This window comes from Pelobates fuscus, chromosome 5, assembly GCF_036172605.1.
Source record: "Pelobates fuscus isolate aPelFus1 chromosome 5, aPelFus1.pri, whole genome shotgun sequence".
NCBI classification, from domain to species: domain Eukaryota; kingdom Metazoa; phylum Chordata; class Amphibia; order Anura; family Pelobatidae; genus Pelobates; species Pelobates fuscus.
In genome coordinates, this window is record NC_086321.1 from 42791637 (window position 1) to 42935815 (window position 144179).

At 42.0% G+C, this 144179-nt stretch overlaps 1 protein-coding gene across 1 annotated transcript; it reads right to left on the reverse strand.

Moving 5' to 3' along the window:
• Positions 1-5230: 5230 nt before the first annotated feature.
• Positions 5231-76875, reverse strand: MAP1B (microtubule associated protein 1B). The gene is made up of 7 exons (XM_063453756.1): positions 76574-76875; positions 52503-52604; positions 23846-23928; positions 19039-19179; positions 9850-15775; positions 8116-8354; positions 5231-5645 (listed from the first exon to the last, which is right to left on the reverse strand). The coding sequence occupies exons 1-7, from the start codon at positions 76752-76754 to the stop codon at positions 5490-5492; spliced, it is 6828 nt and encodes a 2275-aa protein (XP_063309826.1). The 5' UTR covers positions 76755-76875; the 3' UTR covers positions 5231-5489.
• Positions 76876-144179: the final 67304 nt, after the last annotated feature.

The window sequence follows — 144179 nt, forward strand, 5'->3', positions numbered from 1 at the left end:
TTTTTGAAGTCTTATTAGAATTACAGTAAATCAAGACCATGAAGAAAGGTTTACTACAGTCTATGGAATGAGTGCATCCTGTTCTTTAATATATTGGTTTGGCTGCTAACGATAAAGATGGAAAGTCTGTCCATTGTACACTTTATCTGTGACGTTCCACTAACAGTTCCAGACATACACGATATTGGATTCCTCTCAAGTTCTAACATTACCTTCCGTGTCATGAGCCAGATTATCTGGATAACATGACTTCTCAATCATTTGGCTCTTCGGTGATGAAGAATAAGGACTGTGGTTTTCATTGGCCAACATTGACATATATTAAGAAGTAAAACCCTGTAGGTTGTGTTCATTTTTTTTTTCTAAATTCCCAGCACATTTAAAACACAAAACATTTTTGAGGCTGGAGAGATCCTGAAGATATAAAGTTTAAATTGATTCCTAAATTTAAAGTGAACCAGGCACATATGTTTGGGACAAGTGTAAAGAGCATAAATCTATCAGGAAAATAGCGGTTTTTATGTTCCTTCTCAGTGACGTAATCAACTCGATCTCAAATACACATACCGTACTTCAGGAGATTAGCATATTTTCTGAAGTCGATCACATCCCAGAACAAAGTTTTTATTTTTTTTTATTTTTTAACACAATGCAGATAATTCAGTTTTAGACCGGAATATAGTACATAAAAGCAGATCTATTTATCGTGGTCTATTCACAAAACAAAAAAAGAGGTGATCTTGTTACCATTTAACCACAATTTACTGTTTAGAGATACAAAAACAATACGTCGATATATTTTTTTAATGTATTGTCCACCTGATCGCAGCACTGTCCTAATGTCAGGTTCACTCTGAAAATATTGCCGTGCCTTCAGCATATCACAGTAGATTACGTAATAATCATGTTCATTCCTCAATCGACCTTCAAATCTTTATTTAGAAAGAAGACACATTTTAATGTGAAAATCAAACATTTGTCTGACGACATGTAGGCCTCATCCATAAATTGCTTGCAACAATGTCAAGCTACTCCTTGGTTATTCTCTAAATCGGAAAATTGGGGCAACTTGAGAAGAAAATTGCAAATTTTAGGCCAAGAGTTGAAGAATAAAAGTAGCCAAAAGTAGGGAATGTTTTAAGATCTTATGTATTGGCATAAAATGTGCAACTGAACGTTGCGTGCAATTTTAAGATTAGTGAATAATTCCATCAAAAACCAACCATATCAACTACTGACAGCTGTAATTTGATCTATACATATAGCATTGTTGATCCATACTTAACCCAAAACACATTCTTCAAAAACAATCAATTTGGGTATTTTAGAATCAACAGCTTATAGTCTACATTGACTATGATAATAACATACAGCCCTTACAGACACAGGGAATTAATATAAAGGCAGTTCTTTTCCAAAAATGTTATTACATTATAAGGCTATTCAGTAAAGTGATAATTCAAAGTGAATTTCTAATTGAAGATCAGAATAGCCAAGTGGAAAGCAAAGATGAGTTAAAGAATGTATCCAGTTTGGCTATTTGACCTTAAAATTTGAAAATCACCTTACAATTCACCTTGAATTCTCACCTTAGTAAATAACCCTGTTAGTCTTTAAACCCCTGCTTATGGCTTTTAAACTTAGCTTCTGTTCTAGCCATGGATATCTTGTTTCGTATACCTTAGATTAAAATGGAGTGTCTGAACTTACCATGCATATTAAATGACAGGATAGTTCCTGTAAAGTGTTTAAGTGCCTATTATCAGATGCAAGCATGTGCATATTTTAATGTTAGAGCAAAAAGTACATCTATAGCATTATACGTTATTGAACCAAATGCTTTTTAGAAATGAGTCATGGGTAATATTAGTTCTACTAAATGTGTCCAAATGTGCAATGCCTAAGCCTATCATTGACAAACAAGACAGACCTCCTACTTCTCCCATTAAGGACTGGCAAAGTACCCCCATAATTTTCTACAGTAGTTGGGGGGGGGGGGGGGGAGGTCCACCTTTTGTCCACTCCTGTTTATTTTTCCTATCATAACATATCTTGCTGAGCTAGAGTTAACACTGCTAATTCTGTCTTTTGACCTCTTATCTTATTCGTGAGCGTGCAGTGTATTTATATATGAAACGGATATTTCGATTTAACCTATTTGCCCACGCAAAATTTACATGTACCATGTATATCTTCAGAAATTTATGGGAAGAATTCCACGGTACAATCTCCTTCCATGTGTATTAATGATTTTATAATAACATCAAATTAATAATGGTCTAATTAAACAACCGCCACCTGCAAACCCGGGCAATTTGCATAATTACTTTACACTCTTCATTCAGTCGTACATGTAGAGAGGGGCAACTGAGATGTGAGTCAAACCTTCAACCCCTCTTTATCATATTCCATCATAATACTCATGATGGTAATTAGTAATCAGAATATGGTTCCCTCTCTTCAACAACACTGAGATTTTGGTCCCTGATCCCATTTGGTTCCAATAACCATAGATGCAATATCATTTATCGAATGAATTGTTCCAGTTTTGGAAAGTATGCTACAAGAACATTTTTCTATTAAAAGTGATGTGTTGATGATTATTCCTCAGTGGTAAATGAAAGACAAGAACAATCATATCAATTGTCATATCAGCTTTCCAGAAATAAAGCAAAATCTCAAACAGAAATAATATAAATAATCATTGTGACCTTCGTGGTTAACCAATTTTTAACCAGAAACACCAGCCGTGGATGCTCTGGGAACAAAAAAGGTTAGGCATCTCTCGCACAAAAGATAAAAAAAAAAAAAATCATAACATAATGGCATAAAACACTGGATATTCTTACATAAATAGCCAAGCAATAAATATCATTGCTTATAAAAAAAAAGTTCACACATATAATATACCAAACCTCAAACAAGTGTGTTTGTCCTAATTCACAGCATTAAATGGACTAAAGAAGCCCACAAAAGTATCAAAATTCATTGACACTTGCAGTGCAAAATATTTAAATCTAGAGTGAAATAAATACAAGTAAAAAAAAAAAAAAAAAAAAAAAGTACATATTCACTAAGTGGAGTCCAGAATTGTATGTACACTAAACAGGCATTGCGTGATGGTAAAAAAGACATTAACAGAAGCCTGCACAAAGCATTCTTATCTATCGTTTCGAGCCCATCATTCCAACTATGTGTGGAACATGCAAGATTGTATTGTTATCCATCAATAAATTCCAACACAATGTAGCCTCGGGACATGCTGCAATTGGGATTAATCTGAAACGTGATCCAATTGGTATTAAAGAATTATCTGTACATATTTTTGTAAATATATTAAATTGGTAACAAAAAAAGTATTTATGACAAGTGGAAAAAAAAAACTATTTGAATGAATAGGGTCAAAATGAACTCAATAGAATAGGTCCATTTTTTTCCAGTTAAAATAATGAATCCAGACATGTCTATTCTCTTGGATGGATGGTTTAAACGTTGTAATGGATGTAACTAACTCGCATTTGATCGACGTGCATGACCCTCATGAAAAAAACGATTTGATGCTATTGTTTAATTCCTTCCATTTTTGTTTGTAGTCATCATATAGTGACGGCAATCAAAACCATTTTAAATTGACTTACATTTGCTTGTAAACTAATTATCTTACGGGTAATTAACTACACTTAATGACAAAAAAAAATAAATTACTGTACATTTGTTCTCAATGTTTTAACCCTAACATTTCACAAAACAGGAGCATTAATCAACAGAAAATGTCACTGCTGAGTTGGGTTGCTCATTCTTGGCAGGAGGTAAAATGTGTCCATGCCTGGCTTTCAATGCAGATTCTGAGACTTAATTCATGCCAAGGTGTGCCCCATCTGATGAACTTTTATTTTCGCACATGCATGCACACACAGTGGAAACTGTAATCTTGCATACCATAGTTGGTTTGTACACTTGCTGACTTACATTAAAAAAATAAGTGCATTAAGTATGTTTGTACATTCATATCACTTCCTAAGGCAATTCATCTGCTGAATGTACACCCAATGCTTTGGTATTCTGCTACTGTGTACTGACTGCAAAGTAAAATGTGCAATGTGTAAGATTTGATCGTTAAGAGTGAATTTTGTGGGACTAAATCAAGAGAAGATACGCTTGGCTCTCTAGCTGCAGTCAAACTGAAGCTCTCAAGAAACTCAGTCAATCAAAGGCTGGCTGACTAGTGAGTAAACTGGGAGTTGCAGTTCAACAACTGGATAGAGACTAGTTGGCTCCCCGACCTTCGACACAATACACTTAGTATGTTTGACGTTACAATTACCTTCATTTGCAGTTTAAATCCAACACCAGCCACCAGTATGATCAATGCACAAGTTGTCTGCTCTTTCCTAAATCTCCGAGGGTGAACATTCTAACAGAAACTTCTGCATTTAAACTCAAAACACATGTCACACTTTACAACAAACAGAGAGAGAGAAGTGACTTTTTTTGTGTTTGGTTTCGATTGGAAGGTGCTAAATTAATCTAGCTCATTAGCTCAGCAGCAAAATCAATGCATACACTGTGCATTCACATTACACTCCTGAAATATAGAGCTACACAGGAAAGAAAGACAATTATGGGGTAAATGTTCAATGGGTGGAACAATCAGTTGGATAATGTAATTGTCTACGTGGTTACTGCTCCACTTTTAGAAGCTTTGCCCAACAATTGTTCTTTATTTATGTAGCCCCATGCCTGTCCTTCTTTACATTGTAATGGTACACAATAGTTATACAAACCATTTTTATTATTTTCTAAACCGAGACTGGCCTACCTAAATCTGGGATACTCTCAAAAGTTAGAGGGTCCACCACCAATCAGGAAAGGATCCTTTTAAAGATATACTGTTGTTCACATTAAGCATGCAAGCTGTATTTTTCATATATCATCCTCCCTCTTCGATAGACTACTCACTTTATAAGAAATGCGACCAACAACTCTAGAAGAAACCCTCAACAAACTGTCCTACCCTGGATTCCACCCTCTTTAAGTGTGCCATGCAGATGACATTCTACTGATGCTTCATCTGTGAAAAGGCTGCATGAAGGCCACTATTGTACCTGTAACTTATTACATACTAAGACATTCCACATAAATGTACTATTTCAGTGATAAAAACAAAATATTCCGTAGTACTGGTTCTTCATCTTCTCTCCCATCTTCTCATTCTTGAATGAGCCCATCTTGGGCTAGAGGAAATTATGGTGGTGAAAGAGCATGTTGTACAAACCTGTATTTTAAACCTGGATGGGTTAACTTGCAGTGTTGTGTGATGGAAACATTGTAACTTGACATGTTGGTAGGAATATTGGCATAGGTGTCAGCAGGACACAGGATAGCATTGGGCAATTAATAGTTTTGCAGTTTAATAAGACATTTTGTAATCTCTGTGTGACATTTCTTGAAATCCGTTGAGTTATGTGATGGGGTGTGAGGTGGCCTTTTCACAGTTCAATCTTGCATGCAGGGAAAGATTCATCTTGCATTACAACCGTGCTACTGCTGGCTAACACCATGATGTTGAGGTCTTGCTGTTTCTCGTGGGTCTCCTGGTACCACTCCCTCATAACTTCAGAATCGTGAGTTGGAATTAAAGTTACCTTTAGTATAACAAAAAAAAAAAGAGTACGTTTATTTTTATTTATAAGTAACTCAGATCTTCCTTGAATTATATACCGATTGTAAGACACAGACAAACAGCATACAGAGAGAGAGATGAATAAGGAATTATGCCTGGATCTAAAAACATAGATTACTGCTGTTGTTGTGTAACCTAACAGCTGAACCCATTACTGGAATTCTATGGGCATAGAAAAGGGCGACTTGACTGGGGTCATGTAATGTATTTAACCAATCAGTGTGAAGACAGAGGAAATTAAGTCGAGAGAGGTTGAGGAATATCAACAAAATAAGGTAGTCCTACACCCTCTATAGAACAACCGAATTGTGCTGTGTATATATTGACTGGATAGATTTACTGCTGACCTGAATACCATTGAGGTATATTCATGTGGCCATAGCCATGTTCACATGAAACAGTTCCTTCGATATCCAAAAAGTGCATTGCTTCAAATTGGCAATTCCAGCATAGGGACTGAAAGCACCCTTCTCCAATTGTCTCATTTTAAGTAGTGCTGCCTACAATAATAGGGCCCCAATAAGTACGCAATTAGGTTGTACCAGTTATAACTTGAGGATATATAGATATAGTCATTCAATACAGGCTGAACAGAGCTCATCTAAAGGTGTCTTGAATCCAACTAAAATTAGATTAGCATAAGGTCTAATTAAAATGTGTACATGTGTTAATGAAATATTGGTATTCAAATGGCACTTTTAAAGGGGCTAGACCCATTAGATTAATAATACATAAAGCGGAATTGTCACATCCTTTACTATTTTACTTATGCCTTGTATTTAACAAATATTTGTTTGTGAGGTCTGAAAACTAAAATTAAATTTAGAAATCCACACTACTGAATTGATTGGCCCCGGACGCCTTTTTCTTGGCTTTCTGTCAAGCAATGTTACTTCTGCCATTCAGTATGGTTAGTGGAAGAGGAGAAAAACAAACAATATTTCAGCTTCCTCCGCATTGTGTGCCTTGGCTGTGCCAAGACTAAACTAGATTGTGATGACACTTGCTAAATCTTTGTCATACATTTAGAACACACGAAGAAAGGTTAGTAAGAATTGTAGGTGATTTTTAGTGTTTCATTCAATTATGCGGTTTAATTTTCCACAGAAGTGATGATTCCACTTTTAGGCCTGTAACTGAATGCTGATTTCAATTGATATCAATAATTTAAAGTCAGAAAAATAATTTGACTCAACTCTAAATAAACGCACAGCCCTTAAATAGGAACAGCTAAAAAAAAGAGAAATCTGCATTCAGTATTTTATTTTCTAAAAAAAAAAGAGGTGCATCCTTGAGATTTTTAAATACGTAATTGTATATACCACGTTAAAGGTGAACTGTTTCTTAACACAAGAAGTCAGCATGATGGATCATTGGAGTTTTATTTGACATTTGCTGTTTTTAACCTAAATATTTATTTTTTTCACATAAAATAAAAAACAATATTAGTAAAACCCTAACATTAAGCATATTTATGTTTAGGTCTTGCTTCCCTTTAACTTAGTTAAATGGATTGGCATGATTAAATTGCTTTAACTGCTATCTTTTAAGATAACATGAAAAATGCAGATTAAAAAGGAAAGGTTGAAGGATGAAATGTGGTAGCTACAAGCAGCTTTTTGGAAATGTTATTTATCTAAATGTTATTTATCTGGGTTATTTTAAATGGCTAGCTGAGTGAAACACTGAGACATTTTGACATTTTAACCTTTAGAGGATGAAGCAATACTCTTTATTTGAAATACACATGGTTCATTTATCATAAAGTGACACTATAGGGGGGATTTTTAATTAACATACAGAGAATGCATTACAAATAGGCAAAAAACATATTCATCGCAATGCAAGTTTCCTCTGTTTGCTTTATCAACCTTCCTTGTTAGCCTCTTTAATCAGAGTGGCCGTGATAGTCCAGCCAAGCCCTGATATCCCCATGAAACTATGCACTTGACTTCAGATGTTCAGATGTGATATTTCCAAGGAATTCTATGCAAAAAGTATTTTTAAAAGAACATTTAAAAACCACAAAGAATGAAAAATGTGATGTTTAACTATAATGAATGTGAATAGGGACAAATGTTAAAATGTCAATAGAAATAGTTCTTAAAAGGTCATACATATGGTCATATAAAACGTTAATTAGTAAAATAAGAGACGCGTTGGAACTGGTTGTTACGGAGATAGAACCCTACCTGCATATTGCTCCCCCATTGAGCACATTGGAACTGGTTGTTACGGAGATAGAACCCTACCTGCATATTGCTCCCCCATTGAGCATGTTGGAACTGGTTGTTACGGAGATAGAACCCTACCTGCATATTGCTCCCCCATTGAGCACATTGGAACTGGTTGTTACGGAGATAGAACCCTACCTGCATATTGCTCCCCCATTGAGCATGTTGGAACTGGTTGTTACGGAGATAGAACCCTACCTGCATATTGCTCCCCCATTGAGCTTTTCCGTCTAGAAGAGCATCCAGAACAGCTCTGCTGGGTTCCCCGGCTGCTGTATCATTCCCGCTTACGACATAATACGAGGATCGGACCCGTTTGAAGAACTCCACATCCACATTTTTGCTGTTGCTGTGATTTGGGACATACACCAAGTCCAAATACACTGGTGGTCCAGGAGGTACAGCAGATGATTTTGATGTTTTGCTGGTTCCACTTCCTGTAACGAAAAGTTCAAAGTATTACAAGACACTGCAATACAATATTATTTATCATATGTACCTAGGTAGAAATATACAGATTTAATGTAGTATAATTAATAGTCACAACAAACACCTGTATATTTTTTTCATTTGATGTCATAAAATAACAGAGATTTTTCAATAGAAATTTACGTATTCGCACGTTTTTTTTGTTTTTGTTTTTTTTTTATAAAATTAATTTTCATTAATATTGAGTTCTGTTAAGCTCAGTTCCAAAAGCTGATAAATAAACTACAAATTCCTGTTTATGTAGTGAATCTGGCAGAAGTTACAGATGGAGTTATTTATTTAGCTGGAAATTGGTACAAGATAATTGCAAATATTAGGCAAAAATATCTAAATTGGAAAAATACTCCAATATAGCTGTTTGGCTCTTTTTCTGCTCAGCTATCTATTGCATTGATCAATTTTACACAATTTCTGGTTTAGCAAATAACCTAACTAATAATTAAACTGTGAAGATGTGGACTATTTCATCCAGGAGAAAAGTGAAAAGTAATCTGTTCTTCAAAGATATGCTTATCTAAGTAGCCAGTGGCTAGTGATTTTATCAGAATAGAAAAAAAGAATTAACCGAAAAGCTCAAAAAACTGTGGGCTTAGTTCATCAAGCTCTGGTGTGTAGTGAATAGTAAACCAAATTGTAAGCTAAAATAGCCAAGTTGCAGCTATAGCCACATAGGAGAATTCCTGAAAATCACCATTGTTTGTTTAACTTTTAGACTTAGTTTTTAAATTCATTAAAATTCACTGTTTAGCAAATATATCATGTGAAGTTAGTAAGAGCTCCATAAGAAATATCATAGGAATATGTTTTCTTCAATTTTAGCCAAGATTAAAGGGGCACTCCACTACACAAATCCAAAATAAATAAATAAATTTTGTTTACGGATTAAAATGCGGAGCAATTGGCATCTTCATGTCAGTCCTGCAATCTTTGCAGGATCCCATCTAGGAAGTCCCTCTAATGGCTGTCTGAGTGACAACTAGAGGTGGCCTCAGGCAGCAAAGTATACACTGCCTTTTCTTAGAAAAGGTAGTGTTTGTTTGTATAGCTGAGCTTGTGAGGACAGGATCTCTGCGCAAGAATAATTTGTTACATTAAGCTCTGGTGGTTCTGGTGATCCTTTAAAGGTACTCCAAGCATTGTGGTTCCTGACTTTTGATCCACTCTTTATACGATATCCATTTTTAAAAGAGTTGTTAGTACAACGGTGTGATATGAATACTAGTTTGTTTTCTCTACTTTTTATGGTTTATCAGTTTTGTCCAAAAATGGGATGGGAAGACACTATCATGATTATATTGGCAATACTTTTCTACTCGACAAAGCCATAATGCATACATTATTACATGATGAAAACTAATGTGTTCATATGTGTCAATTTGTTTCAAGAAAAGCTAAAGTTATCTGTTATTATGGAATGTTTAAACAGTAAATTGAATTGCTCACCTGTGGTTCCAGTCTTTGCAGATTTGGTGGCTGTTGTATTTGTAGCATTCTTGGTATCCTTATCTTTCTCATCAGGTCTTGAGGCTTTTACGTCTTGGTTTAAACCCTTTGGTGCCTTTTCTACAGAATCTTTCTTCTTAGGAGAAACAGACTTAGAACTCTTCTCTGTTTCTTTGATGGGTCCTGGTTTTGGAGAAGCAGTTGAGAGCTTGGATTTACCATCACTTTTCCTGGCTGGAGATGATGATTTTGTTTTGGTGCCTACTTTCTTAGTTTTTGTCTTTTCTTTTATATCCTTCTTCATAGGTTTTCCTAAATTCTGCTCAACGGGCAACGCTTCAGGGTCCATCATGGATACATCAGGGTGCCGTGGAGAGGGGCTTGGATCATGTACAGGAATAGGAGGTGGATCCATATGTTTATATGTGACTGTTTTATCTGTAGGAATGGTCTCAGATTCATCTTCTGAGTCTATGTTTGCATCTGCTGTTATAGAAGGACATTCCTCGGTCTCCGGTGGTACATCGGAGTCTGTTTGAGATGGGGCTGACTCACTAACAGAAGTTGGAGGGGTTTCATCACACTGGCGAACTTTAGGTTTTCCTCCTGAAGGTGGCTGACCACCTCCAAGTTGGGCTAATGGCTTTTCTTGTTCTTGAGCATTCTCTTCATTAGCAAACCATTCTAAAGGATTTGGGTTAATAAAAGAAGGTGACAGTTCTGTTTTTGGGTGCTTATATTCGCAAGCAGTTACAAGACATAGGTCAACATCTTGTCGGGCTTCTGCAAAAGATAATTTCTCAGCTGTATCAAATCTATCATTTGCTTCACTGGAATACCTGTAGGCTTCACATATGTCACCCATTTGATCCCTGTCATCTATATCAGTTGCATTAGCAAATGGATTTGTGCTGTGCAGGCTATGGGGCTCTTTCACTGTTGAATGGGGTGAAATCTTTGACTGAAAACTATATGGTACATCAGATAAAAACTGTAAAGATGGTGATGGTGAGCGGTAATCACCAGAAGACTCCTTGATTGTTAATGTGGAGTCCGTAACACCAGGTGACTGTCTCAGTGATGATGGAGTGGGAGTTAATGGGGAAATATCTGTTTCAGGAGAATTAATGTCTTCCATGAAATGCATGTGTTCAAGAATTGGTGGAGAGTACAGAGGCAAGTCTGCATTTTCAATAACATCTTTCAGAGAATCTTCCTCTTTCAAAGGAGAAGAAACTTGTGAAGGTGTGTGCGCTGAAGAAGTAGATAGGGAGGCATCCACCTGAGATTCTGCTGCTGCCTGCTCATTCTTTTTGTCTGCAGTGTAGTATTCATTGTCAGTGGACATTTTGTTACCAAAATAAGAATCATGAGGATCTGAAGGGCTGTATTCAACTTCCGTGGGTCCATTTTCAGATATATGGAGCATACTTGAAGCAACTGCGGGGTGCTCAGGAGATTGCCTGCTAAAGTCCATAGCAAAAGATTGTTCTGGTGATTCCTGGCTGAATTCCATTGTGGATTGTTCAGGTGACCTCAACTCCTGAAGTGGTGTGGTAGCTTTTCCTGTTTTAGGTGAGAAATCTGGTGGAGAAATAGACATTGGTCGAGGACACTCCTCTCTAGATGGTGATATTTCTGTTTCCTGGAATGTGGTTGGGGTCTGGACAACAGATACTGACAATGAATCATCAACTTCTGTGGAATGAGGTGAGCCAACTTCAGCATGTAGAGAAGGGGACACGTCGTCTGTGGTTGGCTCTGGGAATGAACTAGTAGCAACAGATGCAGTGGAAACAGAGGCCACACCTTCTATATGTGAATACGTATCTTCAGCTATGACTTCATCTACAGGAGTGGCAGACTTATCAGATGCTGTTCCTTCAGAAATTGACATTTTGGTATCCTCTTTAAATAACATAAAAGGATTTGTGTTTATCTGAGTTGGAGAAAAGTCTCCTGCAAGTTTTTTTCCATCAACAATGCCAGATGGTACAGTTGAATTCTCAAAATAATCAACTGTCCTTTCAGCAACAAATCCTTTGCTGGATAAAATAGAATGACTCTCTTCTTGCTGGATAATTCCATCAGATGCTAATTCTGATGATGGACTAAAATGACCTGGAGAAGGTTTTCCATCAACTATTTCACTGTTTGCAGCTAGTGACCTGACATCTGTTGTCAATAACATTTCATACGACATTTCTGACCCTATCAATGGTGGACTACGTAATGGGGATAAAACTTTCTCTATTGGGGATTCAGAATCAGGCACTGGTTCATCCATGGGACTTATTCTGCTGCTATCAGTCTTTTCTTTGGTATCACAAAACTCAAATATAACAGGAATAGAAGTCTTTTCCACAGATTGTGAAACAAAGTTCGCAGATTTCTCATCGGTTGGTGACTGATGGTATGGGGTGTGGCCTGCGCTTCCTGCAGGGGATTGTGAAGAAGAAGCAACTTCTATAGTTTTCTCATCTGGACTAGCACACTGTTCAGTGACTTCATGGACTTCATCTGGCAATGGTGGTAAAACCTCAAGCTCTGATGTCTTAATTTCATTAGGAGTCAGATCAAAATTGACACTTCTTTCACTCACTGGTGTTTTAGAAATTGGTGATGAGGCAATTGGACTTTTATTTGGACTGTGGTTTTCTTTAAGCTCAAAATTGTCATGAATTTCTAGTTTCGTTGAACCTTCTACTTCGATATTTCCATATATGTATGCCTCACGCAAAGATGATTTACTAAATTTGTCTTCTTCTAATGATGATGGAGGAGAAATGGTAGAAGCTGAAACACTGTATTCTTTACCATCAGTTGCATCGGTTTTTGACACATCAGAAAATCCATTTAAAACATCTGGAAGTGGTGATATTTTTGTTCTGTCGTATTCCTGGGAGTATAGGTTAGCTTCATACTTTGTAATATTGACATACTCTTGAGATGGCGATTCACTTTCTTCATTGTTTGTTTCATCACTCATTACATCTCTTGGAGTGGACATGTCATCCATGGGAGTTGGTTCGCTTGAAATTTCAATTGTGGAGTGTGTAAAACCGGATGTAGCAGTAAACTCCTCATGTTGGTCTTCTTTATTTTCTTCATCAGAAACAGTTGCTTCACTTTCTGAACCCCCAGGTAAGGTCTCATCATGAATAGAAGCACCTGGCTCTACAGCTGGTGACTGGGGCTCAGATGTCTTAGATGGTGTAGCTGATAACGCATATTTATCTTCTATGTCACTGAAAATCTCAGATTTGTTTCTTATGGTAGATGTATAAACTTCTTCAGCTTCTAATTTTTCAACTTCCTTTTCATCATCTTTTTCATTGTCTATTTTGTCTTCTTCCACTTCTTCATCTGTTTCCTCAGCTTCTCCTTTTTCAGCACTCTCATCAATTTCATCTTCGGCTTGTTCATCCCCTACCTCAGAATCAACAATATCTTCATGACTGCCATGCTTGCTCTTAATGTGCTCATAGACATCAGTGTCAGCTTCCTCTTCAGTTTCATCAGCTTCAGCAATTTCAGTGGCTGGTTGCTCTCCTAGTGATGTTCTTTCTTCTATATCTTCTACTTGTTCCTCAACTTCTTCTGTCTCTGCTTTTTCTTCATAGTCCCCAGCTTCAGAGGATTCCTCAAGCCCCGTTCCTTCATCTTCAAATTTCTCGTTCTCATCTACTCTTTGTTTCTCTAGTACCTCTAATTCGTCTGGAGTTTGTTCACATTCACCTTCAACTTCTGTGGTGGTTATACCTTCATCAGGAGAATCTGCAGGTTCTTCACTGCTTGTGTTGTCTTTATTTATGATGTAAGACTCACTCTGCACTATCTCTGCTTCATTACTAGGTTCTAAGGCATCAAGGTGAGGTTTCACTTCTTTTTTCAATAGGCCTTCTTCATCTTGGAGTTCTTCAAAGTCTTTTGTCAAATCCTCTGGAGAGGACATTAAGGATCTCTGAGCCTCAAGTTCTGTTACTTTGGCAGTGGGTGCAGCGGCAGCTGAAACAGAAGCCACAGCAGCGGCAGCAGATACGGCAGCAGTGGAAACGACAGCTGCCGCAGCTGCCACGGCTTTCTTCCCTGTGATTTTGGTTTCTTTCTTGGTTACTTTACTCTTTTCCTTGGTTTTGCTTGGAGTTACAGAATCTTTTTTTACATGATCATCCTTCTTTTGCACTTTCGTTTTCACAGCAGGTTTTTTTGGTTCTGGAGTTGGGGCAGAAGCTTTCTTTACATCCTTAGAAATTTTCTTGGCTTCTTTTTTTATTTCCTTCTCTTCTTTCTTTTCTTTCTCCTCTTTTTTAGCTTCCTTTTTCTCATCTTTTTTGGAGTCCTTCTGTGTCACTTCTTTTTTGGCCTCCTTCTTTACCTCCTTTTTGTCTTCTTTCTTTGTTTCTTTCTTCACCTCTTTCTTGAGTTTCTCTTCCTTTTTAACTGCAATTTTCTCTTCCTTTTTAGGAGTTTCTTTTTTTGGCTTTTCTTTATCTTCTTTGACATCTTCCGATTTTGCTTTTACTTCTTTTTTTACTGCTTTCTCTTTCATGGCTTTAGGTTTAACTTCTGTCTTTTGCTTTTCAACGGATTCCAATTTAATAACTGGTTCTTCTTTGTTGGACACATTTTTTTCTGGCACAATTTTAGACTCTGTTTTTTGTGTCTTCTTAACTACAACTTTTTCTTTGCTTTCTAGTTTTGGAGTCTGCTCAGTTTGTGAAATTTTTAGAGATTCAGTTGATTCGTCCTTAGAGTCTTTCTTGACTGTCTTGCTGGAAGTGGTTTTCATGGACATTTTCAAGCTTTCTTTGCTCTCTGCTCTTTGTTTCAGTTTTGCTTGTTTTACGGCAGGGCTTGGTGTATTATCACTTAGGTCTTTCTGTGTGATTACAGGCTGTTTCAGGAAATCCAGATGCTTAAGTTTCTCCAAACCTTCAAGAATTTGATATTGGGTTGTATTTCCAGGAAATAAAACCCTCACTATCTTTTCTAAAGGATTTGCTGGATGCCATACAATCAGTGATGAAATGGAAGTTAAATAGTTTACAGGAATTTCAACTTCTTGACCATTGGGTAGCACCAAGCCAGTTTTCTCTTTATTGCTACCTGTCCATTGCTGCATAAAGTATTGCGTTTCTTTACTACCTTTCACTGGGTTTAAAACATACATCTCAAGTTTCCCAACACCCATTTTTTGGAATAAAATAATAGGGTCAATTGTGTTTCCCACACTCCTGAAAAGAGGTTCTGGTTTCATTGATAGTTTATTTAAATATTGGAGAGTAAAGCATGCTTCTTCTATGCTTCTTCTGATTCTAAAGTTGGGTTCTGGATTTTTCAAGTTGTCTGGAACATTTAAAAACACAACACCAAGGTCCGGTGATATCAAGTTCTTCATCCAATCACTATTAGTTGTTGAACCCTGAGACTGTTCCTCTTCCAGCTCTGACATTTTCCTTTGCAGCATACTATTAATACCGGGCAAGTTGTCATCTCCAATGTGGGTGAGTAAAATAGAATCTACTCTGTCTAAATGTCTGATGAGTTTCCAGAAGCAAGACTTTCTCTCTGATCCTCCATTAATAAGCATGTTGAATCCATTTACAGCAAACAGAGCTGAATCCCCCCTGCCCCCGGGGAAAATATAGCAACAAGGCTTTGAAAGCTTCAAAAAGCCTCCAGAGGTTGGTGGCTCCAAAATATCAAAAGGTGAAGGTATTTCTACAGATTCTGACAAATACTCTGTGAATTCAGAAAGTCCTTCCATTTCGGGCAAAATTGAGGCAGAATTAAGTTTGATGTTTATGAAATCTTGAAGGTTGTGCCTGTCTAGATTGGAATTTTTCCAATATCCTTCTTCAGGACAAAATAGTGTCAAGCTCGCCTTGTTAGCAGGATGTGTGTTACTTAGCAGTTCACCAATCTAGTGTTAAAACAAAGAGTACACAGAGATTAATGGTGCTTCAAACTAGGAGTTTTAAACAGATAATACAAGTACTGTATGTTTAAACTGATTGATCTCAGCCAAAATGCTATCTTAGGGAGCGTGAATGGTATCCAACACACCGCCTGCTCTTCGAGTACAGTGCCTATTAAACTCGGGTAGCTTTTGGCAAGCAGAAAATTGTAGAAGCTACAGACCAACACAAGGTGTTATGGAACATAGTTTGCCACCTCAGTTAAGGTATCAAATGTCAAAATAATGGCCTCGATTTGATATATTTGGATAAGCTGTTCTAATCATTTCATATTTTAAAAAAAACAAACTTTTAAAATGATTTTTTCAAAACATTAAAAATATCATAAAATATATTATGTATATCAAAAGTATTATCATAGTATATTAATATATTAAAATCATTTTTAAAACATTACATTCTTTTAAAAGAATGTATAAAAATATTAAATTGTTTGAAATGCTTATCCAAAAATATAAAATCAAGGCGTAAGTTTGACGATAAATTAGACACCCTATTTTTTTTTAATACTGGTAAGTATATAACTGTAAAGATATTAATTTTTTTACAATAAAATATACACTAACATATTTTTGTATTAATTGGTAAAAAAAAAAAAAAAATTACCATGCATGCAGATATAAAGCAATTATAAAGAATATGAAAGACTATGCATGTTAATTTAGTAAAATGAATTAAATTTGACAGTAGAAAATGATTAACATTTTATATACAGCAGAAAATTATTATCATGTGTGTTGAATGAGAGAAATGGATTAGCACTGATAGATGATAGATAGATTTTCAAACCTAAAAGTATCCATTTATTTTTACTTCGATTTAATTTTAGTTTATTTTTATTTTTATGACTGGCAATATGTTGACCACTGTCCAGAGGAGACTTGTCTGTAGCGGCACTTAGAGCAGCATGGGCCCTTGTGAAGACCCCAGCTCCTTAGTCCGACTCTAAAACAAAACCACGAGAGATATCCTAGAAAGCATTGCACCAACACACATACGCACTGTCAAAACCCACAACAGTGCACTGTGGTTTAATAACACCATCAAAAATGAAGAGAACAGACCGTAAACTCGATATAGCTACTCTTACCAAATATCTAAATGAATATCAATTCAAGATGACTCAGAAAAAATATTCATTTTTATCATGCAAAATTGCACTCTCCCACAATAGACCCAGGCAACTGTTTTGCACGGTAGAAAGGCTCTGCAAACCAGCATGCATGCATATCCCCACCAACTTTTCTCAGGATAAGTTTGAAGCATTTGCGATCTTCTTCAGAGACCAGATTTCCTCAATCCGAGCTTCTATCACAGGAGGCCAAACAGTTACACACCAGAACCACTACAATGGAATGCCAGATTGCCCCAGTTTATGGTCCACTTTTACAAATGTGGATATAAAGGGAGTTAAAAGAACCATGCAAAAGTTACACCCTACTACATGTGACTTAGACCCTGCTCCAACTCAGCTTATATCTGCATGCATTGAGATAGCCTTCACAAAAATAGTGCAGTGTTCACTAAAAACTTCCCAGATCCTCTAAAAGAAGCTGTGGTAAACCCACTCCTAAAGAAACCTTTATTAGACCCAGACTGCATGGCTAATGACACACAACTCTACTTCTCTTTTGCTCCAGATACCACAGACCCAACATGCCGCATCAACAGTTTCTTAGCAGACCTCATAGAATGGATGGATGCTAGTTGGCTTAAAGTGAACCTGGACAAAACAGAGTTACTCTTGGTGATGGGACCACGGGCAACAAAAATCTCTTAATTGACTTTGGAAGTGCTGATTGACTTTGGACTATCATTTAAACAGCAGATTTCCTCCGTAATAAAATCTTCCTACTTTCATCTCAAAAACATAGCCAGGATACAACATTTAATTCCACCGAATGGTATGCCAACATTAATCCATGCATTTGTATCCTCTCGGCTAGATTACTGCAATATACTTTACTTGGGCCTCCCATAAAAAGAACTCCATCGCCTTCAGACTGTGCAAAATGCAGCAGAAAGACTACTGACCAATCAAACTCGCTCCTGCCACATAACCTCCTGTTCTCCTCTCCAGTCATTGGCTTCCAATTAAATGTCAAACATATTTTAAAATTGGCCTGCTAACCTTCAAAGCCGTAAACAATCAAGGCCCACAGAAAGAGCTCCTGACACCCTACATTCCATCCCATTCACTTCGGTGAGCCAGCAAATCCTTCCTGTCAGTGCCAAGAATAAAGACAGGCTCAGGTTCCAGGGCAATCAGCCACACTGCCCCTACCTTCTGGAACTCTTTACCGTGCCCAATCAGAGAGGCACCAACTTTACAGACTTCTTTTTTTTTTTTTAAACAACCTCTTCCATCAGGCATTCAGTTCGCTCAGCTGACCTTCAGAAACTCCTAACTTTTATGTCTTTATGTTTGTATACTTGTAAAGTGCTTTGAGTCCCACAGGGAGAAAAGCGCTATAAAACTCTCAAATTATTATTATTATTATTATTTTTAATTGTTGTCAAAATAATACATTTTCATTATAAATGGCAAGCATACACCATAGAGCTCTGCTGCACTTTAATTTCCCCTCCCCTGCTTTCTCTACAGCACAGGCTGATTAATTAATTATGAATAATGGCTGTTTGTATAAGCTGTTGAGGACAAGTGGGCATGTGTAGAATTTAGGTCGTTTTTTAAATCTGCCCAGACATGCTCTATTGGCCCCTAGAGGGCGTCTTAAAACTTCACTAGCTGCCATGGTTTGTACCTGGATTGAAGATTAAGTTATGAAGCTTCAATGTTGAAATGGTAAGCCTTCCTGCCCAGTAGTCATGTAGCAGCCGTATTGGATTGAAAAGAAGTTGTGACTGTATCTATCAGTTGAGGCTTTATTTAGTGAAATATGAAGCTACATCCTCTAGGTTTTGTAAATTCTTCACTAATAATATTACCATTCAAGATCCCCTAGAGGTATTAACAGCCAGATTGAGAGCTCAGTCACAATTTGTGTAATTTACTTTTTGTTATGCCTTTTACAAACCTCCTTCTCTAGATCCCTGTACCTCCCGTGCACTTGCACACAACACTTAGACACCAACACACTTCATACCATACCATGTGCCCCAAGAATTCCCCATGAGACTGTCTAAGACAACAGAAGATTCCTGTGATATAATTGTTTACACACATATCTTTACCATGGTATCTTACCTCTTGGTCTGTGAAGATTTCAATAAAGTTTTGGAATGAGAAAGATCCCGATTGCAGTATAAGTTCACCAGTATTTTCAAAGCATTGTCCAGTGAGCACTAGAAGCTTGTGTCTCGCGGCGTCGGTGATCATTAACCGTACCTGTCACAAGTCAAACAGAAAGCCTTCCATTAAAACGTTACACCAGTAGGCAAAGGAAGATCTATACACTTTAAATCAATTTTCTCGTAAGTCATAAATCCTTTTACTCTTTGTAACGTCTTCCAAGAAACCATAGTAGCTGTCCCTTACTGTAATACTTTGGTGCTTTATTAAATCAGAATTTCCGTTGAGAATATTAACAGAGCACATTACTGTGTATTTTTAAAGGTAATTAAATTCTAATAATTTTGGGGGTCAGAATATCTCTACAACAGAAAAAGATGCAGTATGCCATGTTGTTTTTCCCTTTCGCGCACCCCCAAATAAGTTGCTGATGGTAAAAGATACCCAATCATCAAGCAGTAAGTGATTTTAGCTCCACCAGTTACAGCTCTGTAACATACGGGGGAAGTAAAGGACGAAAGGAAAGACAATAGGAATTCAGTATGGTCCATATAGAGTGATAAACAGTAGAGCCTCTGTGAGAACGTTAGACCAAACAGAAACTAGGTGGTAGAGGAGACTGACAAACAGTTTATCTAACAATAGACAAAACAATAATGACTTCAGTATTCTTTTAACAAGGGAACAAAGTAAAAATTACTTTATTTCCAGCAAAAATCACAAACCAAAATATTGCACAAGTTTTGTTTTATTCAACCCTCAATATATTAGGGTGTTTATGATCACATTCTCTGATTTCCTACTGGTTATGATTAGTAAATACACTTTCAAACATACTACCTACTATTCCGATGATCACAACTTGAAAAATACTGCAAATTCTGACTTCACATGGAAATGTCTATCCATCTCTAATTATGAATTGGTACTGGTCAATTTAAAAATGATGATAAAAATACTTATGTTATTATTTAAAGTAAAACGATAATTTTTTACATAATGGAAGTAAAACAATGAGGAATGAAATCGAAATCGAGGTTTTGAGCTATTTGTTTTCCTCTGTGATTACAAGGCTACGAGGAAATGACCTCTAATTGAAGAGTTTAAAGATATCGTAAAACAGGCCACTACACTGAACAGAACCTCGCAGGAAACTGATCTGCTGTGTAATTCTTAATGAATCATCTAATTGTTTCCTCTGGATGTACAACAGCAGTAATATAATGACTCGAGTCAAAGTCAACCACTCAGATCCAATCAGTTGATATTGCATTTACGGAGTACAGAACAGTGCATTCTGTGTTCTCTGACTTCACATATGGATTTCTTAACAGGTTTAAGGCAGAAGGGACCAAGTAATTAGAAATATAGTTTTTATAGAACGTCAATGAAAAAGTAGCTATGTGACCAGTTGTTTGTAGACTATTAAGAAGTGATTGGAAACTCCAGCTGTTTTAGACTATAACTCCTACTATCCACAGGTTAACACAGTTTAACCTGTCAAATCCTAGCATTGTATTATCTCTACCTTGGGCGCGCACCCATCGAAAATGATGTAAGTAAAAATATAAAGGTTAAAAATAAAAAACATATGTTTTAACTTTAGTAATAACCATATTTTTAGAATTTTTTACTTCAAAAACATAAAAAGCTACCCAAAGCTCATGCAAAAGTTTGCATAGAGACCTTGCCAGGGGACGGTGAAGATGTGAAAATTGAATCTATGGTTGGACAGCCCTGGGCGTATGATGTATAAGTGAATCTGCTCTATTGGAAGTGATAGTAGTGATAGACCAGTCTTTAGGTCCAGGAAGGCTGATGGTTTCGGTCAAACTGCTCAAAAACTGTTTGACGGGAAGGCAGATTCATGACATCAAAACTATTGTAATATGCCACAATGGTTTTGGTACTTACAGTGCTCAATTAATTACATATTAAAGGTAATTTAGGTAGTGCGCAGGTGATTTTTTTTTGCCAATATAAATATATGGTGACTCCCCCAAAACTGGTACATGTGATTATTATACACCAGTAAAGTAAGCAAATCAAGAGAAACAGGATAAATGAAAGACTTTCAGCTAGTACCGATTAATCAAATTCCTTTTAATCTGCACCCAACAAAACAATCCATTCAAGATTTACCTGTGAAGTCAATCATTGAAATAAAACTCCACAGATCGATTTGTTCAGGCATTGATTAAAAATATATTACACGCAGTACTATACAACCCCAAGTGGAGGGGAGGACTGGGATTGCCTCACCTATACCACTATTATCTTGCAGTGCAGGTAGCGCAAATAGCACACTGGCACAGCCCTGCCGGCCACCACCAATAGGTGGACATAGAAACGGCCCTGATGGGCGAGGACCCACCGCAACTCTTAATATGGACCCCCAAAAAATACAGGGTGCGCCTTAAAACCACTTGCCCAGCAATCCTAAACTTGATAGACGTATGGGACAAAACTGCCATAAAACAACAGCTCATGAATAATCCCTCTCCCATGACACTGCCTTTAAAGGCATAGAGGCCACTGGGATAAGGAGATACACACACCTGTACCAAGACAATCAGGTAATTACCTATGACTATCTCAAGACCCTAGCACCCCTGACGACCTGCGACTTTTTTCGCTATATTCAAATCCGAGATTTCGCCCATACCACGGAGGTTAAGACAGCAATCTCCAAACAAATAACCTTTTTCGAACCCATGCCCACGAAACTGATCACAACTCTATACAACCACATTGGTGGGGAGTCAGGGGAATGCGGTACACTAACTTACACAGACAAGTGGGAAACTGGTCTGGGCGAGAAGCTGGAGGGGGAGGAGTGGCGAGACATATGGGAAGCAAGCTCCAAGGTATCCATATACACCACACTACAGGAACAAATGTACAAAATTCTATTCCGATGGTACACCACCCCAACAAAACAATGCCACATGGGACTGAGCCCCTCGGACACATGTTGGAGACTGTGTGGGGAAAAAGGCACATACATCCACATGTGGTGGCAATGCCCCAAAGCAAAAACTTACTGGAAAGAGGTGACAGAATTGAATTCACGCATCCTACAGAAAAAGCTGACGGCAGACCCATGGGCTTGTCTCCTATCCAGGCTGACAGACGGGCTAGACAAGTATAGCCAGAGACTCTTAAACCTACTAAACCTGGCAGCACGTAGGGCTCTAGCGCAACACTGGATCAAGTCAGAAACCCCACCTATTACGCTAGTACAGACGAAAATCAGAGACAACTGTCTGATGGACAGATTAACGGCCCAGGTGCGAAACACCACAACCACGTACCAAAAAGTATGGGCATTGTGGGAACAATTCGACACCTGACTGCTGGGGGAAACCCAGACCGCAGAGGCAGGACCAACACAGAGACAAAATATAACACAATGCAGAAGGGTACAATACGAAACGAACACAGCCGACGCACACACACAGCAACACGCAAAACGGATCACTTATCCTCATACAACAATAATACGTGACATATGTTTATTACATTTATTATGATTATTTTTTGTATGTCTTTTATGCTTGATATACATGTTACAAAAAAAATATAAAAAAAAAAATCAGACGGTTACCAAGACACCATCGGGCTTCTGCGCAAGCCACACAATGCATACCGGTCGCAATGTAACTGTCATCACCATAATAAAGAATTGACAAAAAAAATAAAATATATTACACCCTGGACTCAGCCGAACCGAAAACTACCACCCGCTAACAACATGGACTAACCCCCTCCACCACACTCTACGGCCTCAGGGGCCACGGGTCCTCAACTCATTACATAAAAATACTGTTTTGCAAACAGTTGCCTAATACACCCAAGCCTGCACAGTGTAAGGGAGAATGTTCAATCCCAATCACATGCGTTACGCCGTTATTGTTCCTGTTATATTTATGCTTACTCTGCAGCTATGTGCTTAAATTGTCGCCCTTAAATTGTGGCCTGCTCTCATGACACTCACTTAGTACACTTAGCACACTACTCGCCATACCTAACGTGTTTAGATTCCTACTCAACTTTGAATCGTTGATTATTAGTAGAAACAAACGTGTTTATAATTTTATAGAACTGACCTCACTTATTATTATAAATTGTGCAAAAGTTACCATGTACCCCATTGTAATTATTGTCGTTGAAGCGTAATTGGATTGCCGATGGGGCACCACATACGCGTTGTTATATCTATATGCACTACAAAAATAAAGAATTTAAAAAAAAAATAAAAAAATACTGTTTTGCTTTAGCTATCAACACACCCATACCTTGCATTCTACAACACACATCCGTGTACCCCGGAGCCTGCTATTGAGCTAAACGGTGATAGACTCCAGATCACTGACTCCCATTCCTATCACCACCGACACGGTCCTCACCGTTCTTTAGCCATTATGGCATTCCCTTTAGCTTATGTAACAATGTAATTAGCCATTATTGTTAGCTTATGTAACAATGTAACAATGTTATTAGCCATTATAAGCCCTTTAGCTTATGGAACAACGAGGAAAGAAATCGAGAAAATAAAGAATTTATAAAAAAAAAAAATTGTAAATAAAGAATTTATAAAAAATATATATATATTGCTAAAAAGCATAAATGCACAAGTCTTGTAAGTAATTTTTACGATAATCATAACAAGGGGTAAGATGGGGGAGATAAATAAGGGAGTATGTAGAATTCACAAAGGGAGTCATCTGTACAATGAAAACTTTCGTTATAAGTAACTCACCTCAGTACTGACGGCTTCATCAGATGGGTTGATTAAAACCACCGTCTCCAAGACATCACTTCTGTGATGAAGGATTTTTTGTCCTGAAACAAAGAGGGCAAAATACCTTTGTAACATTTTATTTAAATCAGAGAAAAAAAAAATCTAATATGTTTGGGGTTTTGTTTTAAAACATAAAGAAACAAAGGCAGACTAATACAATTTAAATTAGTATTTTCACACAGTCCATGATGCTCATATATTTATTTATTTATTGAATCCAGAATTGTGAAGAAATCACAGAGAAATTGCAACTGTTAGCGCAAAATAGCTTAGCCTGAAAAAATAGCAGTTTGGACTCAAAATGCCCTAATTTTGGCCACCCCTGATCCAGTCCATCCAAATCACTGTAATCTAGCTGCTTAAAAACAGATTTGGAATCTAAAACCTCCCCAGGACATTCCTATGTTAGCCATTTCAGGCCAAACCACATAAGCACTCATAAACATAAGAAAAAAAAACAAGAAAGACTCTAGTAAGGGAGAAAATTCGGCCTAAAGTCTAATCTGCATTTATTGAACAGAAGCCACAGTCCTCCACAGTTGTTTTTAAAATCAAACAGGTCAGAAGGCGCAGACCTAGTATAGTAATCAGCTCCCCCTAGTGAGAATATGATCAGTGGCTTATGAAAGTGTTATATGTGATTTCAAATAATGTGAGCGTCACTGATCAGAGTTGACATTGTACAATATCATACAAAGACGAGACCGTGGTGTAGCCACAGACCATGACAAAGTTTCTTGTATGTGAAGGACCTATTCCAGCTAAGTGTCCTAGAGCTACCGAACTGTGTCAGTTTGGGTTCTGTGCCAAAGCTACTCTGGCTTGACTACTCTTTTATTCTATTGGTAGAAACACTGAATTTATTTATTTATTTATAAAATATGTTACCAGGATGGATACATTGAGATTTCTCTTGTTTTCAAGTATGTCCTGGGTCCACAAAACATTGCATTGTTACAATAGGATACAATTTAAAAAAAATACAATATACAAACAATATATATATATATATATATATATATAGGTACACACATGTATAAATGTAATACATAACATGTAATAAATATATTCAACCATGACAGGTGCATTCTGTGCTGAGGTATATTGCCATAGATCTCTCATAGAATTCCTAATGTAGCTCAATGAGAAGTCTTTTCAAGGCAGTTCTCTTGAGTTTAGTTCCACAGAACTAACCAATAGGAATGTACATGGGGAACATTTTTGGTTCGGTTTGGCATTCCGAAATTCGTGACTTTCGCAATTCGGCACTTCGAACACTTCGGAACTTCGGAACTTCAGCAACTTCGGAACTTCGACACTTCGGTAATTAATCTATTTGGACATTTGGAAGTACCCGAATTGCACATGTCTACTAACCAAACCAGAAAATAACAGGACCGATTGTCTGACTGAAAGTCATGGGATGTAACAAGGTTAATTTTTATGAGTGCCAAATTCTATCGAAATCTGCCCTTTTTATATAAAAAAAGAAGAGGACACACTCTTTACACATAAATGACTTCAGCAAGCTCAGGTGCTATAAGGGTCTCAAGTGTTTCAAAACTCTGCATGTTTGAATACCTCGGATTATGCAGAAGAGAGTATACAGTGATTTGAACACACAATCATCTTTACAATGTGCCAGAAATTGGTCGACAAAACAGATTTCAGCTTTATAATGAATGCACACCAGCAATGACATTGCTAAGTGACAAAATCATTAGGGGCTTCAGCCCAAGGGTACGTTAGTCAAACTTGGCTCTCACAGCTAGCCTTCATTTGACTGGAGGAGCACAAAGCTGGCCGCACTTGTTCGTTTTGCCCCCAATGCTCCCATATGAGAAGCATTGTATTGGATGACAAGAAGAATCAGTGTGACGTTCAGGAAGGCGGCTGTGGAAAGTGGATCTTGGCAGTGGGGGAAAAAAGGGGAGTAAAATCCTTTCTTGGGGAGATCAGATGGGAACACTACATTGTTAGAAATACACGATTGTAATGAACCCCTTCGCTCCCATCTCATTAACTACATTTCATTAACCCCTTCCTCCCTAGCCCCTTATTTAATTAACCCCTTGCTCCTTTCTCCCTAGCCCCTTATTTAATTAACCCCTTGCTCCTTTCTCCCTAGCCCCTTATTTAATTAACCCCTTGCTCCTTTCTCCCTAGCCCCTTATTTAATTAACCCCTTGCTCCTTTCTCCCTAGCCCCTTATTTAATTAACCCTTGCTCCTTTCTCCCTAGCCCCTTATTTAATTAACCCCTTGCTCCCATCTCCCTAGTCCCTTATTTCATTAACCCCTTCCTCCCATCTCATTAGCCCAATTTCCTTAATCCTTTCCTCCCATTTTCTAACCCTCCCATTTAATCCCCACTCCCTCCCATCTCCTTACCATGTATGTGTAGTGATCTGCTGGGTGCCATCTGGGGCGAGTCGTAGGCCATTCTTCCAGCCCAGCCTGCTGCCATTGCTCCCTTTTGCACACTGATGCAGCAGTTGATGGAGGAGGTGGGGCTATGATGTCATGTCCCCTCAGACTCCATCAGTTGGTGCTTTGTGAGATCTGAAGCGCATAGGCGATGACTGAGCAGGATGTGCAGAGAGAACAAAGCATGACTCCCAACATGTCAAATGGACAGAGAAGGGCACTTTAATTTTAGGGGTGTGGCCATGGGGTTCTGAGAAACTTTAGGTGACTTACTAATAATGAATATAACTAGAATGTAATTTAGTTTAATAACAATGTATCCTGTTTGCACAGATGTATTTCAAACCATATCTATTGTTCTTGTCGTATAAATGGATTTTAGTAATTCATCTAAAATTTCCAGAACAGCCCCGCCCCTGGACACACCCCCACTCACATTACTAAAATTAAAGTGTCCCTCTTTGTCCATTTCAAATGTTGGAAGGTGAGCGGTTGTACGGAGGAATAATTATATTTGGAAAACAGCCTGGGTTCTTCAGTACAGGAATGATACTGAAAGGACTTGGGGAGGGGAAAAGAATATTATCCAGCTATATTCTAAGTTATTAGTAAAACGGTTTATTTTCTTTAGACTGAATTGGAATGAAATTTATAGCTGATGAATTAAAATATGCAGAAAAAAATTAGACAAAACAAAAAAATATATATTTAAACGTCCTCCTCAGGAACAGGTTAAGCGGTTTTCTGTTCTTATCTGACCAACCCCTGTCCAGCGGCGGTTTATGGGATAAGTAGTTATTCGTCATTGTCCAGTTATGCTGAGGAGACGGCCGAGTGAGAGATTAGTAAAAGATATGTGTTGCTCGCACTATTTCCACGCACAGTAAGGACAAAACAGAGAACCAGCTGCCTGACTGCAGCTGTAAGCCAATCTCAGAGATGAAAGTGGGTACAGGGTACTCGCTACACTCAGGCCTGGCCCAAATGATTGTGCTGTTGTCAGGATCGGGACAGGGATCCAACACGCAGAGTACAAAGAGAGGAAAGGTACGTATACCGGGCCTTAGAATGGCCGGACTAACGTACCGAGAGTAATAGAGAATAGTCAGAGACAAGCCGAGGTCGAGGGAACGAGAAGACAGATAAGCGAGAGACAAGCCGGGTCAAGGGATAACAGAGAAGCAGGGTAGTACAACAAGCCGAGTCAAAACCAAATAGAGCAAACTAGAATACCAGAGCACTGAGTGACTAGACAAGCTAGAACCACGACAGGGCAATGAGCTGAAGTGAGAAGTAAGCTTAAATACCCTGGCTCTGGATGGTAATCACGCCTCTGACAAGTACCGATTGGATATCGGACACTTGAGTGACAGGTCGCTCGTGATAGCGTCATGACGTCACGTATTGAGCGTCCCGCTAGAAAAGGACGTGGATTCCTCGCGGCCGGTGTTTAAGTGACTGGATGAACCGCGAGGAACGAAGGAAACAGCTCGCCTGGACGGGCAAACCACCAAGTCTCTACCTCCCTTAGAGGTAGAGGCCTCAGGTACCCTGACAGTACCCCCCCTCTCAGATACGCCCACCGGGCGGAAGGAACCGGGGCGAGATGGGAAGCGGAGGTGAAATGCTCTGCGAAGACGAGAAGCATGAACGTCCTCCTGAGGTACCCAACTCCTCTCCTCAGGACCATATCCCCTCCAGTTGACCAGATATTGCAATTTTCCCCTTGAAATTCTGGAATCAATGATGGAGCTGACCTCGTACTCCTCCCGACCCTCCACCTGAACAGGACGAGGCGAGGAGACCTTAGAGGAGAATTTGTTGCAAATAAGGGGTTTCAACAAGGAGACATGAAAAGAGTTAGGAATGCGTAAGGCAGGTGGCAGAGCAAGGCGATACGCAACCGGGTTGATACGAGTGAGAACCCTGTAAGGACCTATGTAGCGAGGAGCAAATTTCATAGATGGAACTTTTAGGCGAATATTCTTAGTACTCAACCATACCCTATCCCCAGGAACAAAAACAGGAGCCGCTCTTCTATGCTTGTCAGCGTGTTTCTTGAACAATGAAGAACTATGTAACAGAATTTGCCGAGTCTGATCCCATAATTTCTTCAGGTTGGCGACATGATCATCAACCGACGGTATCCCCTGAGAAGAGGAAACCGAAGGAAAAATCGAAGGATGAAAGCCATAGTTCATGAAGAAAGGGCTAGAGCGAGTTGAATCACAAACAAGGTTATTGTGTGCGAACTCCGCCCAAGGAATCAGACCGACCCAATCGTCCTGGTGTTCGGAAACAAAGCATCGCAGATACTGTTCGATCTTTTGATTGGTACGTTCAGCAGCTCCGTTAGACTGAGGGTGATAGGCAGAGGAGAAGTTCAATTTGATACCCATTTGAGAACAAAAGGATCTCCAGAAACGTGAGACAAATTGAGAACCTCTATCAGAAACAATCTCCGAAGGAATCCCATGTAGGCGAAAAACCTCTCTCGCAAAAATCTCCGCCAATTCAGGAGAAGTCGGAAGTTTAGGTAATGGCACGAAATGGGCCATCTTAGTAAATCTATCCACCACCGTGAGAATAACAGTCTGTCTCTTGGAAGCAGGTAAATCAACGATAAAGTCTATGGACAAACAGGACCAAGGTTTCTCAGGAATGTCCAAGGGGTGTAACAGGCCACATGGAGAAGCATGAGGTAGTTTAGTCTTGGCACAAGTCTCACAAGCTGCGACGAACTCCTCAATATCTTTTCGAAGTGAAGGCCACCAGAAATCCTTGGATATCAGAGAGTATGTCTTGCGAATACCAGGATGCCCAGCTATTTTACTCTCGTGAAAACATTGTAAGAGTTCCAGTTGAAGTTCAGGAGGAACAAAGTTTCTTCCCTCAGGAGTGTCTCCGGGAGCTAGATGTTGTGACTTCAAGATCTGGTCAAGTAGCGGAGAATGAATTTTAAGACTGGTATTAGCAATAATATTGCATTTGGGTACAATGGAGGACACAAGTGGTTCAACTGAAGCAGAAGGCTCAAATTGGCGAGATAGCGCATCGGCTTTAGAATTCTTTGAGCCAGGTCTGTAAGTCAGAACGTAATTGAAATGGGTAAGAAACAACGACCAACGAGCCTGCCTGGAGGACAGACGCTTGGCCTCTCCGATATAAGACAAATTTTTGTGGTCTGTTAGAATGGTAACAGGATGTAAAGTACCTTCCAATAAATGTCTCCACTCTTTCAAAGCCTTGATAACCGCCAGTAATTCTCTGTCACCAATGTCATATCTGCTCTCAGTACCGGACAATTTTTTAGAGAAAAATCCACATGGATGTAATGGTTTGTCAACACCCAACCTTTGAGATAGGACAGCACCTAAACCAGTCTCTGATGCGTCTACCTCAAGCAGAAAAGGCAGGGAAGTGTCGGGGTGAACTAAAATTGGAGCGGAAGCGAAAAGCTCCTTGAGAGTTTTGAACGCAAGAAGAGCTTCAGTAGTCCAATTCTTAGTATCAGCCCCCTGTTTGGTCATATTAGTGATAGGTGCGATAATTGAAGAATAGCCCTTAATAAAGCGCCTATAATAATTAGAAAAACCAATAAATCTCTGTACGGCTTTAAGTCCTTTAGGTAAAGGCCACTCTAGAATGGACTGGAGTTTATCCGGATCCATCTTGAATCCCTCCCCAGAGATCACATAGCCGAGAAAGGTTACCTGGGTTTGATCAAAGCTACATTTCTCCAACTTGCAGTACAAGCCATGCTGAAGAAGCTTGTGCAAAACCCTCCTGACTTGCTTGTGATGAGTCTCAATCTCACTAGAATGTATAAGTATATCATCTAGGTACACAATGACGCACTCTTGCTGAAATTCCCTAAGAACCTCATTTATCAGATCTTGGAATACAGCTGGTGCATTGCATAACCCAAAAGGCATAACCGTATATTCATAGTGGCCATAGCGAGTATTGAATGCCGTCATCCACTCATGTCCCTGCTGGATTCTCACCAAGTTATATGCCCCTCTGAGGTCTAACTTGGTGAAAATTGTAGAGCCCTTCAAACGATCGAAGAGTTCGGTGATCAAGGGAATCGGGTAGGCATTTTTAATGGTTATCTTATTTAGGCCTCGATAATCAATACAAGGTCTCAAAGAACCATCCTTCTTTTTAACAAAAAAAAATCCAGCCCCGGCAGGGGAGGAGGACCTCCTAATGAATCCCTTGTCTAGATTCTCGTGAATATACTCCTCTAGAACTGAGTTCTCTTTCGTAGATAATGGGTATACATGACCTCTGGGGGGCATGGTACCAGGGAGTAGGTTAATTTTGCAATCAAAGGACCTGTGTGGAGGTAAGGTATCGGCTTTCTTTTTGTCAAATACTGCCTTTAAATCTAGATACTGAGGCGGAATTTGTGTCTCTGTAGGATTGTCAGAGTTAGCCGATGTGTTGGTTAATCCGAGAGGTAAGACCTTCCGCAAGCATTTTTCTTGACAATTCTGTCCCCACGAAACTATCTCCCCTGACTCCCAATTAATAATAGGATTATGTCTCCTCAACCAGGAGTACCCCAGTACTATGGGAATAGACGTAGAGAAAAAATGAGCAGTAAGGATATGTCCTCTCTATGTAGGATGCCAACAGTTAAGTTAATCGGTATGGTCTCATGGAAAATAACAGGCTCAAGTAACGGTCTACCATCGATGGCCTCAACAGCCAGTGGTGTCTCTTTTAACTGGGATGGAATAGCATGCTTGGCAGCAAAACCCTGATCTATAAAGCTCTCAGCAGCTCCAGAATCGATTAGTGCCATAGTCTTAACTACTCCCTTTTCCCACTTTAAAGAAACGGGTAACAGAAGCCTGAGCTCTTTGTAGTTGTGAATAGAGGACAAAGTAGAAACACCCAAGGCCTGTCCTCTAGAGAAACTTAGGTGCGAGCGTTTCCCGAACGATTGGGACACTTTAGGCGTAAATGACCTCTGACTCCACAATACATACATAAACCCTCCCTTCTCCTGTACTGTCTCTCCCTCTCTGTGAGATGAGTACTGCCTATCTGCATAGGTTCAGGAATACGTAAGTCCTCGAACTCAGAATTTTGAAAGGTAGGCGCTAGTTTAAAGGAGGGTCTACGGGTCCTATCTCGAGTGTTCTGCCTCTCTCTTAAGCGTTCATCAATACGAGATATAAAAGAAATTAAATCCTCCAAATTCTCAGGGAGTTCTCTAGTAGCGACCTCGTCAAGAATTATATCTGATAACCCAGTCAGAAACACATCTATATAAGCCTGTTCGTTCCACTTAACTTCTGCCGCCAAGGACCTGAACTCTAGTGCATAATCCACAAGTGTTCGATTGTCCTGTCTAAGGCGCAACAGTAATCTAGCTGCATTGACCTTTCTACCAGGAGGGTCAAAAGTTCTTCTAAACGCAGCTACAAAGGCATTATAATTATAGACTAGTGGATTATCATTCTCCCATAAAGGATTGGCCCATCTCAGAGCTTTCTCAATGAGTAAAGTAATAACAAATCCAACCTTCGCTCTATCTGTAGGATAAGAGCGGGGTTGTAATTCGAAATGGATGCTAATCTGGTTCAGAAAGCCACGACACTTCTCCGGTGACCCGCCATAACGTACTGGTGGGGTAATACGGGAAGAAGCACCTACAGTGGCTACCTCTAGACCTGAGACTGCAGGAGAGATAGAAGGAGTACGTGTCTCCTCAGGTGGATTACTAGCACGAGACAAAAGTGCCTGTAGTGCCAAAGCCATCTGATCCATCCTGTGCTCCATGGCGTCAAACCTGGGATCCGAAGAACCAAGCTGACTGTTTGTACCTGCAGGATCCATTGGCCCTGTCGTAATGTCAGGATCGGGACAGGGATCCAACACGCAGAGTACAAAGAGAGGAAAGGTACGTATACCGGGCCTTAGAATGGCCGGACTAACGTACCGAGAGTAATAGAGAATAGTCAGAGACAAGCCGAGGTCGAGGGAACGAGAAGACAGATAAGCGAGAGACAAGCCGGGTCAAGGGATAACAGAGAAGCAGGGTAGTACAACAAGCCGAGTCAAAACCAAATAGAGCAAACTAGAATACCAGAGCACTGAGTGACTAGACAAGCTAGAACCACGACAGGGCAATGAGCTGAAGTGAGAAGTAAGCTTAAATACCCTGGCTCTGGATGGTAATCACGCCTCTGACAAGTACCGATTGGATATCGGACACTTGAGTGACAGGTCGCTCGTGATAGCGTCATGACGTCACGTATTGAGCGTCCCGCTAGAAAAGGACGTGGATTCCTCGCGGCCGGTGTTTAAGTGACTGGATGAACCGCGAGGAACGAAGGAAACAGCTCGCCTGGACGGGCAAACCACCAAGTCTCTACCTCCCTTAGAGGTAGAGGCCTCAGGTACCCTGACAGCTGTTTACCCTGTCCCAAAACTCCAAAGTGCCTGCCAAACCTTTTTAATTAAATGAACACTTTATTGTATACTTGCTTACAATTTAGCAGATATACTCTCAAAGAAAACATGCGTGTACTTTATTTTGCATGTTTGCTTTTAGTTTTTTTGCAAAGTTAGGTTAAAATAGCTGCAAGGACACGTAGATTTTCATTCACACTTCTAGCTGAGCTCGTTAAGAAGTGTTAACAGGGTGAAGGCAGACACACTCTAGCAAACTGTGCCTCTCACTTTAATTGCCTCAGAGTAGCTAACGGGAGAGAAGAAAACCACCACGTGGCCTGATTGAGCCCCAAGTGCTGAACACCCCGGGTCTAATTTTGTCACTATTTAATTTTTAACCCCTAGTTCCCTGGGAGAGAAATAACACCTTTAATTATATCATGTATGACAGTACCACTTTAATAGCACCATATTTGGAGTTAATATCACACAGAGTGGGGAACTTGCTGTACATGCGTACAAGCCTTCCATTGCTTCCCTCTGGGGAAGAAGTGGATTTGCTGAGGCCATTACGATTGAGAATAAAAGGGAGCAAAGGTTTCTTGTTTTTTATAGTTTTCCAGGTCCAAGTAACCCAACTTGGCAGGATACACTATAGTGTTAAACAATAATACATGTTTGTGTTCCTTTAATAGCTAGTTGAGGGTTACACAAGTAATACGATGTCCAGTATATTAAGAGATGTACAAAGGCCTGAAACGTGTAAAGAATGATTCAATTGCAACTTTTTTTGCAGGAAGACATGAAATTCATGTTAACAGGCATATGGCATAATACGACTTTTTAACTTTGGTCTGATATCGAATGGGAGAGAATGTAGCCCTTGGGTGGAAGTACCACTGATGTAAGCAGAATTATGGACAACATCCCCACCCATAAAAGGGCACATCATCTCAACACGCATGCATACCTCTGGATGACAGGCTGCCCAACAGGGCTGCCTAGCAAGGCTGCTGGTCTATTGGCTTAAAATGGCCCAAATTTAACTTAAGTGCAGTTAAACAGGCATGTTCCATCAGTTCTCCCAACACTGGGTGACAGAGCTGGTATGCCAGGTGATCAGGAAGACTTAGGGGAAATCAGGTGTCACACAACCACATCACGTGTCTTGACAGTTCCAAAACTTACACAGCTCTGTTTCAAAAATTTAAAGTTTATGACAAATTAAGCTGACAAAGCATAATTTTATTTAAGCAGCACAATGTGAATTAATATTTCAAGTGTGTCTTGACAGAACCCAGCCATGAAGTATGACTTGTTTTAACAGGTCTCTCTATGTCAACTGTTGATCTGACAGCGCTAATAATTCATTATGTTGACTCAGCTCTTCATCCTTCCAAGGTAGATAGAATGAGTACCATTAAATTGGGTAACAGTAACAACCCCTGGATGTTGGGCTAAGGTAACATCCCCAGGACGTACTTGAAAACCAGAGTAATCTGAATGTGCCTTTCCTGGTTAAATACTTTGTTATTATTATTATTATTATCATTATGATGATGACGCGAAGAAGTGATATGCCATTATATAACATGCACACTCCAGGTATGGGACCTCACATTACAGATGGAAAATACTTGGTGCTCCAGCTGGTGTCAACCAAAAATGACAAAACTCTCAGCCAGCCCTAAGTGTTAGAAATAAAAGTCATACTGAGCAGTAAACTGAATTTTTGCCATTATAACAGAACAATGAGTTGGAGTAAGCTTATAGATCCATCATATTTCATGGACATACATCTCTTCTTTAGGTTAGGGGGCAGTACATGAAAAGTGCTGTCCCTAGTATGTATTATTAGAGTTTTGTAAGATAAAGACAGTACCTTTGCGACTTCTGATTGCCTTCCTTCGGCACATGAATTATATATGCATCAGGGCAGAAACTTTCATGTACAACTCACCAGTACATACGATTATTATGCATTCCGAAATCATGTCAGATCTGGCAAACTTGGGTGAAAGTAAAGTCCGACAGCAGCTACTGGAAGCCTTGCCTGTACTGACGTCGAGCCTCTGCTACAGCATACCGGAGTGATTTTATTCTATTATAGGCTTGTATCGAAGAGAAAATGGTCGCCAGTTAGGAATCATGTAGGGGTATTTAATAAAATTCGGGAGATAAGATAGATTTTTTTTTCCAGGCAGCGAGTATATAACTCATGGTTAAATGAATGCTAATCCTAGCTCGCTGGTGTTTTCATTGATTTATGACTGCTATGGGGCTGTGTTGATTAACTGTTTCATGATATTATACATGATGTGATCTCTCAGAAATGAACGTGATAGAAAAGGATGCAAGTTCTTGCTTAAAGATAATGTATGTTTATCCACTAGGGGCACATTATGAACAAAAGAGCTCTGGGAAAGCACAGATATAAGTGGTCGTCTTCACACAATTTTACACACACTATCCTGCACCTATCCCCCACCCATTCCACTCAATTCCCCCCACATCCTGTACTCTCTTTTTCTTCCTTCACACTCTACCTACTCTAGTTTCACCATCATGCCCTGCCCTATAATTAACTCTTTGTCCCTTTCCTGAGCAATAAGGCATCCCTCTCCCTACACGCATCTCAGTCTCCTGTTCTTTCGAACATATAGTGAGGCAGCTGCACTGCTCATAATTTAAGGTCCTACACTACAAGCCAGACTTAAAATTTGCTTCCCACCGCAGGCCTCCTGTTACAACACAACTGCTAGGGATGCAAACAACATCAGCAAGGTAACAATTTGGCTAGCACGTAAAGATAGATTAGTAATCCTAGTAAGTAATTTAAACAAAAAACAATCATGCTAGGTGATTAATACAGTATTACCTTCACTATGATTAATTAAAGGGACACTATAGTCACCAGAACAATTACAGCCTATTGTATTAGTTCTGGTGCATATAATCATTTACTTCAGGCTTGTTGCAGTAAACACTGTTTTTTTTAGAGTAAATGCAGCGTTTACATTACAGCTTAGGGATACCTCCACTGGCTACTCCTCAGGTGGCTGCTAGAGGTGCTTCCTGGGGCAGTGCTGCATGTAGACACTGAGCTTTCCTCATAGAGATGCATTTTCTCAATGAATCTCTATGAGGAGATGCTGGTTGGTCATGCTGGTTGGTCTTGCTGTATTTGACTTGTGCTGTTTCTCCCCTGATCTGCCACCTTGACAGTCTTAGCCAATCCAGTGCTTTACTTTATGAAATCATTGTGATTGGCTGAGAGAATAATTTCTGATGATATCAGCCAAGCAGGCAGATCAGGGGCAGAACCAGCAGCAGCAGTCTGGAATAAAAGTAGTGGGAATCAGGGGGGCTATATGGTGGTTTCAACACAATAGGGTCAGGAATACATGTTTGTGTTCCTAACCCTATAGTGTTTCTTTAATCTATTTCTAAGTTATATCTACATGTATAAGGATAGAGGAACTTACTTGTGATCTCTCTCCCCTATAAATTTACTTCAGCCTGTCTGAGAGGCTTATGGGATTTGAAGTACTCCTGGCATGGTACTCTTGTCGGAGTGAGGGCTGGTGGATGACTGTCAAATTTATACATTCTCTTTAGAGCTTTACAGTGCCATTTAAATGGCAATATTTGTAAAAAAAAAAAGTCCATCAAGTTCATTTTTTCATTGCCACACTATGTATACACAGTTAAATAATGCAATACAGTCTGTACCGGTTCACTGAATATCTCTATGATAAACTAATTCTTTCATCAAGTGTAAATTGAAAAGTGCACTGTGCAATGAAGGCACTTAAATACATATATAATGCCAATAAATATTGGGTATAGCAGCTACAACACATGTGTAAGTACCTTAAACGTAACACGAAATCATGCAAAAGAAAGGTGAGTGAACTAAGTAGGTCCAAGTCACTTTTTGTAAACCCAGTCGAGTGCTAAAATGTTAAAGCACACACTTACCCCTAAGGGGAACAGTGGAAATAATGAAGAGATACAGCTGAAACAGGATAAAAGATAACAGAATATAGTGTATTATGTAATACAAACTTAGAGTGGTATAAGTTTAAACGCAGCCAAAAGGTGTCGAGCCCAATGAAGATAGGCTCAAATCACATCCGCAGAGTTATATTAGAGCAATACCAGACCTCTTCTGTTTTGGTCACCAGGAACTGTTCCTCGTGGCACATAAAGGGTTAAAAAACAACAACTTTATTTGCTCAGATGGGGGACCTAATTCGCATGTGCGGCAAGCCCATTAGGCCCTCCCTATAAATAAGCATTGACTCAACGCTTTCCAATGGACAATTCACTGGTGCTGGTTGTCCTCATGCCATGCATCGTCCAGCATCATTTAGGGCACCCGCAGTCCGGGTAACTCCCAGAACCATCTCTAGTGGCTGGCTGGTAGATTCTCAAAAACTGCAATGATTTACATTGCAGCCAGACCACTTCAATAAGTTATAGTGTCCCTTTAATAGTAGGCAGGTCCTCTTAAGAGTTTATTTACTAAACTCCAAAATATAGCACACTGAAAATCAGATGGCAAAATGCAAGCAAAAATAGCTCAGCCTGAAAAACATCTCAAATGCAGCTATAGACACAACTTGGCTATTTAAAGTCTACATTTTGCCATTTGGCTTCTAAGTTGCTACAACTTGAACTTTAGTGAACAGAACCTTGAATATAATTGGCTTACTTGCGAGTGTTACAGTTGGGGCTCCCTTAAGTGAACTTGTTAAAATGTGTTATATTCTATTATCAACTAAAAGCTCTGAGGTGGAAAAGTAACATATGGTGAGCTGCAAGTACATATATGAGATCACATTGATGCACTTAAGGTTAGTTTTCTGAGATTTCACAGTTGAATTCTTCCGGTCTTGAAATAAACATTCTCTTTTCAACAGACTGAGGTTGCTGAAAAGCCTCTAATAGAATTTATCAGACATGGAATTGAGAAGCAATTGTATATTGCTCTGCATACTCATATTAAAGTACACATTTATACAAGCCTCCAAAATAGCATCTGCTTTAACTGTTTGGGGCAATATTGTAAATAATCAACATACAATAATAGAGTTGTGAAATTTTTCTAAATTGTTACACATACAAGTGCATATTTTACAACTTGTATATCCAGTACACAAGCAGATTTTCAAACAAGTTTAGTTAAAATATGTAAACAAAACAACACTTCAAGCGCAGAATGTCCGTGCAATATTCAATATTCCTTTAAACATTCTACAAAGGAAATACACTCACAGACCCCAGAGCCACAAACCGGCTCTGGGCATGACAGCTTACAATCTTTGTGGGATGTATCACTCCACTTTAATTTCATGTGTTGAGCTATATCAGTTAAACAATAAATAGAGAGAACCCAAGGAGGCTCCAATAGCATTTTACTATTTTAAACTAATCCAACGCTATTGGAGCCCCCTTAATATTCCCCACTCCTCATTTCCTTATTGGAAGCTATATATACCATAAAACATTTACAAATCACTCTTATCCCACCTCTCAATGTGTCTGTCCATCTCCACAACTTGTCTGTCTCCTTAAAATGCATGTTTCCCTTGCACCTGACCTGTGAACATCTCCCCCTACTCGTTACCATCCTGACCTCCATATTCCATGTGTCTTCCCTTCACCTCCATAAACCTGTTCCCAGAACAATAGTGTTACCTTCCTTACTCAGTTATAAATAGAACGATTGCTACATCAATAAAGCTGATAAAAATATATCTGCAATATTTTATTTATATTTTATTAGTATGACTTACGCACTGATGTACTTTTGTCAAATTCTTTACTTATGTTCCGAATGCACGTCTACCTGTTAAATCAGGTCATCGATGGAGTTTATAAAGTTTTGAACTAGACGACTCAATCTGAATACATGTGTAGCAGCTTTTAGATAGACATGTAATGGATTCAAGCTAATAAGGCTATTTATTTAATGTCTTATTTATTTATAGAGAATGCACATAAGTCTCTTTCCTGTATGTGACAGAGAGCGTTATATAATATTCTATTTCTACTTAGTCAACAACTCAGAAATGAGGCCAATTCTGTCCGATGCTCAGAGCATATATATTGATTCTATTAAGTCATTAGTCGGAAATACAGCCAGTTGCTGAGGCATTGCTCGTAGTTATGTCGATTTAACCTGTATCAAATCAGATAAAGGGCATAGAAGCCTTGCAGACATAAAACACTTGGATGCTGTACATGGAAATTCGATTTGATGTTCAATAACTTCCAACAAATTGTAATCCATAAGGATAACATTTAAATCACTTTCCACAATTTAAAGGGCTCCAAAAGACACACACCCTGAAATAAATGCTCTTCCATGGAATATATGGAGAGGAGAGGTGAAGGCTGGTGGCATAGAGCAGGGTTTCTCAACATTTTACAGAAAAGTAAAGGTCTATAAAAAACCAACTACTAAGTACCCCTGCTTCGAGGAACTGATTTCCATTGCCTTAAATTCCATATGAAACATATAGACTCTGATATTAAAGTTAATCCCATATTAGAGAGCACATCTGACTAAAGGTAGAAAAGAATATTTTCAAAATAAATATTTGTGTATGTAAAGAGGAGTGTATGAACTATTAATCGGAAGTATAGAAGTCACAAAACACACATACAAAGTCACACACACACACTTACACAGAGAGGGTGCACTCTGACAGAAACTCCAATTTGACACACACTGACAGACACACATACTGACAGACACAGCCATTGACAAATAAAAACACTCAGTGACACACACTAACTGACACACTCACTTGCACACTCTCACTGATTGACACTCACTGATTTGACACACAATGAGAGACACATACACATTCACTGACACACACACTCACTGATTTGACACACAATGACAGACACACTATGACTGATTGGACACACAGTCACAGACACTCGCTTATTTGACACACAATGATTGACACACACACATTCACTGACACACACATACACATTCTCTAACACACACACAGTGTACGTGTACCATGAGGTACATGTACCACTGGTTGAGAAACAAGTGCATATAGGAAGCAATTGGCAGTCAATGGGCACTTTATTCCATGATACGTTGTAACTGATTAATCTGCCTTTTTTGGGGGGGTTTCATGCAATTTATGAAATTTTCAGCTCACTGGAGATCTAAGAAATATAAGTGAAAGCTGACATTTTACTCTGTTGTGTATAAAGCAGAGCAATTGTAATGACAGTAAAAACCAAGGTCAGACAAGTGGGCATGTGGTTTTTTTTTCTTTTTTTTTTTTTCTTACAGGATACCAATGAGTGATCTAATTTACCCTTACTTTTTCTGGCAATACTTTCTGCTGTCCTTCAGCAGATACAAACACCCAGGAATGTTAGTTTCCAAATCCCCATAGACAGACCTTGTAGATATACTGCAGATTAAATGTGGGGCACTCTAAAGAATTAAGGGGACCCTCCACTGCCCAAATAAAATAAATTCAAATCACTGCTTTGTAGATATATCACAAAATGAGAACATGCATGCGTTTAATTATTCATTTTTTTCTTTGGGGGTGTTTATATAAAAACAGCTTGTAAAAGCTGCAGATCTCTTGTCTGAAGCCTTTGTAAGCCCTCCCCTTCTAACCCCACCCAGACTTTCTGTGGCTGTCCAATCACAGACTTCCCAAAGCAGCTCAACCAGAAGTCTTTGCAAGGCAGGTGCTCTGGGCAATTGCTGCCTGTTGAGTTTAGCTTCACTATGCTAATCAAACCAGGAAGTAACAGGATTAGCTGTCTGATTGACAGCCATCTAAAACTGCAATGTTTTCATTGCAGGGTTAAGGGGACAGGGACAATGCACCCAGACCACTTCAATGAGATGATGGGTGTCTATAGCGTCCCTTTAATTCTTGCAATGAAACCATTGTCTTTCTTCAGATCGACAATATTTTACACTGCAAGGTTAAAACGAGGAGTGACATGGAACCCAGAACATTGCATTAAGTGGTCTAGGTTTCTAAAGTGTCCCTTTAACCATAACAGCAACCCTTCTGTTCCTTAGTTTATTATGATGTCTAGTCTACAGTACGTCTCAAGGCATTATTTTCCATAATGTATTTACCTAACCATTATGTAATCTCTCTCTTCCACTGTATATGAACGGTTAAAAAAACGTACCCGCATATTAAGGCACATATGTTGCATTCTAGACGCATCTTGACAAGCCATTTTCTGTACATTTATGCCGCTGTCTAGTTAATCATCTCTAATTATGAGCTTTTTAGGAGTTTGCCACAGAGCTTAAATGAACAAGTCTTATGTAATAGACAAACTGACTTTAATTCCCAGACAAGAAATACTAATTCCTTCTTTTTAGCAAAAGAAACCCCTTACTTTGATCACTGACATGTATCACTGGAGTAGACACTTAGCTTTTTGAGTAAAACTTAGCACACATCTCAACTGCATGAATAATTTAATATAATTTACATTTTCAAAACCTATAAATAATAAACAGGATCTCCACAGATTTACTGGAAAAACACGCAACAAAATTAGCTCAATGATGTAGATGTACGTTTATGTTGTGGATACCAGCACAATAGCTTCGATTTTTCCTTATTTTCCTTATAGATGCTGTGAATATGACAATGAAATCAATCAAAGTTTATTCACTAAATACCGAACTGTAGTGATTTGAAAACAATTGCAAAGGTTAAGCTAAAATAACCAGACTGTCCCCATAGCCATGTTGGAGAACTTTTACAAATCAGCAATATCAGTATTTATCATTTGCAAGAAAATAAGGGCTGATGTTCATCACTGTCACTTTGTTGAAAGGACCTCATTGTATATATATGGTTATATATGTGCACAATGTGTTATATTGTAACGGATCACCTGGCACCCCGACTTGGTACCTCCGTTAATGGATGCTCCTAGTGCTTCCTGAGGACTCCAAGCACTCTGGCAGACACCATAATCACCGAATCCGAGAAACCTTTAAATTCTCCCAAGCATATGAATGCTGTAGACCATTGAATAGGAACCATACGAATAGGCTTGTACTCCTAGCAGTCAACTGGAACAGCATACAATAAATCCTTCCCCCAATAATGAGACGACACATCACTTTGAGGGTAAAACAGGAACTCTGGACTGGCTCATCCAGCCCGGCTTTTATTCACAAACAGGTACATACAGGACACTCCCAGGGGGAGGATGAAATTGACCAATCACATGGATGTACCTCCCACACCTTTCCTCCCCTTAGATTAACACTTAATCCAATTATATAGTACACACTTTTCCCCAATTCCTGGATGTACCCCAAATACATATGATACACCCCTAAAACAGGTATCCCCTGATAGCCCTGATCTGGGTGAGCAACATACTCAAAAATCACCCAGATCGGACCAGGGGTTCGGGAGTTATGAGCAGGCAAAGTTTTGACCGACCGCATGGGTAAAGTATCCGAAAACAGTTCCATGCATTTTGGCCCTGCGGTCGGTCACAAACAAGGGAATGAAAACAGGCGAATTGCCTGTGTTATAGAGCCTGGAGAGGGTTTGAATGAATTCCCTTGTTTGAGGGGTTCTTTCTACCGAACGGCGGGCCATTCGGTAGTTTCTATACGAAATCCTGGAAGTCTGGAGGTCTCAGCGGTGTTTGCCTAGTCAAGTGTCCGATTTTAGTTCCAGACACTCGACGGCAAAACACCGCTGTTCGGTAGTTTAAGATGGCCGCCGCCACGTGTTTGTTTCCCGAATGGCGGCCACCCAGAGGACAAAGAACACATTACACTGATTGCCAATTACCCGTTTGCAACATTGTTGCAAACTGTAATTGGAGGCACATTTATTCCTGGGTGGTCTGGTTGTTCGGTAGTTTCACTCAATATAATGAATGGAGTGATTCTACCGAACAATCAGTTGAATGCTGCATACATATCACCCAGGTTAAACTTAACACATGAATACATATACAATATTACAGGCAGCACACTAGAACATGCTTCACAGTCTTAAAGGGACAGTAGTCCCAAAAGTCCCAATGTGTCCATAGATGCTGTTAAAAGGGCCAGTAGCAGCAATATACAGTACAATATGCCCAAATATAAATCTTTAACTGTACCAATTTTCCAGGGGCCATAGTCAGCAGGTAAGAGGCAGGCAGCCAGGCCCCTCCAATGCCCAGTGGCGAGGTAGGTTCCGCCACATTTCTCCCCTTTCCCATTTAGACTATCCAGACTCCAGACCTCCAGTCGGTCTGGGGCTCTGATAGTCGGCTGGCCTTTCTCACAGGGGGTAGTTGTCCAGATGGCCCCCTGCCACTTGTGTCCAGTTGTAGGTCCAAGGCTTGGGGAAAAAGTACCCAGAGTGTCCTCTCCTCTGGTTGAACAAAGCTGTGGTTGGGGAAAAACGACTGTCTCCCCTTCCGATATTTTGTCTGGCTGTTGGGGACCAGGACCGACTGTCCCTATCCCCAGTGGTGTAGGTGCAGAGCCTACGGTCCCATCTGCATGGTTGTGGGGCTTACTGTCTCCCCTTGGTGAGCTGTGCTGCCGCTGGGGAGAGGGAATGACAAACTCCTCTCCCTGAACCGTAGACTGCCGCTGGGGAGCAAGGACGGCTCCTTCAGCTCCCTGTAACTTGGGCACAGAGACCACGGTCCCATCTGTGCTGGTGAGGGGCTTACTGTCTCCCCTTGGTGAGCTGTGCTGCCGCTGGGGAGAGGAAACAACAAACCCCTCTCCCTGAACCGTAGACTGCCGCTGGGGAGCAAGGACGGCTCCTTCAGCTCCCTTTAACTTGGACACAGAGACCACGGTCCCATCTGTGCTGGTGAGGGGCTTACTGTCTCCCCTTGGTGAGCTGTGCTGCCGCTGGGGAGAGGAAACAACAAACCCCTCTCCCTGAACCGTAGACTGCCGCTGGGGAGCAAGGACATCTCCTTCAGCTCCCTGTAGCTTGGGCACAGAGACCACGGTCCCATCTGTGCTGGTGTGGGGCTTACTGTCTCCCCTTGGTGTGTTAGGCTGCCGCTGGGGGGCAAGGATGGCACCTTCAGCCCCCTGTAATACACACTGCCGCTGGGTATCTGGGCCAACTGCCCAGCCTCCCTGTAGGGCCGGCAGAGAGACCACGGTCCCATCTCCACCTGCCATCTGTGGGTCTTCCCAGGACCAGTCGATAAGGTCCCCCATTTTTGGGGCTGGTTGGGCAGTAGGAGGTACTAAATGCAGGTCTCCTACTGGCGGGCTTAGTTGTTGGGGAGGGGGAACAAAACTCACCGCTCCCAATGGTGTACAGTCCAGAAGCCCCATCAGGTTAGAGACAGGCGGTGTCACTGGATCATATAAGTCCGCATAATTCTGTTCGATCTCCCACTGCTCTGGTGGTACTTGTGGGGTATATGGTAACTGACTGGCGCTGAACAGGTGTTGGTAATCCTGCTCCAGCTCCCATTCCTGGACAGCCAGTTCAGTCAAGTCTGGCCTTAGGTCCTCGGCCATAGGGAGATCCAGCACGGCTTCTCTGTAGTCAAATATGTCCCAAAGCCGTGACTCTGCCGCACTCCCAAATTCTGGTTCTGCAAATGTCCCCCATAATAAGCCAGGGCCATTATAATCCTCGCCCTCGGGTTTGCCAAATTTGGCCATTCCAGGCACCCGCTGAACCGCGTACCAACGTAGCGCTTGGTATGCGTCCTCGAGACCCAGTTCTCTCCATGCCAGTGAATCAAGTTGCATCACCCATTCCTCCTGAGCCTGTTCTCCCAGCATAGGTATCCGTAGGGCCACTCTGGCTTGTAATCGCTGCTCCTTGCTGGGGAGACGCTCACCTCGCCAACGCTGGACACCCTCTAGGGTTTCTTCCCACATCCCCTGTCGGGCATCCTCTCTGCATGCCAACCTGGATGCCTCTGCTATCGGCTTATCCAGTGTGGCCAAGATGCTCTGTAATCTCCAGTTAAACTCCTCTTCCACTTGGAGCACTGTCCAGGGACTCGCTGGTTCTATGCCGCTCCATAATAATTCCTGTGTCTCCAGGGTGTTGTTCCTCTCACACCAGGACGCCATCCCACCGCTTGCCACCAATGTAACGGATCACCTGGCACCCCGACTTGGTACCTCCGTTAATGGATGCTCCTAGTGCTTCCTGAGGACTCCAAGCACTCTGGCAGACACCATAATCACCGAATCCGAGAAACCTTTAAATTCTCCCAAGCATATGAATGCTGTAGACCATTGAATAGGAACCATACGAATAGGCTTGTACTCCTAGCAGTCAACTGGAACAGCATACAATAAATCCTTCCCCCAATAATGAGACGACACATCACTTTGAGGGTAAAACAGGAACTCTGGACTGGCTCATCCAGCCCGGCTTTTATTCACAAACAGGTACATACAGGACACTCCCAGGGGGAGGATGAAATTGACCAATCACATGGATGTACCTCCCACACCTTTCCTCCCCTTAGATTAACACTTAATCCAATTATATAGTACACACTTTTCCCCAATTCCTGGATGTACCCCAAATACATATGATACACCCCTAAAACAGGTATCCCCTGATAGCCCTGATCTGGGTGAGCAACATACTCAAAAATCACCCAGATCGGACCAGGGGTTCGGGAGTTATGAGCAGGCAAAGTTTTGACCGACCGCATGGGTAAAGTATCCGAAAACAGTTCCATGCATTTTGGCCCTGCGGTCGGTCACAAACAAGGGAATGAAAACAGGCGAATTGCCTGTGTTATAGAGCCTGGAGAGGGTTTGAATGAATTCCCTTGTTTGAGGGGTTCTTTCTACCGAACGGCGGGCCATTCGGTAGTTTCTATACGAAATCCTGGAAGTCTGGAGGTCTCAGCGGTGTTTGCCTAGTCAAGTGTCCGATTTTAGTTCCAGACACTCGACGGCAAAACACCGCTGTTCGGTAGTTTAAGATGGCCGCCGCCACGTGTTTGTTTCCCGAATGGCGGCCACCCAGAGGACAAAGAACACATTACACTGATTGCCAATTACCCGTTTGCAACATTGTTGCAAACTGTAATTGGAGGCACATTTATTCCTGGGTGGTCTGGTTGTTCGGTAGTTTCACTCAATATAATGAATGGAGTGATTCTACCGAACAATCAGTTGAATGCTGCATACATATCACCCAGGTTAAACTTAACACATGAATACATATACAATATTACAGGCAGCACACTAGAACATGCTTCACAGTCTTAAAGGGACAGTAGTCCCAAAAGTCCCAATGTGTCCATAGATGCTGTTAAAAGGGCCAGTAGCAGCAATATACAGTACAATATGCCCAAATATAAATCTTTAACTGTACCAATTTTCCAGGGGCCATAGTCAGCAGGTAAGAGGCAGGCAGCCAGGCCCCTCCAATGCCCAGTGGCGAGGTAGGTTCCGCCACATATGTGTAGCCTCAAATCTTCTTTCAATTACCTCCTCCCTTGTGCTATCACAGTGGGCTAATTCTCACCCAATATACCCAGCCTAACCCCCCTTAATTCAGAAGGGACTTGAATTCTCTTGATCTCCAGCAACTCTTAGCTGATGTCAGTTCTGAACTCTAAAAACATCCGTACCGTCTTCTGTCCCTCTCTGACTATATCCTCATATAATGCTACCCCTCACCTCTGCTCTGGACACGTGTACCTCTAGAAAGATGCGCCTCCAACCATTGCACACTAAGTCGACCTGCTACCTACAAAGATGCTCCCATTCAGCTGAATGCTGCTGGACGAAGTCTCGTACCTTGACAGAATTTCTCCATTATAATTTCATCTTGCGTTCGTACAGCACAGCCCTCACATTTGCTAAAAAAAAATCATACTTTTTCTCTCATCATTACATATTCCCGCGATCCCAGGCGTCTACCTTAAACTTTCTCCTTCGTCCTGCTGTGGCCACACCCCAAACTAACCTTGCAGCCGACAGCTTTGTGTGCTATTTTACCTACAAGAGTAAACAGTTAAGGAAAGAATTATCCCCCAAATAAACTAATAGGGATCTGTGAATTCCTCCGGAATCATTTCACCAGCTGGACACACCAGGGATGTCCAAGGGCTTAACCCTAAACATGTAAAAAACAAAACAAAACAAAAATTTGAAAATTGTCAAATATTTGGGATGATGCTACCTGGCTCCTAAATGCACCAAAAGCCCAGTTATTAAGAATTAAACTAAACTGTACGGACACCAATACATTTCAAGAACAGGCACAAAAAATCATAAATTATTTTTCAGATAAAGGATATAATAGAGAACTTTTAAACACTGCATACAAAGAAGTAATGCTTAGAGATAGATACACTTTAAAATATAAAGAAAAAACTATGTCATCCAATGAAAGTCAGATATCTTTTATCTGTGATTTTAATATCCAGAGCAAACAAGTGAGAAACCCGATCTCTAAACATTGGCCAATTTTAAAAAATGATGAAGCACTTAATGCCATTTTACCTGATAAACCTAAAATAATTTACCGAGGTGTACCCGATTTGCTAAATAATCTTACAAATAACCACACAAATATGAGGAGAGATACACAGAATTCATTCAATTAATCTAAAGTTTTTTTTGGTTTTATTGTTGCAATATCTGTGGGCACTGTAGGAATACAACAAGTTAAAAAAAAAGGGTTATTAAGGAATTCACACATCCAAAAAAATCAGAAAAAAAGTAGTAAAATGAATTATATCATTACTTGCCATTCCAAGAGAGTAGTCTATATGATGACTTGCCCATGTGGATTAGTATATATAGGGTGTACCATTCGCCCCCTTCAGGTGAGGATTCAAGAGCACATTAGGAACGTGAGAAACGGCTTTGTTAAGCATAGTGTATCCCTACATTTTAAAAACTTTCATAATAGTGATCCTAATAAACTACCATTTTTAGGAATTTAAAGGGTGAAAATAAATTGGAGGAGTGACGACATAATTAGAAAAATGGACAATCTGAAATGAGATGGATTTTTTAATCTAGAAACCTTACATCCACGGGGTTTGAATGACGACTTTGAACTCTGTCATTTTTTTATAGTTATTTTTTAGTAGTTTAATATATATTTTTATGCACTTTCTTTTATACACTTTTTTATATTCCTCTGTATGGGTTTTTAAGGTGTTGGGTTTGTTATGAAATACACTCTTGACTTCATGTTAGTAGTTATATATTAACTGAGTATTATCCCAATATTATATTTATTTGCTATATTTGACTTATATAAGCCTTAAGATATATTCCTTTTGGACCTTAAACTAGCACAAGTGAGGTTAGGAGTGTATCTTCATGAAGAGTATATTTTATTGAGGAATATGTCCTATCCTCCTTTCTTTTATTTCTTTTACATAATGAATTGATTTGCAATATGTTACTGCTATGTTAAAATTAACCTCCTATAAATATCTTCTATAAAAGATATGTCATATACTGTTGACTAAGTAACATGAACTTGGGACTATGGCGTTCCTTTAAGGCAAATAATGTCCTAGGACATTAAACTTTTTTTTAGTATAGTAGGGAGCTCTTCCAGTTAGATGTAGCATCCAATGTCTCTAATACAGATAATAGATACATGCTTCTATCATAGCCCATAGGGTCTGTAAAAAATTAGTCCTCTCTCCCTTAAAATCTAAAAAATTCTAAAACTTGATAGGATTAGGAAAACAGCAAACATAAAACTGTCTAAGTGAACAGAGTACCATGTGCTAGAAGTGCAAAGTGTTAAAGTTTGAAACGCCTGACACACGTTTCGGTGCTAACATGCACCTTCATTGGAGGCAAACAATATAATCACTAAGTTTCCTTTAATGGTTTTCCCCAAAATGGGTTCATCTATTGAGAACCAATAGAAGATTTGTAGTAACACCTGAGTAAACCGTACACGCCTCCCATGAAATGCTGGCCGGCTCGTTTACATAGCAGACAAGGAGAGGGTACCTTATTTTTTTGTACCTCCTCTGCTCTCGAACATGTCTGCCCTTAGTGCCTCCCCTTGCTCATGTCATCCAGTACTGGGCAGGCTCAGGTTGGTAAAAGGGCATAACGCCATAACAGATATATTCATCGTTTGTTCTTTGTATAATATCTTCAGGGCACTGTGTGTGGCAAAAGGTCAAAGTAGGCAGGGTATGCTCCCAATTGATTGCTCTTTTTGTGTCATACAGATACCAAAAAACTCTCCCCCCTTCACTCCTCTCTCTCTCTCTCTCAACCGCACCTGGGAAGTACCTTTCCTACCCTTCAGGCCTTCTACCCGGCTAATGAACAAAAGGTGGCTGCTCTTCTCATCCTCTCATCCCACCACTTGTTCACTTGATCACGTCTCTTCTCACCTTATCAGAGCTCTCTCCCCCTGTCTTGTACCACCCTTAACACAGATCTTCAACTGCTCTCTTTCTTCTGGTGTTGTACCTGCTCCCCTTAAACATGCTACTGTCGTACCGATCATAAAAAAAGCCATCTCTTGACCCATTTTCCCCTTCCAACTATTGTCCTATATCCTTGCTCCCTTTTTACGCAAAGCTTCTAGAGAGGCTTGTCTTTACCAGCTTGGCTTACTTCCTCAATTCCAACTCTCTCCTCAAATATGCCTCAGAATATACAAAGTCTCGGCCAAACTAGTAAAACTGTAAAAATGTTTGGGTTAAAATCCCAATTTAGCTATTTTTGCCTACAGATTACAAAAAAAATAAACACTTCTCATTCCTCACATTTCACGGCATATGGGAATGATCTGTTATAATCAAAAGAAACAATGATGGTTTAAATGGAATAAAAAAAAAAAAAAATTATGTAAGAGCACTTAAAATTGTAATTAATTGAGATTCTAAATTAACTTATTTACTCACAGATTAATAAGCAAATCAGACACTGACATGCATATTCTATGCTTGTAAAATGTGACAAAGTAAGCAGTAATCTCGATAAATGTGACAGCTGTGTGAACAGAGGCATGAAAAGCGAGCATACAATTTGTTACAATTTGATTCATAGAATCATTATGAGGAACCTCCATCGGGTGCATAGTGTCCCCGATGTTATGGCATTAGCTGTCAATTACAAGTTCTAGTAGAAATTTGCGGTGTGCCATGGATTCTCCAGGCTTGCAGAGGTGAGTAACATTTATTATTATAATTGGTGTTTATATAGCGCCAACTTATTCTACAGCATTTTACCATAATATAAAAGGGGGAAATCTAATAATAAATGAGACAATTACGAATTGTAACAGGAACAATAGGTTGAGGAGGACAATGCTCGAAAGAGCTTACAATCTAGATCAGTGATTTCCAAACCAGTCCTCAAGGCACGCCTACCAGTTCGGGATTTAGGGACAATTTTTTTTTGTTTTGTTTTTAATTCTTTGAGAAACAAGTCACACAGATACAATGGCATTATTACCCTCAATGTTAAGTACTTAACACAAAGTTTACAATTAGAAGGGAACGTGACCAGAAAAGGGAAGAGAGATAAGAGGGAAAAGTATGTAAAGAGGGAGGTAAAGGACTCACGCCTCGAAGAGCTGTCCAACATGTTTTGTTTTCAGTCAAGTGTGATTTATTGGAAATTCAGAGTGAGTTTCAATGCTGAGCTGAATAATTCAGTTTGACTATTTTGGGATACATTTTGAAATTCACTTTGAATCCATTTTGATTCCTGACATTTCACACTTTAGTGAATAACAATGAGCAGGGCTCAACATTTCAAATCCTGCGCTAACAGCTGGAGGGTCCTTGACATACTCCACAGCCAGGACTGAATTTTAAGGTTAATTTTAGTAGCGAATTTAAATTTTGACAGTGTCAACTATATTCATTGAAGATTGACAGCCCGAAAAATCACCTCGTCACAGGTTAAATATTATAATCAGGCCCGGCGCGTCATATAGGCGACTTGGGCAATCGCCTAGGGCACACCGGCCCAGGGGGAGTGCAAGTTTCGAGTGACCCGACGGTAGGGAAGCGCACAGCCACCCAATGCATCCTTTACACACACACACACACACACAATGCATTCCTTACACACAAACACACACTGCATCCCCTGTACACACCCACTACATCCCTTACACAAACTGGTATCCCTATACATTACATTCCACAAGAACACACACACATTACATCATCTACAATAACACATAACGCATCCCCTACACACAAACACTTCACTCCCTTTGAGCGAAATGTGGGTGGGCCATGTAGACATCAGTCTTATGGGCCGGCCTTGTAGGCATACTCACAGTCAGGCCCTGGGGGTCAGACCACGATCTGTGTAAGGTGCCCCAAAAAATAGAGCTGCTTCCTGTTCGTGGTTTTTGTGAGCACTGCCTCCAGAGAGCCTGTTTTAACACCAGACCAGTGGAGTCAGACTGCAGCCTGACCCCGTCATCATCCTCTTGTCCTCATCTGGTGGTAAGTAGGCAATCCAGTATAATATCAGTGGCACTAATCCCTAATTTACCTCACATTAAAGGGACACTATAGTCACCAGAACCATCTACAGCTAGATGTAGCCTGTCCCTGCAGGCCTTTTAATGTAAACACACTGCCTTTTCAGAGAAAAGACACTGTGTGCAGCACTGGCGTTGGCTCATATGGCAGATCATATGGATGGGGGAATTGTGAAGGGGTTAAACTTACCTCTTTCTCCAGTGCCGGACAGGGTCTCTCCTCCTCCTCGGCTGAATGCGCATGCGTGGCAAGAGCCGCGCGCGCATTCAGCCAGTCTCATAGGAAAGCATTCACAATGCTTTCCTATGGACGCTGGCGTCTTCTCACTGTGAAAATCACAGTGAGAAGCACGCAGGCGCCTCTAGCGGCTGTCAATGAGACAACCACTAGAGGCTGGATTAACCCCATTATAAACATAGCAGTTTCTCTGAAACTGCTATGTTTATAGAAAAAAGGGTTAAACGTAGCTGGACCAGGCACCCAGGCCACTTCATTAAGCTGAAGTGGTCTGGGTGCCTATAGTGATTATTTTTATAATAAAAATATGCATCTATTATATTTTTTTAAAAATCCAAACCTTACTGCTAAATACATAAATTGCATTAACTGCAGAAATTGCAGCTAAATGTTGATCTTTCTCCTTCCTGCCCAGCAGAAAGTTCCTTATTCATCAGTTTCCAAGTCATCACAACTCAACTAATTATGATTAGACCTTACTGTTTTAAAGACTGTGATCATTGTAAAGAAGGTTGCAGGCTTTTTTCGTAAATGTAAAAAAGAATTGTGTAAAGTAATATACCCCATTTTTCAATTGCCAACATGAATAGGTAAAATGTTCAAAGTCAGACTATTTTCACTTCAACTCATTTGGCCTAAAATGTGAAATTCATTCTAAATTCTTGGCAATAACGGCACATTTCACTAAACAGATTTGTTCACTAAATATATAATTTTAAGCCAAAAATAACTTCAATCAATCTTGACAATCTTGATGATCTCAGCCAATCCAATGCATTGGGGAGGCTATTGTGCATGCTCGTCAAAATGTCACACCGCGCCAATCAGCATCTCCTCCTAGAGATGCACTGAATCAATCAATGGGGAACACTAAGCATTTCCATGCAGAGCCTACATGACATAACCACCACACAGAGCTATAGTGTGACCATGTTGCTTAGACTGTCCCTTTAAAAGCCTCTCCAGTTCCAGTTTTGCAGGTTCTGATGGGTGTACATTTTGCATTTAATCTCGATAACGATAAACAAGCTCACCTCTGACTTCGGGAGAGAATCTGGCAGAGTGACGTGATACAAAGAGCTTGAGTTCTTGATCTAAGTTGCATTGAATCAGATCTGTGTCCCATGAACGAATTCCTGTAAAAAAAGAACAAAACGGATTTTAGTTAATGCCGCACTTGTCATGTAGAAAAACTGAATTTTTTGAAGAGACTGCCAGTTCAGTTTAGATCAACTCTAGGCAACAAGTCTCACTTGGACTGTTGTTGAACTTCAATTCCAAACTGCTGGCATTGTGAGCATCGTAGGATTTGAAGAACAGCATATTGGGGTATTTTCCCTTAATTTCCCTGGAGTGTACCACTAGGAGAAACTGTAGAGTTTGTCTAACTGATTTTACTGTTTAATTTTTAAGCTGATTCTGAGCTCATGACAAATTTACACTAAAATAATGTTTGAAATTTTGAAAATAACTAAAACATTTTTTTTTAAAGGCATCAAAATCTCAGTCTAGAAATTACAGACCTCTGATGGGGAACATCTCTGGTTGGGAAATTATTTGAAGGGTTACTAAGTGATAATATTTAGGAATTCTTATAGAACTGCATTAGTAGGAATTGAGGGCTTGCACAGGCTGCAGACAATAGATCTGTAGTTTTCCAAGCTGTTTTTATACATATACCCAGTGACAAAATGTATATTTAAATGCATGCATGTTTTCATTGTGCGTTTATCAACTAAGTAGTAAAATAAAAAAGTTTTTTTGGAGTGTTCCTTTAAATCTTAAAGGGATACTTGAAGCACCAAAACAATTGTAGCTTATTGACAGCGTTTTGCAGTATTGATCATGCACGGGCAGTCTCACTAATGAGTTCACTGCCATTCAGAAGTTAATTCACTTTTGTTTCCATTTTTGCAACCATAGCCACACCACCCATAGCTGTGATACATTCAATAAAAAAAAGAAAGAAAAAAAAAAAGGTTAATTTTCAATTAGATCTTACAGAACAGTGTGTTTACATTAGAATTTGCAATCTCCTGATCTGTTAATTGAACTTTTGTCACACACAAGAGGCTCCTGCAGGCTCTACCAGGCAATTACCAGAGCAGGAGATAAGAAATTCTAGATAAAACAGACTGTGCAATAAAGGAAGTTTAAACATTAGATCTTGCTTTACTGGAAGTGTATAGGAAGGCTGTGTGAGTCATAATCAGGAGAGGCTTGTTGAGTACTGCATAAACAAATTGATTTAACATATAAATGGCAGATAATTGAGCAGTGAGACTGCAGGCAGGGCTGGTGCTTCTATAAGGGGGCACAAGCCTTATGGCACACCGGCTCTGGGGGCGCAAGATTCTAGTGACCGGCAGGAGGGAAGCTATCCCTCCTAGCAGGCCGTGTTATGGACCTCCCGGCGTGTGGCTGTGGTAGATTCAGACTCTGTGAGGGAGCTCTGATCTCCCTGCTCTGCTCCCTTGTACGCCATTTGCTGATGCCATGGGAGCCGGAATATGACGTCATATTCTGGCTCCCGGCATCAGTAGACAGCCCTCGAGGGAGCAGAGCATGAAGATTACAGCTCCCTAGCAGCCTCTGATTCTACCACAGCCGCAGTGAGTATGTGAGTGCATGTGTGTGCGAGTGTATGTGTGTGCATGTGGCTGTATGTGAGTGTATGAGTGTGCATGTGAGTGTATGTCTGTCAGTGTGTGTTTGTGAGTGTCTGTCAAATCAGTGAGAGTATGTTTGTCATTGAGTCTGTGTGTGACTATCAGAGTGTTTGTCAGTGTGTCTGTCAGTGTGCGTGTGTGTGTGTCTGTCAATGAATGAGTGTGTGTCAGATCAATGAGTCTGTGTCTGTCAGTGATGTCTGTGTGTTTGTCATTGAGTGTGTGTGAGTGTCAGTACGTATCTGCCAGTCTGTAACAAATCAGGGAGTCTGTGTCTGTCAGTGACGTCTGTGTGTTTTGTCATTGAGTGTGTGTGACTTTCTGTGTGTAAAAAAAACACGTGGCGGAGCGGAGCGTGGCGGAGCGGAGCGTGGTTCAAGAGCTTCTGTTTCCTGTACCTGTCCGGACTGACAGGAGGTGCTCACTGAGAGAGCACTTCCTGTCTGTCCAGCCGGGTACAGAAAACTGAAGCTCCTGTACGGGGATCCGCTCCGCTCGGCCATTCTACAAGAGAGGTAGGAGGCAAACCAGGAAGGGGCGGGGAACACTAAGGGGGTGGATGGTGCACCAAGGGACAGGGAGGGGAGGGGAGAGAAACACTAAGGGACATGGAAAGGAGGGGGGAAGAGAGGGGACCACTAAGGGACGGGGAGGGGAGAGGAGCTGGATGTGAAATAAACACACAGTGGGGCTTGAGTAGGGGAAAAAGAGACACACAGAGGGGCTGGGGGGACAGATGGGCTGGGGGTGAAAGAGACACACACACAAAGGAGCTGGGAAGAGCAAAAGACACAAAGGGGCTGGAAGAAAAGGAGTCACACAAATGGGCTGGGAGGAGTAAGACACACAAAATGTGGGCGGATGTAAGAGTGATAGAAAGAGGGGGGATAAGATACACACGAGGGGAGTTGTAAGAGATACACAAGGGAGTTGTAAGACACACAATGAGGAAAAAATAGGAGATAAGATACACTAAAGGGGGTAAGATTTAAAAGAGGGGATAAGAAACACAAAAGGGAGGTTAAGAGGCACACAATGTTATTTCTTTTTTTTGGGGGGGGGGAGAGGGGGCGGCGGAAAAATGCATCTTCACCCAAAAATGTACCCAAAAATCCTTGCACCGGCCCTGACTGCAGGGGCATGTTATATACACCAAAGCTGCTTCATTAAGCTAAAGTTGATGTGGTGCTTAGAGTATCCCTTTAAGTTAGGAATAATAGTAAATAAGAATGATATAGAAATAATTATAGATAGCTGACTATGCAACAATCAGTCATACTGTCATGCATAAAAAGGGATATTAACAGTATTAAAATATAATTTTGCCTTTTTATTAAACAATGGTAAGACCTCTATGTGATACAGTTTGTGGGCATTGATTTTAACCCCTTCACTACCAAGCACTTTTTGTTTGAAAAAATCTTAGCAAAGATAACACATTAGACATTTTGTGTATAGATTAATTTGCAGACAAACATAAGCATTTTAATTATGTAAATTTACACAATTTAAATTTTTCACTTATTTATTCAGCCTTTGTAACAAATATTTTTGAAATCGCAAGCTTTAGACAGTATACAGTGAACTTTATCTTGCAATATTTCACATAGGATCGGAAATGTTAGTATAATATAAAAAAAAATAAAAAAATTCTCACATACAGTAGGTGTGACTTAATAGATAAATAAAAATGGCCATAAAACTTGCTTATAAGTATTTATAAGGACCCTGAAGGCATTACTAGTAGTGCAGCTTACTGAAAATGGCAACAGAATCTAAAAAGAATGTCTACATTTGGGCATTATATCCACATACAGAAAATATATTGAAATCATATATTTCTAAAATAAATGTATTTAACACTTCTATAGCAATGATTATCAGTCCTTGGAATGCGAATGTAATGCGGACAGTGAAATGGTAGATTACATTCGCTGCTCCCTCCTCCCGGAGAGTAGGAATGATATGACACATTGAACATTTTCTCTCCTTCTTTTCAACAGATTTGTGAATGATTGGACTTCCTGGACTTGAGTCTTTTAACCTGTATTACTATTTAGCTATATATTAAATTCACACCACAAATTTAGCAGAGTAACTTCCTCTGACATTCTGTAGAGCCCTTTAATATGCTCCAGTAGAATATATTCACAATTACTTAGGAGTTTTTTACTGATACATTTTACACTTTCCCTGTACAGTACAATATGTTTGGTGTGGTTGTTATATCAGAGGGTGAACTGGTCCATGGGGACTTGGTGATTGCACACATCTGTACCCTCTGCAACCCCAATACAAAGTAAGCAAATTATAAATGCGTGCTCTATAGCTTTAATGTCCAGAGGAATCCCATTGCTTAACATTACATAAATCATAACTTCCTCTTGTTATGTATGAAAAGATCTTAAAGTGCATCACACTTCCCTACAGATTAACCATTATCAGACCGCCGTACCCATTATTCCTTTCCCTGTTATATTTGGTTGTGATTAAATACTTTCTATAATAATTTCTTATTTCCATCACATACTTACAGTTCTCATAGCCAATTACTTTGTACCAGAAACCGTGGGTTGCTATGGAAGCCTAGATATTCCCAAAGGCTTCTGTGCACAAAGCAAATGTTTGCTAGTCATTGCTGTACTGGAAAATGCACAATGCAACCTCACACTGTGTGTGTTTGTGTTTTGGATGTACCGTCTAACAAATAATTTATACAAAATACATTGACGTCTAACAAGTCTTACTGCGACTACTTGTTTATAGTGGAATTTCTTGGTGCTTTCTAAAAATAATAATATAATTAATGATAATAATAATGTGTCACTAGCTAAAACTAGAGTCCATAATTATGCTAGCTACGGTGACCAGGTCTCCTCTTTAAAAGGAAATGTTTACAAAATGACCTCTGTAAGAATATTATTGTATCCCTCTTTGCTATATATGCTTCACACCAATTCATTTTACAAAAATGATATCTGATCATCTGAACTGGTCCAGGGTTAATCATGTCAGTGATAGTTGTGCCCCAATGGCAAATGGATACAATGTTTTCTGTAAGCTAAGATAAATTCCTCTTGCTTGTGTTATAATAATCATTTGATAAAATCGAGGGGCACTCTAAAATTTGAGGGGTACTCTGTCTACCTCACTACAGCAATTCTTTATATACATGAATACTATGGCAGAATAATGCTTTTTTTTATACAACAAAAATCAGTGTATTACAATATAAGCACAACACTGAATAGGTATTTTGTTGACATACAAAAATAAACAAAAACAATAAAAATAAAAAGTAGAGCAATCATGTGAACCAAAAAATAAATGAAATTAATTATAATATACATGCAAAGTGGATACACTCAAATGTACAGGGCTATATTCAGGCCATGTTAAAGCAACAGGCTTTGGGTGCCCATCGATAACACGTTCTATTTAAAGAGAACTGTTCCTGCCAATCCATGGGTTTTGGGAGCACATTCCCTCTGAGGCGGGTGTATGGCCAGCTGCGTTTACTGTAGGCTGCGCTGCTCCCTCGCATGCTGCTTAGTGATCCCGGGGCTAGAGTGATGTCTAGGAAGCAGAGCAAGGAGGTCCCAGCTCCCTAGCCACCTGCCTACACTCTCTCCCACCTGCAGCTGGCCACCCGCCTCCACTCTCTCCCACCCGCCCACCCACTGGACCCCGGAGAAATCTACTCCAGGTCTCCCAAAAGTAGGGGGGCTGGGTCGATTAAAATGTGAAAAAAAAAATACATATCATTTTTGAGTGTCTGCCTGTGCATGTTTAGGTGACCAGCTCCTCTCCGATCCCATGGGAATAGTGTTTTTACTCATCTTTTTTCCCACGCCGTTCGGTCCTCTGCAGCTGGCGCCGCCTCTATGGCTGAGAGCATTGGGTTGCATTGGGTTGGCTAAAAATCGTCCATTTTGATGCCAGCGCCTGAAATAAGGTGAGTTTTAAACTCTTATAGGGGGCTAAGGGAGGAAGAGGGAGGGAGGGGGGGGGGGGGGCAAGCCAACTTAATGGTGGGTTAAACACTATAGGGTCAGGAATACATGTTTTTGTTCCTGACCCAATAGGGATCCTTTAACTGGTTTATGACGTAAATTGCTCATTTAAATTTGCGAAATTATTAGTATAAATCTAAAAGAAAACATGATTTCCCAAGTTTTATTCAATGGGGTAAATTCCAGACAAGTGACAATTTCCCTTTAATGTCCATTTTCATTTTCAAACAATACATTATGCATTAAATACTTAAATCCCTCAAGGTATAAAGATTTTTAAAGATTAAGGATTGATTTTTAAACAGTAAACGATGCATCATCAGCTCTAAAATCCAATATTTTGTTTCTCTTTATATGACCAAGTGACAAGCTCACTGTACATAGCAAAATTCAACCCTGCTAACTATAATAAATTAGATATAATTCAATGTTCTTTTTCATTGATATTAACGATATCTCTTTAATGCTTTTCATGTCTTAAAACCATTACCAGGGTCTCACCAAAAGCAAGTAATAATCTATTTCTTCATTTACAAGCTCTCTGAAGGCTTGAATCAAGTTAAATCAGAATGTAGATAAAGCTGCACAAGGACGTAATGAGCCATTATGATATTACAGTCGACATTACGTCTAATCGGACTTAATTTGAACCAACTACATGAAGTTTTTTTAAGCTAACTTCCACATTAAGATTATGTCTTCAGATAGAAAATTTTGCCCACACGTGTTACATCAGCAATAACAAACAATACTGAACCCCTTTTCATTACTACACATTATTTATTATTTAAAGTAACTGTTAATTATGTTTGAATTATGTTTGAATATTACCGTGGAATCCAATGCACCTAGCAGGCCCATTCCATGGACTCCACACTGATTGCTGTACTTAGAACTTTGCCCCATTTTTCTTTTTGTAACACTTTTATTAATCTCCACTGCTGAGTTATCTGCTAATGTTTGACAATAGAAAATCCTATCTAACCATGATAAGTGATGCCAAACCATAATGTCAGGTGTAATGTGACACAACAAGCAATAATGAGAATTTTTGATTAGGTTTTTTTTTGCTTTTAAGGTCTATCGCTAAAAATCTGAAAGAACATTTTTTTGTTTTAATTGTTGTGTTTGTGCGAGACACCTAGCCACTTTAGCCTCCCCATTTCCTCGTAACACTGTTTTTATTCTCTACTAATCATACTTCTTAGACATTCTATGAATTTCTCCCCATCCTGGCTTCGTTCTTCTATCTATTTATATGTGTTCTTAAGGAGTTCTCTCCCTGTCTGCATCTTTCTTCTCTGCTTTTTCGGATTTACAGAACTTTGGAGTGGTTCCTTCTTCACTCTGTTTTTCTCTCTCTTAATCCAGTATCTTTGGTCTTCTGGGGGAGGTGGGGGGGGTCCTCTCAATTTCATGGATTTATCTCTCCTCCTCATCCTTCTACATGGAGTCCCAGAGAGGTCAAATCCCATCTTTCCCTTCTCATCTTCTAATCCTGCAGCTTGAAGCCCCAGGCGGGTCATTCACTATTTTTGTTGTCTTCTCAGCTAATCCCTAGAGAGGTCCAAGCCTATCTTTGTCGTTCTTCTCTACTGACCTTGTAGCTTTGTATACTGGGAAGTTATTGACAATTCCATTAAGATACGCTAACTTCACAAACGTCCTTGCAACCAAGATGGGGATTATGCTGCAAACAGCAGTACAGAAAACAAAAAGAGGCAGGATCGGAAAACAGATGTCTGGTCTTCATCTGATGCTGTTATTCCCATAAGGGAAAAGGTACTAATCATACAACAAAGCACAACAAAATGTAGTTTCAACTTCTATCTTTTACTTGTATGTATGAATAATCCTTTGCGTTCTGGACGGCGTAGGCTCCCTGTCACTCATGGAACAAGTTGTTTTTGAGAATAATTGTATTTTTAAAATAAATAACAGATGTTCTCCAAAAAAACTAATGGAAAAAATAAACCTCTAAATATGAACTAAACACTCAAATATAATTTCCCAAACATGTTACTTTTATACTTATATCAATATATACATTCTAATGTGGCAAAATATAAAATATAAACCTAAAAAAAGCAAGTTCAGCTGAACTGACAAACTACTTGATAAGCGACAATTATATATATAAAAATGTGCAGAACCCTATAATGCCTGACTATTGTAACATGATGTTTAAATACATGTTTTCCTTGCTGTTGTGGCATGATAAGCATGACGTGTTCAACCCTTGCACAAATAAAATAAAGAATTTAAAAAAAAAAAAAAAAAAAAAGCAAGTTCAAAATGTATTATATTTTTCTGTTCTTCAATAGGACCACCAAAACCATGATAAATTGTTAAAGGGTGGAATGTAGTTGTTCTGATGAGTATAGTCAGTCTCTTCAGGCTTTTTGCAGCAAACACTGTCTTTTCAGAGGGAGTGTCTACTCCCTAGGGACACTTCCAGTGGCCACTTCTCAGATGGCTGCTAGAGGTGCTTCCTGGGGCAGTGCTGCACAATTTAATAAATCTCTATGAGGATATGCTGATTTTCCAGGGCGATGTTTGACTTATGTTAAATGACACTATTGTAACCAAAATAACTTTAGCTTAATAGTGTGGTTTTGGTGTATAAATTATGCTCCTGCAGTCTCACTACTCAATTCTCTGTCATTTAGGAGTTAAATAACTTTGTTTATAGGGGTGCGGTGAGCAGGGCACATACATACACCTATGGTGGAACTGCCCTCGCATAGCCCAACTTTGGCAGGACATGATCCAAATGGTCAATAGGGCGTTACACTGCAACCTCCCTCAAGACCCATGGATCTGGCTCTTATCTAAACCCCACCCAACCCTCACGAGAGCCCAAAACAAAATGTCGGCTCGGATCGCGATGGCCACTCGGAGAACCATCGCCAAATACTGGGGAAGCAACACTGTCCCGGCCACACCAGAAGTGCTGAAAAAAATAGACGAATCTGTGGAAATGGACAAACTATCAGCATTGGTCCATGACACCACAAACTCACACCATAAAATATGGGATCCATGGCTAACCAGGACCATACTGGCACCCTAGCCCCCGCCAAACACCCTAAATGACTCCTACGGCTGAGAACAGCCCTCTCCTCTCTCCAAACCTCGCCCACCCCCCCGTACCCGACCCCCCCACAAATCCCCTAGACCCGCCACACACCCTCCCAGCCGCTTCACCCCCCCTCACCTACCACCCCTACCCCCCCCACACTTGGGACTGAACCCCGAAGGCAACCAACAAACGCCTATGCGAAACCACCCACCCAGCCCTAACGACAGACAACTCCTACGCTAATACCCCTCCACCACCCCACCCTCATCCGAGAGGGGACACACTACGGCAAATCACCCCACGCAACAAGACAACGACAAAAGCGTTCAAGAAGTGCACACGACTGCAAGTCAACAAACACACCCCCACCCACAAGACACATGACTAAATTAAAGCTCTTGAGACGCAGGAATCATGACGCGGAGCCCCAAGCCTCGACCTACATGATCCTAACATAAATTTGCACCGACCTCCTCAACAGCAACGCAAAGATATCACAACATAACTATATTGATCAAAGTACGAAAACAGATACACACACCAAAGACACACCAAATCTGTGACTATTAAACTAATACAACTATGGAGGGTGACACAACACACACAAAATGGAATGTTTAAATGTATACCATGATAATGCATGAACCCCTTGTTTACCTGCAGTACTCATCCCCCCCCCCCCCAGTTTTCTCTTCTATACCCCCCCCTCCCCCCATGAAATCGAACTACATCTCTGGAAAATACAGAAATGTATTGGACTACGCAGGCACTATAAAAACTGTCACGCAACTAATTGTTACCTGCAACTGTTACAGATATTGTTACCGCAACTGACAAACTCTATACAAATAACCATGCTCCCGTGTTCTACTTTCTGTACCCCCACCCTTCTACTATTACCAAAAATTCTAAATAAAGAATTTATAAAAAAAAAATAACTTTGTTTATGTAGCCCAGTCACACACCCCTGCATGTGACTTACACAGCCTTGCTAAACACTTCCTGCAAAGGGTCATCTAATGTTTACACTTATTTTATTGTAAATTCTGTTTAATTCAGAATTTGTTATCTCCTGGTCTGTTAATAGCTTGCTAGACCTCCTGTATATAATTAAAGTTCAATTTACAGAGCAGGAGATAAAAACTTTTAAAGTAAGTTACATTTGATTGAAAATGAAACCATTTTGTTTTCATGTAGTGTGTCAGTCACAGCCAGGGAAAATGTGGCTAGGTCTGCAGAAACGGAAACAAAAGTGATTTAACTCCTAAATGGCAGAAAATTGAGCAGTGAAACTTCAGGGGCATGATCTATACACAAAAAACCTCTTCATTAAGCTAATGTTGTTTTGGTGTTTGGTGGTTTTAGTGTACCTGTAACTCTTTTCCTGTGCCTAGAGAAGAGAACTTATTTTCATAATTATATTTTTGTTTGCTATAAATGACAAAACACTTTCTAAATGCTTATTATAAAGGAGCATGTTGTTAGTGGCAGTCAAGTGACTTATTCTAAAACATTGCTAACAAAAGTAATCAAAGAATATAAATTGACATAAAACGGTATAATAGTATTGCATAAAGCTATAAAAGCTTTTATATACACAAATTCAGATCCTAGCTGAGAAGTTCTCTTAATTTCTAGAATATCTGAAATGTCACCATTATTGGGCAAACGATAAAAGTTAAATATCTTGAATAAAATGGATCTCATTTTTCCCTGTAATCCTCTACCACTTATGGGGCGGGGGGGAGTCCATTAACATATGTTGCTTTGATCTGCCCCTGCAGAGTCCCTCAGCAACCTAGCAATTCGTGTTGCACTGCAACTTCCAAAATCTATAGTCTAGAAAAGAATCACGGAAATTGTAGCACAACCAACGCCATTTTTAAGTGGGGCATAAGTAACAGGTACCTGCCTATCTGTGGCTGAACTAGGGATTACAAGACCTGTCGCCCAGCTAACAGGTATACACAGATAACACATACACACAGATAACACATACACACCCACACACATATAGCATATGTAGACAAAAGGATAAAAAAAGGATCAGCGCTAATATACCTAACTAAAAGATATATATAAAAATACAAAAAATGAGTAGGCAACACACCTTAAACATAAGGCACTCTCTAAGCCTTATAAACAACAGAGATGAGTCAAACAGGGGGGATAAAGGTTGCGCCAGAAATTATAAAAACAGAGGTTTTATAACATATATATAAAAAAGCCTATATATATAGGAGGGCAAACAAAGAAAAAGCAAAAGAAAGTTCAAATATAAGTCCAAGTGTGAATCCAAATAATCCAAAATGACCCAAAATGGCCGCGGTCATGTGATCTATTTTTTTTCTCCCCTTTAGAGCTTATTTTTGCTTCCAAATTTTATAGACAAGTCCCTCCATTGGTCTACTATCATGCCAGACCTTTTTGCATACTTTTTTTTTTTTTTTAAAGTCAAAAAAATCAATTATGATGTCATTTAGGTGCCAAATTTAAAGAAACCACACCCACACTCCCTATATAAACCTATGCCTGCCAGGTTTGATTTTTCTACCTCCACTTGAGAAAGCCACTTTGGTGAAACGCGTTGTGGATATTTTAACTGTTTGTTTTAAATTGTATTTTAAGAAAGGTATTTTGGCCTATTTCCACTGTGTGTGCCATTTTACTTTTTTAATATTTTCTACTTGGCATCCGATTTTAAGTTCCAGTGAGGCTTATTCCAAAAGAATCCACGATGTGGATTATACCACTTACGCCTACACATTGAGCAGTTAGTCTGCCCAATTAAATGTGAGTACCTATTCTTTATTCTATACTCCTGGTACCCTTTATACTGTGAGCACTATTGCTGTCTCTTTTATATTTTTATGATCTTCATACCGATGATATCTACCTACACCGTCTTACATATCCAATAAGTGGGGATTGTACCACTGTATGCCATTCATTTTTTTTTTAATTCTTTATTTTTGTTGTGCATGTTTAACAATCGCAAGACATTGATGCCACAACAGCATTTTTAGACAACGTTCACATACAAGAGTGTATACTGTTATGTAGCATTTAGAAGGTACGCACATATTTTTTGTATTGTGATAACAAAATCAAGCTGGGTACATGCTGGTGAGCCTTAATGACTTCTTCTATCGTTTGGTTACATTAGCGTAAGGTAGACTGTGGCAGGCGTGGATATAACGATAGCTATACAATCAAAAACAGTGCCCGGTAAATTTTCGTGGTATACAGGCTATGGCTTAAGCATTCATCATATGGCAAAAGCCAGTTGTTGCAGACTAGTCAGCTATTCTGAGAATACATTACATTAACTGTGAATGGAATCCTGTGGGAGTAATTTCCACACTAAGCAGTATCAATAAGGGAGATCAGATATTGGTATCCAAATAGCATTATTCAGGCTTAGTCTAGGGAAGAGGCAAGATTGTTACACTGGCCCTAGCTATCCTCATTGCTATGCTCTTACTATGTTAATCTCAGTAGCAGGGGTTAGCAAGGTGTAAGAGAACATAATACATACTACATGACATTCAAGCTTCGGTGTGTGACTTTTAAGGGCTAAATTAGCAAACCAGGTCGTTGAGGAGAGAGTCCAGACCAGTATCAGTCCCACATGTTAGCCTAGCTGATTCCGTCTGGTATGGTATTCTGCTTGCCAGTAAAATCGCTGTGTATGGTTCTGTCCCTGTGCTTGTCCCAGTTCACAGAGTGCTGCAGGTTCCATCGGTTTTGCAGTGTCACTGAGTTGCATGGTGTTAGTTCGTGCCTCGGTTAGTGGTGTCTAGGTGTGTGCGGGCATTGAGGGTAGTCGATGGGCGTTGTGGCTGTGGTGTCGGCTCGGGTCAACAGGTTAGCAGGGTTACCGCCGGTGGGCCTCTTCAATCGGTCCTTGTCAGATCCGACCACAGGGACATAGAGTGGGTGAGTGAGTGGAGCTTCTGAGGGCCCCTCCAGCCAGCGCTACCCTCGACCTCCAGCCCCAGCCCGCCCGCCTCGCAGTCGGAAGGCAGGATTGTTTGGGTGATGCTCAGCTAGGTGGTTCCGTCTGCATACAGGCGAGGCCGCTTCAACCATTGTGGGCCGCAGCGCCGCCATTTTAGCGCCCTAGCTCCTAGCGCATAGCTTAGTAGGGCAGTGTGACCCTCCGCTGGGGACCGGGATAACCCCCCCGGTCCATGGGGGGGGAGGCGAGGCCCTCGAGGCGCATCCCGAGGCTGTCACAGGGTGGCCAGGTTCGCAAGCAGGACGGCGGCCGTCCGTCCCGCTCTCCACCCCCGTAGGCCGCAGGCCCCAAAGTCCCATATCGCTCCCTGGGGGCTCTGGAACTCCTGATCTCAGGGACTGCGGTGGCTCCGGCTTCTGCCTGGGTGCTCATGACTGCCTCCGGTCACTCAGATTTCGGTGATGGAAGAGTTTTGTGCCATTGGGGACCAAAGTAGCCAGGAGCCTCTCCGGCCTGCGACCGGTCAGCATGGCGGTCAGGCCCCGCCCCCCCACTGTATGCCATTCAGACTAGAGCTAGGTCAAGCTCTATCAATTGTAAGTAGGCCCATAGATGTTTTATTTACTTTCATGTTATTCTGGGATTTTCTGCACCATTAGTTCTCTCTTTCTGTTGCATATATGACTGCTAAGAATACTCTGATCTGACCCCATTCCAGCGGAACTACCCTGACTCTTTGAGGTTTTATCTTCCAGCAAGTTTTACCATTTAGATTCACACTTCGACTTATATTTATATATATATATATATATATATAGATATATATATAAATACCAAAAAATCTTGCACTCCACCCAAAACAAAATAGTATAATGCCCGGTGCTAAATCCAAACATAGAAATATAAAGCAAAGTGAAGATGGAAAGCACTCCAAGGACTTCATTAAAATATAACCTTTATTCGATCCAAAATAAAACGGTCAACGTTTCAGCCTGATACACCCAGGCTTTTGTCCTGAGGAAAGCCTGGGTGTATCAGGCTGAAACGTTGACCGTTTTATTTTGGATAGGTGTCCTGAGGAAAGCCTGGGTGTATCAGGCTGAAACGTTGACCGTTTTATTTTGGATCGAATAAAGGTTATATTTTAATGAAGCCACCCCCTGCTTCCATATATTTTTGGTGCTGGAGGGTGGCTTCCCTGGGGTCCATTGGCATCTGACTGGTGGAAGTCAAGTCTATTGTCCTCCCTTTCCCTATCCCTATGTAGCTTGTTGGTAAGCTGGGAGGAAGTAAATTGTACTTGTGAAAATGATTTGTCCTCTGAGAAAATGACTCAGTAGGGCGCCCGGTCGCGCTGTTAAAGGGCAGCACATTCTTACCGGGACCCAGATCAAAGATAGTCATCAGGTGGCTCTAAATGTATGAGCTACTCAATTGGCCCCCTTAGCTTGCGGACTCCACAACAGTCGCACAGACTGCACAGGTGGTAATTCCTCCACTGCAAAGAGTTGTGGGCCACCGCCTCACAGCAGCACCACAGAAGTGAGGCAGTAGGTAGGAATTATGCAAGGACCGTGCCAACCTAGCACTATGTGGGTTTGTACTTCCACTGGTGGACTCACTTTAATCTTACTCCCTCTTGGCCCAGTTTGCCCCTTTGAAATATTGCAGTATCTAGGGCTGAGCACACTGCCAGATAATGATGAGTATGTACTGTGTCCACATGAGCAAGTGCTAGCTGGATTGAGATGCGACATTGCTCAAAACACTTATCACATGTTCCTGTCACCGTCTTTGGTAGTGGAGTTTTGGGAAACAGAATCTCTCAAACCATATACTGCATGCATAACCCTGAATAGAACCTTTCACACAGAGATCTGTGAGGTTATCACTCAAAACACTTACATTCTTTCATATTTGTCCCACAAGTCAAAAGTTTCAAACCCTCCATTTGGCTACTGTGTGCAAGAGCATGATCTGTTGGGCTGACCTGCTAAATTTCCATATTTTATTTCATCAACATGAAGACCGAAGTGGTTAAATAGATACAAGAATTCACAGTTGCAAATGCAATGTGTGCCCTTCATGTGGCAGAACTGCCATATTGTGCAGTTTTTCCAGCTGATCATTTCTCCAGAGCAGAAAAGCTTAGCTCTTTCAGCAAAAAAATACTGCGCCCTTGGAACCATTGCAAGTCCATAACTAGGTCACCTCCCACCTGCGATGGCCTTACTTCGACATTATAAAATATGCATGACCAACAATATGCTTTTAGTGTAGCCGGCAAAAAAAAAGGACATGCAGAGGAGGGAAGAGATAAAATCAATGGACAAAGTCTAGAAGAAAAAGGGAAGGTTAATCAAGGCAATATGTAACCCGTTCACTGAATAATTCCACCTTAAAAAAAATACCAAAATCACAACTAAACTCTCCAACAACCCACTTTTTAATGGAGAACACACTGCCTATCAAAAAGTAGATCTAGCACTGTATGGACCTGAAACACGAGCGTCAGAAACCTAATGTAATGAGGGGCAGAGCTAGCGAGCAACCCAAGCAGACGTGCGAGCACTGAGCTCCGGGAGAAATCCACTTACAAAAGACGAAATCGGCAGTTCAGAAAAGCCCAATCACTACCAACGCTGGTCAGAACACAATGGGACGCAAGTCCAAACAGCTCCATAACGAGGCGATGCCGTCCTCTCAAAATATCGGCGATTTACTCAGAGCAACGCCGCGGCCTACCAAGATGGCGCCCACGCGGGAAGCCTCTGAACACTCCTCGTAAGACAGAATGGAGGAGGCCGCTGAAGCAGCGACAAAGAGAAAGAGCACTAGAAGAGAGAGTACTCCACCTCCTGAACAATTGCCGGTATGCAAAGCAGACATCCTCCATCTGCTCAAGGAGCTTAAAGCTCAATCTGCAGCAGACGTGGCCCTAATCAGGGAAGATCTGGGCGCCATGACAGCCCGCATACAGGCCGTGGAGGTGAATGAAGCTGCTACAACAGCCAAAATTGAAACCCTACAAAGGGAAATGGTCCAAATGAAGAAGACCAGCACTATGTTGGAAAATAAAGTGGCGGCACTGGAAGACGCTAAGCGCCAGCGAAACCTCAGGATAAGGGGGATACCAGAAGCTGTGCAAGACCCTGAGATCACACACTACTTACGCAGATTACTAGCCTCCCTGCTACTACAAGCTAAAGCAAAATCCATCTTGCTGGAGTTTCATTTTCGCATACCTAAACCACCAAGAGCCCCATCTGATGTCCCACGGGACCTACTCATCCGCTTTCAATCTCTCCGGGGAAAGCTACTAGTACAAGAAGCCGCCCGAGAAGCTAACACATATGAGTTTGAAGGTTCTGAGCTATCTTTCTATAATGACCTCTCCAGGGCAACAGTCACATGGCGACACTCCATGAAAGAAGTCACCCAAGTACTGAGAACCAAGGGGATACAATACAGATGGGGACCAGGGTGCAGGCTCTCTGCCAGCAATGAAGGCAAAATAATACACATCACCCAAGCAAGTGACTCTGTAGCATTTCTGCAAACCTTGGGAATATCCCTGGAAGCCACTACAAGCACTACCTCCGAAGCAAAGACACCAGCGACCACATCCAGGATATGGGACATCAAGAGAATCCAACCCTTCTTCCCAAGAACGAGCGGTCCTACAGGTACTCCTCAGCCGAAATCCTGAATACCGCAAGTACCTTAAAACTTGGACTGCATGTAACAGAAGTCTATCCCTTAGGCTATCACCCTCAGACATTGCTCTATGTCCGATCCCACCCTAAAATCTTTCTCCAGCGGGCCCACCGCCCAATAGACCACCCACAAACCACATTACCATGTACCTCCCAGATTGCTCATACCCCCCAAAAGGAAGCTATCCCTAACAAGCAAATGTTAATTTGTCTTACTAATACCATGCAACCATGAGTTAGAAATATTATGTATAACTATTTGTATATCATTATACCTATGCTTTACCTAGACTGTTATGTTTACCTGTTACCTGTGATTCTATATGCAAAGGTTGCATTTAAAAAGTAGCAAAACTATGTGAGATGATAACTGTACAAATTCTATGCTACAATAAAAAATTATAAATTAAAAAAAAAAAAAGAAACCTTATGTAATTAAACTCATAATATCCACTGAATTTTAAGCGGCTGAATTAATGTCAAACAATACATAACCCAATAACCCATCAACTTTTATCAATAAGCATTTGAATTGTGCTTTGCACAATCTGAGATGAAGTCAGCACTGTATTAAAAAATCACATTAACTAGTGCACAGGGCGTTCATTTTATGGTCACATCTCAACAGAGCAATAACACTGCCATGAAGTAACTGTTCTGTAAGTGGAGCAGAATGTAACCTCATTAACAATTCACATACGGTAGCTGCTGACGGATGTGCGTTTGATGGAGATAGCCCCATTGGTGTAAGTGTTACTCAGAGATTTCAGCTCAATGCAGTTTAAATGTTAGAATATGCACATAAAAGGGCTCCACCCAACAAGCCTACAAATTGGCCCCCCATCAATGACACAACAACAACATCATCATCAGGTGATGTCAGAATGGATGCATTGCCAAGCAGGGAAATGGAGCCGAGCTAAATATAGCCCCATACAGTAAAATATATCCCCATACAGTAAAATGTGTTTCCCATAACGGTCTGTGAGGGAAACTTCCAGACAAAAATATGGAACCTCTTACTATCCAAAGAGATCTTCATTCATACAAAATGCTAATATGGACACAAAATCTCACAGCTTCTCTGCCAGGTCGTTTGGGTCAGGTTGGTAACACTTATTTACCTTGGACTGAGTTTCTTTTCCATACTTCCTCTACTAGAAGGAACATTCCAGGTACCATAACAATTTCATCAAAATTCATTTGGTATGGTGCCAAGAGGTCCCTGGCGCTGGCTTACCTATGGTTAAATTGTTTACCAATCTTTTAACCCCAAATTCTCTTCTCAAGTGCAGTTTTGCTCTGCCCCTTCCCGTATCCACTTTCAGAAATATGCAAGAATAGAAGCCTCGGACTACAGTGGGCCGGGGAACCGCAGATTGGCTTAGAGTGGTCAGCTGACGCCTTCAGACAATCAGTATCTTCCCATTCACAAAATGGTTTAAGAAACATAACATCTGTTTTTTTATGAATGTGGAGCTACTGATTGGCTTAGACCAGCAGCCTTTTTCCTTCAGTAAGTTCCTCTCTATTCTCTGTTCTCTTTTTCATTCGCACTCCCAGGTTTCTCGTCCTTTTTGGTTCTCAGCTATCCCCCCATCTTCGAGTTTCTGTCTACAAGCATTTCTCCATTTAAAAAAAAATATATATATATTTTTAGCCATTTTCTTTCTAAGTTGCTTCTTACAAACTATTTCTTAAGTATATCTCCAACTTTTCGCTCAAATCCCTCTCCCCCAGCTTTGCTCTCAGATACAGTTGCTTCCTTTATATCTCTTTCTAGGCCTTGTTTGTTGATTCATCTCTCTTTCAGGATCCAGTCTGTTCCAAGCCTTTTTCTAATTGGTAATATGACGTACAGACAGAACTGCCTCATCTGTGTTGCTCACCTTACTGGGAACCTTTGATTTAAAAATAGTGAACTAAGATATGGAAATGAGTGTGATATAAAGAATTTGAACAGAATTCTCAAGTCACAATGTGGAATTAGTTAACCAAGTTAAATAACACAAAAATGAAATGATAATAGGATAATAGGTAGAAAAGGGACACATTCACAGCCATTGTTGAACTATAACTCCTATTATTCAGTCATCCTCCAACCAGCTACCTTCAATATCAAGAGAAACGTTGTAAAAACTGCAAAAACACCTTGATTTATGCCCGCTAGCTTATATATAAAAATTTTGCTTTTAAATATATACATTACAAACATTTCAACTATGAGAAGCTATAATACAAAACAAACGTTTGAAACGTATGCCTCTTAGTAAACAGCGGGTTGTGGGAACGAGGGCTGGACTGACCTTTTAGCGTTTAGAGTGCACATTTCGGTTTGTTTAACCTTTATATCCAATTCCATGAATTGTTTTTATTTGAACCGGCGTTAACAAGCCACGTTTTTTTAAAGCAAATCAATCACCTGTTAGCCCCAATTGTTCAATTATTTCTAAAACCAATTCTGACATCTCAATTTACAAGTTGGGACCAGATAAAATCACTAGTTTATAGGCAAGGTATATTACTTGGAACTGTATGAGCTCTCCCATCAATGGAGGGCCATCAACGTATCCTGCCTAAGGAGAGACATAATTCAACCTGCTTCAATAATATAGCCAATATCATGCCATAGATAGCAATAATTAAATAACTCTCAAATATATAATATACAATACATATAATATATAGTATTAGAAAACAACAGCCCTGTCTGAGAAATACAGCACTCCAAATCTATTGTGAAACAAATCGGACATGCAAAACATGGATTCCATGACATTTATTCAAAGTCAGCCAAGATGTTGGGTTTGGTTCAAGAAGGACATACACTCCCCTACGCATCACACTACATTAGCGCAATAGAGAGGCTGCCAATCTAGAGACGAAAAAGAAGACCAGAGTAATGAATGATGTCATAGCATGTTTCCTCTTCCTTACTTGCTTATTGACTCGGAATGACTGCCTGAAGACCATTACACAGGGGGCCCCAGAGACCGATTCATATTAACTATAATGTAATGCAATGCCGGGTGCAGTACCACTGAACTATTCGCCATCACAGTCAATTTTATTAAAATTGTAAACAAGCACACCTGGCTAATGAGGTAGCAGTAAATATGGCCTAGGCCAACTGTGGTCCTTGTTCAGTTCACACTTTGTTTATTAAGCAACTAAAAGAACTTCAAAGAAAGAACTTCTCCTGATACAGACAGCGAATATATGCCATTATTCTAAAACATTCTATACTTTCACTTTACTATTTGAGGGGTCTGGTATCGATCTATTGGACGAGTGTTTCCAAAAATAACATGTGATACTACACACCCTTATACTTTGTATTCTGTTAAACGTGATGGGATGAACAATCCATTTTACATATACAAGAATGCTATCCCACGTATATGATGATTCAGGAGTGTTATATCCACTTAACATTCCAAAACATGGACACATCAAAGACATTGGGTTATTGTATTTATAATTATATACTTTGAATGAAACATTTATTACAGGGCCATGATCCTAGGATTGACCCTGATGGGATTATTCACCATACTTAGGTGCACAAAACGTGCTTATACACAATATGTAGGTGCAGTGGGTGTGGCTGACACACAAACAGCCACACTTTGCTTTACACTTAAGCATATATTTTTGTAGTTCCATAGTCTCAAGTGACCCATAGATTGTTCTCTGGATTAATAGTAATAATAGAATCCATTTATTTTTGCACTGTGGCCCTTTAGAGCTACTCCTCTAACACCATGTGGCCTTGGTAAAAACAGCCCCCAAAAATTCAAAAAAATATTCACTATGCATATTCCCCTGCTTTGCTCAATAACGATGTTATAAAGGACTTTGTTACATCAATAATATTAAACAACATAATCACGGAAGAGGGTATTTAACTAAAACAGGAATTGTGTAGAGTTGGAAATAATTGTAGGATAAAATAATGAATATAAATAGCCAGAATGTTTCCAGTTTGATTACTTTAGTCTAGATATTTACATTTCCCTAGTCAATTCTGTCCAATTCCTTTCACAGTCAATAACTCTCCACAGACATTTTGAAGCAAACATGGGCTGTACTCCAGCTCTAGTGGTACAAAACTATTCCAATCTGCTCCTGTACCACAACCTGCTGAGTTTCTTTACTTAAATGGGAATCGTAGACCATCAACAAGAGGATTGCAAATTTCCCACCAAACTAGCTGAGCGGCAGACTTGTTCATTTTATGAATTTTTCCAATTCAGTTTCGTGGATAATGCCCAGCATGTGATTTATAAAGTTTCTTGGAGTAAAACATTGATATCTTGCTTTAGTTATTGCAGTTTGGGACCTTCAAGAACATTTTTCACTTTAATGTGACTAAGTATGTTGGGCCTCAAATAATTTAGAAAAACATTTGATTTTACATAAAGGACAGTAGAGGATGCATATACCTCGATGAGGATTTTGCTGTGTAAAATCAGGACAGATGGACAATTGGACATAACTGATCAGGTGCAACTTACAACATTAGACTAAGCACCCAGTTTCAATACCCGCCCTCCTGAACATTAGACTATGCACCCAGTTTAAATACCCGCCCTCCTGAACATTAGACTATGCACCCAGTTTCAATACCCGCCCTCCTGAACATTAGACTAAGCGCCCAGTTTCAATACCCGCCCTCCTGAACATTAGACTATGCACCCAGTTTCAATACCCGCCCTCCTGAACATTAGACTAAGCACCCAGTTTCAATACCCGCCCTCCTGAACATTAGACTAAGCACCCAGTTTCAATACCAGCCCTCCTGAACATTAGACTAAGCACCCAGTTTCAATACCCGCCCTCCTGAACATTAGACTAAGCACCCAGTTTCAATACCCGCCCTCCTGAACATTAGACTAAGCACCCAGTTTCAATACCCGCCCTCCTGTTATATATGTGATGACATCAGACTAGATGTGACAATGTAGTAGTAACTGTATCATGTTATTGTACAGAAAGGCCTTTAGTTGAGCTTACTATGAGGAAAATGCTGTGTTCTAGGCTGCAGTGCTATTATAAGCAAGTCAGCAAGAGGGATGCTGAGGCAGAGGCAGTGAAACACAGGGTGTGGGCCCTGCCATCTCTTATCCCAAGCATTCTACATATTCAAAAACTCATTAAAGTGTGAATTGTCAGGAATTTAAAGCGAATTCAGAGTGAATTTCAAATTTCAGCTCAACATACTCAAAATAAAAAGAATAAAAATTGGTAAAAAAAAATAAATAATATTCAGTTATTGTATGTTCAGTTGTTTTGTCCTGCATTTTCAATTAACGTTGATATTTACTCTGAATTCTCTACAATTCACACTTTGGTGACTAACCCTGATTGGGTTATCCAGATATTGCGTGCCTAACATTAGCTGCCAGGGGTGTGGCTTCATGAGACAAGATGGCGCTTTACAAGTAAACTAAAAACCAAAACATTATAATAGTAAACTTGCTGTCGGGATCTGTGCTATTACCCATTACAAATTAGTTACAGTTCTAAAACTCGTAGGACAAACAAGGGTTTAATTTAGGATTTAAAAAAAAAAAATCAGATTATTAACTATTTATGTTTGTTCTTTTGCTGGCAATAAAACATGGGTGTGTCATCTACAGTATCAGTGATTCCTACAATGTGTGTTATGTTTCATTAAATTTGTAATTTTCGTTTTCAAAAATCCTGATATAAAAATAGCCGTAAGAAATATTGGATTGAAACATCTGCAATACAATTACAAGGACTTTTACAAATAATGACACAGCATTTATAACCAGCTAATTCGACTTGCCATTAGGCCAATACGCGCCACATACAGTTTATATGGAATAAAGCAATTTGGCATTTATTTTTTTGAAATATTGAAAATTATTATATTTAAGAGAATGTGTTGCAGAATTCCTTGTTATTTAGAAGATCTATTTAATTCGTGCTGTGTATATATATATATATATATATATATATATACTAATACAAAATATATATATTTTATTATTAATTGATTTATTTCCATATCATTGTGCTCAGTCTGCTCTTGTTAGATGGTTGATCCCTGGATGTAAATGCCTGGCTGCCTGAGCAGGATGGGAGTTGCAGGTTGCCTGGTTTAGAGTGATGAGTGACAGTGTGGACCAGACTGTTGCAGAGAGCTCCATTGCTGTGTGGGGATGCTATGATGGTGTCAGAATGTTCAGCCAGTGATTGATACAGTAACGATCCCCCACGTTCCATGCTGCACACATTGCTCAGAGCGGCAGTCACCGCGTTCTATTCGCTGCCTGCATGAACGCTCTTTGTCCACTGTGCGCTGCCATAGGGACCGCAGTGCGGAGTGCACCACGCCCACCAGCCGGCATCTCTGCTTCAAGTGTCATTCCAGCAAGCACACAGCCCTGCCGCAAGGGCACCGTGAGCCACAGGCATGGCACCACAGCCACCAGGGAATCCAGCCACCCACTAATACACAATGCAGAGTATCAATGCTGCCAGGTTCATTAGTATGGACATCACAGCCTGCTGCTTCCTATGCAGATATTCCAATACTGTATTATAAACATACTATGTATCATTAAATAAACTGATCTAATAAAACTGATCTAGAAGCATGATAGGGAACCGAGGGCAGCTGGGTAATACCAATAACTCACAGAAAGCATGTGGCTTCCAACATACAGGGTGGGGTGCCCTGGATAAGGCGCAGCCTTTCCTCCCTATCTGCTCTATGACAGGTCCTGATGCTGATCCCTGGCTCCCAGTGTAGGTGGGTCGCTCAGTGGTGGATTTCTGGTAATATCCAATATGTAACTGTGTGGGATCTATGTGTCCTCTCTATGACTGTGTGCCCTTGCAATGTACCCGCATGCTGCCTTTTAGGTCACTATGTATGAGCCTGTGATCTTTATATGTCCTTGTGATGGGATCCAGGGAATGAGATATAATTATAAAGATTGCAAGCACACTGTAACCTAGGAGGGACCAATCTAGGTGCAATTGGCCATCCACACACTTTATCTGCTGCATTCTCATTAAAAGCTGTCCATCAGATCAGCTAAATGTGCATCATTGCAAGCCCCCTCTGTGTATAACTGCAAAGTAAAACCAAAGCGTTCTCTCTCCTGCACATCACTAAATAACACTGTATCCAGAATGTCAGATCATCCTCCCATTATCCTGCATGAACAATGTTACACAATGTATTCTTCAAGCTCACTGCTGTCTCCCTCGTGTGAAGCTCTCAGTGTGGGAGGAGCTGCTTCCTTGCCAACTGTTAGATGATCTGCAGCCCACCATATAGTCTCTACAGAAAAAAGGGAGTGGCTGCATCACATTGTCTTTGTTCCCCCCCCAACCACCAACAAAAAAAGGAAAAAAAATCTATATATTTTTCTTTATACAACAATCCATATATTGCATACATCTGATCATTAACAACAACAAAATTACTCCCCAAAATTACATCATAATCTTCCTGGCAACATTTATTTGCAGCATCATCCCATCCTAGACAATTTTCCTCCCAGGCAAAGCACAGAATCAGCTCTGGCTACAAGCAGAAATAAATAGCAACCAGTGGTTTTGCTGAAAGCTTAGTAATTGAAGAGAAACAAAATGACAGATTGAAAGTTCCTTTTGTGTCTTACCTTTTTCAATGTTAGAGATGGCACACCTTAAATGGTCCTCTGTCACTATTTCTCCAATCACCACCAGCAGGTAGAATTTACTGTCAAGGAACCTGTGTGATAGCGATGGGGAGGTTGAAGATGGGTTAAGGATGCTCTTTGCAGGGTCGATGTCTGCTCCTGGCCCCACCAGAGTAGCCATCCTTGCAAACTGCCCCCCTCCCTGAGCTGCCTGGCTCTGTCCCTGGGTAAAATTCCTCCCCCAATCTGCTAGGTACAGTAGCTGAGAGCAGACAGGGAGTGAGTCGGGGAGGGGAGGCTGCCTGCCTTTTATAATAGGCGTCTGGGCTGGGATACTGGGAGGAGAATCATACTAGCTTGCAGTCTATTTAACAGCATCCACATCTGATGTCATCTGCAGCAAATCATAGCCCCCGGAAGGAGAAAGGAGAGAGGTGCACACAATACAGAGGAGCCCAGGGGGGCAGAATCTTCTGAAGGACCACCGATCCCCCCCTCCTCTATAACTGGGAGGATAATCAGGGGTTCTTTAATAAATAAAAAAAATCAGTGTTAAAGCTTGGTTCATGTTTGCAGTGTAAACGATTTAAGGATTTCATAAAGTAATTATGAAAACATTAAATTGAGCAATTCCAATGAAAGTTCACACAGTAAATTTGTGCTGCAGAATTATTAGTTCTAGCACTGTCATTGCTGCCTGTTTGAAGGAATGAAGTGTTATTTTCACAGAGGTCCTGTAAGGTGAATATATGAGAGGGAAAGAAAACTTTATTAAAATGTTAAAAGTAGCTTTCCGTTAAACTATTTTTACTGTCGTAATTATGGTGGTGTTTTGAATCTATTTATTGTAAATACGTTTTGTATTTATTTAAATACTATTATTAACTATTATTATTTTAAAGGAACAATCCAAGCACCTAAACCGCTACAGTGCTCTTATGGTGGTTATGGTGCTAGGAGTGCATTGACAGCCACGCATTTTAGAGAGTCAAACTGGGGTCTGCCACATGTTGCTTTCTGCCTCCATTACCTTAGCCAGAGAGCAGGATCAGCCGACACTCTCAGCCAATGAGCTGGCCGTGCACTGCGATGCCTAGCTTAGGAGAGCTAACAGAAGCTCCTAAGCAGGATCCGGCTCTCTGGCTGAGGTAGTGGTGGCGGGGAGCAGTGATCAGCAGAATCCAGGTAAGAGGCCGAACTGTTCTAAAGTGTTCGAGTCCTTACAATGGGGGCACAACAATCCTGCCACAACAAACAATACAGTGTACAGCAGTGGTTATGGTGCCTGGAGTATTCCTCTAAATGTTTAAGAGAGATGCCAGTATATATGTGGAGAGAGAGAGAGAGAGAGAGAGAGAGAAAGAGAGATATTAGTTCTCATAACTCTACATCATTTTACAGTGAGAAAACACATTTTACAGGAATCTCTGATTGTTCAAGAGAAAATCATAGCCGGTGCCACCAAGCGACAATTGCCAGAATACCGCTGTCTGCCAATCATTTCACGTCCTGACTCCAGGCAGTACAATCGAAACCCATGGCACTCCAACATTTATGGAACAGAGCAGAAAATAAATATGAACAAAAGTGAGTCAAGATGGATTGTTTTCTCTCGTTTAGAAATCGCTGCAAATTATATTTTTTGGCTTTTGTTTGGATGAACAGAAAAAATGGAGATGTGTGCCATTTTGAACTGGATGAATGTGTCTTTTCAAGCATATATTAACATATTAATACATGCCACCAATGCTGACTTGAATGTCATACAAGTAAACATTCAAAGAGTCTCACTGTACAGGTTTGCTTTTCTGTTGCGCTTTCAATAGCTAATACATTGATACCACTCCAGAATGGTTCTGAACTACACAGATCCCTATTATGAGTAAAGTTACATTTGCAGCTGTATTTCCTGCACATGAGGGATGCAATATGGCAAGGGAGGCCAAAGGAAGAGAAATATGAAAACAGTGTTTAAGGGATGAAAAATTGCAAATATTAAATTAAATATAGGAACGTAGAATGAAATATATAAAACCTGGCTTTGAATTTGGCAAACATGAAAATTAATTTGTCATATTGAATTATGGTTTAAAGATGCACCATATATAAATAATATGTAAGCTTGTTTGAGCAAGGTCCACAACATCATCTGTTCCTGTGCGTCCAATTCATCTTGTTGCAAATACATGTATGTGAAATTTGAAAATAGGCATTGATAGTGGATTATGGTATAAAATATAATTTTATTGATAATAAAAAATTAAAAAGGAAATTTGGAGCTACAAGTTCAGTGACTTCTTTCCCCAAACTTGGTAGCCAAAACTTGCTTTACACCTTTACCACGTCGAGTTTGACAGATGAGAGTCTCAGCTGCTTAGATTTCGAAAGGACAGTTCCTAGCCTGTAGTTCATACCACACATTCCCAAAATCAGATATGTCTGCAGCTTTAGAAAAAGTTAACCTGTCCTCATTTTTTTTCCAGGAGCCACCTCACGTACAATTTCTGGTTTGAAAAAAAGTGAGGAAACTTTAGTTCATTTTAGTTGCATGTTGGACTTTCAATGTCGATGAACAGTTTCAGAGAAACTGCTATGTTTCACTGAGGGTTAATCCAGCCTCTAGTGGCTGTCTCATTAAAAGCCCCTAGAGGAGCTTCCGCGATTCTCACTGGGAAAATCACAGTGAGAAGACACTGAACGTCCATAGGAAAGCATCGAGTAATGCTTTCCTATGGGCGGTTTGAATGAGCGCAGCTCTTACCTCCCTACCTTTGGAAGTGCTGAGGGGATTCCCTGGGATCCAGTGGTATTGCTGGGCGACTGGTCACTGGGCGGGCTGGCTGGCGGGCGCGCGAGGGAGCACTCTCCCCTGAGTGCTCTCAGCCCAGCTCCCTTGCGCACCGCGTACTGATGCCGGAGCCGGAATATGACGTCATATTCCGGCTCCGGACATCAGTGCGGTGCGTGAGGGAGCTGGGCAGAGTGCACTCAGGGAAGAGTGCTCCCTCACACATCCGCCAGCCCGCCTGGTGACACCAGGGCCAGCCTCGGGGGGCCCTGAGGTGGCCAGCTCTTGAGCCCCCCTGGCATACATACCGGGTCGCAGGGCGGCCGGGCCCCCTGGTGGGCCAGACCAGGTCACAGCTGCGATCCCTGCGACCCCGGTATGTACGCCACTGGAGGCTATTGTGCATGTGTGGCAAAAAACTGCGCGGCCAAACAGCATCTCCATGGGTAGCATTCAGCGCCTCCATGCAGACCCAATCTAACACACTGCCCCTCCTCCCATTCTAATACATTACCCCCAAATCCAACACACGGCCCCTCCTCCCTCCACTCATCCACTCTACCATACACTGCCCCCTTCACCCAGTCTAATACATTGCCCCTTAATCTAATACACTGCCTCTCCTTCCTCCACACTCTGAAGAGACTGCCCCCACTCCCACCACTTTAATACACTGCCCTCCCTCCCCCCAATTTAACACACGCCCCCCACCACTCTAATACACTGTCCCCCTTCCCTAATTTAATACTGACTTCCCCAAATTAATACACTGCACCTTCCCTCCCATTATTACCCTGCCACCACTCCCCAACTTAATACACTGGTCCCCTCTCTCCCCCAGGTTAATACACTGCCCCCCCACTACCACCACCACTCTGCACTGCCACCCCCCTCAAATTAATACAGTGCCCCCTTCCTCCCCCAAATTAATAGTGCCCCCTCCCACCCTCAAATAAGTACAGTGCCTCCTCCTTCAAATTAATACACTGCCCTCCCTCAAATTAATACAGTGTCCCCTCCCACAAATTAATACAGTGCCTCCTCCCACCCTCAAATGAATACACTGCCCTCCTCCCCCAAGCCCCTCCACTCCTACCTACAATTTGCTGTCCATCCTTCAGTTCCAGCTCCAGCCCAGCTGAAGCAGGCCAGACGCTCCTCTGAAGGGGAAGTGGCTGGCACTGCGAGCAGGAGGGAAGGGGGAGTGGCTGTCACTGCGAGAAGGAGGGAAGGGGGAGTGGCTGGCACTGCGAGCAGGAGGGAAGGGGGAGTGGCTGCTCTGGTCTGCTCAGCAGACACACGGCCACTCTGCCCTCTTGTGGTCGGGAGAGCAAGAATCAGGCAATATTTTTCCTGTTGTTAGGGACCAGGAACCAGACAGAGACAGAACTAGATGCAAAAACACCTTTATTAATAAATAACAAATAAAGAAATAACCAAAAGCAAAGTCCAGGAATCAAGCAGGGGTCAGTCACCAGAGCGGGCAGTCAGACAAGCCAGGATCAGGAGGACGGAGAGCAGCGGAGTCAGGAACAAGGCCGGAGTCAGGAATCAGGAACAAACAGGAAACACAGGAACAAGGAGACTTCTGGGGAACAGGAAACCACGCAAGGGCAAGGAGGTTCTGGGGTTTGCTGCTTAAATAGGCTGAACTGATTAGCAGCAGGGTTGATTACTATTCTCAGGTGAGTAACCGTGGCAACATAGTGAAGGAGCTGATAGTAATTACAGCTGAAAACTCAGTCACTGAAACAGGAAGGGTTGCTGTTTAAAACATGTTCACTGGAGGCCGCATGTTTGGCATGCTTTCCTAACACACATACACTCTACTCCCTGTGAGTGAACTCATGGGTAGGCATTGAAGGCATGAGGCTTATGGGCAGGCCTTGTAGGCATATTATAAAATGGAGCTGGTTCCTGTTCGTGGTTTTTGTGAGCACTGCCTCCTGGGAGCCTGTTTTAACACCAGGCCAGTGGAGCCAGACTGCAGCCTGACTCAGTCATCATTCTCTTTTCCTCATCTGGTGGTAAGTAGGCAATCCAGTATATCATTAGTGGCACTAATCCCTAATTTACCTCACATTAAAGGGACACTATAGTCACCAGAACCACTACAGTTTAATTTAGTGGTTCTGGTGTCTATAGCCTGTGCCTGCATGCTTTTTAATGTAAACACACTGCCTTTTCAGATAAAAGACACGGTGTGCAGCACTGGCATTGGCTCATATGGCAGATCATATGGGTGGGGCATTGTGATGTCATATGGGGGGCAGCACATTTTTGTTTGCCTAGTGCGTCAAAAATCCTTGCACCAGCCCTGCAACCATACCTCTGATATAGGAACAATGAAAGCCATGGTTTATGTTTGCCATAAAGATTTAGCTGCCTACAGAGTGTTTAGAAGGAACCCCTTGACATGTCATAGCCGTAAAAACACGCAATGATCATTTTCATGGGGATTCTTTTAATCTACGTAAAAGCCAAAATGTATAGGAGGGAAAAAAATAGACTGTGTAATTGTAGCACTGTATTGATGATTTATTGCTGAGCAATGATACTGCGGCAAGATCCTTATCAACAGTCTTATCCAGAAAGAAAGCCAAACAGATAATTTCTCATGTCAAACCAGGGACAGCAGTCAAGACAGTAAGTAAGCTGGAACTTGTCCTAATGCTTGTCCTAGTACTTCCTGGAAACAAAAAATCTAACCCAGAGTCTACAACGGTACAATCTGCTGGGCCAAATCTCAAAATGTCTACACTCTCAGTAAGAACAGTCACAGGATGGTCTATATCAGGCATAGGCAACCTTCGGCACTGCAGATGTTTTGGACTACACCGCCCATGATGCTTTGCCAGCATTATGAGTGTAAGAGCATTATGGGGGATGTAGTCCACAATATCTGGAGTGCTGAAGGTTGCCTATCCTTGGTCTATATAGTCTCTAATAAAACACGTATAATTCACAATAGGGCCATACACAGTATGTGCTACGTGTGAGATAAATCATATCCACATAGCAGCAGGATTATTGGGAAGTACATACGCAATAAAAACATGAGAATTAGAAAGGATTTAACTGGAAACTAAATAAGTTGCTGATTAATATATTAAAGCAGTAATTCAGTGTTTTTGAAATCATTGGAGCTGACCAACTGCTGAAATGTCCCATAACTTCAACAAGTGCATTTAATCATTATTATGACTAATATAGTGGGAGGTCAGGTGTATTTCTGAGGCAGAGTGTATCTGTCTTCAGCAATATTCCGTCGGTTCCCATGGCTATAGCACCATTTTTAATACTTTTCTCCAAATAATTCCAATAGATAGGGCTCAGAGAGAGAGAATTAAGCAAAATATTACAAACTGCCATTCTGGGACCAAGAAGGAATGTTTCCTAGTTTGTTGCAGGAAGGGGGGGCAGGGAGGGGTGGGGGGATGGGGGGAGTTCCTTCTTTTGGATCAACAGGTGTGAATTTGTGATTTTGATGGACGCATGTCTCTTTTCACCCGATGCAACTGTAGCGATGTAGCATACCATAGAGCTCCCTAGATATTGTACACAAATAAGTGGACTGCCATACTGGCATTACCCCAGATATAGAAAATGCACATATTGTAGTAACTACTGAAAATATGTGTTCAAAGGTTTTGATTGAAGTCTAGAGATAAAAATACAGAAAATGTGACATGATCAACAAAACTTCATGACTACCATACATGTGCATATCAAGCCGGGTATATAGAAACAATATCTGGTGTCTTATGTTCTACAATAAACCTAAGCGTTTTTTCTCCAACAGACATGCATTAGTGGTGTAACATAAGATTTTAATAATATATATTATATTAAAAGTTGTAAATACTAATATATTATTTTTGCCCTTATACTTGGATGCTCGGTGTCTTGTATTTAGGTATTAGCATTGTTTCTGATACAGTAATTTGTAGTAGTTTGTTCACATATAGAGAAACATATAGAGAAAGAAGATCTCTGATAGTTTAGACATGTTTACCCAGTGATATATATTGCTCCCAGCATACCAATACAACCATACAAATACAATAAACAAGAACAGGGGTGGATGATGCAGTACCTATGGTTTCTTAAAGAGTGGACGTTTTTATAAATAATATGTATGATAACTGCATTAATCAAGAATAGACCATAGTTAACTTTAAACAATCTGTAGTTTTATTTGTGGGATGTTACACGGCATATCACAAAAAAAAGGACAAACAGCAAATATAAAAGGGACAACATATTTTTTTTTTTTAAATTGTGAAGTGGGTTATGTACGCACAGTACAATGTACACATTCAAAGTTGAAAAAGAATGTATTTATCTATAAAAAAAATTAAAATCATTTTCAAATTAATGTAAATTTGCCAGTACTAGGGCATGACTCCTAAACACGATAAGCAGCCTAAAAAATATGGTATAGAATGATTACAATGATATGGCAATTGATAAAATGTTTAATCTTAAAAACCTCTTTTGTAACCGAGCTTCTAAATTCCGTGGTTTTACTTGTCTGAAATTTACAGGTGCTACACCTTCCACATTTAAAAAAGCCTTTAGGTTGAGCACCCACAAGATCCCTGCACTTTCGGCACAGCAGTTTTTTTGTCTCCTGTAAGCACTTTATTGTTTAGTATTGGTGTCCAATTTTGAAGTTACATCAAGCACTTTGCATTTCTGCACTTTAGCACTTGGCACCTTATTACACTTGAAGGCTTCTGTGAGTTTATAGCTGCTGTCCTTAGGGGTTCTTGGCCATTTTGGCTGTTAATATTCTGTATTGTTTTTTATTCCTGCATATATTGTGCAGGTTATACTATACTATTTTATTGTTCTTAAATAAAGTGGATTGTTTGGATTTCCACCCATTGTTATTTATTCATTTATGATATTTACATATCCTCTAGTGGTTGTGGCGCCCTGTAGTCTGGAGTTATATTCAGGCATTGTGTTTATTGTGTTTAGAGGTTGGGAGTGACCTCATGACAGTGGCCTGCCTACACTAGCCTTGTGACTTATTATCACCTCCACCACCCGCCCATTTACTGTAGAATGATTAGACATGTGCAATTCGTTTCGGTCCGAATATGTATTCGGACGAATTTCGGACAATTCGGACATTCGGGTACTTCCGAATATCCGAATTGCCTAAGTGCCGAATTGCCGAGGTCCCGAAGTTCCGAAATTACCGAATTTCCGAAGTGCCGAAGTGCCGAAGTGCCGAAGTTCCGAAGTGTCAAAGTGCAGAGGTGCCAAAGTTCCGAAGCACAGTATTGCCTAAGTACTAATATACTTACCCAGTGAAAGAAGTAGAATGTTACATTGTAAATAATTTTAAATAAAAAGTATACAAACATAGCCAGGATTCAGCTGTAAGCATTTGCAACACTTACAACAATCAAGTAACATACTGTCACGTTTAAACATTTGTTATGAAGGAACACAACTGCAGATTTCGTATAGTTTGAATATTTATTAAAGAAAGTAAAAGGTAAAGACTTTAATTCCACTTTACAGGTACTGTAGCATTAAGTAATAAACGATAACTGAAGTCCACAATTATATGCACTGTAGCTTTAAGGAGTAAACGATAACTGAAGTCCACAATTATAAGCACTGTAGCTTTAAGGAGTAAAAGGTAACTGAAGCAGCAAGAGTCCTTTAGTAGTATTAATTAATTAGATGATAAAAAGTTACAATAGCTGTTCCATAGACTTTAAATGAAGAAAGATAGATGCAGCTAACTGAGACAAGTATGAGTTGAAGTTAGCTGTAACGGTTGGCTTTAACGAAGGACTTTGGAGACAGGAAATAACAGCTTTAGATGCAATGCTTATCAGAGAAGTTTTACTTAGCTTCCGGCACATAGAACACTGGTTCCCGAGATTTCCTCAGAGGCGGATTATCCTGCATGGATAGAGTTCAGCTTTAGCCGTGGATGAGGAAAGGTGAAGGGAACTTTGCAGAGTCTTTCAGTCCGGTCTGGTAGCAGAGGCTTTCACAACGAAGTTGTAGCCGGGTTGTGAGTAAGGAACGTAGTTCAATAATCCAGCCCTGATCAGCTGGTGCAGTCAGATTAAATAGGCAGACCGTGTCATAAAGGGGTGTGGCTAGGCTCCGTGGAACCAGGAAGTAAGAGGATACCATAGTTAAGGCATGACAGTACCCCCTCTTTAATGAGCAACCTCTGGGTGCTATTGACTTGGTTTAGAAGGGTAACTCTTGTGAAATTTGGAAACCAATTTGTCGGCATGAACGTCCGAGGAGTTTTCCCATGTATCTTCATCAACTCCATATCCTTTCCATCTGATGAGGTATTGTAAGGAGCCACGATGGATCCTTGAATCCAGTATACTTTGAATCTCGTATTCTTCTTCACCCTGGACCAATATGGGATCAGGAGAAGTAGTGAGATTTCTTTGGAAAGGGTTAGGATGATGAGGCTTCAACAAGGACAATTGATTGGATCTTTGGCATACAGAACAAGATTTGACATAAGATTCGATAGTTTGGTCTTGACGAGGCCACCAACAGTATCTTTTAGACAATTCAAGGGTCCTTTTCATATCTGGATGACCTGCCAGAGGAGAATCATGAATTAATTCAAGTATTTTAATCCTGAAGGAGGGAGGCACGTAAATCCGGTCTTTGAAATAGTAGAGACCGTTTTTCTTAGATAATTTCATTGATTTAGGAAGTTCAAGAGCATCTTCACTGAGACCTTTAATGTCGTCAATAAGAGAAGATAAGATTCCAATGACTTTAGGCGAAGGAGGTACTTGAGGAGTTTTGTGTTGAGAAAGGACAGCTCCAATTGCAAATTCCGAAGCATCCATTTCAAGGACATAAGGATATGAAGGATTTGGAAGTTGAAGGATAGGAGCTGTTGTAAACTTTCTCTTTAATTCACCAATGATTGTAGGAGGAGGAGACTCCAGTTCGGTGTCAGAACAACATGAGGTTTTAGCTAGTTCTTTCGTAGACTGAAGAATTGGAATACGTTGCAAGCATGTTTTCTTGCAATAATCAGAATCAAATGCAAGAGAGAAGGGAAACCATGAGATTTGAGGGTTGTGGTTCCTTAACCAGTTGATCCCCAATATAATAGGAAAAAATGGTGATGAGATGACATCAAATATAAGACTTTCCGTATGAGTATGATTGATGGTTACTTTTAGAGGGATGGATTCATGAAGTATTGGTCCCGATGAGATGAGGGACCCGTCAATCACTTTAACAGGTACAGAAGTTCTTTTACGAACACAAGGAATTTTATTCTTTGTTACAAAGGCTGAGTCGATGAATACTCCATTTGCACCGGAATCGATAACAGCCTTGGTTATGATTCTTTTATTGTCCCACTGTAATACAAGAACGATAGGGGACATTTGAGTATTTGCTGTAGAGGGAAGTACACTTAGGATGGAAGAGGCATGAGACTGCCTTCTGCCTTTTGTCCGTTTCAATGAAGGACAATCAGAGACTGAATGAACTTGAGAGGCACAATACATGCAGAGGTTTAACATACGTCTTCGATTTTTCTCTTCAGGAGTGAGGGGACTTCTTATTATCCCTATTTCCATAGGTTCGATTGGTTCAGATGGGTTGTCAGGAGGCTTTGGAGCCCCTAGTTCCATAGGTTCACTTGTTAAGGAAGTCTTTTCTGGAGCTTTTGAGGGAGTGAAAGGTTTGCGGTCTTTTGAAAGAAAAAGAGACTTTTCGGCCTTTCTTTCTCTTAATCTTCTGTCAATGCTGATTGATAGGCGAATTAGAGCGTTCAAATTAGTAGGGAGTTCTGTTCTAGATAATTCATCTTTTACAGCTTCCGATAAACCAATTCGAAACTGGTTGCGCAATGTGATGTCATTCCATTGCGTTTCTATAGCCCATCTTTTGAATTCAGCAATGTAATCTTCAACGGGTCTATTTCTTTGCTGTAGTGTTCTGATTGTTAAATCAGCTGTAGCTTGTTTGTTAGGATCTTCATAGAGAAGAGACATGGCTTCAAAAAATTCATCCAGTGAATCTAAGATGGGGTCATCGTTTTCCAGAAAGGAATGAGCCCATGACATAGGTTCAACTCTTAGAAAGGAAATAACCGAACAAACTTTAGTTCTTTCTGTAGGGTAGGATCGAGGTTTCAAAGCAATTAACAATTTGCAAGAGTTGAGGAACTCCCTGTATCTGGAACGATCTCCATAGAACTTTTCAGGGTTACACACAGCAGGATCACTAGCCGAGTGCAGAGTAGCATGAGGAGTATGAGTTTGTAAATCTCTGATATAAGTGAGAAGTCTTTCGTTAGTAACTTGCAGGTCTTGCACACTTTGGGCTAGTGCATTAACTCTTTGATTCAACGTAGTTATAGTAGAATCGAAATCTGCTGGATCCATTACAATGGCTGGATTATTCTGTCACGTTTAAACATTTGTTATGAAGGAACACAACTGCAGATTTCGTATAGTTTGAATATTTATTAAAGAAAGTAAAAGGTAAAGACTTTAATTCCACTTTACAGGTACTGTAGCATTAAGTAATAAACGATAACTGAAGTCCACAATTATATGCACTGTAGCTTTAAGGAGTAAACGATAACTGAAGTCCACAATTATAAGCACTGTAGCTTTAAGGAGTAAAAGGTAACTGAAGCAGCAAGAGTCCTTTAGTAGTATTAATTAATTAGATGATAAAAAGTTACAATAGCTGTTCCATAGACTTTAAATGAAGAAAGATAGATGCAGCTAACTGAGACAAGTATGAGTTGAAGTTAGCTGTAACGGTTGGCTTTAACGAAGGACTTTGGAGACAGGAAATAACAGCTTTAGATGCAATGCTTATCAGAGAAGTTTTACTTAGCTTCCGGCACATAGAACACTGGTTCCCGAGATTTCCTCAGAGGCGGATTATCCTGCATGGATAGAGTTCAGCTTTAGCCGTGGATGAGGAAAGGTGAAGGGAACTTTGCAGAGTCTTTCAGTCCGGTCTGGTAGCAGAGGCTTTCACAACGAAGTTGTAGCCGGGTTGTGAGTAAGGAACGTAGTTCAATAATCCAGCCCTGATCAGCTGGTGCAGTCAGATTAAATAGGCAGACCGTGTCATAAAGGGGTGTGGCTAGGCTCCGTGGAACCAGGAAGTAAGAGGATACCATAGTTAAGGCATTACACATACATTCATATAAAATGTAAGTTACTTAGCCTGTCAATGTAATGACCGGAATGAATAAGTAGATACCGTATTTTTCGCTCCATAAGACGCACTTTTTTTCCCCTCAAAAGTGAGGGGAAATGTCTGTGCGTCTTATGGAGCGAATATGAAGCTTTACTTACCTGTCTTGCAGCGTTGGCCACTACCGCGGTGCGCCCTGTGCTGCCGGCCAACGCTACAAGACAGGTAAGTAATTATGGGACAAGGGGAGGGGGACAGTAAGGGGGGAGGGAGGGGGACAGTAAGGGGGGGGACAGTAAGGGGGGGAGGGGGACAGTAAGGGGGGGATGAAGTCTATGGGGAGGGGGTGGATGAAGTCTATGGGGAGGGGGTGGATGAAGACTATGGGGATGGGGGGATGAAGACTATGGGGAGGGGGTGGATGAAGACTACGGGGAGGGGGTGGATGAAGTCTATGGGGAGGGGGTGGATGAAGTCTATGGGGAGGGGGTGGATGAAGTCTATGGGGAGGGGGTGGATGAAGTCTATGGGGAGGGGGTGGGTGAAGACTATGGGAGAGAGGAGAAGACTATGGGAGGGGGGGACACTATGGGACAGGGGAGAAAAAAAATATTCTGTACAAACTGTCCCATAGTAAGAAACACTATGGGACAGTTTGTTCAGAATATTTTTTTTCTGGGTTTCTTCCTCTAAAAACTAGGTGCGTCTTATGGTGAGGTGCGTCTTATGGAGCGAAAAATACGGTAATTCCCTAATTAGGGAGCTATCTACTAAAAGGCTGAAAGACCTAAATTGGTCTTTCAGCCAAATATACTAATACTAAGTAAAGATTACTTAGTATTGGTAAATTATGCCCCTACTCGCTATACCGTGAGTAGGGGCATGTCTATTAAACAGTGAGCAGCCTCTGGCCTCTCGCTGCTCACTGTATAAAAATAAAAAATAAGTTCCCCCTTCCCGAGCCCCTGGCCCACACCCCTGAGCGGTGGGTGGGGGCCCTAAATTATAATAAGGGGGAGGGACCTAATGTCCTCCCCCCTGGCCCGCACCCCTGAGTGGTGGGTGGGGGCCCTACAGTAAAATAAGGGGGAGGGACCTAATGTCCTCCCCCCTGGCCCCCACCCCTGAGCGGTGGGTGGGGGCCCTACAGTAAAATAAGGGGGGGACCTAATGTCCTCCCCCCTGGCCCCCACCCCTGAGCGGTGGGTGGGGGCCCTAAATACTAATAAAGGGGGGGACCTAATGTCGTCGTCCCCTCCCGCACCCCTGAGCAGTGGGTGGGGGCCCTACAGTAAAATAAGGGGGGGACCTAAGGTCCTCCCCCCGGCCCCCACCCCTGAGCGGTGGGTGGGGGCCCTAATGTAAAATAATGGGGGGACCTATTTTCCTCCCCCCAGGCCCCCACCCCTGAGCGGTGGCTGGGGGCCCTAAATTATAATAAGGGAGGGGGACCTAATGTCCTCCCCCCTGGCCCCCACCCCTAAGCGGTGGGTGGGGGCCCTAAATACTAATAAGGGGGGACCTAATGTCCTCCCCCCACCCCCACCCCTGAGCGGTGGGTGGGGGCCCTACAGTAAAATAAGGGGGGGACCTAAGGTCCTCCCCCCTGGCCCACACCCCTGAGCGGTGGGAGGGGGCCCTAAATACTAATAACGGGGGGGACCTAATGTCCTCCCCCGGCCCCCACCCCTGAGCGGTGGGTGGGGGCCCTGCAGTAAAATAAGGGGGGGGGACCTAAGGTCCTCCCTCCTGGCCCCCACCCCTAAGCGGTGGGTGGGGGCCCTAAATACTAATAAGGGGGGACCTAATGTCCTCCCCTGGCCCCCACCCCTGAGCGGCGGGTGGGGGCCCTAAATACTAATAAGGGGGGGCCTAATGTCCTCCCCCTGGCCCCCACCCCTGAGCGGTGGGTGGGGGCCCTAAATACTAATAAGGGGGGGACCTAATGTCCTCCCCCTGGCCCCCACCCCTGAGCAGCGGGTGGGGGCCCTAAATTGAAATAAGAGGGGGGGACCTAGTGTCCTCCCCCCTGGCCCCCGCCCCTCAGTGGCGGGTGGGGGCCCTAAATACTAATAAGGGGGGAACCTAAGGTCCTCCCCCCTGGCCCCCACCCATGAGCGGCGGGTGGGGGCCCTAAAAAAATCCCCCCCCACCAGGTGACTAGGGGTCCCCAAACCCCTAGTCACCCCCTCCCCCCCAATAAAAATTATCCCCCTACCTACCCCCCTCACCCTAAAAACTAATGGGGGGGACCTTTAACTGTAAAAAAAAATAAAACTTACCATTCAATGTTTTCTTTCTTCTAAAATCTTCTTTTTTCAGCCCCAAGAAAGGGCAAATAAAAAAACATAATAACCGACGCAATTATAAAAAAAAAAAAAACGAGCGCAAAAAAAAATAATCCTTCTTCACCCGGCGAGGGCTCCACGCAGACTGAGCTCTGCAGGGCGGGGGAAGGCTTATAAAGCCTTGCCCCGCCCTGCAATTAGTCTCAGAGCACTCTGATTGGTGGGTTTAAGCCATCCAATCAGAGTGCTCTGACAGGTAAATGAAGAGACTGACAGGTAAGTCTCTACATTTACCTGTCACAGCACTCTGATTGGTTGGCTTGAAATCCACCAATCAGAGTGCTCTGTGTCATTTTACACAGCATGGGAAAGTTCTTTGGAATTTTCCCACGCTGTGTAATTTGACTCATAACTCTCTGATTGGTAGATTAAGTAACCAATCAGAGAGTTATGAGAATCGTGGGAATTAAGGAGTTATCTACCAAGCGGCTGCAAGAGAAGTCCCGAGGTACCGAAGTCCCGAAATGCCGAAGTTCCGAAATTCCGAAGTGTCGAAGTGCCAAAGTGTCGAAGTGCCGAAGTTTCGAAGTGCTGAAGTGCCGAAGTTGCCGAATTTCCAAAGTGCCGAAGCTCCGAAGTGCCGAAGTGCTGAAGTGCCGAAGTTCCATAGTTCCGAAGTCTTGAAGTGCCGAATAGCGAAAATCCCGAATTTCGGAATGCCGAACTGAACCGAAAATTTTCCCCATGCACATGCCTAAGAATGATATTAAAAAAATGTTTGCAGGAATACTGCCTTTAGTCTTTAGTCAACCACAATTTAAACCTCACCAGAGTCAACACATTTTATACAATCAACAGCTCTGCCCAATGTATTTCTCCAATTCCAACTTGTGTACAGTGCACTTATCAAATTATATTAACATTCATGTTTGCTAAACGTTCAAACTGTCAAAAATACACATGGTGTAAAATAAAACATAATTAGATAATACAAATAGCCATTCATTAGTGCCCCATTTTATAAATCTCTCTCTCACCTAGGATGTATCATTGCTGGCTATGTTTATTAATCTATCATTGCTGGCTATGTTTATTTTGCATTTATAATTATATTGCTTAAGTCCACTTGAAATTTGAATCTTTAACGATATAAAAAAATAAAAACAAAAGTAGTATTTAAATGGAAAATAGTCTTATTGAGAAATGATTGCAGTTACTAATGTCTCCTGTAGGTGTGTTGAGTTAGTTTGTAACCACTCTTCATTGTCCACTTTGAAGGGACGGGGGTATATAATGGCTGCTCTTACCTTGGGCAGCAGTACCATTCCCATTATGTGATGAATGGCATGCTGAATTACACTCCCAATAAACTCCAAGGGTTATATTTAAAAGAAGAAAAACTACCACAACAAGAGGACAGCGTCTTCAAAAATAGGCAAAGGTTTAAAAATAATATCAGGAAGTATTACTTTACTGAGAGGGTAGTGGATGCATGGAATAGCCTTCCAGCTGAAGTGGTAGATGTTAACACAGTAAAGGAGTTTAAGCATGCATGGTATATGCATGATGCTATCCTAACTATAAGATAAGGCCAGGGATTGATGAAAGTATTTAGAAATATTGGGCAGACTAGATAGGCCGAATGGTTCTTATCTGCCATCGCATTCTGTGTTTCTATGTTTATTGTATATACTTTGCACTCCCACAGAAAGAAGGGGAATTATAGGACAAACGTTAGCTATTTGCTAGTCTGGGCAGGATAAATCACAGGAAGCCTGGTGATACTCAGTAATTTTACATGTTTTATTAATGCATTATCTATAAAATGCATTAAATAACTGGGGGTTAACTTCAGACCAATCTAGCTTACAACATACTTTAAAGGGTTACTCCATTCGCCATTACCACTTCAGTGTATTGAAGTGGTCATGGTGCATTATGAATTGCTGCACACACATCGTTGCACAGACATGCATTCTTTGGCTGAAAGTGCTCAGCTAACGCTCTCAGCCAATGACTGACCAGTGCGACTTGCCATTGAGGAGGGCTCTGTGCCTGGAATGACCCCTTTTCCAGAGAATGTCACTGGGATACTCCAGGGTACTCCCATCATCATAACTACATGCTCGGAGTAACCCTTTAAATAATCAAACATTTATGCTCACCAATTCACAAAAAATTATAAGACTCTACTGCTATATCATTTGCTTTTTATCCCAATTTACTATCAATAATCGTGATATTATGATGACAAATATGATGAGACAATGGAGATATATTTTTTGCTTACTTTTGTAATTGTCACCCTGTTAATTTTAGAATGTTTATACACCATATATATTGTATATGATTTATATGTTTAAACACATTGCAAAAGAATAAACACTAGATGCATGCTTAAAAAAAACAAAACATTTAACTGTAAAAGTTTTAATGAAAGAGCATTTTGTAGTTTTCTGATTTTGTTTGATTTTTTTTCCTTGTCCTTATGAGTGTATGAGAGAGCGATTGCTGTTATAATGATACTCTAAAGGAGGGGGCAGTTTGGGGAGTCTCCTGGCTTTGCTGTTTGCCACCTGTCTAATGATTATCATGAAGAAAGGCTGGGCTTTGAAACTTGGCAGATCAGGGGGTTTAGATTCCAGATGGCAATCCTGAGAATAGGGGATTTCAGGCCCAGAGTAGGCGGGCTGAAAGCTAGCCGGATAGGAGGCATGTGTGGGTGTGGTGGGTGTGGGTGTAAAATGGGTGTGGCATTTAGGTTAAGGGTTTGGGTGGGGTTGTATAAATAACGGACATTTTGTCCCCTTCACCTCAGCCATCTTAAAATAACGGCAAGGTGACAATCTCTCCCCCTGTTTCCTATCATTGTGTTACTTTTGCTTACCCCACGGCCAGAAGCATGGATATTGACGGAATCCTTGCTGCTCTTCGGGCTGAGGCCCTCCAGGACGGTGGCCGGCACCTGCAGGCCCAGCTGGTAAGGCTGCAGGGTGCCTCCCTGGTAGCTGCTCCCTCTGTCGGCAGCCAGGGTACTCCGCGCCGCCGGGCGCGTCCTCCTACCCGTTATAGCCCCTCGCGGGAGGGTCGGGTGAGGGGTAGGAGCAGGAGCCCCGTTGCCGGCCCGCGCGCCAGGTCCCCCGCGGCCGCGGGCGGCAGCGTGTCAGTGCAGCCTGTCGCCTCCTCCCCGAGGCGGTCTAGAGCTACCCGTGCGGCTGCCGCTTCTCGGGGAGGTGATGGCCATCCCGCGCCGGTTCCTGCTCCTGTGATCTCGCGGGCCTCCAGGAGGTCGTCCGCGAGATCACTTTCCAGCACAACGATGGCGACAACCCAAGCACCTGACAGGCGCTCGGTTCATGGTGGATCCCAGGCGGAGCGCGAGCAAGTGAGGTCGGCGGCCGGCTCTTCTTCAGGAGTGGTGAGTAGGCCGCGAGGCGGCAGGGCAACCAGTAGGGGGTTGGGGGGTTCGGGGGGTCGGGGTATGGAGCCAGGTCCGGCTACTCGTGGGCACAGCCCCCCCCCTTCTCATCCTCCCCGCTCTGTCTCCCCTGGCCCGGCCACTACCACACTCCCATCAGCCTCATCCGTTCAACAGGCACTTCCATCAGCTTCATCCGGCCAGCATGCACTCCCATCATCCTCAGCCGGACAGCATGCACTCCCATCAACCTCATCCGTTCATCCTGCATTCTCATCATCCTCAGCCGCCCATCAAGCTCTCCCAACACTATCTCCTGCCCATCCTACCCCCCTTGGCCCCCTCCCTATGGGTCTGATGCCCTCTGCATCTGCCCCGCCATTACCCACGGTCCATGCTGCCCCCTCTGGGGCTCTTTCTGCCATGCCAGTTTCACACACAGTCTTTACCACTTCTGCGGGTCCCCAGTTAACTGGGTTGAGTGGGCAGGGTTCTTTTTCACCTGTCCTGTCTTCACAGGTCACCCCTGGTCGGCTGACAAGTCGGTTCCCTGATGCTGTGACTGGTGCAGTGCTTCCTGCGGTCGCAGTTCCCTTGGGGCCGTTGCAGCCTGGTGGGCATGTTGAAGTCCCGCTACTACCTGCCAATTCAGCTCCTGCAGGTGAGTACTCCGGTATAACGGGGTCGGGTTTGGGGGGCGCTGGCGCAGGGGAAGTGCAAGAATTGGGTTCTGTACTCCAGGCTATGAAACAGGTTTTGCTAACCCTTGAGCGGGGTTATCGCCCCGGGGCTTCCCCCCCGGTGGCGTTAGATAACCAACTTCGGGCGGGTTGGGCAGGTTCCGCAGGGTCTGATCCTTCTGCAGTCGCGGCGCCAATGCCCGCTAATATGACACAGGCCCCCATCCCCTCAACCTCGGCGTTACTGCCGGTGACGCCGGAAACTGCAGTGGGCACGGCCGGGGACGCCGCTGCTCTCTCGGGTTTGGGGGTTGCTCCGGCTGCGCACGGTGCGGCGTACATGTGCTGGTCAGGTCCTCTGGGCCTCCATCTCACGCCGGAATTGCGCGCCAAAATAGACAAGGGGGAATTTGTTGAAATTTTTTCCCTCCTCCCTATGGAAGATCTTCCCCGGGTTGATGCTGACGCTAAAGAGTCCGAAAAGGACAAAGAAAAGTTTCGGTACCGGAAGATTCCGAAAACTTTCGGAAACTGGATCCGAGCCTTTTCGATCTTAGCCAGCGTGATAGGTGAGAAGACTCCCGCCAAATGTTCTTCCCTATTCTGCTACCAGGACGTCATATGGACCGCTTGTCGGGTGTACGGCGGTTTAGGGTGGTGGCGGTATGATGAGCAGTTCCGCCAACGTTTAGCGGTTCGGCCTTCCATGGGCTGGGATCAAATGGACATTGGCTTGTGGTTAGCTATCATGACCCGCCCAGCCTCACATCAAGGGGGCCTGTCGTCCTTTCTTGGGGGGGCCGGCGCGGGTTCTTCAACCGCAGCGTCGGCCGGGCAACGTAAAACAGGCTGCTGTTGGCAATATAACGATGGCCAATGCAAATTCGGGTCTAGTTGTCGCTTCAAGCATGAGTGTTCGGGGTGCGGTGGGTCCCACCCCGCTTCAAAATGCTTCAAACGAGCCAAAACTGGCGACAAAGGGGACTCCGTGGGCGCTAAGAGCGAAGACGCCGGTGGACGTCGACGCGATGCGCCCATGGCTAAATCGTTATAAGAATAAGAAGGCGGCTGCCTTATTGCTGGAGGGATTTGGGCAGGGGTTTTGGATCCCTCACCGGCCTCGGCAGGTCTCCGGTTTTTGCAGAAACCTGAGATCTGTTTCTGAATATCCAGGGGTGGTCAGGGAAAAACTGGCGAAGGAAGTGGCGCTGGGCCGAATGGCGGGCCCATTTCGGGATTCGCCACTCCCCGATCTAAGGGTTTCACCCTTGGGCGTGGTGCGCAAACGGGAACCGGGAAAGTTCCGGCTGATTCATCACCTGTCGCACCCTCATGGGTGCTCGGTAAACGATGACATTGCAGCTGAATTATGCCGCGTTTCCTATGCGTCCTTTGACGCTGCTGTGGGCATAGTCAGGGCCGCTGGCCCCGGGGCACTCATGGCAAAAACTGATATCGAGTCTGCTTTTCGCCTCCTACCAGTTCACCCAGAGTGTCATCATCTCTTGGGATGTGCATTTGAAGGTCATTATTACGTGGATATGTGTCTCCCCATGGGTTGTGCAATATCCTGTTTTTATTTTGAATGCTTCAGCTCTTTTCTAGAATGGGTAGTGAGAATGGAGTCCGGTTACGATTCCCTGCTTCACTACTTAGATGACTTTCTGTGTGTGGGCCCCGCGCATTCCCCGATATGCTCCCAGATCTTACAAGCAGTGTCGGATGTGGCCTGTATGTTCGGCGTGCCGCTGGCACCTGACAAAACGATTGGCCCTTCCACGTGCTTGTGCTTCCTCGGGATCGAGATTGATTCGGTCGTCGGGGAATGTCGGCTTCCGTTGGACAAGTTGGCTGATCTACGTGGGGTGGTCCAGGAGGCGAGCTCCTTGCGGAAGATCACGCTGCAACGACTTCAGTCCTTGTTGGGCAAATTAAACTTTGCCTGTCGGATTATGCCCATGGGTAGAGTATTTAACCGACGCCTGGCGGCTGCCACGTCAGGGATACTGAAGCCGTTCCACTTCGTCCGCCTGACCAAACCGCTCAGGGAGGATTTAGCGGTTTGGGCGGTTTTTCTGCAAGAGTACAATGGTAGGTCTTACTGGCAGCAGCCCGAGGTAGCAAACTCAGTGCTGCACCTGTTTACGGATGCCGCGGGTTCGTCGGGTTTTGGGGCTATCATGGGAAAACAATGGTGCGCAGAACCTTGGCCAAGATCGTGGTTCGACTCGGGCCTGACCAAGAACATGGCGTTCTTGGAGCTTTTTCCCATTGTGGTGGCTCTCCATCTTTGGGGGCCGGAGATCAAGGACAGGCGTGTCGTGTTCCACTGTGACAATTTGGGCGTTGTCCAGGCCATTAATCGGTTGACAGCCTCCTCTCCTCCGGTGGTCAGGCTCCTGCGGAGCTTGGTTCTGCGTTGCCTGTCTTTGAACGTTACATGTCGCGCTGTGCATATTCCCGGTGTAGAGAATACCACGGCTGACGCCCTTTCTCGTTTCCAATGGCAGGTGTTTCGTCAGATCGCGCCCGAAGCAGATACGATGGGCCTTCCCTGTCCCAGAGAGCTATGGTCCCTTGGCCTGAGCGAATAAGGGAATGGATTCGGTCTTCAGTGTCGGATGCTACTTGGGCCCGGTACGGTAAGGCATGGGGTGACTGGGTCGCTCTGGAGCAGGACCAAGGTGGGTTTTCTTCATCTGCGGAGAGGGTTCAGGGGGTTTTACGGTTGCTCTGGTTTTGGGAGGCCAGTGGTTGTTCCCCAGCCACGGTAGCAGGGAAGCTATCAGGTCTGAGCTTCTGGTTCAACCTGACTCGCGTGCCGGATGTGACCAAAGATTTCATGGTCCGGCTCGCTATGCGTGGCTGGCGTAGAGGTCCGCAGCCTCGGGATTCCAGGAGACCGGTTTCTGGCGCACTGCTACTTGGTATCGCGTCGGTCTTATCCAGGGTCTGTTTGTCCGATTTCGAAGCGCGTTTGTTTCGGGTGGCTTTCTCTTTCGCCTTCTTTGGTGCTCTGCGGATTGGGGAACTTGTGAGCCCTAGCAAGCGGATTCCAGGCGGCTTGTTGTTCCATGATGTGTCGGTCGTGGATGATACGGTGCGTTTTTTGGTGCGAAAGTCGAAAACTGACATTTTTGGTAGGGGGGCATGGGTGTCCCTTCGCGCCATTCCCGGCTCGGCTGTCTGTCCCGTCGCAGCTTTTCAATCTTACCTTCTGTGTCGCCCGGATGTTGTAGGCCCATTGTTAATCCATGGGGATGGGTCTTTTCTTTCTCGCTTCCAATTTCTCCGGGTTTTCCGTCTGGCACTCGAACATCTGGGTATTTCGAGCACAGACTTTGGGGGTCACTCTTTTCGGATTGGGGCCGCTACGGAAGCCTCTCGTTTAGGTTTCTCGGACCAGGCCATTCAAAGGATTGGTAGATGGGAATCGGGGAGGTTTCGGTCCTATGTTCGGCCCACTCGGCTGATCGGTATTCCCCTTGTGTTTTCTCCACAGGGCCCGGCCGACGGATCTGGATAATCGGTCATTCCTACATCTACTGGGCCCACCTGCGGGCTGGGGTTCGCCCGGGTGGGACAAGGCTTGGAATACCTCGGGAGCTGGCGGAGGTCCGGTGGTTCGGGTTCCGGGGCATGAAATGGGGTCAGCTGTTGCCTGAGGTCGTGCAGTTATCCACGTTATTAGGAATCCCGGATATCTTGGTGGTGCATCTGGGAGGGAACGATTTAGGTTCGCTGCCCGCGTGGGGCTTAGGGGAGCTGATCAGGCGAGACTTGGCGCGCTTGCGAGTACTTTTTCCAAAAATTTGCTTAATATGGTCAGGAATAGTTTCCAGGAACTATTGGAAGTGCGCACGCGATCAGGGTGCTATGGAGCGCTGTCGCATAAAGATTAATAAGCGGGTTTCCAAGTTTGTGCTAGGTATCGGGGGCTTGGCAGTTCGACACCGTACTTTTGAGCGGGAGGCGGCTATCTTTTTCCGCCCGGATGGGGTCCATCTCACTGATGTCGGTTTGGACTTGTTTAACCTAGAGCTGCAGGATGCGTTGGAGCAGGCCATGGCGTTGCTTGGGGGTCGCGCCCGCTGATTTAGGCGTAAATGCAGCGGGGCTAGTGGCGGGTATGGTCCTTGCCGAACCAATTGGGAAGAGGAGTACAAGAAAAAGAAGGATGCTGGGTCGGGCCCCCTCCCCTAACCTCGGGAAAGGTTTGGGTATTTGCGCGTGCCCTCTGTGCCAGGAATGGTGGCCAGGGGTTGGCATGTGGTATTGGAAGGCCAAGGTGAAGGCCAGGTATCATGGACGAGGGAGGAGGGCTGATGCCTCGGTAGGGCGTGTACCCTACAGGGTTGGTGGTACGTTTGGCGAAGACAAGTTCAAGTTAAATAATGTTTATACCTTGTTTTATTTATGGTTGGTTTTATAAATATGTTTGATAAATTATAAATAAAAGCTGTGGCCTTTTTATACCACACATATATGTTTCCTAGTTTTGATTGGGTTAAGGGTTTGAATGGGGGTGATGCATTGTGTCGCACCACACGTAACCGCTACCTACACACATGTCAAGTTCATATCAAATAAAGCACTGTGTTAATATCCTTTAAGATTATTATATTTCCCTATATAATAACAACCACATAAAGACTACAAATTTTACAGAGATGTTGTTTTCCGGTATCTCTTATAGACGTTATGTTTGTACAAAGATTTTTGTGCTCATTCCACTTACAGTAATATTCACAGATTATCCCTAATGTCATACTAAATACTACGGCTGCGGTTGGTGTATACACCACTGAGTTTGCAATTTTCTTCGTCATGAGCAGAAATTAAAGCAGCTGCTGACTGCATTTGCCCTTGGCCAAAGCTCTGTTCTTATGCCATAATTGATATAAGCAAACTCAAATAGTGAATTCTAGGTACCTGATTGACAGCTCTAAGGGGATGTCTTATAACTTCAGCAAGTTTTATAAGTCACTGCACTTAAGTGATTCTCAAAGCCGAAAGTGGGGGCAGAGTACTAGGCGCAACATGAAGATTTCAATAAGACAAATATTTTATATTGCTTATCAGGATAATTTTATTTTAAAAATATATATCAAGATTTGCTTATATAAGCTGTTTTTAATTATTTGTTAAAAAATGTTGAGTCATGGCAAATTAAAAAAAGAAGGTGCAAAAAAACCATACAACACTACAGAATAGAACAGCAAAGACACTTCAAATGGTGATCATAGACACGGGAATATTCATAAGGAATTATGCTGCTGATGTGACTCAACTCTATGGATTCATGTGTTTTTCAATGTATGTTTAATAAAGTGGCAGGAACCAAGGTTTACAAGCATAACATTGCCCAGAGCATTATACTGCCAACCACCATCCTGCCTTCTTCCCATAGGGCATTCTGCAGCCATCTCTGCCCCAGGTCAATTACTTTTAGTAGCTACTAACCAATGAATACCGGGAACACCCCAGAAGACTTGCCGTTTTGGAGAAGCTCTGACCCAGTCATCTAGCCATCACTATTTGGTCCTCTGACCCAGTCATCTGACATCTTTTCACTTGCCCATTTTCCTGCTTCCAACACATGAAATTCAAGAACTGATGGTTCATTTGCTGCCTAATATATCCCTCCCCTTGACAGGTGTTATCGTAACAATATAATCAATGTTATTCACTTCATCTGTCAGTGGTTTTAATGTTGTGGCTTATATAACTATATAAAAAACCAGCTTTAAATCTTATCTCTAGAAAATTATTATACTCATCAATATACGACAATTATGTGCTGAAAAATCTGTATTTTTTCTGCATTATATTATTAGTACTTTTATTATTATTGTTATGGGGGGAAAAATAAGATTATTGTAGTACTATTTGTCACCGATGCCCTTCGTAGCTGTTGTTTAATGATGGTGCTTCAGCCCAATTTCCTTAGCAAAACAACTTTCATTATGTATAAATCGACATTGTGCAGTGATCTAATTACCTCCCAGTGGCATACAGTTACATTCCATCTCTAACGACTAAAATAAAGACGTAACATGCCAGCTGAACAGAAGAACTAGTCATCACAGTGAGGTGAAAGTAAACAGAAAAGGGATGATGGTGCCAGCTGCCGGCTTGTGGCATTTCCTGCAATAAGTCAATGAAAATGAATTAGTGTTTTGCTCTATTGTGTTATTATTAATGGATCTTATAAAATAGATCACAGTGCATATTATATTTCTTACAGCTTAGAATATTAATATTTTTCATTACATAGAGTGTTGCAGTCACTAGGCACAAGTAAACCAACAAGGTATGATTTGTATCATTGTTTGTTTATTGTGTTTTGTTGTACATATAAGTCCAATCCACAACGATGGTACTAATAAAAAAAAAGTTATTTTCAAGAGTATGTCATCTTTTTTTTTTAATTCTTCATTTTTCATGCAAGAAGATACCATCGAGCATTGTACGCCAAAACATCGATAATGAAAAACCTGGAATAACAAATATTAACAGTGTTGTATAGCATTCTTATAAACTGCACTTTCTTTGTATTAAAAAAAAACAGGCTTAGAAAACACGTCTGGGATGATAATGAGTGAGATCATAAGCAGAAGTAGGTAGACGTATTCAGAGGACAATTGCTTAGTAGACATCTTAAAGTTTGGTATAGGCTGGGTATTGTAAAGAGTATAACTAAATAGAGAACAGTATAACATGTTGTATAGCTGAATCAAAGAGGAAAACCACTGGGCCGTATGTTGCTGCCTCACATAAAATGTAAGCAACTTAATGTGACTGTAATTGCAAGACCAAAAAGGTATTAAAGACTTGATAGCGTCCACCCTCCATAGAAGAGAGTGAAGTTCTGGCGGTGAGCTTGAAGCCTATGTCAGCTGAGCCCCATAGATGGGAAGGTCAAGGTGTTGGGGGGAGGTTTTCGGGCAAGTATGCAGCGTGGCTCCAAATGTGGGCAACCTACCATTCCAAAACTCGCTTATGTGCCAATTTTACTTCTCCTCGTACTTGGTGTTGTTTGTGTGCTAAGTCCCTCTTCCTCTGGGGGCAGCTTGATATTCGGGGCATAAGTCGCCGCCGTCTGAGGTCAGTCTGTTGCACCTTCGAGGCCAGGCCACTGCTGATTCTCCATCCAAATTGAAGAGAGGTTAGCCGAGGAAGTGTCCTTAGAGGCTTGAGGCTTGGAGGTGACTTTCCCACCTTCTGATTCTTTCCTCTCCTGGCTCCCTCCTGGTTTGTGGGTCTGGCTGTCATTGTATGCAGCTGTAGCCAGAAGCGCTGGAATAAATCCTCCAGCCACTGCAGGCATTGATCAGTGGGGCTGAGGCGATCTATAGGAGGTAGGCTTAGTTTTTGCTTGGTCAGGAAAGATGCATTCGCCATTTTGTGATCGTTAGTGTCATTGAGTAGTGTCTGCTTTGAGCGGGAAGCGGAGGCAATCTGTGGCAGACCAATGGGGTTTGGATAGCCCCTACCGGTCCGGGGGAGGGTAGGAGGTGAGCTGGGCAAGAGTGGACGTCTACTCCCACTTGAGTAGGCCGAAATGCAGCGTTCCGGGCTCCCAGCGGTGACAGGCTTGATTAAGGTCTCAGTTGGTTCGTACATGAAACCCAACAATATGGGTAGTGCACTCTGGTCAGTAAACGAGGTGTAGAGCCAGTGGAATTACCCTGAAATTGCAAAGTCGGATGGGAGCTCGGACAGCTCGACCGCGTCTGAACAGCTCCAAATTCAGGCTCAACTCCTGCCATCTTTTTTTAGGTAGAGGGCTATTGCTACAATAAAATATCTGCAAATTAAAAAAAATATATCAGTGTGACACTCAGGGGTGAAAACTAACTGCTCTGTCTATTTGAGCTGTTGTCCGTTCTCAGTATTTTCTTGAACCCAGTTTTTATCTCTCCCTACATTTAAAGGGTAATCCAAATGTGAACCCCTTGCTCACAGTGCCTAGAAAATTATCAACAATACTTCACTGATGATGCCTAAAAGGTTGAAACAATCGTCTGGGGTTGCAGAAAGAGCCGGCCTGCATTTAGGATCTATTCTTTCCTTTTAGATTGAATCAGTCTGATATGCAAATGGCCTGGTTCTTTTTGTAATGGCACAAGTTGAGCTAAAACCAGCTTGAGATGTGAGCAGGCTATTTAAGCTGTTGTCCATTCTCGGTATTCTCTTGCACCATGTTTTTTTGCTCTCCTTAAGTAATTAAGAGTTTCTTCCACTAAAGTACAAAAATTCCAAAAAAATCCTCTGTTTTTTTAAAATGATCTCTAATCCACTTTTATGTGTAGTAAACTCTTAACTCAGAGATGGATTAAGATCCCTAGAGACCTTACCAGTTTGGGGTCCTCCCTTCATTCCTCATATAGGAATGGTTAATAAGACCAAGCACATTCATGGTTCCAGGGCTCTTGTCTAACCCCTGGGCAGCTGCCTAGGGTTACCTTATGGTTAAACCTGTTCTGTCTTAAATCTGGTTTTACAGCCCAATTCCACATATTTTCTAACGTCTCAGGATATCCTTGACATGTCAAATAATGAAGGAAGTGTTGTCACTCTTTACACCAGTGAGTATCTAAGAAAAGCACAAGTAGCTGAAGCTGAAATTAACGTAAAACTAAAAAAAGGAGCTTACTTTTGTATTCTTGGCTGCTAGGGATTCTAACTTTTCAGTTTAGTCTTGTTTTACAAGACTGTTGTAGACCATAGTTTGAACGATGACATTAATAATACAGAAATTTGTTGAATACTTGATGATACCTAGTTTAGTAGTTTCTATTTTTCATTGCATTCTCAGGGTTCACCCAGGACCTAGACAACAGAATGGGGCTCCCACTGTGGGAGGTTTTGAGTCTCAGAATTAAAGATTAGCTGAGTTGGTGATATGTATCTTCGACCATTACTAAGGCTACCCTCTCAAATCAAGTACACTGGATGTGTAATGGGTCTATTGAAAAAGGTACATGAAGAGTAGATTTTTTACTGTTGATATGACATAATTGGACGTTGCTCTTTCTCATGATAAGACCCTCGAGGCCATACACAAAATATTCTAGGCACAGGGCTTATATGGATTGCCTGAAATTAAGGGTGCTAGACAGGCATTGGTCTTGTTTGTTAACACTTAAAGTCCTTAGTACCAATCAAATTAAGGGTATTGCATGTGAAAATTGCTTGCTGTGTCTAGAATATTTTTTGGGGAAACGATTAAAAAAAATTGTAGTTCTAACAGCCATGATTTTCAGTTACATCCTTTCACGAAGTCTTTTTAGAACTAAACTCTACAATATTCCTGCTTAGTTGATGAAAAAAATGTATGTACAAGTGCTGGAGTAGACCTGGTCTATGAATGTGTCTAAAACCCTTTGTTATAATAATGTTACTAATAAGTTATATGAGTCTACAAATATATTGCAACCTTTACTAAATACATGCCGTCTGCCTCCTCTTCTGTACTGAGTGGATGATATAGAATATGGAACAGATATATAAAGACCCTCAATGAGATATTTGGGCAGAAGTCATAGGAAAACATTTTTCTGGCCTACAATAATTGTGACAAGATGTTTTTTTTTAGATTTTCCATATATGTTTGCATGTCGGGGCTATAGAGATCTGACTGACATTCTGGGCTCAAGAAGGATTTTTTTTCCTTGTTTGGTGTAAAATGGGATGTAACGGCTACCCTGGTTGTAGAGGGGTATCAGCCGTTGGAGACGTCCTTCTTCCCGGCAAGATGTTGTGCTGAAGTGGAGTTACGATATCCCATCCGCTGAATCCTAGGAGAGAGTAAAGCAGAGCTCTTAAAATAGCTAGTAATTATGCTGAGCAGGTTCTCTTTCAATAACGAGACAAGACTACGTTTTGAAGGGTAATGTAGAACTGATTTAATGACCACACACAGGGGCGGACTGAGAACCCTCAGGGCCCCTGGGCAAAATAAATCAAGGGCCCCCTTACAGGCCCCACCCATACTCCACAGCAAGCGCCACCCATGTCCTGCCTCCAGCCACACCCTACACAATCTTTAGACACAAGGAACAAAAGTGCAATAATCCCTTCGAGGCCCCAGTAGAGACTACAATTGAGGGCTAATGGGCCATGGAAGGGGGTCTTTCTAGCAGAGGCTATCTCAGTGTCCTTTAGAGATTGTGTTAGAAAGAATCCCCTCCAGGACCTTATTAGAGACTACAATGGAGTCTAATAGGCTTGGAAGGGGGTCTTTCTAACAGAGGACATCTCAGTGTCCCTGCTGGAAACAGTCGCCTCCAGGCCCCAGTAGAGACTACAATTGAGGGTTAATGGGCCATGGAGGGGGGAGCATTCTAACAGAGGCTATCTCAGTGTCCTTTAGAGAGTGTGTTAGAAAGAATTTCCTCCAGGTCCCATTAGAGACTACAATGGAGTCTAATGGGGCCTGGAGGGGGGTCTCTCAAACACTCTGGTTCCTATTCACAATATAGCAACACAACATAGCTCGCTGATACCTAGGCCAAGTTAGCTCCTCTTACCTTAATTACTGTTGCTGGCAGTCTGTGGGCTTGCTGGCAGGCTGTGGGCTTGCTGGCTACTGCCGGCAGGCTGTGGGCTTGCTGGCTACTGCCGGCAGGCTGTGGGCTTGCTGGCTGCGGCTGGCAGGCTGTTGGCTTGCTGGCTGCGGCTGGCAGGCTGTTGGCTTGCTGGCTGCGGCTGGCAGGCTGTTGGCTTGCTTGCTGCGGCTGGCAGGCTGTTGGCTTGCTGGCTGTGGCTTGCTGGCTGCGGTTGGCAGGCTGTGGGCTTGCTGGCTGTAAGCCTAACTGGTGGCCTGTGGGCTGGCCGGCCTGTGGGCTGGCTGGCTGGACGGCCTGTGGGCTGGCTGGCTTGTTGGCTACTGGGGCACTTGTAGATTATTTAAAGAAATAATCCATGCACAATAACCACTACTGCTCTGTGTAGTCGTTATGGTGCCAGGAGGGCCGGACCCCCCTTTCAGAGTAAGTAGTCAAACCGTTTAAGAACAGTTTGACAACTTACCTGGGGTCTGCTGGGATATGAGGCTGTAGTAGGGTATAGGAGCAGTGGTGCAATGTGTAAGGGGTGCAGTGTGTGTGAAAGGTTCAGTGTGTGTGAATGTGTAGGGTGTGTGGGGCAATGTGTGTATGAGGGGCTGTGTATGTGTGTGGCAATGTTAGTATGGGGGGCTGTGTGTGTATGGGTGGGCAGTGTATGTGTGTGTGTGTGAGGCAATGTGTGTAAATGTGTATGGCGTGTGTGGGTGTATGGGGGGCAGTGTGTGAATGTGTATGGTGTGTGGGGGCAGTGTGTTTATGGGGCTAGAGTTCACTCTCACCACTGCGACCACCAGGAATCCCTGGTGGTCACAGTGTTGAGAGTGAACTCTAGCCCGTAGCTCCCTTCTTACTCTCCCCCTCTTCTTATTCCCCTCCCCACTCTTCTTACCCCCCTTCCCCCTCTTCTTACCCCCTCCCCCCTCTTCTTACTCCCCCTTCCTCTTTTTACTCCCCCCTCCCCCTCTTCTTACTCCCCCTTCCTCTTTTTACTCCCCCTCCCCCTCTTCTTACCCCTCTCCCCCTCTTCCCTCCCCCCTCTTCTTACCCCCCTCCCCCCTCTTCTTACTCTTCCCTCCCCCCTCTTCTTACTCTTTCCCTCCCCCCTCTTCTTACTCCCCCCTTCCTCTTTTTACTCCCCCTCCCCCTCTTATTACCCCCTTCTTACTCCCCCCTCCCTTCTTACTTCCCCCTCCCCCTCTTCTTACTCCCCCCTTCCTCTTTTTACTCCCCCCTCCCCTCTTACTCCCCCTCCCCCTCTTCTTACCCCTTCTTACTCCCCCTCCCTCTCTTCTTACTCCCCCTCCCTCTCTCTTCTTACCCCCCTCCCTTTCTCTTCTTACCCCCCCTCCCTTTCTCTTCTTACCCCCCTCTCTTCTTACCCCCTCTCTCTTCCTACCCCCCTCCCTCTCTCTGACTACCCCCCCTTTCTCTTCTTACCCCCCTCCCTCTCTCTTCTTACCCCCCTCCCTTTCTCTTCTTACCCCCTCTCTCTTCCTACCCCCCTCCCTCTCTCTTCTTACCCCCCCTTTCTCTTCTTACCCCCCTCCCTTTCTCTTCTTACCCCCCCTTTCTCTTTTTACCCCCCTCCCTTTCTCTTCTTACCCCCTCCCTTTCTCTTTTTACCCCCTCCCTCTTTCTTCTTACCCCCCTCCCTCTTTCTTCTTACCCCCCCTCCCTCTTTCTCCTTACCCCCCTTTCTCTTCTGACCCCCCTCCCTCTTTCTTCTTACCCCCCCCTGTTCATTTCCCCCTCCCCCTCTGTTCATTTCCCCCCTCCCCCTCTGTTCATTCCTCCCCCCCTCCCTCTCTGTTCATTCCCCCCCTCCCCCTCTGTTCATTCCCCCCTCCCTCTCTGTTCATTCCCCCTCCTCCCCTCCCTCTCTGTTCATTCCCCCCCCTCTCTGTTCATTCCACCCCCCCTCTCTGTTCATTCACCCCCCCTGCCTCCCTCTCTGTTCATCCCCCCCTACCCCCTCCCTCTCTGTTCATCCCCCCCTCCCCTCCCTCTCTGTTCATTCACCCCCCTCCCTCCCTCTCTGTTCATCCCCCCCCTCCCCCTCCCTCTCTGTTCATCCCCCTCCCTCTATGTTCATTCCCCCTCCCCTCCCCTCCCTCTCTGTTCTTACCCACCCCCTCCGCTGTAGCGTGGCCGGGCGGCTCTGCGGTCCGCGGTGCCCGGCCGGAGTGATAGGAAGGTGCACACTGAGTGTGCACCTTCCTGTGAGTCCGGCCGGGTACAGGAAACAGAAACTCCTGTTCCGCGCGGAACAGGAGTTTCTGTTTCCTGTACCCGGCCGGACTGACAGGAAGGTGCACGCTGAATGTGCACCTTCCTATCACTCCGGCCGGGCACCGCGGACCGCAGAGCCGCCCGGCCACGCTACAGCGGAGGGGAGGTGAGAAGCTGCAGCCGCCTGAGGCTCTTAAGAGAGCGCTCAGGCGGCTGCAGCATTTAAAGGGGCGGCCGGGCCCCCTGATGGCGGGCCCCCCTCCCGGCCGGGCCCTCGGACCATGTCCGAAGTGCCCGACCGGTCAGTCCGCCCCTGACCACACAGCAGCTGCTTTTTGCAGGTTTTACAGTAAGGTTACCACCCACTGGACCTTGTGGGGCACTGCCAATGGAATAAAACAGCCAATCAGTTACAATTGTACAGTAAAAGCACACCCATTAATTACAATGCATTCCTCCCCTCTGCTTAGGAGATAATTGAGTTAATCGTTATATCAGCTCAATTATCTCCGAGCTAAATAATATAATTTTAGGCTTTTTCCCCATAACTTTAAAACTATACATAGGATCTTAATAAACGTTACATTTTAAAAACCAATACATTCATGGGAACAACATATCCAAAAATGGCACGAATTGGACCAGTGGTTCGGGAGTTAGTGAAAAGGTGGATGTGACCGACCGCTCGCACATTTCTCTGCCCAAAATAGTTCCACAGTTTCAGTCTCTGCAGTCGGTCTATTCTCCCTTTGTAATAAGTCTAAAATGCACGAACGGAACTGTTTGTGCCTGCCATCACTGGATGTAGTTTGTTCGAATAAACAAACTCACGAATTAGCGCCTTGTTCGTATTAGTTTTGTCGAACGCACAGAAGGTAGAAGTTCAGCGGTGTTCATGGAAAAAAAGTAGCTGAAAACAGTTCCACGCGGTCGACGACAAAACACAGCTGAGTGCGTTCGACTATACAAAATGGCCGCTGCCACGTGTTCGCAAAAACAAACGCCGACCACCCTGTTAATCCATTAGAATGTTGAGGTGTTTGCGGTTTACACGGGTCAAGAGGGTTAATTGGTGCCACACTCCTGCTCTGGGTGGTCGGTCATTCGACAGAAAATTCGGTATACGAACTATATGGCCAAATACACGAATAAACCTTTTGAGTGAATGCAAATAAAATGAATAGTCTTTGTTCACAGTTCCATGCAGTAAATATAAAGCTTAACAAGGGTTTTGGTGCACACAGTTGGGTTAGGGTTTCCAGGCAATAATAGGGGATTTTGTTACATGGGAAAGTGCTTCAGACTGTTTTTTTTATGCCTTCTTTTGGATTTACAGCAAAAACAGATGTGAGAAAGGCTGAACTTGATGGGCGCATGTCTCTTTTTAGCTATGTAACTGTGCCAATATCAAAGACAGATTTTATAAAGGAAAATATAGTTACAAAGTATTCTGTGTAGGCAGCAAACAGAGTAGATAGCTCATCATTAATTGGAGCACTAATTTAAAAAGGCTGAGTGTACCTCTCTTTTCAGTGGGTGTTATTCTCCCATCCTCCTACATATATACCCATTAAAAAGGTTTCTGGCACAGCAAGGAGAAGATGTTTATTTGGACATCTGAGCTAATGATAAACTCTTTGAGCACTTGATGAGTAAGGCAGTTACTGGCACTCCACATCCATCGTCAGTCATGCGCTAAACTGGGTCTTCTATATCTTTCCTAGCTCACCGCCTAAGATTCTCAATGCGGGTAATTATGCTACTTCTTTTAATTTGCTTTTGGCAAGTTTTCATGAATTCTAATTAATATTAATCAAAGCCATCTGTTACCCATATAAACAAAATAATAAATAGGGGTCCCATAGGCACAAAGACTATGCTGGATCTGGCAATAAACCTCTGCATTATATTGTAAGAGAGAAATCAAATATAAATTTGGGGGACCCGAATATACTAACTTTATAGTGCCATGCCCAACCCCACTCACCATGTTATGGTACAGTCCACCCATCAATGTGTTTTTATAGAAACTGGAGGAACTCCAAATCTTTACTGCGAAGGGGGTAAATGATTTATCCTGGATTTACTGATATAAAAAGGACAATCCTGTGTAATTTCTCCCACGTGTATTAAATATTTAATTAGTCCACTATCATTGCATGTCCTTCACAATAATTTCCCCTTTTATCTCTTTTTAATCTGATCAGTACTTTTTTAATTCCTACGCAGCAAGATCATTCTTCAGAGAACTTTAGGCTTCTATTTTATTTTCAAAAACATTTTATTATTTAAAATGAAACAGAAAAACACAAAGGGTATCAGGATTACATTACCGAACACCCTAATAAATATTTGCACAGAGAAGATGAATATCACAATTCTTTTAGTATATTTTATTTGAAACAACTAGTTATCAATGTACCGTGGTGTTCTGCTCAAAGCAATCTTGTTCAATATGAAATTTCAGACAAATAAAAAGCTGGATCAGTATGCTAAGCAGGGCAAAGTGTAAGATCGAGTCTGCAGGTACCTTTGTTCAAATGTCAATAAATTCAATAACACAACACTGTGTTGCACACATCTGGCATGTTCTGCTGCCTCATAATTGCAATGTTGAAAGTTAGGGCTCAAGTTATGATTCATATGGAAAGATAGGAGTATTACACATCGGATACATAAATATGACAACAAATACATGTTGTTACATGGGGAAATTTTACACTTATTAATGTTTATAATTTATATGGTGGAAAATTGCATTATGTCTACAACCGACATAGACAAAAATATGAGTGGCCCATTGGGACAGTATCTCAGTGTGAAGCAATATGTTTGCTCTGTGCTTTATATTTGCCTCTTAACCAGCAATTACAATTAATAATAGAGAAGATATATAATTATCCAATGACTTATTTGTATTTTTCACTAGGGGAGCTAATTTAAACAATACAGACAAATATATATATATTTATACAACGTGGGCCAAATGTCAGTAGGATTAAACAGGTAAATAATGTATTTGTTAGTAGTTACATTTTTTTGTTGCAGGTTCATATTAACTGAGTCTTGGAAGATTCATCAAGGGTAATTTCACAAAGGAATCAAGCGTTTGACTTGTGTGCCCTTAGAAGACATCAAAGCCATGCCTACTAATGGCATGGCTGTGATTGGCCAGTGCAGCATGTGACCCAGCCTCTATTTAAGCTGGTTACTTAGAATTAGTAAATTATGCCCCTACTCGCTAAACCGCTAGAAAAAAAAACATTCCCCCCTCCTGAGCCCCCACCCGCGATGCGCGAGTGGGGGCTTTTAAACTAAAGGGGGGACCTATTGCCCCCCCCGTCTCCCACCCCTGAGCGGCGGGTGGGGGCCCTAAATATCAATAACGGGGGGACCTATTGTCCTCCCCGGCCCCCACCCCTGAGCGGCGGGTGGGGGCCCTAAATATCAATAGGAGGGGACCTATTGTCCTCCCTCCCGGCCCCCACCCCTGAGCAGCGGGTTGGGGCCCTAAATATCAATAAGGGGGGGACCTATTGTCCTCCCACCGGCCCCCACCCCAGAGTGGTGGGTGGGGGCCCTTAATATCAATATGGGGGGAGACCTATTGTCCTTCCCCCCCAGCCCCAACCCCTGAGCGGTGGATGGGGGCCCTAAATAAAATTTTAACCCCCCCAGGTGACTGTCAGTCTCTTCATTTACCTGTCAGAGCACTCTGATTGGATGGCTTAAACCCACCAATCAGAGTGCTCTGAGCCTAATTGCAGGGCGGGGCAAGGCTTTGTAAGCCTTTCCCCGCCCTGCAGAGCTCAGTCTATTTAATTACATTGAAATTGTATCATTAATAAAAAAAAGTTATTGACTCCTAAAACTCTACTCTGAATTTTTACCCACCATGTATATATATTGTATACAATAGTTTATATATTAAAAGAAATGGTAAACAATGGTTATTCTATTGCCACTGGGAGCTGTTCTCTGCTGTACCATTTTAACTCATTTTAATGTTCTAATGTGATAAATCATATAGTTGGGTATTCATTTCATAGAATATATGAGGGTGGCAAACATGTAATAAATTGGAATTATTTTTAAAAAGTCCTGAAGGAAAATGTTAAATATTAAATCAATATCAAGTTCATCAAAACCCAATAGGCCTACCTATACAGACAAAATCACATTATAGATATAAGAATTACACGTTATATATACACTATTATAAACAAGATTTACAAGCAAACATTGGAACACTGAATTGATGTTACATTTACAGGTTTATGTTCTCCCCCTGTCTGTTTTTATCTCCCTCTAACTGTCTCTGTTTTATACGGAGGTTTCCCCATCTCCAACATTGGCTTGATTGGATTGGACAAAAAACTGCTTTTGGGGAAATTCTCTTCCTTGTACATTGATGATGGCGTCATCACACATTAACGGCGGGATGTAACATTTGATGTCAAAACAGGTTGTTCTATGGCACCCTGGGATATTAAAATTTCTTGTGTAACATCCAGACACTCCACTCTGTATATTCTGGGAGAGAAAAAAAAAAACAAATTTCCTTTTTTGTCTTACGAGATAGATGTCAATTCCAAGGTTTGTTGCTTGGGCTTAGCTGGGGGACATTTCAATGGAATAATACCTGTTCACACACGCATATACACTTTTATTTCCATAGATATGCCTAGATTTTTATATGTGTGCTTATGCAGACCTGTATGCGTGCATACATAGATACACATACACATATATTTGCATACATGCACAAAACATGAAAATGAAAAAACATATAAACATATCCATATATTGCTACCTATATTGTTTCCTCAGGTCAAAATAAGACAAATATCTAATTTTTACCTTGTTTTGTTATCTAATCTTCCTGCAGGAGCTCTTTCATATGTGTCGGCTGGAGAGAGGGACATAGGGCCCCCACAGAGTCCGCTCTCCTCTCTATATGTGTTAATTATAAGGAGCACACTTATAAAACATTCCTTAGACGGTATCTTACCCCTACTAGAGTATTCTAAATGGGGCGAGCAGAAACCGGTTTATGCTGGAAAAAATGCTGGAGCAGGGGCACCTACATCCATATGTGGTGGCATTGCTCTTTAATCTCTTGGTTGCGGAAGTAGTTGGTGCCGATGATATCTAGAATCTATCTTAGATCCTTGGATCTGGTTATTGTCCAAACTCTGCGATACATTACGAGAGCACAAAACAAACTAGTTGCCAAGTTAGCACTGGCCACAAGGTGATCCACAGCAGAATTATGGGGAACGCCGAACACCTTTATATTAGACTTGACACGCAAGACGAAAGAAACGGTAGCGATGGTTGGCAGCGATGGTTGGCGAATATTTCCATACATTTTATGGAATGGCTTGCTGACCCACAATTAGCATCTCTAGGTCGCTTATGAACACAACACAGAGAGCACAATACAGATAATCAGCAGAGACTCCCCTCATAAGAGAAACAGTAACCTTATAAAAGATGTATGCCAAGGACTGGAACCTACCCCCTATCCCATCCCATATTAACTACCCAGATGTTAAATTGTTTTCTCATAAATTACCCTTATAGCACAGGGGCCATAATAAATAAGACATCACAAACAATAGCAATCAAATTAAGCTATTCATACACTCTTACAAAGATATGGTTCCCACAAATAACCACCATGAACTACAGGCGCCTATACAGAAATGGAGATCCATGTACTGCCTTTAATAAATACATTACATGTGTGTGTCTTTAGGACCCAATCAATACAAAAGACACCTGTTCCACTATGGTTTTTGTTTTATATTTATTTATTTTATTTTTGTATTACTATAAAAAGCTATTGTTGTAGCATATAAACATTCTTTATATGGTTTTATGGTTTATACCATGCTAAACATATCAGTCTATTGTAAAGAACACAAATATTTCACACGAACACGGTAAATGTATTTTGCTAACTTCAATAAAAAGAGAATTATATATATATAAAAAAAGAAAATCTTTGTTGTACTGACTCTGGCAAACAGAATCAAAGCAATAAAGGCCTTTTAGCTAAGACCTGCAGGCATCTGTCATGAAATACAGGCCAAAGATTCACCAATATGCTAGAGCAGGGCTGTCAAACCTGCGGCCCCCCAGATGTTGCTGAACTACAACTCCCATGATTCCCTGACTATCTGTTTCATTGAAACAATCATGGGAGTTGTAGTTCAGCAACATCTGGGGGGGCGCAGGTTGGACAGGCCTGTGCTAGAGGATTTTTCTTAAACATCCATTCGTTTTCCTGTTAATCTTGTTGAAGCCATTATATGATCTTCGTTACTACAATGTATTGATCACCCTCTAGTCTTAAATTGGAAGAATGTAAATACAAGACTCACATTATTTGGAAGCAGACTCTATTAAGTAGACTCTTTCAAGTAGGAGTTAGAAAACCAGGAGTTCAAACTAACTAAGGGTTTAAACTGTCAAGGTAATTTTTAATTTTTTATTTTATATATATATATATATATATATATTTTTATCTATATCTGGGGAAATGAGTGTTAGCAAGATTGCTAGTTTAACTCAATGCACATCTTGTTGCATGTATGGATGCCTGGATGTACCCGTCCATGGTCCATACCTCTGTGATGGTTGTGTGCGAGTGGCTTCTCTGGAAGCTCAGATTGGAGATCTCGAGAAGCAAATCGCAACTTTGAGGGAGATCGACAATCTTGAGAGGAGTCTGCTGCTGACTGAGCAGAGTTTAGTGGTGACAGGTAGTGGAGAGGGAGGAGATATGACAGATGGGGAACAGGCATGTAGCTGGGTGACAGTGGGGCAAGGAAGCAGGGGGGGAGGGAAGAGGAAAGGGCTAGCTAGTCCTGATTTGGTGCAACCTAGCAGATTTGCCCGTTTGAGGGAAGATGTTGGGAGCATCAGCTCAGGAGTAGCTGTATTAGAGGAAGCTGTTACTTCTAACAGCCGAGCTAACAGCCCCCCTAGTACGGGTGGTAATCAAAATGTAAGGAAGGCAAGACAGGTTGTGGTGGTAGGGGACTCTATCATTAGGAGAGCAGATAGGGCAATCTGCCGCTCTGATCGGCTCAACCGGACAGTTTGCTGTCTCCCGGGTGCTCGGGTCCGGCATGTTGCTGATAGAGTGGATGGATTATTGGGAGGGGCTGGGGATGACCCAGCAGTCATGGTCCATGTTGGTACCAATGACAAAGTAAGAGGAAGATGGAAGGTCCTAAAGAATGATTTCAGGGAATTAGGTAGCAAACTTAAGAAAAGGACCTCCAAGGTGGTATTCTCTGAGATATTACCTGTGCCACGCGCTACAGTGGAAAGGCAGCGGGAGATTAGAGAGGTTAATGCGTGGCTGAAGTCTTGGTGCAGGAAGGAGGGTTTTGGGTTTTTAGAGCACTGGGCCGACTTTGCGATTGGGTACAACCTTTATAGTAGTGATGGATTGCACCTAAACGGGAGAGGGTCTGCAGTGCTGGGGGATAGGATGGCTAGAAGGTTGGAGGAGATTTTAAACTAGTAGTAGGGGGGGAGGTTCATAGCAATTTACAAAATGGAGATAGGACAGAAAGGCTTTAGCACAGTATAAGGAGGGTGGAGACGGGGGGAGGGGCAAGCTCAGAACAGAGAAGCTATGTAATGTTGATAATTCACAAAATATACAAGTGATGCATGATATTAAATGTATGCTTACTAATGCAAGGAGCCTAAATAACAAAATGGGGGAACTAGAGGCATTAGCATACACTAAACAATATGATATAATAGGCATAACTGAAACATGGTGGGATGAGACACATGACTGGGCAGTTAACTTAAATGGGTACATGTTATTTAGGAAGGATAGGCAAAACAAGAAGGGTGGTGGGGTATGTTTGTATGTCAACCATGATTTAAAGCCAAATCTTAAGCAAATGGAATGCGATGAGGAAAATGTGGAAGCATTATGGGTAAATATCTGCTTGGGGGAAAATAAGGGAAACCAACTATTGGTTGGGATATGTTATAAACCACCTAATGTTAATATTGACGAGGAACAACAGCTGTTTGAGCAAATTGAGAAAGCTGCAAATCTGGGTAACACTTTAATTATTGGAGATTTTAATTACCCGGACATAAATTGGGACAGAGGGACTAGTAGCTCAGCAAAGGGAATTAGGTTTTTAAACTTGTTAAATGACACCTTCATGTCACAACTAGTACAAGCACCAACTAGAATGGACGCTTGTCTGGACCTGGTTTTAACAAACAACATTGATCTTTTGACCAACATTCAAGTAGGTGAGCACTTGGGAAATAGTGATCACAATATAGTGTCCTGTGAAATAAACTCAAAAAAACAAAAGCACATGGGGTATACTAAAACATATAATTTTAAAAAGGCCAATTTCAATAAGTTAAGGAAAGCTTTACAATATATTGACTGGCATAAACTCTTTAGTGAAAAGAACACTGAGGATAAATGGATCATCTTCCAACAAATATTAGAAAGGTACATTTCTCAGTATGTACCATTGGGAAATAAATATAAAAGAAACAAATTAAAACCAATGTGGCTTAGTAGAAAAGTAAAACAAGAGATTAAAAATAAGAAAAGGGCATTTAAAGCATTTAAATCGGACAAATCAGATGCATCTTATAAAAGATATAAGGAAGCAAATAATGCGTGCAAAAAGGCAATTAGACTTGCTAAACTTCAAAATGAAAAAATGATAGCTAAAGAGAGCAAAACCAACCCTAAAGCATTTTTTAAGTACATAAATTCTAAAAAACCCAAAAATGAAAGTGTAGCTACACTAAAAACTGAAACGGGGGTGTTAGTCAATGAAGACCAGGAAAAGGCAGGAATTTTAAATAACTATTTCTCCTCTGTATATGTTAAGGAAGAACCCATGGCAATAGATGTGCAAATGATTGCTACTAAAAACTTGCAGAATAATTGTAATTGGTTAACTCAAGACAAGGTGCTGCAGCAACTAAAGAAAGTTAATATAAACAAAGCTCCAGGGCCTGACGGTATCCATCCACGTGTACTTAAGAAACTAAGTGTAGAAATAAGTGAACCTCTGTTTTTAATCTTTCAAGATTCTTTTATTTCAGGAAGTGTTCCGGAGGATTGGAGGAAGGCAGACGTGGTTCCTATATTCAAAAAGGGTTCAAAATCCTTGCCTGGAAATTATAGACCTGTGAGCTTAACTTCTGTGGCTGGTAAAATATTTGAAAGGTTATTAAGGGATTATATTCAAGAATTCCTTGAGAAGAACATGGTTATCAGCAAAAATCAGCACGGTTTTATGAAGCACAGGTCGTGTCAAACTAACTTGATTGCATTCTACGAAGAAGTAAGTAGAAGTATAGATCATGGTGTTGCAGTGGATGTGATCTATTTGGACTTTGTCAAGGCATTTGATACAGTTCCACACAGAAGATTAGTGTTCAAACTCAAGGAAATCGGTCTAGATGAAAATGCTTGTTCTTGGGTAGAACATTGGCTTAAAAACAGAGTACAAAGAGTTGTCGTTAATGGTAAATTTTCAAGCTGGACAGAGGTGGCAAGTGGTGTCCCTCAGGGGTCTGTTCTGGGACCCCTTCTATTTAACATGTTTATAAATGATCTTGAAGACAGCATTGAAAGTCATGTTTCAGTGTTTGCAGATGACACAAAACTTTGTAAAATAATACAATGTGAGCAAGATATTACTTTGCTGCAGAGGGATTTAGATAGACTGGAGGACTGGGCACTCAAATGGCAGATGAAATTGAATGTTGAAAAATGCAAAGTTATGCACTTCGGCGTAAAGAATACACAAGCAACGTATACCCTTAATGGAAGCGAATTAGGGATAACAACACACGAAAAGGACTTGGGAATTGTTATAGACAACAAACTATGCAACAATGTGCAATGTCAATCAGCAGTGGCCAAGGCCAGTAGGGTATTGTCATGCATGAAAAAGGGCATTCATTCTCGGGACGAGAATATCATTTTGCCTCTTTATAAATCACTGGTAAGACCACACATTGAATATGCTGTGCAATTTTGGGCACCTGTTCTAAAGAAGGATATTATGGCACTAGAAAAAGTGCAGAGGCGGGCTACAAAATTAATAAAAGGAATGGAACATATCAGCTATGAAGAAAGGTTAACAAATTTAAACCTATTTAGTTTAGAAAAACGTCGCCTGAGAGGGGATATGATAACATTATACAAATATATTCGAGGCCAATACAAACCATTGTGTGGAAATCTATTCACAAACCGGACTTTACATAGGACATGAGGTCATGCGTTTAGACTAGAAGAAAGAAGATTTCGTCTAAGGCAAAGGAAAGGTTTTTTTACTGTAAGAACAATCAGGATGTGGAATTCTCTGCCTGAAGAAGTGGTTTTATCAGAGTCCATACAGATGTTCAAACAGCTACTAGATGCATACTTGCAAAAACAGAATATTCAAGGATATAATCTTTCAATGTAGGGTAATAACTGCTTGATCCAAGGATAAATCTGACTGCCATTCTGGGGTCAAGAAGGAATTTTTTTCCTAGCTTGTTGCAAAATTGGAAGTGCGTCAAACTGGTTTTTTTTTTGCCTTCTTTTGGATCAACAGCAAAAAACATATGTGAGGAAGGCTGAACTTGATGGACGCAAGTCTCTTTTCAGCTATGTAACTATGTAACTATGTAACTATGTAACTTGTACACAGTGAAAGAAAATTCTGTTAGTCTGAAGCTACAAATTAGTTTGATTTGGGTTTCGTATACGTGGCATTTCAGTTGGGGCCAAATTTCGGCCATGCAATTGTTTTGGGAAAAACATTTGGGACGCATCAAAATGGCATCATAATTGGCCAATTCCTGTAAGTATTATAATAAGTATTATGTATATATTTTGCAGTACAATAATAGGCACATTTTTGAGCCATTAGGTTCACAGATCAGTTGTGAATATATAATCAATAGAGGGGCATTATATTTAAATATTTATATATTATATATTTATTAAACATTAATTATATTAAATATATAAATATAGATTTATTTATTTTACAGCTTCTACTTTTTCCCCCCTCTTCTCATTTAATCTGCAAATAAAATCAGCATTTAGTAGCTGTCCCCTAACTGCCAAACACCTTTTTCCTATTTTTTATTTTTTATTTTGGTGCCATGGGTAGAACTCTGAATCACAAAACAATGAAAATGGTTTGCCCACTTGTTTTTTCATTTGTTTTATGATTTGTCCATATAACATTTCGGAGTTCAGGATTTTGGGCAAATTGCTGATCGGCCAAAATTCGGACTAATCACAATCCACTTGGAACCAAAAGCACAAAGTCTGGTAAACACACAGTGTCACCATTGTCTTACCTGAACAGGCTCAGGTCTGTAACGGAACCGCTGGCACCCCGACCGGGTACCCTCCGCTGACGGATGCTCCTAGTGCTTTCCGAGGTCTCCAAGAACTCTGTCTGACACCATAACCACTGCAGACCCCACGAACCGCCGCAGCTTGGTTGGGGTCTCGCCGACTCCACCCACTCTGGACCCAAGACCAGGGTCCAGCTTCCAGTAGGTGGACCTCTCCGAAATCCAGAGAGCTGGAACAGGAACAAGCTCTTAGCAGAGCTCAGTGATTATACCCTGGGGTAGAGTGTAGTTCTCCAATCCCCCAAACATGAGTCGAGACTTCATGAAGGGGTAAAACGAATGTGTTTATTGATGGCCAAAATCAGCCCTTTTATGATGGTCTCCCAGCAAGGGAACTCCCACATGGGACCTTGTGGAAGACTGTAACAAAATATGCAGAACCAATCAGTATACAGTACAATTCTTATACACACCCACAGGAAGAGTGTAACCCCTCCTCTGTATCCTGGAGATAATTAACTTACCCCTCCTCTCTATCCTGGAGATAATTAACTTAAGTGGTTGCAGAGAACCTAATTATCTCCGGGCAGAGAGAAACATGTGCTTTTTACCTTTTAACAAAACTGTATTAAAATCAATAACTCATGTTTCGCTGAACGAAGTCCCCATGTTCCACACCCCCCCCAGATAGCTTGGATCTGAGCGCATATTATAGGTGAATAGCGCTCAGATCCCACGAACACAGTTCTCAATAACGTCGAGTAAAGTTTAAGTTCACCAGCTGTAATGGAAGTTAAACTGCACGAACCCACATACGAGTGTAACAGGGGAAATGTACAATCCAAGCAAGTAAGGCGAATTATGTGATCCAGAGACAGAGGGCTCTGTCCCCAGTGCCTTAAGACCCCATGACTTAACGGGCCAGCATCCCAGGGTAAGAGGCTAGCAATCCGGCTCCTCCAAGAGATAGGGGGGCAGGGCAGTTTGTCACATGCAGACCCAGTGAAAAAAGCCATTTTGTCACACATCTCCCCTTTTCCAAACGGACTAACAGGGTATCTGACCTCCTGCCGGTCAGTGCCCTTGTTAGTCCAGCAGCCCACTCACAAAACAGAAACAGCAGTACAGCCCCCCCACAATAACTGGTTTCTACACCTGAGTGAGGGAAAAACTTGTCCATGTCCAGGTGCCTCACCACGGCTGTGTGTGGGACTGGTAGGCTGCCGGGGTGGGTGGCTGAGTGGGCAGAGACCAGCAGTACTCTGCCCTGGTACCAGCACTACTACGGGAGTAGTCTGGTTGAAGCCTGGTTGCTGGAGACCGACTGTCTCCCCTTTAGCTGCACAGCTCTGCTGCTGGAGACCGACTGTCTCCCCTTTTTCTATACAGCTCTGCTGCTGGAGAGGAAGGACGACACCCTCTGCTCTCTGGGACTCACACTGCCGCTGGGGAGGAAGGACGACACCTTCTGCTCTCTGGGACTCACACTGTGTCAGGGTACCTGAAGCCTCTACCTCTAAGAGAGGTAGAGACTTAGAAGTTTATCCGTCCGGACGGCATGTCTCCTCGGTTCCTCGCGGTTCACCCGGTCTTGCAAACGCCGGCCGCGAGGGAGCCACTTCCTTTTATAGCAGGAAGCCCAGAGGCCGACGTCATGACGCCAACCCGGAACGCCCTGTCACTCAAATCTGTGGAGACAAATCAGGACTCGCCGGAGGCGTGTCTTCTCTCCCTAACCAGCATACTTAACAGTGGCTATCTCATTCACTCATTGCCCTGTCGTGGTTCTAGTCTGCCTAGTCATACAGTGCTCTGATATTCTCTTGCCTTTTGGTTCTGACCCGGTTTTGGTATTTACTCTCCTGTCCTTCTGTTATCCTTGACCCGGCTTGTCTCTCGCTTACCTGTCTTCTCGTTCCCTCGACCTCGGCTTGTCTCTGACCATTCTATTGTAGTTTTACGTTAAGTCCGGCCATTCTAAGGACCGGTATACGTATCTGCTACTCTTTGTACTCTGCGTGTTGGATCCCTGACCCGATCCTGACATTACGACAGGGCCATGGATCCTGCAGGTACAAATTGTCAGCTTGGTTCTCCTGATCCTAGGTTTGACGCCATGGATCATAGGATGGATCAGATGGCTCTAGCACTACAGGCGCTACTATCACGTCCTATTAATCCACCTGAGGAGATGCGTAATACGTCTGCTTCTTCTGTGGGTTCAGGACTAGAGGTAGTTAATGTAGGTGCTTCTTCCCGAGTTACCCCACCTGTACGTTATGCTGGTTCTCCAGAGAGGTGTCGGGGGTTTTTGAACCAGATCAGTATCCATTTCGAGCTACAGCCCCGCTCCTACCCTACTGATAGGGCAAAAGTGGGATTTATTATTACCTTACTCATTGAGAAAGCTCTGAGATGGGCTAATCCGTTGTGGGAGAATGATAATCCATTAGTCTATAACTATAATGCCTTTGTAGCTGCTTTTAAAAGAACTTTTGATCCCCCTGGCAGGAGGGTCAATGCAGCCAGATTACTGTTGCGCCTTAGACAAGACAACCAAACACTTGTGGATTACGCACTAGAGTTCAGGTCTTTGGCGGCAGAGGTAAAATGGAATGAACAGGCTTATATAGACGTATTTTTAAATGGATTATCCGATGTAATACTTGATGAGGTAGCGACAAGAGAGCTTCCCGAGAACCTGGAAGACTTAATTTCCTTTATCTCTCGTATTGACGAACGTCTAAGGGAGAGGCAGAATACTCGAGATAGAACCGGTAAATCTTCCTTTAGACTAGCACCATCATTTCAAATTTCTGAAACCCAGACTCCACAGGTTTCAGAACCTATGCAGTTAGGCCTTACTCGTCTGTCAGAGGAGGAGAGACAGTACAGGAGAAGGGAGGGACTATGTATGTATTGTGGAGTCAGAGGTCATGTACGTTTGAGCTGTCCCAGTCGTCCGGGAAACGCTCGCACCTAAGTTTCTCTAGAGGACAGACCTTGGGTGTTTCGATTTTGTCCTCTACTCATAACCACAAAGAACATAGACTCCTATTACCGGTCTCTTTAACTTGGGAGAAGGGAACCTTAGAGACTATGGCATTGATAGATTCCGGCGCTGCTGAGAATTTTATCGACCAAAAGTTTCTCACCAAACACGCTATCCCATCCCAGTTAAGGAAGACACCCTTGGCTGTTGAGGCCATTGATGGTAGACCTTTAGTTGAGCCTGTGATCTTCCGGGAGACCACACCTCTTAACTTAACTACTGGTATTCTACACAAGGAGGAAATATCCCTACTACTCATTTCATCTCCTTCTGTTCCCATAGTCCTGGGATACTCCTGGCTTAAGAGACATAACCCCTTTATAGATTGGAGATCAGGGGAAATAGTTTCGTGGGGTCAGGATTGTCAGGAGAATTGTTTAAAGAAAGTATCACCTCTCTGTAGTGTCAACGCACTTCATAATGCTACCGACTCTACCAAAGTACAGATACCGTCCTTGTATCAAGATTTAAAGGCAGTATTTGACAAAGGAAAGGCTGATACCTTACCGCCACATAGGCCTTTTGATTGCAAAATTAATTTACTTTCTGGTACTATGCCCCCCAGGGGCCATGTATACCCTTTGTCTACGAATGAGAACTTAGTTCTAGAGGAGTATATTCGTGAAAACCTAGACAAGGGCTTCATTAGAAGATCCTCCTCTCCTGCTGGGGCTGGATTTTTTTTTGTTAAAAAGAAGGATGGTTCTTTAAGACCTTGCATTGACTACCGAGGGCTTAACAAGATAACCATTAGAAACGTATATCCCATTCCCTTGATCACCGAGCTTTTTGATCGATTAAAAAATTCTAAGATTTTCACTAAGTTAGACCTTAGAGGTGCTTATAATTTGGTGAGAATTCACGACGGAGACGAGTGGAAAACTGCATTCAATACTCGATATGGGCACTATGAGTATACTGTAATGCCTTTTGGTCTCTGCAATGCCCCGGCGGTATTTCAGGACCTTATTAATGAAGTTCTTAGGGAGTTTCAAGATGACTGTGTGATTGTATACCTTGATGATATACTTATACATTCCAGGGATATTGAAACTCACCACGGACAAGTCAGAAGGGTTTTACACAAACTTCTTCAGCATGGCTTGTACTGCAAATTAGAGAAATGCAGCTTTGACCAAACCCAAACTACCTTTCTTGGTTACGTGATTTCTGGAGAGGGGTTTGAAATGGATCCGGAGAAGCTCCAATCCATATTAGATTGGCCTTTACCCAAGGGTCTCAAGGCTATCCAGAGATTTATTGGTTTCTCCAATTACTACAGACGTTTTATTAAGGGATACTCCTCTATCATTGCTCCCATCACCAATATGACCAAACAAGGGGCTGATACTAAGAATTGGTCTACTGAAGCACTTCTGGCTTTTAAGACGCTCAAGGAGCTGTTTGCTTCCGCACCAATTTTAGTTCACCCTGATACTACACTACCTTTCCTACTCGAAGTTGACGCTTCTGAGACAGGTATAGGTGCCGTCCTGTCCCAAAGGTTGGGTGTAGATAAACCATTACACCCTTGTGGATACTTTTCCAAAAAATTGTCGGGTACTGAAAGCAGATATGACATTGGTGACAGGGAACTACTAACGGTTATAATGGCCTTAAAAGAGTGGAGACATTTATTGGAGGGTACTTTGCATCCTGTTACTATTTTGACAGATCATAAAAACTTATCCTATATTGGAGAGGCTAAACGACTATCAGCTAGACAGGCGCGTTGGTCCATATTCCTCACTCACTTCAACTACGTACTCACATATAGGCCAGGTTCTAAGAATTCTAAAGCCGATGCCTTGTCTCGCCAATATGAACCTGCTGCCGTGTCTGAGCCGGTTTTGTCCTCTATAGTACCTAAGTGTAACATTATCGCTAACACTACTCTCAAAGTCCATTCTCCGCTACTTGATCAGATAAGGAGCTTGCAGCATCTGGCACCTAGACTGGCTCCGGCTTCCAAACATTTCGTTCCTCCTGAACTCCAATTGGAGATCTTACAGTGTCTTCACGAGAGTAAGGTGGCTGGTCATCCGGGGGTTCGCAAGACGTATTCTTTGATCTCCAAGGATTTCTGGTGGCCTTCGTTACGGAAGGATATTAAGGATTTTATCGGAGTTTGTGAGGTCTGTACTAGAACTAAACTACCGCATTCGCTTCCTTGTGGTCTTCTACAACCTCTGGAAATTCCTGACAAACCTTGGTCCTGTGTGGCAATGGACTTTATTGTGGATTTGCCTGTTTCTAAAAGGCACACTGTTATCCTCACCGTAGTCGATAGGTTTACCAAGATGGCACATTTCGTACCTTTGCCTAAACTCCCGACTTCTCCTGAATTGGCGGAGATCTTTGCTAAGGAGATTTTTCGTTTGCATGGGATTCCTTCAGAGATCACTTCTGATAGAGGCTCCCAATTTGTTTCACGTTTTTGGAGATCATTCTGTTCTCAATTAGGCATCAAATTGAATTTTTCGTCCGCCTATCATCCTCAGTCTAACGGAGCTGCCGAGCGTACCAACCAGAAGATTGAGCAATACCTACGTTGTTTTGTTTCCGAACACCAGGACGATTGGGTCGGTTTGATTCCTTGGGCGGAGTTTGCGCACAACAATCTCGTTTGTGACTCTACGCATTCAAGCCCCTTCTTCATGAACTATGGCTTTCATCCATCTATTCTTCCCTCGGTTTCTCCTTCCCAAGGAGTGCCGTCGGTTGACGTCCATGTGGCCAATTTGAGGAAGTTGTGGGATCAGACTCGACAGATTCTTCTACACAATTCTATGCTGGTTAAGAAACATGCTGACAAACGTAGAAGGGCGGCTCCGAATTTTGTTCCAGGCGATAGAGTTTGGTTGAGTACTAGGAATATTCGCCTTAAAGTTCCTTCCATGAAATTCGCTCCTCGTTATATTGGTCCCTACAGGATCTTGACTCGAATTAATCCAGTGGCGTATCGTCTAGCTCTCCCAGCCGCTTTACGCATCCCGAACTCCTTTCACGTGTCATTGCTGAAACCTCTAATCTGTAACAGATTCTCCTCCACAATCGCCCCTCCGCGCCCTGTTCAGGTGGAGGGTCAGGAGGAGTATGAGGTTAACGCCATTATTGATTCTCGTGTCTCCCGGGGGAGAGTACAATATTTGGTTAACTGGAAGGGTTATGGTCCTGAGGAGAGGAGTTGGGTACCACAAGAGGATGTTCATGCTCCTCACCTTCGCAGGGCATTTCACTTCCGCTTTCCATCTCGCCCCGGCTCCTTCCGCCCGGTGGGCGTATCTGAGAGGGGGGGTACTGTCAGGGTACCTGAAGCCTCTACCTCTAAGAGAGGTAGAGACTTAGAAGTTTATCCGTCCGGACGGCATGTCTCCTCGGTTCCTCGCGGTTCACCCGGTCTTGCAAACGCCGGCCGCGAGGGAGCCACTTCCTTTTATAGCAGGAAGCCCAGAGGCCGACGTCATGACGCCAACCCGGAACGCCCTGTCACTCAAATCTGTGGAGACAAATCAGGACTCGCCGGAGGCGTGTCTTCTCTCCCTAACCAGCATACTTAACAGTGGCTATCTCATTCACTCATTGCCCTGTCGTGGTTCTAGTCTGCCTAGTCATACAGTGCTCTGATATTCTCTTGCCTTTTGGTTCTGACCCGGTTTTGGTATTTACTCTCCTGTCCTTCTGTTATCCTTGACCCGGCTTGTCTCTCGCTTACCTGTCTTCTCGTTCCCTCGACCTCGGCTTGTCTCTGACCATTCTATTGTAGTTTTACGTTAAGTCCGGCCATTCTAAGGACCGGTATACGTATCTGCTACTCTTTGTACTCTGCGTGTTGGATCCCTGACCCGATCCTGACACACTGCCGCTGGGGAGGAAGGACGACACCTTCAGCTCCCTTGAACTCACACTGCCGCTGGAGAGGAAGGACGACACCTTCTGCTCTCTGGGACTCACACTGCCGCTGGGGAGGAAGGACGGCACCTTCGGCTCCTTGGAACTCACACTGCCGCTGGAGAGGAAGGACGACACCTTCTGCTCTCTGGGTTACACACTGCCGCTGGGGAGGAAGGATGGCACCTTCAGCTCCCTGGAACTCACACTGCCGCTGGGGAGGAAGGAGAGCACCTTCGGCTCCATGGAACTCACACTGCCGCTGGAGAGGAAGGACGACACCTTCTGCTCTCTGGGGTACACACTGCCGCTGGGGAGGAAGGACGGCACCTTCGGCTCCCTGTGATGCTGGTTGCTGCAGGGACGAGGGACCGACAATCTCCTCTCCCTGGGATGCTGGTTGCTGCAGGGAGGAGAGACCGATTGGCCACAGCCCCAATCTCCGAAATCGGAGCTCCAATTCCCATGCCGCTCGATTCTCCTCATCCAACTTGCGCACGGTGGCCAGGAGCGTCTCTACCGAAATATTCGGGCCATACCTGGTTAACCGCCTCTCTACCTCCTTCCTGTAAGCCTCGCCCTCAAAGCGATAAGTCATGTTTGCTGTGAATAGGGGCGCTGTACGAATACTAGCGTTGGCCTCAAATTGCAATTCCAAACGAACTGTGTCTCCGAGCTGCTTCTCCTCGCACTAGGACGCCATCCCACCGCTGCCACCACTGTAACGGAACCGCTGGCACCCCGACCGGGTACCCTCCGCTGACGGATGCTCCTAGTGCTTTCCGAGGTCTCCAAGCACTCTGTCTGACACCATAACCACTGCAGACCCCACGAACCGCCGCAGCTTGGTTGGGGTCTCGCCGACTCCACCCACTCTGGACCCAAGACCAGGGTCCAGCTTCCAGTAGGTGGACCTCTCCGAAATCCAGAGAGCTGGAACAGGAACAAGCTCTTAGCAGAGCTCAGCGATTATACCCTGGGGAGTATAGTGATTATAGCAATCCCCAGAGTGTAGTTCTCCAATCCCCCAAACATGAGTCGAGACTTCATGAAGGGGTAAAACGAATGTGTTTATTGATGGCCAAAATCAGCCCTTTTATGATGGTCTCCCAGCAAGGAAACTCCCACATGGGACCTTGTGGAAGACTGTAACAAAATATGCAGAACCAATCAGTATACAGTACAATTCTTATACACACCCACAGGAAGAGTGTAACCCCTCCTCTGTATCCTGGAGATAATTAACTTACCCCTACTCTCTATCCTGGAGATAATTAACTTAAGTGGTTGCAGAGAACCTAATTATCTCCGGGCAGAGAGAAACATGTGCTTTTTACCTTTTAACAAAACTGTATTAAAATCAATAACTCATGTTTCGCTGAACGAAGTCCCCATGTTCCACACACCCCCAGATAGCTTGGATCTGAGCGCATATTATAGGCGAATAGCGCTCAGATCCCACGAACACAGTTCTCAATAACGTCGAGTAAAGTTTAAGTTCACCAGCTGTAATGGAAGTTAAACTGCACGAACCCACATACGAGTGTAACAGGGGAAATGTACAATCCAAGCAAGTAAGGCGAATTATGTGATCCAGAGACAGAGGGCTCTGTCCCCAGTGCCTTAAGACCCCATGACTTAACGGGCCAGCATCCCAGGGTAAGAGGCTAGCAATCCGGCTCCTCCAAGAGATAGGGGGGCAGGGCAGTTTGTCACATGCAGACCCAGTGACAAAAGCCATTTTGTCACACAAAATGGCTTTTGTCACTGGGTCTGCATGTGACAAACTGCCCTGCCCCCCTATCTCTTGGAGGAGCCGGATTGCTAGCCTCTTACCCTGGGATGCTGGCCCGTTAAGTCATGGGGTCTTAAGGCACTGGGGACAGAGCCCTCTGTCTCTGGATCACATAATTCGCCTTACTTGCTTGGATTGTACATTTCCCCTGTTACACTCGTATGTGGGTTCGTGCAGTTTAACTTCCATTACAGCTGGTGAACTTAAACTTTACTCGACGTTATTGAGAACTGTGTTCGTGGGATCTGAGCGCTATTCACCTATAATATGCGCTCAGATCCAAGCTATCTAGGGGTGTGTGGAACATGGGGACTTCGTTCAGCGAAACATGAGTTATTGATTTTAATACAGTTTTGTTAAAAGGTAAAAAGCACATGTTTCTCTCTGCCCGGAGATAATTCGGTTCTCTGCAACCACTTAAGTTAATTATCTCCAGGATAGAGAGGAGGGGTAAGTTAATTATCTCCAGGATACAGAGGAGGGGTTACACTCTTCCTGTGGGTGTGTATAAGAATTGTACTGTATACTGATTGGTTCTGCATATTTTGTTACAGTCTTCCACAAGGTCCCATGTGGGAGTTCCCTTGCTGGGAGACCATCATAAAAGGGCTGATTTTGGCCATCAATAAACACATTCGTTTTACCCCTTCATGAAGTCTCGACTCATGTTTGGGGGATTGGAGAACTACACTCTGGGGATTGCTATAATCACTATACTCCCCAGGGTATAATCGCTGAGCTCTGCTAAGAGCTTGTTCCTGTTCCAGCTCTCGGGATTTCGGAGAGGTCCACCTACTGGAAGCTGGACCCTGGTCTTGGGTCCAGAGTGGGTGGAGTCGGCGAGACCCCAACCAAGCTGCGGCGGTTCGTGGGGTCTGCAGTGGTTATGGTGTCAGACAGAGTGCTTGGAGACCTCGGAAAGCACTAGGAGCATCCGTCAGCGGAGGGTACCCGGTCGGGGTGCCAGCGGTTCCGTTACAAGGTCCAATATCTGAGCCATAGTGTTTCCTCGTTGACACGATACAGTAAATCAGCGTAAAGGACTCCATACTGAACAAGGGATGCTAGTGTCACTTAATGGCGCTTTTAATACACTGAAGGCTTATTGTTGCGAGCTGTGTTTCTGAATTCCTATACCATACCTATCAACATACATTTATTTGCTTTGTGTTATATTGTTGGGTTCCTGTGTAGGTCAAGCTAGTCCAACTCACCGCTATCATACCAAAGTCTAAATCTGCAGTCAAAGATGATGAGATCACCGTCCAGGACTTTTAACCCCTTAAGGACACATGACATGTCTGACACGTCATGATTCCCTTTTATTCCAGAAGATTGGTCCTTAAGGGGTTAAACCCACTTAAATAGTCTAAAATGAAAAGGACAAATGACAAATTGTCAAGGTCACACAAGCAAGAGGATATACTCAATACAACGAGGAAAAAAGGCACAACCATATTTCACAGGCCATAAATATGCATTAAGAACTGTACAAAAATCTTAGATTTTGAATATGGGGATTAAGTCACATTGCATATCATGCTCAGCTTACCACTAATACTATATACTCAAAATTGGGGGGGACCTTAATATTGTTTTTTACATGAGAGATTTGTCTAACAGTATTACGTTCACTGGACAGTAGCCCTTTCTAGTGTTATAAACACTCAGAGACTCTCTTGCTATTAATCTTTCACGATTCAATGTGTACAGCTTTATGGAGCGCACAGTATAATTTAGCACATATGGGAGTGGGGGAATATATTGACTCGTATGTAATTGATTGTCCCATCTACTTTGTTCGTCTTTGCTGTCTGGTATTTCATGTCTTGAATGAACATGCAATCTTCCTAGTCTGGACTTACAGAAGGTAATAAAAATCCAAGTCTTATTTGTATCTCCTGCAGTGGGATTTGATTTATAGTGTTTCCATCCATAATTTCATAAACCATGAAATATTACAATAGTAAAATAACAGAGAGGTTTAATGGTAAGAGATAAATATAGATGATACTTTATATGACTCTCTGTCTTGAATAATTCTATGTCTACATTTAGTTTTATGAGATGTGAAATAATTGGTAAGCGTGTATCAATATCTAGTGAGACATATTGTAAATGTTGATTAAAGAAATATATCATCGGTTGCCACCATTACAAATACATACACTCAAACAAATTAAAACCAAAGATATAAAACAGTGAGAAAGGGGAAATTCTTAATTAAATTCTCCTTTGGTCAGTCCCCTCTCAAACAATTTAATTGAATTGAGTTATTATAGGACAGCCTATATAGTTATATACCCATGAGGTGAGTCCAGAACCAAAATCTCAGTAGGTTCCCCCTGCAGGAGAAATACAGCAAGCACATGTGATTGTTTTGGCCTTTGTTATTGATTCTCAGTGAGATGCAGCTGAAACCCCTCTTGGTCAGTGGGACAACCGAAGGCCGAGCTATTATGTTTTTGTCTAGTCTCTGTGTTCTGATACACACGGTTTTAACTTTTTTACATGCTTTAATTTTCTCTTTTTACCAGCACCTTTGATAAAATGACACTGTGATTATTATAACATCGCCCTATTTATATTTAATATGTATATTTGAAACACACAGTTTTAACAGCATAGCTTTAAATCTTTAGAACACAAATGACATAAACAGGGGATATGAGACCCATGAAAAGGAAGGCCTTTCTTCTAAATGTTACTTTTGAAACTCTAAGGCAGGCATAGGCAACCTTCGGCACTGTAGATTTTTTGGACTACACCTCCCATGATGCTTTGCCAGCATTATGGGTGTAAGAGCATTATGGGAGATGTAGTCCAAAACATCTGGAGTCCCTATCCCTGCTCTAAGGTATCAGCCTCATTGGGTATCGTCAATTCACTATAGCTAGAGGATGTCTGCCGTGCCAGGTTAATGTAAGAGCTGTTGGAGCTCACGTTCCAGGCCTCCATATTGGAATATTATAAAGACCTAGGGAAATCCCTCCGTTAGTGCACAAAGATAATACATCATATATTCTTTATTAAGTAACATATTTATAATTGTTGTACAAATCATATAAATATGGAATGCAGGGATATATAATCCTTGTACACATGTAGAGTAAGGCTTATCCAAACCTATCACCACATGAATAAAAATAGAAAATGCATACAGACACCAAATACAATAATTCATAAGCATCATGGGGAAGGAGCACTATAGATATGCTGTCATCGTTTCTCAAGGGGAATATAGAACCAAATAACTTAATGCCACCATATATAGTTGAAAATAATTAGGTAATAAAGAGGACTTGGAAGAGGGAGGCAGAAGCCACACAGAAGTTATACTATGCATGTGCAAAATGGATGCACTGACACAATGATCCAAATTAAAGTAAACTTCACCCAAAACAAAGTAACAGAAAATAAATAACATAAATAGTAAAGTGGCCTGTAAATTGTCCCGTGTATTAGAAATCTACACATTGGAACAGGTCCAAGCTGCCTGATGTTTTGTTCTGTGTACGCACTGGCATACTGAGTGCCAAATGCAGTGCGGAATAGGAGATGAAGTGGCAGCTGCGGGCAGAGGAGCGTTTTCTTATTAAATAATTTTTATAAGGTCTTTATAAAGGGCAGCATCTGTCTCAGCTGGTGGGCAGCTTGTCAGTTATTAGTTTTAACATTTTTACCTAATTTATTACTGTCCCCTTTCCATTGTACACAGTCTCTGCATGTACCCGCTTGGCATGGAGTTATTTATCTACTCCCTCACAATGCAGTGAAAAGAGGGGCACTGAATGCCCAGTGCAGTCCATTAATTGCCACCTTCATAAAGGACACAAGGGTAGAGTGTTTGCTATAAACAGACACAGACACCCTCTGTTGGCTTACTTTCCTTTGCTGCTCAACAGGTTGTTAAACTATTTCTGCCCCAGGCCCATTACACATGGATCCACTGCATGGGACCCCTGGCCCTTCTTGGGATTTCTCATTGCCTCAGCCTGCGCATACAGAGATATTTTCATTGCTTGCAATTTACTGTATGTAACTGCATGTGGGGATTGTTTTTATATATGGTTGCAAAGACTAGTTGTAGAAGAAGGCCAAGTTCAAACCCTTTTAAGCACAAGAAACAGGAAGCTGAAATAAAGAACTCCAGACGTCGGCCCATAATTGAAATGACATTCCACGTGTGGAGGTAGACAGCTTACTAAGGCAAAATTATAGAAGAGTCTCATTGGCTGAGACTGCTCTGCTCTGAGATAGGCTGGCGGGGGAGGGCTTAACTCATTGGCTGAACTCATTGGATGAGACTGGGCTGCTCTGAACTAGCCTGGCGGTACAGGGCCTAACTCATTGGCTGAGACTGCTCTGCTCTGAGATAGCCTGGCTGTGGAGGGCTTAACTCATTGGCTGAGACTGCTCTGCTCTGAGATAGCCGGGCGGTGGAGGGCTTAACTCATTGGCTGAGACTGCTCTGCTCTGAGATAGCCGGGCGGTGGAGGGCTTAACTCATTGGCTGAGACTGCTCTGCTCTGAGATAGCCGGGCGGTACAGGGCTTAACTCATTGGCTGAGACTGCTCTGCTCTGAGATAGCCTGGCGGTGGAGGGCTTAACTCATTGGCTGAGACTGGGCTGCTCTGAGATAGCCTGGCGGTGGATGCTTAACTCATTGGCTGAGACTGCTCTGCTCTTAGATAGCCGGGCGGTGGAGGGCTTAACTCATTGGCTGAGACCGGGCTGCTCTGAGATAGCCTGGCGGTGGAGGGCTTAACTCATTGGCTGAGACTGCTTTGTTCTGAGATAGCCGGGCGGTGGAGGGCTTAACTCATTGGCTGAGACTGGGCTGCTCTGAGCTAGCCTGGCGGTACAGGGCTTAACTCATTGGCTGAGACTGCTCTGCTTTGAGATATCCTGGCGGTGGAGGGTTTAACTCATTGGCTGAGACTGCTCTGCTCTGAGATAGCCTAGCGGTGGAGGGCTTAACTCATTGGCTGAGACTGCTCTGAGATAGCCGGGCGGTGGAGGGCTTAACTCATTGGCTGAGACTGCTCTGCTCTGAGATAGCCGGGCAGTGGAGGGCTTAACTCATTGGCTGAGACTGGGCTGCTCTGAGCTAGCTTGGGGGTGCAGGGCTTAACTCATTGGTTGAGAGTGCTAAGCTGATGCTCTCAGCCAATGAGCTGGTTCCGCACTGCAGGGATTAATTCAGGTTAACTTACAGAAGTTCCCGGGAGGAGCATTCATCGCTTCTGGAGACCAGTGACCAGCTGAAAGGGTTAAAATGTTTTTAGTGCTCTGTCACTAGGCTATTGCCATCTGACCAGTTTAGCGTTACAAAAACGAAAGAAAAACATGAAGTTTGTCACCTACGGCCAAATTTTCTAGCAATAGAAAGAGCAAATCTCATTATGATGTAGAAACGGCAATCCCCCTCGTTATGATAAGAAATCTTTTTCTGCAATATGATTATATGATAATATAATATCATATGATGCTGCAGCATTAAGAAAAGTGTCCCCTGGTAAAAATAGAAAATCCCTAATACCAGCACATCCCAGGCAAGTTGTCAAATCATTTGCAAACAGTTTGACTATTTACGCTGACACTTCCAGGTACTGTAGTGGTTATGGTGCTCAGAGCGGTCTTTTAGAATAATCTAATATTATAGGAGGAAGAAATCTGGGATGCTTGTAAAGTGATCATCACTTTTTCACTTAATTAAAACATAAAAATGTGTCACTTGATTAAGCCATAAAAATAGACTTGTCACATCTCTCTGTGTGAGCTGTTTCCACCTGAGCATTATCAACTCTCTATCACCTTGGTGTAGTATTGATCTGGAAACAAGAATGAACAAAAAGACCTTTAATCCGCATTAAGGGTAGGATTTAGTATAGTAAACATGTGCCTTGGACCTTGTCGGGTCAGCTAAAGCTGAAATCGCCCCGCAGTGGCTTGACAGAGCACAGTGCACTAAAGGATCATGAGATATGACCATGACTATGATATATTTTCAGGTACCTAATATAAAGTTTAGTAAATGGCTGAAGCTTAACATGAGTTGCAATCAAACAACATCATCAATAGCAAACATTGCCATCGCCGCTGCATTAAAAAGAAGATGCTGTTATTTTGAGATTCATTTCCGGATTATTATTGATTTTTTTTTCCTTTGCTTGCCCATCTTGGCGACCCTAAGGCAGGTTTGAGATATAAATATTACTGACTCTGCAGGGGACACTTTAGCTGCCTCATTTCAGATCATAATTTATCAGCACTGCTAAAAAGGATCACACAATGAGATATACAGCATTTATTAGTTTACTATTATAGTCTGTCTGAAATCATATGCTTTGTGACATTTCGCTGGCCTGACACAAGGACAAATATAAATAGGTATCATAAACCACTCGGCATGGAATGTATTTTAAGAGATGCATGTAATGTCCATTGAACGCATGTGAAATAGGAAATGCCAATGCAACAATGCAAAGTGTAGAAAATCTCTCTTAAGCTGCTCTTATATATGGTAGATAAGGACAATCACACTCCTGGCTTAACATTTCACTAGGTGTAAATAGCCATAAGAACTAGTTAAGGATTTAGAAAATAGAATAAATAGAGACGATATTGCCGCAAGATGTTAGGGGCACTCCAAGCTTTTCTTTTTGTTATATGTACATAGCTAATATAATTTAAAAACATCCAATAAACAATATTACATGATTAAAAAAACAATCACTAGTTAAAGTTAATTAATGTTGTGCAAATTCTCACATTAAACCTATGATGGTGCCTGGAGAAGTTTAATTGTTGTTTTTTTGTTTTGTTTTTTGTCAATTACATTTTTTTATTGAGATGATAGAATGTAACACGTGGCTGAGAATACCAGCTTGTGACAGTAAACAATAAACATTGTATATTATAGGTTCAACTGGTACATTTAAAAAAAATCTCACTTTATAATAGATCAACAAGCGCTGAATAGTGTGCGCAGCCCACCTGCCACGTCAAGGCAAATCTCTGTTAGTGTAGGACTCACCTGAGAGGTTGCCTTGACGAGGTTAGTGTAGGACCCACCTGAGAGGTTTGCCTTGACGAGGTTAGTGTAGGACCTACCTGAGAGGTTTGCCTTGATGAGGTCCGTGTAGGACCCACCTGAGAGGTTTGCATTGACGAGGTTAGTGTAGGACCTACCTGAGAGATTTGCCTTGATGAGGTCAGTGTAGGACCCACCTGAGAGGTTTGCCTTGACGAGGTTAGTGTAGGACCCACCTGAGAGGTTTGCCTTGATGAGGTTAGTGTAGGACCCACCTGTGAGGTTTGCCTTGATAGGGCAGGTGGGCTAAAGTCTCTCATGGCAATTGGAGAAACTAAATAACCTCCATTTGCTTAAATATGCATAGGTATTTAGGAAGAGCGCAGGTAACTTTATTCTTTAATTAAATATACATCCCACATGTATAGGAACCCTACAAATAAACCAGGGAAATGTCTTGTGAATAGAATGCAAAGTATTAATTTCGGCACAAAGTATATGGCCCATAGTCAGTGGGCAGGAGGTTTGCTTCCATTCTCCCCTCAGGAGTTTGGGGCAAACGTCCAGGGTAAGGAGCATTCGTCACAGCATTCAACGCTCTGGTAAGTTTAGGGACCAAAACAGTGGAGAATTTTTTATAGTAGCGAGCCGAGAACCCATCAGGGCCTGGTGCCTTACCCAACTCCTTGATGGCTGCCAGTATCTCCTCCTCCCTGATTGGGGAGTCCAGCAACGCTGCAGCCTCTGTGATGATTGATGACTTTGCATGGGTGCGCAGATAATCGACAAACAAGGTATCTTTATCAGCACCTAGATCATTAGTGGGTGTCCCCGGTATGTTATACAAGGAGTGATAGAACATCCAAAATTCTCCAGCTATGTCGATCGGTAGGAGCGATGTCACCCCCAATGTCAGCTTCAGCTTGTGTAGCTAGGTGCGCTGTTGTAGACCTCGTAACATGCGGGCCAAGCATTTACCCCCTTTGTTGGCATGTACATAAAAAACCTCAAGAGCATTGTGGTACCTCTGAGTAAGTAGCCCGGCTAATTGTCTTTTAACCTCTAAGAGATGGCATTATGTAATTTTTGATGTTGCTATGAGTATCTCATAAGTTATTGCTGGGAAATGTGTTATCCACTGTGACAAAACTGATTGTGTGGTTGTGTAGTCCAAGAAAGCTTAATTTAAGAATAGAGTGAGCTAATTAATTAAGATGGAGCAGAAAGTTTCATAAGTGTCTAATCTATAGAATTACCCCAATCTTCCAAACTAAAATGCGGGAGGATGGTGCTTATCTAGTTGCATGCCTGTAGGTATGCGATGAAGGGAACATAGAGTTCAGTAAAATATATGTTTAATTTGCTGAAAAGTGAAAAAAAATTTCATCCAGGAAATTATGTATATTGGTGTGGTCTTCTTCGGTTTCCTAAGAACTGCATGGATGTTGGGTTTACCCATCCTTAGTGCGGGTTACGTAAAAGGTAATGCATTTGGTGTATAGCCACTGGAGCCCTATGAGCATTCTCACTAATTTCAATGCTTTTATGATGAATCTCAAATTGGGGTTTTCATGCGCTTCCTCTGAGAGGAAAGCGTATGGAGTATGTAGCAGATGAGAGAATGTACCACTGTGAATTGTCCCAATACTTTTATCCAGTCTAGTGAATGGCGATAGTGTGCTACTAGAGTGCAAAGTTTTAGATCTGGGAAATTTGACCCCAGATTAGATCTGGGTTTAGATCATTTCTGCATTGCAATTCTTGGGCATTTATGTTGCCAAAGAAATTTGGAGAAGAGCTGATTAAGAGTTTAGAATTCTGAAAGGATGAGGTCAAGATATTTGATCAAAGGCTCTCTCAGCATCTAAACTGAGTAAAACTGCTTGATTTTTATTAGAGTCATTATTGTATATATAGAGGAGGCAGCAATTGCTGTTCTAATTCCTTGGATGTACTGTCTCTTGTGAATCCCAGTTGCTGTGGTTTTAGAATAGAGAGTGGAAATTGAAGAAAATAAGCTGTTTTTTGGATACTCTATAAATCTAGAAAGCATCTGGTCCAGATCTTATTTTACTGGATGAAGTTTTTGCCATACACTATATGATCTGCTTTAATGCCATTTCATCCAAATGGGGAGACCGGACTGTGTTATTGAACTGCACCACACCAAGCTCCTGACTGGAGTGGTACAACTTGGCCTCCATGCATTAGCACTGTGACTGAGAAGAAGTGATCTGTAATCACAAAGAACTGATTTTGGGAGAGAAGGGAGGTAACCACCAGCCTCAACTCCAGCCCGATCACTCTTGAGCCCAAGAAAGTCACCCTCCTGCATCCAAAATTTATAGCAACAAGTCGCTTGTTCTTTCATTTCAGTGCAAGTTTGTTCTTCTAAATCCTGACATATCTACCTATTCACAGGGGTGCTCTTTTGTTTCACTATAGGCACTGTTTCAAACCGGTCCACATGCTAAGGTTTGGTAATACACTACCATATTGTTTTTCTGGGAGGTTTATGTACTAACATTTTGTATTGATGAAGCCAAAACAGATACAGTCATATTATTAATGATTCTGCAATGAAAAAGCAGGAATTAACAGTACTATGAAATGCCACGTTCAATCTAAAAAAATGTGGCACCAATATAAATATCATTAAAAAGTAATCAGCGTCTCTGGGTTTATATATATTCGGTAGGAAGTTAGACCGCAGTTCTGTGTGCTTGGGTCAGTATGTAAGCTTGACAATTTATAAGGACGGTACAGCAGTAACCCATAGATCCTACTTTCAGGACAGCGTCAGTAAAATCTCTGCAATTGGGCCCACTTAATTCCTTTTATATCGGTTTATTCCATGAACGCAAAGACTGACTGTGAGAATCACAATGGTGGTATTAAATCATTGTTTTTCATGGAAATATTGGAAAGGTAAGGTAACAATTGCAGTTTGCAAGAGGCTCCCCATACAATATATCAGTAGATAACGAGAATTACATTGAATCAGCAAAGCTGCCTTTGTATCTAGAAATGTGGGTGTTGTAAATATAAAATGCATTATTTAGTATAGCACACGAGGAACGGGATATTCTGTGACTGTTTTTACTTAGCCTGCTCAAATGAAATATTCTGCTGTGTTGAGTCACTCTCCGAGCTCTTGTTTCAAATCACGAAGTCATTTGGCACATCAGTCTTATAACCCCATCATGCTTTGCAGTCCCATCAGAGTACTATAACGGAGAGCTGTAAAACAACTAGAAACATTATTTAGCAAAAGGCTTTCTTGCCAAAGAGAGTCTAGCAATCATCATAACCTTCACAGATGTGAAATTTAACCCTACGCTAAACTTACTATATTCCTAGTAGCTGGACTGTATGGGATATGCGAAATGACATGGCATAATCACAAGATAAACATATACACAACGTTGTAAGGTTGGGGTGATTTCATAGAGAGAAAAAAAGTTCGGACTGTGCAGTAAACTCACATAGCTCTACAAAAATAAAAATACGTGTGTTTCGGATAATCTTGTCAAATGTTTTTTACTGAAAGGTTTTCATTTTTAACAATAATAATCATTGTAAAACAATAAAACAATAAAATAGAAATCAAACAGACAAAAAGAAACAAGGGGGGAATAATATAATATAATATAATAATCTAATAGAGTGAAAACGAAATTGCAAAATGTAGGCAAAATAGCAAGTTTTGAAATTCAATTTTTAATTTACTACAATTCCGTATTAACAGAATAAACCACTTCTTGTTTCTCTGTTGGTTCTCACCTATGTTGTGTCCCTTTGCTTGCTCCTTCTATTGGACCCATCTGTTTTTCTGCAGACTCCTTATGTGCTTAGAATCTCATCGTCTGTTCGTCTTTTATCTCTCGGGCAATTTTGGCTCTGTCTTTAATAACTGTTCCATATCACATTTTCTTGCAGTTGATGAAAAAGAGAGAGAGAGAGAGAGAAGAAAGAACCGTTTATGCATTATTTAAACAATTTGCTATTTCATTAAATGCATCAGTGTTAAAGGAACACTCTTGTGCCCAAATCCAACAAAAATAAAAATCAATATTTAATAGATTTAACCCAATGAAAACATGCATGCATTTAAGTATGCATGTTTTCATTAAGGTATAGCTAAAGACGGCTTGCTTGAGCTGCTGATCTCTAGTCTGCTGCCTTTGCAAGCCCTCCTTTTCTAACCCCGCCCAGACTTACAGTGGCTGTCCAATCACAAACTTCCCAATGCAGCTCAAATAGAAGACTTGGCAAGACAGGTGCTCTGGGCAATTTCTGCCTCTTGAGTTTAGCTCCACTGAGCTAAACAACCAGGAAGTAACAGGACCGGCTGTCTGCTTTAAAGCCAGGGGGTGTAACAAGCTGTATTCCTAAAAGTGGCAATTTTTATTGATATCTGCATTTTTTGTAAAAAAGAAAAAAAGAAACACTCTTCACGCATAAAACAATTCAGCAAGTTGGAGTATACCTTTACGTTATATAACTGTTAGTAAGTAAGCAATTTTATGCAAAGCTACTGTGTCTACCATAGATCCTAAATGCAAAGTTCAAGTAAATATGCAGCTGAGGAGACATTTGGTGACCTCTACCCAAAGCCCCACACCTAACCCCTCCCAAACCTCACTCTTTAACCCCTTAAGGACCGGACTGTTTTTGCGATGTTGTACATTTGCGACCAGGCATCTTTTTACACTTTTGTGGTGTTTGTGTTTAGCTGTAATTTTCCGCTCTCTCCTTTACTGTTCCCATACAAATTATATATAGTTTTTTTCAGGACAAAAGGGGCTTTCTTTACATACCATTATTTATATAATCCCATGTAATTTAATGTACAAAAAATGAAAAAAATATGATGAAAAAGTGAAAGAAATACATGTTTTTTGACTTTTATGTGAAAAATATTTTACTCATAAAATTAAGATTATCTGTACACTACGTTAGCATAATCTACAATTATGTGCACAGCGTTGGGACCCTTAGGTGTAGGTAGCGCTACCCAGGTCCAGTTATAAGGGAGAATCCTGAAGCAATCTCTGAAGACAGTACCTTGGAGTGACTTCTGTAACTGCAGATATTTCCAGAGAGATCCAGCAAAATGTAGGACAGCAGCAGAACAGCAATGACAATCCTTTCTCTTCCTTCTGCTGGCAGGATGCAAGAGCTCATTCACACTCCTGCAGAGAGTTCCAAAATCTGCAGGGAGTTGAACATAAAATGACAGTCTTCTAATTCTCCTAGCAGAGCAGTAGACCGTCTCCAACTTATTGTAGTTGCAGTGCATCAGCCTTCCCCTGTTATTATCTCACTGTCCCAGCAGTAATAGGCCATATAAACAGGTAGAAACACTTTCTTTATAGCAGACTCAGAGAACGTGGCTTCTCCCCTGTCCTCTTCTTCCTGCCCTCCTAGCCCCGCCTCCTCACAAAGGGCAAAGTTCAATATCTCAAAACTTAAAGTAAAAACAGTAAAATATAGCAGTCTGTTACATATAAAAGTAACTCTTTTTGTCAGTTTCTAAAACAGGCAATGGGAACTCAACCCAATTCCATTTGTCATTGTCACCTTTGAGGAAATGTCACCATGGGAAAATGTTACAAGGAGTTTATTTATCTATTTAGACAGGTTAATGCCTTGTTTAAGTAGTAGAAAAAAAATATAGCTATTTAAAATTTTAGACTTTTAGCTAGTTAGACTTTTATTTATATTTGATTTAGTGTATATATATATATATATATATATATATATATATATATATATATATATAGACAAACACATACAGTACTTGCAAGATCATGGTCATTATATTATATTTATCATAATAAGATATCAACGTCCCTTTAAAGGGACACTATAGTCACCTGAACAACTTTAGCTTAATGAAGCAGTTTTGGTGTATAGAACATGCCCCTGCAGCCTCACTGCTCAATCCTCTGCCATTTAGGAGTTAAATCCCTTTGTTTATGAACCCTAGTCACACCTCCTTGCATGTGACTTGCACAGCCTTCCATAAACACTTCCTGTAAAGAGAGCCCTATTTAGGCTTTCTTTATTGCAAGTTCTGTTTAATTAAGATTTTCTTATCCCCTGCTATGTTAATAGCTTGCTAGACCCTACAAGAGCCTCCTGTATGTGATTAAAGTTCAATTTAGAGATTGAGATACAATTATTTAAGGTAAATTACATCTGTTTGAAACTGAAACTTGTTTTTTTTTTTATGCAGGCTCTGTCAATCATAGCCAGGGTAGGTGTGGCTATGGCTGCATAAACAGAAACAAAGTGATTTAACTCCTAAATGACAGTGAATTGAGCAGTGAAATTGCAGGGGAATGATCTATACACTAAAACTGCTTTCTTTAGTAATTTAGGTGACTATAGTGTTCTTTTAAATTCACTGTCCCACATATTGAGCTATATATATATATATATTTTTTTTTAAGAACAAATAACACAATACAGGTTGCACTAAATATGTCCAAAAATGCTCAAGTAACCTGTATTGTGTTTTTTGTTGTTTTGTTTTTTCTCTATGTAAGGGGTTGAGGGTATCCCTTATACTCAGTGTTTGATATTTATAGCAGAACTCTTAGTGCTTACACTACTGTGTGTACTACGTATTTATTTTTTAATGTAGTAGATCTACGCAGCCATCTCAACGAATGATTCATTAAGTGACGGAGAGTGAATCATGCTGGGGTGAGAATCTTATCTCCAAGACATCTACATGTTTACAATGCTTCCAACATGTTTAAATATGAGATGCTTTGTTATTGATCCAAGATTGTGTTCCAATTTAAACACAGGAAGAGATGTGTTTGGTTGAGAACATTCTGTCATTACATTTTTTTTACCATACTCTGATCTAAGGACACGGTCTTTCACAAACATATGTCCAAACACAACATGAAAAGGTTACTTACAAGACTGGATTTACATCTCATACAATACTAGGTAGATTATTTCCATGTACTAAATGGGACCCCAGTTTTTGTCACAAGCCATGAAATTGCTGACCTAATTTTTCAATAGCTACAGAAGCAGTGGACATAACTTGGACAAATAATGCTTAGGGGGAGGGGCAATTTAACCCACCCTCTATAGACTATAAATATACACTACCATTGAGAATTTGTGGGAGAAAGATTATTTTGGTGCCTCAAATTAGGGATTGTTTCCTGCAACAGATTATAATAAAAAAATAAGAAATGCCAATTGCTTGGCTTGTAATAGAATACTTTTGCCTTCTGGATCAGATGCAGCAACACTTTGCATTATTCCACTACCTTGCACAACTTAAAGCACAATCTCATCAGAATAGTCACTTATACTTATGATACATAATTATTTGAGTAAATGGAGAAGAATAGTTCATGGAAAATATGGAACAGATCTATTGCAAACCATTGCTTGGGAACCTCCAAAGAATGAAGAGAACATAACATTCATAAAACCAGAGGTTAAGACAAGACATCTAGATTTCTAGAGAGAATTTACTGTCAATTCTGTATGCTATAGAGCAGTACAACATATGTATTTGATATCACCTTTGAGCTCACTTGATTAATTTGTGACTGAAACTAATATCACTATAAAGTATTCACATGTATTGCTTCTTTGGATATAGTCTATCAATCAGCAAGTAAACATTTGAGGATAGAAGCTAATCATGATTACAATAACCTAAACTGACTCTAACCCTCAAGACATTAGGATTCATGGTGCTGAACATAGCTTATTAATTTGCCAGCCTCTGTTTCGAAGGATGAAGTTGGCTTCCTATTCACCAAGCTTCTTACTTAGATTGGCTTCTTGTTACATAGTGACCGCCTCAAACTTTGCAACTCACTTCACTGAGAAGATTTCTGCAATCAGGGAAGATATATCTCATCTCTCTCCATCTACTACCAACTTTTCCCCTACCCACACTCCCTCAACTGGCCTATGTCCATTTGCACCCGCTACAGCAGAAGAGGTTTCTGCTCTGCTCCATTGCTCCTGCCCCACGACCTGGTCCCTCGATCCTATTCCCTCGCATCTCATCTGCGCTTTGTCTCCTTCTCTTACTCTGCCTCTCACTAAAATGTTTAATCTCTCCCTCTCCTCTGGCACATTTCCGCTACTCTTCAAACATTCAACCGTAAACCCGATTCTGAAAAAGTCCAACCTTAACCCTAATTCCCCGTCCAACAACTGCCCTATCTCGCTACTGTCGCTCGTCTCCAAGATCCTTGAGAGAGTTGTGTATGAGAGATTGACAGACTTCTTCGAATCCAGCTCTATGCTTGACCCGCTGCTCTTCTTACCTCTCTCATCGCTCATCCAGTGTTTATTTCTCTGGCTCTGCCTCTTCTCCCCAATCCCTCTCTGTTGGTGTTCCCCAGGGGTCTGTCCATGGTCCCCTATTGTTCTCAATCTACACCGCCTCCCTTGGTAAACTCATCAGCTCCTTTGGCTTCCAGTATAATTTCTATGCGGATGACACGCAAATGTATCTGTCCTCACCTGATTTCTCACCACCTGTCAGGGTACCTGAGGCCTCTACCTCTAAGGGAGGTAGAGACTTGGTGGTTTATCCGTCCAGGCGAGCTGTTTCCTCCGTTCCTCGCGGTTCATCCAGTCACTTAAACACCGGCCGCGAGGAATCCACGTCCTTTTCTAGCAGGACGCTCAATACGTGACGTCATGACGCTATCACGAGCGACCTGTCACTCAAGTGCCCGATATCCAATCGGTACTTGTCTGAGGCGTGATTACCATCCAGAGCCAGGGTATTTAAGCTTACTTCTCACTTCAGCTCATTGCCCTGTCGTGGTTCTAGCTTGTCTAGTCACTCAGTGCTCTGGTATTCTAGTTTGCTCTATTGGTTTTGACTCGGCTTGTTGTACTACCCTGCTTCTCTGTTATCCCTTGACCCGGCTTGCCTCTCGCTTATCTGTCTTCTCGTTCCCTCGACCTCGGCTTGTCTCTGACTATTCTCTATTACTCTCGGTACGTTAGTCCGGCCATTCTAAGGCCCGGTATACGTACCTTTCCTCTCTTTGTACTCTGCGTGTTGGATCCCTGTCCCGATCCTGACATTACGACAGGGCCAATGGATCCTGCAGGTACAAACAGTCAGCTTGGTTCTTCGGATCCCAGGTTTGACGCCATGGAGCATAGGATGGATCAGATGGCTTTGGCACTACAGGCACTTTTGTCTCGTGCTAATAATCCACCTGAGGAGACACGTACTCCTTCTATCTCTCCTGCAGTCTCAGGTCTAGAG

Bases quoted from the DNA above. Each gene is read 5' to 3' on its own strand.
- MAP1B (XM_063453756.1), bottom strand. From the start codon at position 76,754: ATGGCTACTCTGGTGGGGCCAGGAGCAGACATCGACCCTGCAAAGAGC. The intron at 52,605-76,573 runs GTAAGACACAAA...CTTTTTTTACAG, and splicing joins CATCTCTAACATTGAAAAAG to GAATTCGTTCATGGGACACA. The intron at 15,776-19,038 runs GTAAGATACCAT...TTTTAACACTAG, and splicing joins AAATCTTCACAGACCAAGAG to ATTGGTGAACTGCTAAGTAA.